Source organism: Dendrobates tinctorius, unplaced genomic scaffold, assembly GCF_039654945.1.
Source record: "Dendrobates tinctorius isolate UK_male_01 unplaced genomic scaffold, ASM3965494v1 ptg000070l, whole genome shotgun sequence".
NCBI lineage: Eukaryota > Metazoa > Chordata > Amphibia > Anura > Dendrobatidae > Dendrobates > Dendrobates tinctorius.
The window spans coordinates 95,430,564-95,574,742 of NW_027361738.1; the positions used below are offsets into that span (position 1 = coordinate 95,430,564).

General features: G+C 46.5%; 3 protein-coding genes across 6 annotated transcripts; all 3 read right to left on the reverse strand.

Moving 5' to 3' along the window:
* Positions 1 to 2,528: 2,528 nt before the first annotated feature.
* LOC141095820 (anterior gradient protein 3-like) lies at positions 2,529 to 16,141 on the reverse strand. 2 transcript variants are annotated; one of them, XM_073582160.1, is made up of 9 exons: positions 16,019 to 16,042; positions 15,474 to 15,603; positions 14,183 to 14,293; positions 14,023 to 14,086; positions 10,325 to 10,377; positions 7,950 to 8,026; positions 7,359 to 7,422; positions 4,627 to 4,710; positions 2,529 to 3,595 (listed from the first exon to the last, which is right to left on the reverse strand). In XM_073582160.1, exons 2-9 carry the CDS (start codon positions 15,541 to 15,543, stop codon positions 3,546 to 3,548), a joined length of 573 nt encoding a protein of 190 aa, XP_073438261.1. In that variant the 5' UTR covers positions 15,544 to 15,603; positions 16,019 to 16,042; the 3' UTR covers positions 2,529 to 3,545. The 2 variants fall into 2 exon arrangements, with proteins under 2 accessions (XP_073438261.1, XP_073438260.1); XM_073582159.1 differs by lacking the exon at positions 15,474 to 15,603 and having other exon boundaries at positions 16,019 to 16,141.
* A 9,173-nt stretch (positions 16,142 to 25,314) lies between these two features.
* On the reverse strand, positions 25,315 to 77,855 carry LOC141095821 (CTD small phosphatase-like protein). Of its 3 annotated transcripts, XM_073582163.1 has the most exons (9): positions 77,160 to 77,855; positions 57,141 to 57,298; positions 57,004 to 57,036; positions 51,252 to 51,353; positions 50,881 to 50,937; positions 45,773 to 45,865; positions 45,576 to 45,605; positions 44,562 to 44,636; positions 42,405 to 42,542 (listed from the first exon to the last, which is right to left on the reverse strand). In XM_073582163.1, exons 1-8 carry the CDS (start codon positions 77,488 to 77,490, stop codon positions 44,565 to 44,567), a joined length of 876 nt encoding a protein of 291 aa, XP_073438264.1. In that variant the 5' UTR covers positions 77,491 to 77,855; the 3' UTR covers positions 42,405 to 42,542; positions 44,562 to 44,564. The 3 variants fall into 3 exon arrangements, with proteins under 3 accessions (XP_073438262.1, XP_073438263.1, XP_073438264.1); XM_073582161.1 differs by lacking the exons at positions 44,562 to 44,636; positions 45,576 to 45,605 and adding an exon at positions 25,315 to 29,510 and having other exon boundaries at positions 42,357 to 42,542; positions 77,160 to 77,573; XM_073582162.1 differs by lacking the exons at positions 44,562 to 44,636; positions 45,576 to 45,605; positions 57,004 to 57,036 and adding an exon at positions 25,315 to 29,510 and having other exon boundaries at positions 42,357 to 42,542; positions 77,160 to 77,593.
* A 35,471-nt stretch (positions 77,856 to 113,326) lies between these two features.
* On the reverse strand, positions 113,327 to 119,726 carry NRM (nurim). The gene is made up of 2 exons (XM_073582164.1): positions 119,570 to 119,726; positions 113,327 to 114,933 (listed from the first exon to the last, which is right to left on the reverse strand). Exon 2 carries the CDS (start codon positions 114,819 to 114,821, stop codon positions 113,958 to 113,960), a length of 864 nt encoding a protein of 287 aa, XP_073438265.1. The 5' UTR covers positions 114,822 to 114,933; positions 119,570 to 119,726; the 3' UTR covers positions 113,327 to 113,957.
* Positions 119,727 to 144,179: the final 24,453 nt, after the last annotated feature.

Sequence of the window (144,179 nt, forward strand, 5' to 3'; positions counted from 1 at the left end):
GACGCACTGTTATGGGGGATCTGTGAGTGACACACTTATGGGGATCTGTGGGTGACGCACTGTTATGGGGGATCTGTGAGTGACACACTGTTATGGGGGATCTGTGTGTGACGCACTGTTATGGGGGATCTGTGGATGATGCACTGTTATGGGGGATCTGTGGGTGACACACTGTTATGGGGTTATTTGTGGATGACGCACTGTTATGAGGGATCTGTGGGTGACACTATTATGGGGGATCTGTGGGTGACACTTATGGGGGATCTGTGGGTGACATTGTTATGGGGGATTTGTGGGTGACGCACTGTTATGGGGGATCTGTGGGTGACGCACTGTTATGGGGGATCTGTGGGTGACGCACTGTTATGGGGGATCTGTGGGTGACTCCCCGTTATGGGGTTATTTGTGGATGATGCACTGTTATGGGGATCTGTGGGTGACGCACTGTTATGGGGGATCTGTGAGTGACGCACTGTTATGGGGGATCTGTGAGTGACGCACTGTTATGGGGGATCTGTGAGTGACGCACTGTTATGGGGGATCTGTGGGTGATGCACTGTTATGGGGGATCTGTGGGTGACGCACTGTTATGGGGGATCTGTGAGTGACGCACTGTTATGGGGGATCTGTGGGTGATGCACTGTTATGGGGGATCTGTGGGTGACGCACTGTTATGGGGGATCTGTGGGTGACGCACTGTTATGGGGGATCTGTGAGTGACGCACTGTTATGGGGGATCTGTGAGTGACGCACTGTTATGGGGGATCTGTGGGTGACACTGTTATGGTGGATCTGTGGGTGACACACTGTTATGGGGGATCTGTGGGTGACATGGTTATGGGGATCTGTGGGTGACGCACTGTTATAGGGGATCTGTGGGTGACGCACTGTTATGGGGGATCTGTGGGTGACGCACTGTTATGGGGGATCTGTGAGTGACGCACTGTTATGGGGGATCTGTGAGTGATGCACTGTTATGGGGGATCTGTGGGTGACACACTGTTATGGTGGATCTGTGGGTGACACACTGTTATGGGGGATCTGTGGGTGACATGGTTATGGGGATCTGTGGGTGACACATTGTTATGGGGGATCTGTGGGTGACGCACTGTTATAGGGGATCTGTGGGTGACGCACTGTTATGGGGGATCTGTGGGTGACGCACCGTTATGGGGGATCTGTGAGTGACACTTATGGGGATCTGTGGGTGATGCACTGTTATGGGGGATCTGTGGGTGACACACTGTTATGGGGTTATTTGTGGATGACGCACTGTTATGAGGGATCTGTGGGTGACACTGTTATGGGGGATCTGTGGGTGACACTTATGGGGGATCTGTGGGTGACGCACTGTTATGGGGGATCTGTGGGTGACGCACTGTTATGGGGGATCTGTGGGTGACGCACTGTTATGGGGGATCTGTGGGTGACGCACTGTTATGGGGGGATCTGTGGGTGACGCACTGTTATGGGGGATCTGTGGGTGACTCCCCGTTATGGGGTTATTTGTGGATGATGCACTGTTATGGGGGTTATTTGTGGATGACACACTGTTATGGGGATCTGTGGGTGACGCACTGTTATGGGGGATCTATGAGTGACACACTTATGGGTATCTGTGGGTGACACTTTTATGGGGATCTGTGGGTGACGCACTGTTATGGGGGATCTGTGAGTGACGCACTGTTACGGGGGATCTGTGGGTGATGCACTGTTATGGGGGATCTGTGGGTGACGCACTGTTATGGGGGATCTGTGGGTGACGCACTGTTATGGGGGATCTGTGAGTGACGCACTGTTATGGGGGATCTGTGAGTGACGCACTGTTATGGGGGATCTGTGGGTGACACACTGTTATGGGGGATCTGTGGGTGACACACTGTTATGGGGGATCTGTGGGTGACACACTGTTATGGGGGATCTGTGGGTGACACACTGTTATGGGGGATCTGTGGGTGACATGGTTATGGGGGATCTGTGGGTGACACATTGTTATGGGGGATCTGTGGGTGACGCACTGTTATAGGGGATCTGTGGGTGACGCACTGTTATGGAGGATCTGTGGGTGACACTTATGGGGATCTGTGGGTGATGCACTGTTATGGGGATCTGTGGGTGATGCACTGTTATGGGGGATCTGTGTGTGACACACTGTTATGGGGGATCTGTGTGTGACACACTGTTATAGGGGATCTGTGGGTGACGCACTGTTATGGGGAATCTGTGAGTGACACACTGTTATGGGGGATCTGTGGGTGACGCACTGTTATGGGGATCTGTGGGTGACGCACTGTTATGGGGATCTGTGGGTGACGCACTGTTATGGGGATCTGTGGGTGATGCGCTGTTATGGGGGATCTGTGGGTGACGCGCTGTTATGGGGATTATTTGTGGATGACGCGCTGCTGTGGGCATACCAGTGTGTGGCATATAATGAATCCTTTGAACCCCAACTTTTGTGAAATGAAGAGGAGGCCATGGTCCCTTCCTCTTGCAGTCATTGTTTGCTCCATTCATTTGTACAAGAATGAGTTTTTAAATATTTTTATTTACCTTTGTTGTTTTTTTCCCCTAAACTTCACAGAAAGAACCATTTGAAAAATCTGATTAGTAAGACACGCCATAAGTGGAGACATTTGTCTATGACAAGCATTATGACTTGGAGTTTGGTCGAAACAAGGAAATATTCATCCATAGAGGTAACAGGGAATCTGAGCAAACACACAGCTCGGGAAAGTCAGAGCCCTGTTTAGGAGACCTGCTCTGGAAACAGCCCGATTTTGGGGGCTGGGGATTTTGCAAAACTTAGAACAGCAACTTGTCAGGAGCTGAGAGGGAGGAGAACAAATAAGCTGTATATAAATCAATGGGTTGCAGAGAGGTGGCTGGGATGTTAGGAGTTAACTCCTGTCCTTGGCTGTAACTACCTGCATACACTCCACCAAGGTCTGCTCGATGAGTTCCATGGAAATGAGCTGTAGACTTTGGAAAGATAAAAGCTCTGCAGGAGAAGGACAGCAAATAGAAAAAAAAGCTAGTCAATTGAAAACTTGCTTATTTTCATTCTGGCAAACCAAAGCAATTGTATAACATGAAAATACCCCTCTAACTTATGAAACTAATCTTTCCATCAGTCCTACTGAAGTGATACATGTGCACTAAAGCTTCACTAGCACAATGGGACTGTGGTATCTCATTCTCAGGACTGGCAGGGGTCTGAGAAGTCAGACCCCCAGCTGTCAGGATAGCAGCAAATGCCTTTTGTTGGAACATACCAGTAAATATAAATCGAATCAGCCTGCATCCACCACTAGAGGGAGCTAAACTGTATACTATATATAATCTTATTGCCGCCTGAGTGTTTGTCATACTAATCAGATTTTTCTCCCAAAAAAAACTTCAGATGGTAAAAATGCAAATGTCATCATAAGCCGTTTACTCCTTTCTGAAAAGAAAAGTTATTCATGACACCAAAAAAACAATATGGGGTTCACAGAGACCGGCGAAAACAGGATTTCTGGTGAGATGGGTCCCCGTGTGGTGGCTCATAGCTCGGGCTTAATAAGATGTAACGCTTTCTTCATGTTTTCTATCACTAGGAAAAATGAACAAGGATTAGATACACTTTGTTGGATACTTGTTCCCTTCATTTACTCAATTTTTACCGATAGTCGTCAATGGCTAATGGGTAGTGACAATATATGCTGGGATTATTTGTCTCTTCTCTTCCCCGACTTCTCATGAAAGATGCTTTACACACAGCAGGGGGCAGCATTAAGCACAGTGTAAACATCTGCTCTGTGGGTAAATATAAGATGAGATGTGTGCTCCGCTCCTCGTGGGTGGGGCATTGAGAAAAGTCATTTATTCAATGTGAAAAAAGTCTTTTACTATGTAATAAGTTTGGAAATCGTTAGGGGTCAAAATGCAAAGCCAAACAATGAAGGCATCGGCTGAAACAAAAAAAAAAAAAAATAAAAAATAAAAAGTTAATTTCCCCTTTAAGAATTTTCTTATATTTGTTTCACAAAAAAAAAGTTTATCCAACTTTTAAATATCACTTTGCAAATCAGTTTTCATCATCTCTGCCTGCGGTCAGGGAATGAAAACATTCTTGTTAGTATCTAGACTCTTTACCTGGTGCGTACATAGTACTACGTGTGACTTGACCAGGGACAGGAGGTCTCCGTTCACTGACAGCAGGCGCATTCTTAAAGGGAAATACCCACTTTTAAAGTATTCGATAGGTCACGGTTATCAGTCCAATAATAACACTGAGCTGGACTACAAAAGTCCTAAATTGGCTACTATCATAGAACAATAGCTGACAGTCAAGAAGAAATATTGACCTTTATATTCAATATTTTTGGGCTGATGGTCCCTTTAAAAATTTGGATATCTGAACACTATGAAGATGTAAGAATCATCTGACTGAGGTTACTGCTCCCCTGCAATACAGGAGCAGCTGTCAGGATGGCGCCTGACAATGAGCATACTGACTGTTTCCACAAGCAATCAATCAGCAGAATTGTGAATGCAGCTCCGAAGTCTGTAACATTGAACCATGAGTTATGGTAACTATGCTGTAGGGTTGGGATGTGACAGATGATGTTACTTATGACTTACACAGGGGCACGTCCTGGGGTTCATACGTATATCGCCGATTGGAGTAACGTCCGGTGATGTCGGCTCTGACCGTAAGGGAGGGATCTGCAAGAAGAACAGAGCGGCGCCGTGAGCACTCACCCTATGATCAGTGACGTCTCACGGCAAGGCAAAAAGATGGCAACTGTCACTGCCCATGCATGAGAGACCAAAAGGCAGTCATGGGGCCCCTGGAGAATGAGGGGCCCATTCCGCATGTCCACATGGTGTGAGCCCCACATTCCTCCCTCCGGGGGTCACCTGCTGCCACATATTGAATCTGTTTCTAAAAAGAAACAAGTGCAGCAATAAAGTTATAGAACGTTGCAACAAATGTATCAACCTCGTATTCCGCATGTTTAACCCTTTACCGACCAGGCGATTTTTTTCAAATTTAATTTTTTCGCTTTTTCATTTTTTCCCCCAAGAACCAGAACTTTTGCATTTTTTTTTTCCATCCACACAGCCATACGAGGTTTTTTTTTTCCCGCAGGACGAGTTGTAGTTTTGAAAGACACCTTTCACTTATATACAGAATGTAAAGGGAAACCGGAAGAAAATTCCAATGGGGTGAAATGGCGAAAACAAACAAACTTTCTTTTCTTTGTATGTTGGGGTGTTGTTTTTTTAGCGTTTAGTATGTGGGATTTCCCCGATCCGTGCGATTCAGTCATTAAAAATTCAAATATTTGGAAAAAACAAACAAAACCCCACATAATAACACTTGGTTTGTGTCGCCATTTTCTGGGATTCGTAGCGTCTTTTACTTTTCTGTTTGATGGAGAAGCAGTAGTGAGGGCAGTAGTTTATTGGAATAATTTGTAACAAAAAAAAAAAAATCGAAGCTTTGATATTTTTTTTATTGCATTTTTCCTGGAGGGGGAGGAGGGGCGTAGTGGCTAAAAAAACAGCAATTCTGGCACTTTTATGTTTTCTTTCAAGGGTTAATTACAGTAAATTTACATTTTGTCAGACTGATACACCTAATATTTTTATTTTTAACATTTCTTTATTAATTGAAAAGAGGGGCGATTTAATCCAGATTTTTTTAATGTTTTTGCAATTTTTGTTCTTAAACATCTTTTCGTCATTTTCACTTTATGAACCTGGACTGAGAGCGGAATTTAAGATATTAGACGGCAGTGATAGTAGCTGGCTCTGATCGCTGATGCAGGATGCAGATACAGCAGTAGAGCACAGCCAGCACTTGCCTGAGATGGAATGGGCTTAGCTCTTGTGCTTGCTATATACTGTGCACCTGCACTCGGGCTCAGCTCCTGAGCCTGCTATATACTGTGCACCTGCACTCGGGCTCAGCTCCTGAGCCTGCTATATACTGTGCACCTGCACTCGGGCTCAGCTCGTGAGCCTGCTATATACTTTGCATCTGTACTCGGGCTCAGCTCCTGAGTCTGCTATATACTGTGCACATGAACTCGGGCTCAGCTCCTGAGCCTGCTATATACTGTGAACCTGCACTCGGGCTCAGCTCCTGAGCTTGCTATATACTGTGCACCTGCACTCGGGCTCAGCTCCTGAGCCTGCTATATACTGAGCACCTGCACTCGGGCTCAGATCCTGAGCCTGCTATATACTGGTCACCTGCACTCGGGCTCAGCTCCTGAGCCTGCTATATACTGTGCACCTGCACTCGGGCTCAGCTCCTGAGCCTGCTATATACTGAGCACCTGCACTCGGGCTCAGATCCTGAGCCTGCTATATACTGGTCACCTGCACTCGGGCTCAGCTCCTGAGCCTGCTATATACTGTGAACCTGCACTCGGGCTCAGCTCCTGAGCTTGCTATATACTGTGCACCTGCACTCGGGCTCAGCTCCTGAGCCTGCTATATACTGAGCACCTGCACTCGGGCTCAGATCCTGAGCCTGCTATATACTGGTCACCTGCACTTGGGCTCAGTTCTGGAGCTTGCTATATACTGTGCTCCTGCACTCGGGATCAGCTTGTGATCCTGCTATATACTGTGCACCTGCACTCGGGCTCAGCTCCTGAGCCTGCTATATACTGTGCACCTGCACTCGGGCTCAGCTCCTGAGCCTGCTATATACTGTGCACCTGCACTCGGGCTCAGCTCCTGAGTCTGCTATATACTGTGCACATGAACTTGGGCTCAGCTCCTGAGCCTGCTATATACTGTGAACCTGCACTTGGGCTCAGTTCTGGAGCTTGCTATATACTGAGCACCTGCACTCGGGATCAGCTCCTGAGCCTATATACTGGTCACCTGCACTTGGGCTCAGTTCTGGAGCTTGCTATATACTGTGCACCTGCACTCGGGCTCAGCTCCTGAGTCTGCTATATACTGTGCACATGAACTCGGGCTCAGCTCCTAAGCCTGCTATATACTGTGAACCTGCACTCGGGCTCAGCTCCTGAGCTTGCTATATACTGTGCACCTGCACTCGGGTTCAGCTCCTGAGCCTGCTATATACTGAGCACCTGCCCTTGGGCTCAGATCCTGAGCCTGCTATATACTGGTCACCTGCACTTGGGCTCAGATCCTGAGCCTGCTATATACTGGTCACCAGCACTTGGGCTCAGTTCTGGAGCTTGCTATATACTGTGCACATGCACTCGACACTGGACAAAGCAGTAAGTCAAATGTTGGAGAAGTGATTAAAGGGGTATTCTCACCTAATACCGAGTAATCTGATAAAAATTATCTATTAATATGGAGTCTTGGTTTCTGCTCACCAATAAATAGGATCCTGGGCACGTACTGACCATCAGGCGCCAAGTTTTTATCCGTCGTCTCGTGCTGGAAAATTAAGTCTTACAATTAATGTCAATCTGACATTAGAGATCATGCAGAAACATCTCCCTCCTACCCCCATTACCCCACATTTATGAGAATCAAAACTTCCAGAATTAGAGACTAGTATAGGGTTAACAACTAAATTACACCCAGCAAAAACCACCCACCAGACCTATATATTTGTGGGACTTTAATGGGGTTATGCATGCAAATGTGAAGGATGGGTGCATGTCTTTAATTATGTCTAAATGCTGCCCCCTGCATTCAGGGAGGAGAAGTACACTCAAAACTTTTGCAATTCTGGGGGAAGGGGTGGGGGGGTGGGATGGTGTTTAAAAAAAAAAAAATAAAAAAATCACACGATTGTTTATGTTCCAGTAGGAGTGCGCTAAAGGATTCTACAAAAGGGGAGAGGATAATGCGTTACCGTTTCCATTAAAGGGAAAGTGACAAAATGCGCTGCAGGTGGCGCCATTCTCCTATTCAATGGCTCTCATTCTGTACATGACAATGCAGAAGTCATCTCCTACCATGAGGTTCAGCATGATGAAGTTTTCCTTTGCCAGTGTCTGGACTTCCTCACTTTCAGAAAACGCTTTCTTCAGGGCTGAGAGAAACAATGGAACAATGTACAGTGTTTACGAATTCACACAAAGGGTTAAAATGGTCGTTATGTGTCATATACCCTACACTGATGGGGGTCAGCAATGAGAGGCAATAAAGTGCAATCAGCAGAATAGTGAGTGCAGCTCTGGAGTATAATACAGGATGTAACTCAGGATCAGTAATGTAATGTATGTACACAGTGACTGCACCAGCAGAATAGTGAGTGCAGCTCTGGAGTATAATACAGGATGTAACTCAGGATCAGTAATGTATGCTCACAGTGACTGCACCAGCAGAATAGTGAGTGCAGCTCTGGAGTATAATACAGGATGTAACTCAGGATCAGTAATGTATGCTCACAGTGACTGCACCAGCAGAATAGTGAGTGCAGCTCTGGAGTATAATACAGGATGTAACTCAGGATCAATAATGTAATGTATGTACACAGTGACTGCACCAGCAGAATAGTGAGTGCAGCTCTGGTGTATAATACAGGATGTAACTCAGGATCAGTAATATAATGTATGTACACAGTGACTGCACTAGCAGAATAGTGAGTGCAGCTCTGATGTATAATACAGGAGGTAACTCAGGATTGGTAATGTAATGTATGCTCACAGTGACTGCAACAGCAGAATAGTGAGTGCAGCTCTGGAGTATAATACAGGATGTAACTCGGGATCAGTAATGTAATGTATGTACACAGTGACTGCACTAGCAGAATAGTGAGTGCAGCTCTGGAGTATAATACAGGATGTAACTCAGGATTGGTAATGTAATGTATGCTCACAGTGACTGCAACAGCAGAATAGTGAGTGCAGCTCTGGAGTATAATACAGGATGTAACTCGGGATCAGTAATGTAATGTATGTACACAGTGACTGCACCAGCATAATAGCGAGTGCAGCTCTGGGGTATAATACAGGATGTAACTCAGGATCAGTAATGTAATGTATGTACACAGTGACTGCATCAGCAGAATAGTGAGTGCAGCTCTGGAGTATAATACAGGATGTAACTCAGGATTGGTAATGTAATGTATGCTCACAGTGACTGCAACAGCAGAATAGTGAGTGCAGCTCTGGAGTATAATACAGGATGTAACTCAGTATTGGTAATGTAATGTATGCTCACAGTGACTGCAACAGCAGAATAGTGAGTGCAGCTCTGGAGTATAATACAGGATGTAACTCAGGATCAGTAATGTAATGTATGTACACAGTGACTGCACTAGCAGAATAGTGAGTGCAGCTCTGGAGTATAATACAGGATGTAACTCAGGATTGGTAATGTAATGTATGCTCACAGTGACTGCAACAGCAGAATAGTGAGTGCAGCTCTGGAGTATAATACAGGATGTAACTCAGGATGAGTAATGTAATGTATGTACACAGTGACTGCTCCAGCAGAATAGTGAGTGCAGCTCTGGATTATAATACAGGATGTAACTCGGGATCAGTAATGTAATGTATGTACACAGCGACTGCACCAGCAGAATAGCGAGTGCAGCTCTGGGGTATAATACAGGAGGTAACTCAGGATCAGTAATGTAATGTATGTACACAGTGACTGCACCAGCAGAATAGCGAGTGCAGCTCTGGGGTATAATACAGGATGTAACTCAGGATCAGTAATGTAATGTATGTACACAGTGACTGCACTAGCAGAATAGTGAGTGCAGCTCTGGAGTATAATACAGGATGTAACTCAGTATTGGTAATGTAATGTATGCTCACAGTGACTGCAACAGCAGAATAGTGAGTGCAGCTCTGGAGTATAATACAGGATGTAACTCAGGATCATTAATGTAATGTATGTACACAGTGATTGCACCAGCAGAATAGTGAGTGCAGCTCTGGAGTATAATACAGGATGTAACTCAGGATGAGTAATGTAATGTATGTACACAGTGACTGCTCCAGCAGAATAGTGAGTGCAGCTCTGGAGTATAATACAGGATGTAACTCAGGATCATTAATGTAATGTATGTACACAGTGACTGCACCAGCAGAATAGTGAGTGCAGCTCTGGGGTATAATACAGGATGTAACTCAGGATCAGTAATGTAATGTATGTACACAGTGACTGCACCAGCAGAATAGTGAGTGCAGCTCTGGAGTATAATACAGGATGTAACTCAGGATCAGTAATGAAACAAGTACACACAATATTTACTTCATTTTTCTGTGAATGATTTCCGTATAAATTTTGGCACTGATTTTAGTACATTAGACAATTATCTCTTCCAGTTGAATTACTTTAGTAGTCAAATAAAATGTTTTCTCCATAGAAGATTTACCTTGACAATACTGACAATCTTGTAAGTGATGTATCACCATAAGGGGTTTGTTACTGCAAGAGAACAGGACAGGTCAGGTCCACTCCATACAAAAGAATAAGTGAAGTGATCATTTATTTTCATTATTGTCCTAGATAAAAATTGCAAAATCCATAAAGACCTTTTCCCGGAGGGGACATATCACCTTGACATTGAACATATGGGATTAATTACAACTGGGGAGGTGAGAAAGAGTGACACTTCAACCTCCATTGAAGTAGAACCTCCTGCCGTGAACACGTAATTACAACAAGGGATCTCTGAGAACCAGACATCAAGTCTGGGATCCATATACCAAGAGGCAGAGAAATACAATTCCTGAGACAAGAGCTTCCTCTGTTCGAGGAAATTGTTTGACTCTCTGGAGCCAGTGATGAATATTGGGCTTTGCATCGATCCAATATTTATGGGAGATATATCTTTGGTGTCATGGTGCAGTGAGAAACATAACATATTCACTTATACCAATGAAAGGCCAGTCTAACCCCTTTAGCTTAATATTGATGATGCTATCCATGCCATGTTTCATCCTTATAGAAAGGTAAAACTGTGATGCAAAACATGACGATATCTCCCGCCTGGGACCTCCATTGTTGAAGATATCCTGTAGTTTGGGATCTCAAACGTCTAAAGACCTAGCACATCCCACGACCAGCTCCCATCTGAGCTCCCCAAGGGGAGGTATGTGGGCATAACCTTGAGGTAATAAAAATCAGAGGTTAGTTTTTGTCAGTACTGGAAGGTGAAGCTTGCTGAGGTTCTGTCCGTTTTTTTTTCCCTAAGAAGTACCCCCCTCTGCTACGCTCTGAGCCATTTCTGAAACATCAGATTTAGCTATTCACTTTCTTCATTACTTTTTTTCTAATTGTATGTATTGTATTGCTTTGTTCCCATTTTGTTTCATCTTGTATATTTTTTTTTATAAACACTGCCTACTTGTCTGGATTTATTATATAAAATGTTATAGCTTTGTTCCTCTTATTCTGTAAACCGCACCCCTGACCCAAACGCTTCTTGTAACAGGTGTCCAATCGGCCTGTATAAATGATTGACGTGGCAGCTAGTAATTATTTTTGTTATTGTGAAGTTGGCAGTGACTGTATCGGGGTATATACAGTTGTGCTCAAAAGTTTACATAACCCGGCAGAATTTTTGCTTTCTTGGCCTTTTTTCAGAGAATATGAATTGTAACACCAAAACTTTTTCTCCACTCATGGTTAGTGGTTGGGTGAAGCCATTTATTGTCAAACTGTGTTTTCTCTTTTTAAAGCATAATGACAACCCAAAACATCCAAATGACCCTGATCAAGTTCACAAACCCCATTTCTTAATACTGTGTATTACCCTTCTAACATCAATGACAGCTTGAAGTCTTTTGTAGTAGTTGTGGATGAGGTTCTTTATTTTCTCAGATGGTAAAGCTATCCACTCTTCTTGGCAAAAATCCTCCAGTTCCTGTAAATTCCTGGGCTGTCTAGCATGAACTGCACGCTTGAGATCTCCTCAGAGTTGCTCAATGATACTGAGGTCAGGAGACTGAGATGGCCACTCCAGAACGTTCATTTTGTTCTGCTGTAGCCAATGACAGGTCGACTTGGCCTACTGTTTTGAATCGTTGACATGTTGGAACGTCCGAGTATGTCCCATGCACAGCAGTATTTGCTGATAATGCATTCATTCATCTTTCCTTCAACTTTGACCAAGTTTCCTGTGTCTTTGAAGTTCACACATCCCCAAAACATCAGCGATCCACCTCTGTGCTTTACAGTAGGAGTGGTGTTCCTTTCATCATACGCCTTGTTGACCTCTCTTCAAATGTAACACTTAGGGTTGTGGCCAAAATGTTCACTTTTGGTCTCATCACTCCAAATTACCTTGCTCCAGAACTTTTGAGGCTTGTCTCTGTGCTGTTTTGCATATTACAGGTGAGATACTTTGTGGCATTTGTGCAGTAATGGCTTTCTTCTGGGGACTCGACCATGCAGCCCATTTTTCTTCAAGTGCCTCCTTATTGTGCATCTTGAAACAGCCACACCACTAGTTTTCAGAGAGTCCAGTATTCCAGCTGATGTTATTTGTGGGTTTTCTTTGCATCCTGAACAATTTTCCTGGCAGTTGTGGATGATATTTTTGTTGGTCTACCTGACCATGGTTTTGTTTTTTACAGAGCCCCTGATTTTCCATTTGTTAATCACAGAACGCTGCTGACTGGCATTATCGATTCCTTGGATATCTTTTTGTATCCCTTTCCTGTTTTATACAGTTCTACTACCTTTTCCCGTATTATCCATTGACAATTCTTTTGCTTTCCCCATGACTCACAATCCAGAAACATCAGTGGCTGGATGAAAGATGCAAGAGTCTGTCTGGATCCCAGAAACTCACTCAGCTTTTATGCACACACACTGATTACAAGCAAACAGGTCACAGGTGAGGATGTTACCCTTAGTAGCCATTCAAACACATTTGTGTCAACTTCTGTGCATGTTATCAGGCCAAAATCACCAAGGTATGTGAACTTTTGATCAGGGTCATTTGGATGTTTTGGGTTGTCATTATGATTTAAAAAGAGAAAACACAGTAGTATGACAATAAATGGCTTCACCTAACCACTAACCATGAGTGGAGAAAAGGGTTTGGTGTTATCATTCATATTCTCTGAAAAAAGGCGAAGAAAGAAAAAATTCTGCCGGGAATTTGGCAGTGAAATCTTGGTTCAGCCGGATTAATGGCCTCTCTTGTAATACAAAGGCAGTCACTCGCAGAACTCTGCGTTTTGGTTTATACACTGGTCCCTCTCTATGATAACCATAAGTATTAATGGGGTGCAAGAAGATAGGTTTCCTTCATGTACCATCCCAGTGGGCAAGGGCAGAGCGTAAGTCAATGGTAACAACTCTGGTGGGCTGTGGCAATAAATAGGTTATTAGTAACATCCCTGGTGATCTAGGGCAATGATTGGGTTAATGTTAACAGCCCTGGTGGGCTAGGGCAATGATTGGGTTAATGTAAGTCATGTACATTGATACGATGGCTCGTTATTGGTCCATCCTCTGTGCAGCCGATTGGCGACAAGGAGATACTCGAGACATTAGCACCGGGCGGTTGTGGGTGTTAGGATTTTTAGGGCATCAGTCTGGGGTCCGGACTCCGCACTCCGCGATTTTAGTAACTTTTTCATTAACTTTTCCCAAGTTTGTTCTACAAACCAACAGAACATCGCCATCTGGTGGAGAAATCTATAATTACACTTTTGACACCTACATGCTACGATGGGAGCATTATTCGAGCCTCTAGGGGGCGCCTCACCCAGCACATGTCTGCCCCATCACCTCCTATATGGGTGGATCCTTCAAAAGGTCGGGGACAGGCATGTGCCAATCAGAACCTGAGGTCCAGACGTCACCTCTGGAGGCCGCTATTATCCCCTTTAATGCACATTAAGGCAAGATTCATGTATCTGTGCTTCGCGGTCCAATAATGACCTGAGCGGCCATGGGCCTCATACCTGTGAATGTGAATCGGGCCTTAAGGATATTCCCCCTGTAGTGCGCCCCCTGATGGTGTGCCGTCTCATTCACAGGTGCACATTATGAGTTCAGACCCTTTAAGCACATCTACAATAGTGCGGTTTGGCACCAGTGGTGCCCCCTTCATACCTCTTTTTGGTATTGTACAACCCTTCTTCATAGGTCTGGACCCAGGTGATCTCATCTCCCCAACCTAGAAAAAGACACAAAAAAAATGAGCCAAATGTCTTAGGATTTTTTTTTTTAAATGTATTTTAACCCTGTAATTTCCAGTTTGGAGACTCAGGACCTCTCGAGAGCGTCTGTGGGGGGCGGATTTCCTTCTCGGTTGCCACGTTGGAGGAGAACGTGATGAGGACGAGCGACATGGCGGCCAGCGATGACAGGTACATTGCGTCTCCTGAAACGAGAGGACGGGCCGAACGTTACTCATTAGACCACCCCCCGTCCCCTCTATGCCCCCACACAGAAATATCGCTCCTAGAGAGGCCCAGCAACAGATGGCGGGGTATCTGATCACACGTCACTCAGCCGCCTCCATAAAGATACGCAGCACCTTCTACCTGCACTTGCGCCATTGGAAATCTAAAGTAAGCGCAGTGAGGTAACGGGGCGCAGACCCCCGAATCTGCTGCCACCTCTTTTTATAAACCTGACATACGGTGCCAGAGTATAGGGCTATTTAGTGCTAACTTTTATGGTTTTTACTAAGTGGGCGATGCTGAAAGGATCCTCAGGGGCGGGTCTTCAGGCTGCATCTTTACCGCATTGATACATTGTAACGAACTAGCAGAGAGATCTGCGCTGCCGCGTTCAGCTCACAGAGCATGGTCTACCCTGGATACAATTGTATCCACTTCTCAGCTGAGGGAAGGACCAGATACGTGCAGGATTACTGCCTGTATAGAAACAGCAGAGCCCTCATTCACTGACAGCAAAATCTCGAAAACGAGGAAAAGAAACAAAATATATTAGAAAGTTTTATTTACACAATAAATAAGATTTAGTTTTAAAAGAACCCGAAAATATAACCTCTCAATAAACGTTAGGAGTCTGATTCATTATTGCGTTTTTGTCCAGTTTTTGATGTTTTTGCCTTGGTTTTAATTTGCAACTTAATTTTTTAAACCATTTTTTTTTTTTTTTTTTAACAAACGTCCAACTTTTGTGGCCGAGCTTTATCTTTTCGTTTTCCAGATGTTTGGAGCCAAACCATCAATTGAAGTCTCTTAAAAAGTGATTAACGTACTGATGAAATATTTGTGCAATTTTGCAACTTTTTCGTGGAACATAGGACTATGAAATGTATAAAAAAAAGAAACAAAAATAAAGAGCATTTTAAATTTGGCTCAAAACTCAAGAACAATGGGCATACATTTTGAATAATTTGGCACATAAAACGGCAACGCCGACCGCAAGGAAAAGAGAATTTAAATTTTTTTTTAAAAAAAATAAGAAACCCTCAAAAAAAGAGTCCGGCTCCATTTCTATATTGAATGGGAAGTCGCTTTTCAGAAAATATAACTCACCAAGCCAAAAAAAAAGCCAAAAAAAAAAAACCCCAGCCGTGCTTTACCCACCAAAGCCAGGTCCAGCGCTGATTCTCTGGCGCAGCTCCCACTGACGGTAGCCAATCAGTGAGATTAGCATCTACCCCTGTAGGCAGAGCGCACCAATACAAGGCGCAGCATCAGCGACTCCGCGCTGGACCTAGGGCCAGAGAGTAAAATACCTTTTTTTCTAATATATACATATGGCAAACATAGCGCAGGGAACAAAATTTTTAGAAAGGCGACAATCCCTTTAAATCAATTCCAACCCACATCCAAAGTAATAATAAGAGAAAACGACAGTCTCAATATTTAAAGAACCTGAAGCTTAGAAAGTATCTACGCAGGTAGAACGTTACCAAGAATTCTATACGTTTCCTTACAACAAGGGCGACACAGGCTGCAAACCTCCCCTTCTACTTGTCGCCTTTAAACGACAGAACTACAAATCCCAGCAGATTAGCAGTTTAGAGTTGCTAAGTATCATTTGCAACGAAAGAAAGAAAGATAAATGATACAAATTGCAAATAAAAATATGCAAAAATAAAAATAAGTGAATCCTTCTCTGGCCTTACCCTTAGGCGTGCCTCCGCTGGTATGCTCAGCGACTGACCCCCGTACAGATAAGATTGCTTTATAGGTGCACATTGGACAGGTGACCTCCGCCTACAAATTACCATAGCAACAAGGAAATAAAGTGTCCTCTGAAAGAAAAAGATTCAAGATTTTTTTTCTTTTTTTTGTTCTTGCCGATTCTCACGAGTCCGCTCTTCCCGGGCGCAGAGATCGGATGTCATTAAATTAGGAAAAAGCTAAAAGGATCTTGTGTGTGCGGCTCAGGTACGTGGGGCTGGGCTGCCTGCAGGGAAACTCAACCCACAGAGGGTGCGGGAGAGGGGGACGAGGAGAAAAGTGGGCTTTGTGTGCGCCCCATTGTATGCGGTCAGGGAGTCCTGATCCAATGGAGGCGGCAGATGAAATGATACAAGACTTATTGTATCCGGAAACATCACATAAAAATACAGAAATCCTCACACAATAAAGTGCTGGGAAATAAAGGTGATGTGACCCAGGACGGTAGAGAAGAAGCCGGATCACAAAGAAGATAAACCTAGCAGAATACTGCACTATGCACAGTGGGATTACCGCTATACACTCCCTGACAGAAGTTCTGTCACTTATCCATGTGATGTAAATAAAAGCTTATAACCTGAAGTTAAATTCATCCATTGGTGGTGTAACGGGGTCTACCCAGGCAGGGGTACCTCTTTCAGTACCACCCCGTGTTTTCGGAGGTCCGCTCTGCGTTGGCTGGAGTCAGAATGAATGACGCTGGCTGGAATTCCTTGGTTACATGGGCGCATATAAAAGATCACTGCTTCTCCATGTATTTCCAGTCTGACAACACTTTACTCACAGGACACAGAATATATCACACAGATACAGAGGGCAGGCCAATAAAAAAGCGGCAGGCCAGACATACCGCAGGTGGACGGAGCCTGCCGATGTTTACTGTGGGAATTACAAAGGTGGGGGGAGGGCGGACAAAAGGAGAATATAGTGTCCCCTCTGCCCAGGGGCGCAGCCTGTGGGCTGATGCATTAGGGACATGCATCTCACATAGAGCCTATTATACATACATATAACTCCACAACATATTCTGGGTGCTGAGTGGTTCTGTAACACGGCTCACCTTTTCAGCGACGCGATCGGCATACACAGTCTGATCCTCACGGATCGGTTTGGGGATGACCGAAGTTTATGGGGTTGGTACAAGTTCCATTTGTCGACTTAGTCCATCGGCGTTACCGTTTTGTTTGCCGGGTCTGTGGTGGATGGTGAAGTCCAGAGGTTGTAGGGCTAAACTCCACCGCAGAAATCTGGCGTTGTCTCCGGAGACCCGATTAAGCCAGACTAGGGGATTATGGTCCGTTAGGAGGGAAAACCATCGTCCATACAAATATGGTTGCAACTTCTTGAGTGCCCATACTACCGCCAGGCACTCCTCGATGGCCGCATAGCTTACTTCACGGGGCAGTAGTTTCCGACTCAGGTAAGCTACCGGGTGTTCTTGGCCGTCCGGCCCGACTTGGCTCATTACTGCCCCCAATCCAAACATAGAAGCGTCTGTGTGAACCAGGAAACGTTTAGTTCGATCGGGTGCGGCCAATACAGGGGTATTTGTGAGGGCGTCCTTTAGCTGGCGGAAGGCTTCCTTACACTCTGAGGTCCAGGTTACCTGGCGGGGTTGGTTCTTACGGGTCAGATCAGTGAGGGCTTGGCTACGCTGCTGTAATTGGGAACGAATTTCCTGTAATACCCTGCTGTCCCTAGAAACGCCATGACCTGGGTTTTAGTGCGTGGGATGGGCCACTTGGCTATGGCCTCAATCTTGGCTGGTTCTGGTCGCTGTTTCCCACTTCCCACCCAATGCCCTAAATACTGAACCTCTGCTTTGCCCACGTGACACTTGTTTGGGTTCAGGGTGATTCCGGCCTGGTGGATCCTGTTCAATACTGTCTCTAGGTGATTTAGATGCTCTTCCCATGTCGCACTGTAGATGGCGATGTCGTCCAGGTAGGTACAAGCATAGTCCTGGAGACCATCCAGAAGCCGGTCAGCCAGCCTTTGGAAGGTCGCCGAGGCATTCTTCATCCCGAATGGCATAACTCGAAACTGGAATAAGCCGAACGGGGTGACAAATGCCGACTTGGGAATAGCGTCAGGACTAAGGGGAATCTGCCAGTAGCCTTTACATAGATTGATGGTGGTCAAATACTTTGCCCCCGCTAACCGGTCTAACAACTCATCCACACGCAGCATGGGGTATGCATCCGTCACTGTTTTCTCATTGAGCTTACGACAGTCTACACAAAACCATGTAGTCCCATCCTTCTTGGGCACTAACACTACGGGGGATGTCCAGTGACTATCTGACTCTTCAATGACCCCTAAACGCAACATCTCTTGTATCTCTTGTCGCATCCCCTCTCGTACAGACTCAGGGACGCGGAAGGGGTTTTGTCGCAGAGGGGTCTGAACCTGGGACTCAACCTTGTGTTGTGCCAGGCGAGTGTACCCCGGTCTCTCTGAAAACATCTTCTGTCACAGCCTCAACAACGCCTCTGCCTGCTGTCTCTCCCGGAGCCATAGGTCTTCACCCAAGTGTACCTGGCCCCATGTTTTAGACTGAGTCCTTTCCCCTAAGACATCTGGCAAGGGAAGTCCGGCTAAATCCTCTGCTTCAGGTGCACAGATGGCCACTACCTCTTCAGGGCGCTCCCGGTAGGGCTTCAGCATATTCACGTGGAACATGCGGATAACCCTGGGGTCGTCACAATCGGCGACATTATAGGTTGTGTTGGCTATTTTCCCCACTACCTGGTAGGGCCCCTGCCATGCAGCTTGAAACTTATTCTGCTTAGTGGGCTCTAACACCAGAACCTTCTGTCCTATTTCCAAGGTGCACTCTCTGGCCCTCTGATCGTACCATACGCGCTGGCGCCGCTGTGTTGCCTGCAGGTTCTCACGTACAACCTGGGTCACCTCCTGTAGGCGGTCCCGGAATTCCAGCACATAGGGTACAATAGGTACCCCTTCTATGAGGCCCTCCCCTTCCCAGTGTTCTAGCACTAAGTCTAGGGGTCCCCTTACCCGTCTCCCGTATACCAGCTCGAACAGGGAGAACCCCGTGGATTCTTGGGGCACCTCCCGATAGGCAAACAGGAGGTGTGGCAAGAATTTCTCCCAGTCCCTGTAGGTCCTGGTAAAAGTCCCAATGAGCTGTTTTAATGTCCCATTAAAGCGTTCACACAACCCATTGGTTTGCGGGTGGTACGGGGCGTTTCTAATGGACTTTACACCGCACAGCTTCCACGGTTGGTCACCTCTGCTGTGAACTGGGTACCCTGGTCCGAGAATCTCCCAGGGAAATCCAACCCATGAGAACACCTGGAGCAGGGCGGCCGCCACCGTCTCTGCCAGTATGTTAGGTAACGCAACCACCTCTGGATACCGTGTGGCATAATCTACCACTGTCAATGTATACCTTTTCCCGGACGGACTGGGTTTGGCTAACGGCCCTATCAGATCGACCGCTACTCGGCTAAATGGTTCCTCCACAATGGGGAGGGGGGCGTAATTTGGCCTTGCATCGATCCCCCCTCTTGCCAATGCGCTGGCAACTGTCACAGGTCTGGCAGTACTGACGAACATCATAGGTTACCCCCGGCCAAAAGAAGTTTTGTGTCAGACGATGCTTGGTGCGACTGACGCCGAAGTGCCCGGCCAAGGGTATATCATGAGAGATTCGCAGTAACTCCTGCCTATACTTCTTGGGAACTACCAGCTGTCGTTTTATAGTGGGGCTCGTCCCTGTGAGGTGCTGTTCCATGATCCGGTAGAGGAGTCCCTGCTTCCATACAAACTGTTCCCCTTCCAGTACTCCTCTCCCCTCCTGTGCCTTCCCACGATATACCTCTAATGAAGGATCCTCAAGTAACTCCCTCTTAAATTCATCTGGGGTGGCCCGAGAAATGTGTCTGTCTATGGGAATACGTGAAGGGCTGGGATGTCTTACCTGAGCCTCCTCTGAGTGTGATTCCGCCTCCACAGCTCGAGCTTGTCTCCGGGTGGTCACAGGATAGGTCTCAGCCAGAGGGGCCACCGAGAATACAGACAACATGGGCCCCAAGTCATTTCCCAGCAAGACGTCTGCAGGCAAATCCTCCATCAAGCTGACCTCAACAAGGCCATCCCTAACTTCCCAGCTCAGGTGAATCCTGGCAGTGGGCAGTCAATGTATGGCTCCCCCTGCTATACGGACTGCCACTGTCCGGTCCGTCTTCTCTTGGTCCCGGACGAGATGAGGCTTCACAAGGGTCAAAGTTGCTCCGGAATCTCTTAGTCCCTGCATACGTTTCCCATTAACCCACACGACCTGTCAATGCTGTTGTCGATTATCTGCCCGGGCTGCCTGCACGGGGTCTACTTCATGCAGCACTTCCTCCATCTCGTCCACCCCTTGGTTAGTCGTAGCCCCCAATGCCGGGTCAGCTTCGCCTTGGTAGCAGTGTACAGCAGCCCTGCTGAAGGTAGCTGTTCCCGCCTTTGGCCACTGGGTATGCCGAGTCCGGTTGGGGCATTGTCTTTGCAGGTGGCCCAGCTGACGGCAGGTGTGGCATCGCGCCCCAGGGGGACTGTGGTAGGCCGGGTTTCTAGCTGGTCCCACTACAATCTTCGGTGGTTTGGGGACCTCCAGGTCCATGGGTGGGCCCCTAGTGACCATCTTTGATCCGGACAACTGTGGCCTCGTGGCATCATGATGTTCATCGGCCAGACGAGCGGCTTCCTCAGGAGTCGCTGGCCGCCTGTCCCGAAGCCATTCCTGTGTCTCGGGGTTTAGTCCATTAAAGAATCGTTCTAACAGGAAGAGCTGGAGGACATCCTCCTTAGTGGTTGCTTGGCTCCCTTGTACCCACTGTAGCAGTGACCGCCGTAATTTACAGGCCCATTCAGCGTGGGTATCGGTTACGCGTTTTATAAGTCCGCGGAACTTTTGGCGGTAGGCCTCTGGTGTCAGCGCATACCGGGCCAAGATCACTTCTTTGATCCGCTCATAGTCCATACAGTCCTCATCAGGTACCGTGCGATAGGCGTCCGCTGCCCGGCCTGTCAGCTTGCTGGCCAGAATCTGAACTTGTTCCTCCGGCTTCACTTGATGAAGGGCACACTGCCGCTCAAAGTCCTGCAGAAAGCCATCAATGTCTTCCTCTGTCTCCCCCAACTGTCGGAAGGCATTATACTGGATCTTTTTGTGGCTTACTGTTGAAGGTACCTGGTCGAAGGCCAGAGCTCCCCCTGCTCTCTCCGTTCTGCCATCTCCATCTTGGCCAGCTCCACTTTGGTCCGCTCTGCCATCTCCATCTTGGCTAGCTCTATCCTGGTCCGCTCGGCCATCTTTTCCTTCAGATCAGTACGCACATCAGCCATCACCTCTCGTATGATCTATACTGCAGGGTTTGGGCCATAGAACGCCAGTCTGTTCTTTACCTCCCTCTGGAATTCGGTCTCCTCCACGTTCACATTGGGGGGCGCTGCACTGTCGTGTTCCATGATGGCTGCTCTCAAATCCGCTTTTGTTTTGTTGCTGGCGATCAACCCTCGGGCTTCCACCAGAGCTTTTAATGTAGTCCTCTTTAACTTCTGGTAGTTGTTTTCTATTCATTCCTTTCCTCCTGTAGAAGGGGTATCATATCCCGCCGCTGCCACCAGTGTAACGGGGTCTACCAAGGCTGGGGTACCTCTTTCAGTACCACCCCGTGTTTTCGGAGGTCCGCTCTGCGTTGGCTGGAGTCTGAATGAATTACGCTGGCTGGAATTCCTTGGTTACATGGGCGCATATAAAAGATCACTGCTTCTCCGTGTATTTCCAGTCTGACAACACTTTACTCACAGGACACAGAATATATCACACAGATACAGAGGGCAGGCCAATAGAAAAGCCGCAGGTGGCCGGAGCCTGCCGATGTTTACTGTGGGAATTACAAAGGTGGGGGCAGGGCGGACAAAAGGAGAATATTGTGTCCCCTCTGCCCAGGGGCCCAGCCTGTGAACTGATGCATTAGGAACATGCATCTAACATGGAACCTATTATACATACATATAACTGCACAACATATTCTGGGTGCAGAGTGGTTCTGTAACACGTTGTATAAATTATTCTTTTGAAAGCTGAAACCCTCTCAAATGTGGTTTAGGTTAAGAAAATAAATTGGCATCAATGCAGAAATATTGATCATTTAATGGACACAGAATGGTCAGATTTTGGCAAGACGAAAGTTTTGTTGCCTGGTCATATAATGCACCCAATCCTAGCTTACATCCTCACCTGTGTGCAGTAAATGATTGGTTAATTAGTGGGTGTATATAAAAAGAAACCCAGCACCCCAGACCTTCACTTGAGCTGCAACTTGAGCTCTGACAACATACCAAAAAATCGACCCTGCGACCAAAGCCTGGATTATCAAGAGGCTGAAGACCAGATCCACTGCAGAGGTGGCTGGCACCTTTAATGTGTCTCAGCGTCAAGTACAAAGAATTAAAAAAAAAAGATTCGAAGAGACTGGAGATGTGTTTGACAAGCCCCGGTCCGGCAGACCCCGCAAGACAACTGCTCAGGAGGAACGTTTGTTGGTTAGAAAATCCAAAGCAAGCCCCTCTTCCACAGCAGCAGAGCTCCAACAGGCCTGGTCACCTCAAGTCCCTGTGTCAACTAGAACAGTTTGTAGGATTCTGTCTCGAAACGGCCTCCATGGTCAAATCAGTGCCCAGAAGCCAGCACTAAACAAAAGGCAAATAAAAAACTGTGTGTGGTATTTGCAAAGTCCCACAGCCTGCTAAACAGATGGATGCTGGAAAAGTGGCAGAAGGTGGATTTCTCTGATGAATCTTCAGAAGAATTACACCACAGCCGCCACAAATATTGCAGGAGACCTACTGGAGCCTGTATGGATCCAAAATACACCCAGAAAACAGTTAAATTTGGTGGTGGAAAGATCATGGTCTGGGGTTACATTCAGTATGGGGATGTGTGAAACATTTGCAAGGTGGAAGGCAATATCAATAGCCTAAAATATCAAGAAGTATTAGCTACCTCTTATATTCCAAATCATAAAAGGGGTCAAATTCTGCAGCAGGATGGTGCTCCATCTCATACATCCATCTCTACAACAAAGTTCCTCCAGGCAAAAAAGATCAAGGTGCTCAAGGGCTGGCCAGCCCAGTCACCGGACATGAACATCATTGAGCATGTTTGGGGTAGGATGAAAGAGGAAGCTTGGAAGACAAAACCAAAGGATCTAGATGAACTCTGGGAGGCATGTAAGACTGCATTCTGTGCTATTCCTGATGACTTCCTTAATAAATTGTATGAATCATTGTTGAACCGCATGGATGCAGTCCTTCAAGCTCATGGAAGTCACACAAAATATAAATGATTCCAATAGCACCACAACTTCACTCACCAATGTTATGCAACATATATCTGTATTTTAAGTTAATTATTTGTTTGAATATCACATTACTTGCTGTGGCTGAAAAAACTTTCCTCTTGCCAAAATCTGACCATTCTGTGTCCATTAAATGATCAATATTTCTGCATTGATGCCAATTTATTTTCTTAACCTAAACCACATTCCGGAGGGTTTCAGCTTTCAAAAGAATAATTTATACAACCAATGGATGAATTTAACGTCAGGTTCTAAGCTTTTATTTACAAAACACGGATAAGCAACATAACTTCTGTCAGGGAGTGTAGGAGCAGTATTATAGTAGTTACATTCTTGTACATAGGAGGCAGTATTATAGTAGTTATATTCTTGTACATAGGAGCAGTATTATAGTAATTATATTCTTGTACATAGGAGCAGTATTATAGTAGTTATATTCTTGTACATAGGGGCAGTATTATAGTAGTTATGTTCTTGTGCATAGGGGCAGTATTATAGTGGTTATATTCTTGTACATAGGGGCAGTATTATAGTAGTTATATTCTTGTACATAGGAGCAGTATTATAGTAGTTATATTCTTGTACATAGGAGCAGTATTATAGTAGTTATATTCTTGTATATAGGGGCAGTATTATAGTGGTTATATTCTTGTACATAGGGGCAGTATTATAGTAGTTATATTCTTGTACATAGGGGGTAGTATTATAGTGGTTATATTCTTGTACATAGGGGCAGTATTATAATAGTTATATTCTTGTACATAGCATATTCTGTGCCAAGAGCCAATATAGAGGAATTGTCACCAAAAGGCCAAGTTCACACAAGCGCATTTTCAGTCTGAGTGCTCACTGTGAACCTCTCTGACATCAATGTTACTCAATGGGGCAGGGAAGCAATTCTTTATCACAAACCAAATCTACATGGGGAAAATAAATTTCAGTTGTGATCTACTTTCTTCCATTTGTTTGGTCAGATTCGTCCATTCAAGTCTAGGGCTGTGCAGAAAAAAAAAACAACATTCCATAGGGATCTACTGTATAAGATCCGTTTTTTAGACACATTGTATTTATTTCTTCATCATAGGAAACTGTAACTAATCTTGTACATTTTTATTATCTGCCGTCGCAAAATAAATGATAAAAATGATTGCACACGGATTACGAGAGTTTTCCATTTTTCTTTTTTTTCGGGGGGGCCCGCGGGGGTTTTCTGTGTGAACCCGTCCAACGTAGCATAGAAAAGGGGTTCAAATTTCATTCCTTCCATTGACTGAACCTTTTCATTGCACTTCCAAGGGATAAAGATGTCTTGCATTGGGCGACCACCACTGACATTTGATGGCTGAAGCCCAAATTCCCACTCACATGTGTAATATAATCAGTGTCTCAATTGTTATCAGTTTAAGATCTCGGCTGCCTGTCATTGCAGAAAGGTTTGGAAATATTGGGTTCTTCTGATCCAATCGTTTTCCCTCACGGAGATTAGTAACTTTCTTCTTTGCCACATCCTTCCCCTGTGCCGGCACAAGGCGCCTCCTTGTAGTTTGTTGCCCACTACCTGTAAACCGTGTGCAGCACCAGGATGGATTATAGGAAGGGGCAGCAGGAGTTTTACACAAAGCAAGGAGAAGGGCGAACTACATGGCAGGCAAACCATAGAGCAATCACAGGATCAATGCAAGAAATGGAAGTCCCAGGACCTACAGTACTGGCAGAATACTAATCAAGCGGCAAGAGCATGAAAATGGGTGGATTTGCAGGACATTAAGTTTTACCTTTTGTGGGATATGAAGACGACGAGATCACGGTTTACTACAGTTTATGTGTAAAAGGACAGATAAAAAGAGCAGAATGTCTTGGAGTGATGTATACACCATCAGGCTTTATTACAAATATCATGATACTGGTAACAAGACTTTTACTGATAAACGCTGGAAATCGAAAACAGTACAATGGCGACCAAGTAGAAAAAAAAAAATCTCCAGGAGTCAAAAACAGTATCGACAAATTCAGCAATTTATAACAAAAAAAAAAATAATCTGAAGACCATGTAGCAAAAAACTAACTTAAAGAAAAAAAAAAAAAGTATCTTTTAAGTTGTTTGCTGACCAAGTGATGTATCAGATGAAGCCAGACATGAGCAACCTTTGGCCCTCTGCCTCCTGTAGAACTACAAGTCCCAGAGAACGGCTCTCATAAGCCCCGCGATGACCCAAGAGCCGCAGGTTTCCCAGTGTCGAGTTCTTGGTAAATTTTAGAGTTTAAAATCCTACATAGAACTGAGAAATAACTTGGCTTATATTACACCATATACTCCAATCACATCCAAAGCTGCGTTCACATTGTCCTCGGCTGCTTTTCTCGTCTCTGCTTTATGTAATAAAGGTAATGTCGCTTCTAAAGCAGAAACTAGATGTATCGAAATGTAACACAGCAGAGATCAAAGCATTGGAGCAACAGCCCGGACCTGGTCTGCTCCCTCCCGGGCAGGTTGGCAGTTGTAGTCTCCTTGTAGGATGCAGAACAAAATCCAAGTTGTTAGGGATTTTACATCGTGAATGCATCTTTGGAAGGGATTAGAGGAAGCAAAAAATGTGGAAAAAAAAAACAACTCAGCACCGCGTGTAGATTTATACCTCATTTCAGATGCTGCGATCACAACTGGCAAACGCTTTCTGGCAACGTTGGAAATGGAAGATGTGTATTCCTGAGAACAAATACACATGGCATGGAGGCTGTAGGGCGATGGCCTTCAATCAGAAACCCCCCAGCTGCTGCAAAACTACAACTCCCAGCATGCCCTTAAAGGGTTACAGAGCTGGAGAGCCCTGGTTGCAGCTAAGTGCTGTACAGAAGGGGGGGAAGCAGCTGTCAACGGTACATAGACTGACAGTGAGGGGATGGACGCTGATCGCGGGGGGGGGGGCGCATGGTGCACTGCTCCAGCCTGCAGCAAACACACTCAAAGCCTAGGCACGGCGGCAAAGAACAGTTTCGACAGCCGGTGGTCAACATCATTTTTTTTTTCTTTTTTGGAGGAGACTGTACAGCAGCAGCAGTTCTGAAATAAAACCTGTTATAATAATCCAAAACACAAAAGCGTCCGACAAATAAGAATAAAAAAATCTGCTCAATAAATAGGAGTTTAAAGGGAGCTTCATTTTTACAAACCTTCACAATTCTCTCAGCTGTTTCTTAGCAACAGAGTGCACGCTGCCATGGTTACCGTAGAATGTTTCAAATTTGATTTGAATGTTGCCAAAGGAGAAACTGACAACGATCAAACTGACACAGCTATGGCCTAAGGGGGGCGGAGCATGGCACAAGGACTCTCCAACAGCCAGGTCATGCTCCGCCCCCCTGACCTCTGCATAATTCAGGGTCTGGGGTCTCTCTCTAGTAAAGCAGGGTTCGTTATTGCAGCCCAGTCTCATTCTCTTCACTGAGCTGCAATAACAGACACAACCTCCTGGACAGCTGTGGCGCTATTTGTGGAAGAAAGCAGATTTTCTTTTTCTAACCCTAGACAATCCCTTTAAGATTTTACAAACTTTCAAAATTGTGCATGATAAAAGTCAGTTTACTTCAGTTGCAAAATCTTTACAGGTTTAGGCAATGGTGTCTGACAGATAGGGGGTCTGTAGCACCCGCGCCTGTCTCCAGATCCAAAATCAAGATAGCAGCGCAGCCACTTCTCCATGACAGTAAAAAACACACAGCATCCATCTGACATTTATGGCATCGTCTGTAAGAATATCCCTTTAAAAGGGATGCAAGATCTGGACAGTCCACCTGACTACTCCCGCCACTGCCGAGGTGGCCACTGCTGGGGAAATTCAGTATATCATGGCACTTGTTCACATCAATGAAGCGGTAAAGGAGGGTACTCCACATTTGGGGAGACTTTGCTTTTTTCTTAAATGCATGTATTTGGGGCTAAAAATCATTTTTACAGTTGGGTTCCTTTAAAAATCTTGCACCGTTTGACTTTTTGATTTCCTTCACATCACAAAGTAGAATCAGCCGAGAAATTAAAAAAAAAAATAAAATAAAATAAAAAGAGACAGTTACAAGCTCTCGTCTTGGACCGTTGAAACGAGCTCACTGACTAATTCTTAGTTAACTCATTCTTCAGTCAGCAATAGAAAGAGCTATGGAAAGCAAAGGGTGCAACATTCAATGAAATCCAACTGTAAAAATGGTCATTAGCCAAAAAAATACATGCATTTGGGGAAAAAAATAATAAAATCTAATGTAGCGGTCATTGTCGGTACTGCAGCATGTCACCTATGTGGAAAGAGTGGTAGCAAGCATGTGAGACCACCACTACACTCACTGTTGTGTGTTTGTGTAGGGGTAGAAGTGCCCCCCTTACGTCGCTGCTCATCGGTCCGGCTCACTTTTCTCTAATGTGTGTGTAGAGCGACTGACTCTCCATCTTTTTACCCAACTCCCTGTGTCAAATAATAATGTGCATTTATAACGGTCAGGCCTTAAATATCCTGACACACAGCTCCAAATCCCCTGCATAGAGTCGAATGACAAAATTGTACCTGCCTGTACCCACCACTAGATGGAGCTCACATTGATACTGTATACAGTGAGCTCCCTCTAGTGGTGGCCTCAGGAAAGCAAATATTTTATGCAGTGGAATTGAAACTCAGTATCAAAAGATTAAAATCAGGGATACAAAAAGCACTCCAATCGCTGTTAAAAATAAAAAAAATAAAAAAATTAAGTTTATGGTGGACATTTCTTTTAAGGCTTTGGTCATTTGGGGAACTTTTTAAAAGATGTCAGTCCATCTAAATGACAGCTGCAGTCCACAAGAGAGCTGGATGCAACTTTAAGTGTTCCGGACGGTAGCTTCAGAGTTAAAATTGAAAAGCAGCGCTATAAAAAGGGTCTGTGGCCCCCTCCCCCCCCCCCCCAGCCGAAAACTGGAGCTTTGAATACATAGAAGCAAAAAAATAAGTTTTACAGGCGGGGGGAAAAAAAAACCAAAAAAAAACAAAACACACAAAACCCAATAAAAATGTACATCAGCCATGACCCAACTGTTAAAGGGATGATAGGGAAGGGGGAAAATGTAGCAATTCCTCCGAAATGACAGATACGGAGGGGGAAAAAAAAAAAGATAAAAAAAAAAATCAGAATAGTGTTGTAACCAGTTGCGGCCTGTACAGGCCTGTAGGGCGAAGAGCCAAGTGTCACCACAGTTTTTTATATATAAAGTTTTGTTCGCTTTTGCTAGACGGTAAAAAGAGAAAAAAAAAAAAAAAAAAAAGAGAACAGATTTGTAAAGTGTTTTTGTAGTTTGTGTTACAAAATGTTTTTTTTCTATTTTAAGTCAAACGTTTGTAAAGGCACTTCATTCTGTAGAGAGGTGGGAAGCAAAAATAGTCACACTCCCCAGGACAGGTCAACTGCCCCGAAAGGATGGAGGCGCGGGGGGGGGGGGACGTCTGCATAGTGGCCAACGATAACCAAGCGTGGGGAGGGGGGGGAGGAGGATACATCCGTTGGAAATTTTTAAACATTTGGCGTTTTTTTTTTATTTTTGTCTTTTTTTTTTATAAAAGCCTGAAAAGTTCTTATTCATTGTATGAAAATTAGTGAAAGGCGCTTTCTAAAAATATTAAGTTTTTTTTCTTTTGTACTTCCAAGTCCGTCAAAAACAACCTTAAAAAAAAAAAAAAAAATTGCCCCAATGCAGACTGAGCCTTTTTTTTTTTAGAAATGGCGGTATAGGGGGTAGGGGTCTTCATCGCCGCTAGAGCCTGCTGGGAAGAACAATGGCGTCCACCTCTTCCGCTGTGGCACCAGATGAATCTTCGGAGTCTTCCTTCAAGCATTTACCGCAGAAGTGGAGAAGCAAAGAGAGGGAAAATGGGAATCCGAATGAAAGAATTCGAGGGGCGCTCCATAAGGGCTACCTATTGCAGAGTTTGTTAAGCAGGTTGTAAACGTTCTCTTCTTTACTCAACCCTTCGAAGAAAGGAATCAGATCGAGCAATTCTGTGTCCGACATGTCATCAAACCAAGACTGCACCGGCACCTATAGGAGGGGAAAAAAACAAAATGCATAAAATAATAAATAAATACAATGATACAAAAGTAGAAAAAATAAAATAAATATAGATGGTAGTGGTAGAAATATCTAAAAAAAAACCCCCCACATAATTAGTAGTAGTAATAAAACAGTAAAAAAATGAACAAAATGTAATAAGCAGTAAGAAATAATATATAAAAGTGAATGTGTGTGTGTGTGTGTGTATCACCAACCAATCACGAATCATCTTTCATTTCACCAGAGCTGTTTAAAAGAAGCTGAGCTGTAATTGGTTGCTATGAGCAACAGTTTTCCTTGCCACCAATCACTAAGCAAAGAAGCTGAGCTGTGATTGGTTGCTATTAACAATAGTTTTCTCACTCCATGACAACACCTCAGCAGACACTGCCATGGTGGGAGAGATCTACTATCCCCGGGAACATAAGCTCCCAGCCATTGTCTGCCCCTAGAAAGGAGCAAATAGCACATGACAGAAATGAATCCCCCCTCCGTGCCCAAATCCCCATCACACATCCTCCATCCCATAGGCACATCTTCCCTCTTAAATGGATAACCGGTATGGAAGTTTGGATGTGGGATACTAGGTGTAGTAGTCCGGTGGCTCTGGCTGATGGGATGATGTGGGATATTAGTGGTAGTAGTCCGGTAGCTATGACTGATGGGATGATGTGGGATATTAGGGGTAGTAGTCCGGTGGCTCTGGCTGATGGGATGATGTGGGATATTAGGGGTAGTAGTCCGGTGGCTCTGGCTGACGGGATGATGTGGGATATTAGTGGTAGTAGTCCGGTAGCTGTGACTGATGGGATGATGTGGGATATTAGGGGTAGTAGTCCGGTGGCTCTGGCTGATGGGATGATGTGGGATATTAGGGGTAGTAGTCCGGTGGCTCTGGCTGACGGGATGATGTGGGATATTAGTGGTAGTAGTCCGGTAGCTGTGACTGATGGGATGATGTGGGATATTAGGGGTAGTAGTCCGGTGGCTCTGGCTGACGGGATGATGTGGGATATTAGGGGTAGTAGTCTGGTGGCTTTGGCTGACGGGATGATGTGGGATATTAGGGGTAGTAGTCCGGTGGCTCTGGCTGACGTGATGATGTGGGATATTAGGGGTAGTAGTCCGGTGGCTCTGGCTGACGGGATGATGTGGGATATTAGGGGTAGTAGTCCGGTGATTCTGACTGACGGGATGATGTGGGATATTAGGGGTAGTAGTCCGGTGGCTCTGGCTGACGGGATGATGTGAGATATTAGGAGTAGTAGTCCGATGGCTCTGACTGACGGGATGATGTGGGATATTAGGGGTAGTAGTCCGGTGGCTCTGGCTGACGGGATGATGTGGGATATTAGGGGTAGTAGTCCGATGGCTCTGGCTGACGGGATGATGTGGGATATTAGGGGTAGTAGTCCGATGGCTCTGGCTGACGGGATGATGTGGGATATTAGGGGTAGTAGTCCGGTGGCTCTGGCTGATGGGATGATGTGGGATATTAGGGGTAGTAGTCCGGTGGCTCTGGCTGACGGGATAATGTGGGATATTAGTGGTAGTAGTCCGATGGCTCTGGCTGACGGGATGATGTGGGATATTAGGGGTAGTAGTCCGATGGCTCTGGCTGACGGGATGATGTGGGATATTAGTGGTAGTAGTACAGTAGCACTGGCTGACGGGATGATGTGGGATATTAGGGGTAGTAGTCCGGTGGCTCTGGCTGACGGGATGATGTGGGATATTAGGGGTAGTAGTCCGATGGCTCTGACTGACGGGATGATGTGGGATATTAGGGGTAGTAGTCCGGTGGCTCTGGCTGACGGGATGATGTGGGATATTAGGGGTAGTAGTCCGATGGCTCTGGCTGACGGGATGATGTGGGATATTAGGGGTAGTAGTCCGATGGCTCTGGCTGACGGGATGATGTGGGATATTAGGGGTAGTAGTCCGGTGGCTCTGGCTGACGGGATAATGTGGGATATTAGTGGTAGTAGTCCGATGGCTCTGGCTGACGGGATGATGTGGGATATTAGGGGTAGTAGTCCGATGGCTCTGGCTGACGGGATGATGTGGGATATTAGTGGTAGTAGTACAGTAGCACTGGCTGACGGGATGATGTGGGATATTAGGGGTAGTAGTCCGGTGGCTCTGGCTGACGGGATGATGTGGGATATTAGGGGTAGTAGTCCGATGGCTCTGGCTGACGGGATGATGTGGGATATTAGGGGTAGTAGTCCGATGGCTCTGGCTGACGGGATGATGTGGGATATTAGTGGTAGTAGTACAGTAGCACTGGCTGACGGGATGATGTGGGATATTAGGGGTAGTAGTCCGGTGGCTCTGGCTGACGGGATGATGTGGGATATTAGGGGTAGTAGTCCGATGGCTCTGGCTGACGGAATGATGTGGGATATTAGTGGTAGTAGTCCGATGGCTCTGGCTGACGGGATGATGTGGGATATTAGTGGTAGTAGTACAGTAGCACTGGCTGACGGGATGATGTGGGATATTAGGGGTAGTAGCCCGGTGGCTCTGGCTGACGGGATGATGTGGGATATTAGGGGTAGTAGTCCGGTGGCTCTGGCTGAGGCGATGATGTGGGATACTAGTGGTAGTAGTCCGGTGGCTCTGGCTGACCGGACGATGTGGGATATTAGTGGTAGTAGTCCGGTAGCTCTGGCTGACGGGATGATGTGGGATATTAGGGGTAGTAGTCCGGTGGCTCTGGCTGATGGGATGATGTGGGATATTAGGGGTAGTAGTCCGGTAGCTCTGGCTGACGGGATGATGTGGGATATTAGGGGTAGTAGTCCGGTAGCTCTGGCTGACGGGATGATGTGGGATATTAGGGGTAGTAGTCCGGTGGCTCTGGCTGACGGGATGATGTGGGATATTAGGGGTAGTAGTCCGGTAGCTCTGGCTGACGGGATGATGTGGGATATTAGGGGTAGTAGTCCGGCGGCTGTGATGGGATGATGTGGGATATTATAGTGAATGTGGCTATGCACTCAGAGAGAGATTATATATATATATATTTTCATTATAATTTGTTATAACTAACCGTAGTTAGTTACTGTGTCCGGGCAGCGCCGGGCTCTTCAGCTAGTGTAATATAAAGTTAAATCATACAAATACACACACACACACACATATATATATATATCTTAGTAACAGTATAAATAGCAATAATAATAAAAATGATAAAATACGGAATATACCAGTAATCAGTACTATTAAAAATTGTCTAAATAGTAAAATACAGAAATATTAGTAATATATAATGTTGCTACTTGTACAGTTTAACAGTGAATTAGTACTACTAAAAACAGTTTAAAAAAAGGTAAAAATTATATCTTTATTAAAATCACGTAAAATTAGTAATAAAAAATTCTGCAAATGTAGCAATAATATATTAGTTGTAAAAATATCTAAGAAATATATAATTTGTACTAATAAAAAATAGTATAAATAGCAATAAAATATAGTAAAAAGAATTATGCAATAGCAGAAAAAACACAAATGTTATGCTTTTTATTTGTGTATTAGTAAAAATAGTATAAAAAAATAAAACCATTAATAAAAGTGGTAGAAACGCTAATGGTAATAGCAGCAAAAATGATTAATAGTAACAACATAGCCCTGTTGTAAAATATGTGTTATATAATTTTTCTTTCCTCAACCTCACACAACTTTATACAATATAATAATTTTTTTGGTGCCTCCCATGCTGACAAATCCTATCCTATCCTGTGTCATTTTTTTTTTTTATTGATACATAAAGACCTGTCACCGGGACAAAAGCCACCAGGTTTTGCTCCGATTTTGTTCCCGCTGCTCCCCTGACTATTTCATTTTATTTTTCTTGTGGATGTAAAGTTTTTATGCTCTTTACAAGGGGTGTGGCACACAGGATCCTCGGGGGCGTGATTTCAGGCTGCTCTGCATTATTACCTTGTGTGCTTACCGCCCCCTCTTAAAAGACTGAACAACTTAGCATTGAATAAAAAGGCGCAAACCTCCGCCAAATACAGCGGACAACCAGCAAAACAGTATATCCCGGTGAGCAGCTGGAATATGCTGTCTATGGTGGTACAAGAGTTGGAGGGGAGCTGTGAAATCTATTGTGAATGGTGGATCCTGTGTTGTCTACTGTATGTAAAGTTGTTCTCAATCATTGTACAGGAGGAGAAAGAGGTGCGCTGTGACATCACCTATTGTGAATAGTGGATCCTGTGTTATCTACTGTATATAGAGTTGTTATCAGTCATTGTACAGGAGGGGGAGGAGGTGAGCTGTGATATCACCTATTGTAAATGGTGGATCCTGTATTATCTACTGCATATAAACTGTGTTCCAAATTATTATGCAAAAAGAGTTTAGGAGTGATAAGGTTAGAATTTTTTTGTTAGTCCTTTACACTAATTGATGGTGATGTGTGTCAGGACTCTTTATATCACTGAAAGCAATTGCAGATACCTGTGCACATTAGTTTGGCAGGTGTGTCCAAATAAAGGCAAGACTACTGAAGGAGGCTGTTCCACATTATTAAGCAGCCGACATTTTTTGCCAAAATGGGAAAGAAAAAGGATGTGTCGGCTGCTGAGAAGCAACAAATTGTGGAGTATTTAGGTGAAGGCATGACTACAATCAACATTGCCAAGACACTTCATCGTGATCATCGCACAATCAAGAAGTATGTCGCTGATTCCCAGCACACACGTGTGCGTGCTGATAAGGAAACATTGAGGACTCTTTCCAACAGGCAATTGCGTCAGGTTAAAAGAGCAGCTGCAAAAATGTCTTGTCATAGCAGTAGACAAGTTTTTGAAGCTGCTGGTGCCTCCAACGTCCCCCGAACAACAAGATGCAGGGTCCTTCAGAGGTTTGCAGCTGTGCGTAAGCCGTCCTGTCCACCACCTCTATCCACTGCACACAAGCAGAAACGACTCCAGTGGCCAAACGAGACATGAAGACTGATGAGTGCCGTGCAACGCTCGATGGTCCAGATGGATGGAGTGGAGGATGGCTGGTTGATGGACGCCCCATGAAAACACGGCTAAGGCGCCAACAAGGAGGAGGTGGAGTAATGTTTTGGGCTGGAATCATGGGGAGAGAGATTGTTGGCCCCTTTAGGATCCCTGAAGGGGTAAAGATGAACTCCATAATCTATGTGGAGTTTCTAGAACAGCACTTCCTGCCATGGTTCAAGAGGAAGAACCGTGCTTTCCGAAGCAAGATCATTGTCATGCCTGATAATGCACCGTCTGATGCTGCAAATAACACATCTGCATTTCTGGCTGCTATGGGCATAAAAGAGGACAAACTTATGGTGTGGCCACCATCTTCCCCTGACCTCAACCCCATTGAGAACCTCTGGAGCATCATCACAAGGAGTGTCTATGATGGCGGGAGGCAGCTCACATCTAAGCAACAGCTCTGGGAGGGGATTCTGTCCACAGGCAAAACAATGGGAGCACAAACCATCCAAAAACTGACAAATTCAATGGACGAGAGAGTTCAGAAGCTTCTTTCCAACAAGGGTCCTATGTGCAAATGTAACATCACCGAGAAGAAAGTTTTGACTTGAAAACTGTTTGATTTCATTTTGTAATAAGCTGATAATGCTTATCATTCCACAATTCACCATTTTTTTGTTCAAAATAAAACTAAAAAGGTTGAAAACTCTGCTGTGCATAATAATTTGGAACATGTATTTTGAGTGTTTCTTATTTTTAAAAATATACTGTTTTCATAGGCAGTTTGTTCAAAAACATTGCAATTATACTAGAATATTAGATGACTGGAAAATAACAATGACTGCAATTCATATAGGTAATTTAGAGAAAATATGAGGAAATATTTTTTGCATAATAATTTGGAACACAGTGTAGAGGTGTTATCAGTCATTGATAACTGTGGGTAAAATCCTGGAGGGTTTTCTAAGAGATACTATACTGGAGTATCTGTAGAAGAAGAACCTCATGACCCAATATCAACATGGGTTTACAAGGGACGGTTCCTGTCAGACTAATCTGATAAGCTTTTATGAAGAGGTAAGTTCCGGACTGGACCAAGGGAATGCAGTGGACGTGGTGTACATGGACTTTTCAAAAGCTTTTGATACTGTGCCACACAAAAGGTTGATACATAAAATGAGAACAATGGGGATAGGGGAAAATATGTGTAAGTGGGTTAAGAGCTGGCTCAGGGATAGGAAACAAAGGGTGGTTATTAATGGAGCGCACTCGCACTGTGTCACGGTTAGCAGTGGGGTACCACAGGGGTCAGTATTGGGCCCGCTTCTTTTTAACATTTATTAATGACCTTTTGGGGGGCATAGAGAGTAGAATTTCAATATTTGCAGATGACACTAAACTCTGCAGGGTAATCAATACAGAGGAGGACAATTTTATATTACTGGAGGATTTATGTAAACTAGAAACTTGGGCTGATAAATGGCAAATGAGCTTTAATGGGGATAAAAGTAAGGTAGATCAAACAAGATGTATAATTATATGCTTAATTGTAAAACACTGGGCAAAACAGTCACTGAAAAAGACCTGGGAGTATGGGTGGACGACAAACTCACATTTAGTGGCCAGAGTCAGGCAGCTGCTGCAAAGGCAAATAAAATAATGGGATGCATTAAAAGAGACATAGAGGCTCATGAGGAGAACATAATTTTACCTCTATACAAGTCACTAGTGCGACCACACTTAGAATACTGTGTACAGTTCTGGTCTCCAGTGTATAAGAAAGACATAGCTGAACTGGAGCGGGTGCAGAGAAGAGCGACCAAGGTTATTAGGGAACTAGGGGGTCTGCAATACCAAGACAGGTTATTACACTTGGGGTTATTTAGTTTGGAAAATCGAAGGCTTAAGGGTGATCTTATTACAATGTATAAATATATGCGGTGACAATACAAAGACCTTTCTAATGATCTTTTTACTCTTAGACCTGGGACAGGGACAAGGGGGCATCCTCTACGTCTGGAGGAAAGAAGGTTTAAGCATAATCACAGACTCGGATTCTTTACTGTAAGAGCAGTGAGACTATGGAACTCTCTGCCATATGATGTTGTAATGAGTGATTCCCTACTAAAATTTAAGAAGGGACTGGATGCCTTTCTTGAAAAGTATAATATTACAGGGTATATACACTAGTTTCCTTGATATTGTGTTGATCCAGGGAGCTAGTCTGATTGCCGGATGAAGAGTCGGGAAGGAACTTTTTTCCCCAATGTGAAGCTTGCTGTTTGCCACATGGGTTTTTTTTTTTGCCTTCCTCTAGATCAACATGTTAGGGCAAGTTAGGATAGGATATGGGGTGAACTAGATGGACTTAAAGTCTCCCTTCAACCTTAATAACTATGTTACTATTGTACAGGAAGAGGAGGTGAGCTGAGACATACCTACTGTGAATGGTGGATCCTGTGTTATCTACTGTATATAGAGGTGTTATCTGTCATTGTACAGGAGGAGGAGGTGAGATGTGACATCTATTGTGAATGGTGGATCCTGTGTTATCTACTGTATATAGAGGTGTTATCTGTCATTGTACAGGAGGAGGAGGCGATTAGAGACATCACTAAATACAAATAGTGGATCCTGGGTTCTCCACTGCATGTGGAGATGTTACCTTTCATTGTAATCCTCCCCATGATGATAATGAGATTGTATAGGAAGTATGAGTCTAGTAAAAGGCCAAGTTGCCATGTGAAAATGTTTCCCCCTTTTCAGATTTTAATATGGAAAATTGAAGGGACAAAAAAAAACCCAACATTTTTTTTTTATCTTTCAAATATACATTTAAATAAACTATTAAGAGAGATATTCTGGACTTTAAAAAAAAAAAAAAAAAAAAAAAAGTGCCCAAGCACTATCTTGGCGGGTAGCTGTTACCCACCTGCCAGTTGCCTGTCTCTGACAGCACATAGCGGTCACAAACGTCTGCAGACGTCACATCAGCAGAGCGGCATTTTCTTTCCCTGTTGACATGGCGGGAGTACTGGGTCATTGTGATTGGCAGCCGGCTCCTCGCTGCCCAAATGGGAGAAGTCAGCGGTCAGTCAGCATGACACCGGCAGCCCAGGAAAAGAAACCGCTGCTCTGCTGACAGGGAGCAGCCGAGTCTCCGGCAGGAGCGGTCATTGAGCAGCAGCGGCTACGACACACAGGTGGCTACCTCCATTAGTAACGTCATGCCCGTTACTGTTTAGCCACATTTCTTTTTTTTTTAAACCAAAGATTTTTATTATATTCAAATGTCGTTATAATTACATTCAAGCAAAGCTTTCAAATCATCTTCATTGCATATAGAAGAATACACGACATTCAATTTCCTCCCCGTCATAAAAAGAAAAGATAACCTAACCCGACCTCCTCCCTCCCCCCCCCTTCCCAACTGCAATACAGACTTTCTCAATGTGATTGTCTCCACTGTAACCACATGGCCCAGAGTTTTTCAAAGTGAGCTTCCGTATGTCGCCGTCTATAAATTCTCTCCTCCAATCGGATTACGTTATTCACACGGATAACAAACTCCCCAGTCGTTGGGGGTTCAGCATCGATCCATTTTTGAGCTGTCAGCTTACGGGCAATATATAAGAGTTTTGCTATGATGGACTTATAGGCATTCCCCACCGACACCTCCTCCACATACCCCAACACAGACGTTACTGGGTCCCTTCCTATATCACATCGGTATATCTTCTCAACAAGCCCTATAACCTCCTCCCAGTATAATGAAAGTCTTGGACAAGACCAAAGCATATGGAGCATTCCCGCAGGTTCATACCCACATCTTGGACACTCCGCATTATCCCTCAAGCCCATTTTCCTCATAAGTTCTGGAGTCTTATATGTTCTATGTACAATATATATTTGCGATATCCTACCTGGCTCACTCAAAGAGAGTTTAGGTATATACTCTAAAATAGACTCCCATGTATCATCTACTATTTCCCCCACTTCTCTCTCCCATTTAGATTTTACTGTTAGAGGAAACCCAGTCAAGTAAGAATATAATAAATCTCTATAGATGGTAGATATAACACCTCTCGTACCCCCGGACGCACACACATAGTCCAATACCACATCCCTCTGCACCGTCATATTCATTATCTGTTTCTGCGCTTGAAATGCATGCCTGAGACCAAAATATCGAAATTCCCCACTACATGGGAGTCCAAACTCTTCTTTCAAAACAGTAAAAGACTTGATCTCAGACCCCTCCAATAGTTGCCACACATATTGCAAACCTCTCCTCTCCCAATCAATAAAGTCCTTCAGTTTGTATAGTTCAGAAAGGTTCACATTATCCCAGATAGGGGTGTATGTCGTCAATTCCTCAACTCTTCTAAGAATTTTGATATGTTGCCATATTTTGTGCATTAGTCCAAATGTGGGCATGTCCTTCCCTAATCTCCCAAAGTTTCCTGCTTCTAGACTCTGTACCAATGTTCTCTTGTTGGACAGTTGGGCCAAAACTCTCCCCATAACGCTCAAGTTCCCCTCCTCTCGCCAACCCCTAAAGTGCTGCCCCTGCGTTGCCACAAAGTATATCCATGGATTTGGCGCCGCCAACCCACCCTCTTCCTTCCCCCTTTGCAGTATTTCCAATTTAATTTTTGCTTGTTTTTTCCCCCAAATCAATTCTCTAAAAATGGTATTAATTTTGTAAAATTTTTTCTTGGGAATCCAAACCGGGGCATTATGGAGGACGTACATCAACTGAGGCATCAGAATCATTTTAATTAGATTTGTCCTCCCCACTATTGATAGTACTAGCTTACACCACGCTGTCATCTTAACTTTAAATTTAACTAGTAATGGGTCCAAGTTTAGTTCGAGAAATCTAGATATAGGCATAGATACCCATATTCCGAGGTATTTAAATTCCTTAACTACTTTCAAGTGTCTAACTACCCCCCCCCCCCACATCTTGATCTCCCAGCTCTCTATCAATCCCCATGATACATGACTTGTCCCAATTAATTCTCAATCCGGAAAAGTATCCAAATTTCCCTATAAGGCCCATGACCTCAGTCAGTGCTTCTCCGCCGTCTTTTAAGAAAAGGAGTATATCATCCGCGTATAGGGCGATCTTTTCGTCCCATTCCCCATATCTAAAGCCTTGTATTTCTTTGGAGTTACGAATTTTAATCGCTAACGGTTCCATCGCTACAGCAAACAATAACGGTGACAATGGACATCCCTGACGAGTTCCTCTGAACAACCCAAATGCCTCCGAAGTCTCCCCATTAATCCTAATATATCCTTTCGGGTCTACATACAGTAACTTAACCCAGGAGATAAATCTATGCCCAAATCCCATACATTTCAGTACTGCCCATAAATACTTCCACTCTACCCTATCAAATGCCTTTCGTGCATCCAGTGAGACCACCACCCTTTCCCCCCTATTATCTGCTGGAATTTGAATATTCAAAAAAAGTCTTCGCAGATTAATGGCGGTGGATCTATTTTGTAAGAACCCTGATTGGTCTGGATGTTTCAATTTGGGGACAACTCTAGACATTCTTATCGCCAACATTTTGGCTAGTATTTTAACATCTGATGTCAATAACGATATTGGTCTATAGGATTCTACGGATGAGGCATCCTTCCCTTCCTTAGGAATCACCACGATTACAGCCTCCCTCATAGATCCTGGCAATATCCCTTTCTCTACTGCCACCTCAAGTACGTGCTTAAGTTTGGGTGCTACAATTTCTATTAATTCTTTGTACACTTCTCCTGGGATCCCGTCAGATCCAGGTGACCTGTCATTTGTTAATGATAGGATAGCCTTCTCTACCTCTTCCACAGTAAATAATTCTTCCAAGTTTTGTTTATCAATATCATCTAACTTAGGTAGCTCTATCTCTTGTAAATATCTATCCATCTCCAGATCCGAGGCCCTCAATTCCGAGGTATACAGTTCAACATAATATTCCTTAAAACACTCCAATATCCCGGTGGTATCCTTATGGACTGCCCCATCTTTAGTGACAATTTCATATATTTGTGAGGGTTTTTTCTGTGCTGCAGTAATCACTGATAATAAATGTCCCACCTTTTCCCCCTCTTCATAGAACAATGCTTTTTGGAATGCCCTTTTCTTATCTATCCCTTGTAGGTATAACTTATTTACTTCCTCTTGTGCTTCTTTTAATGCGTTTTGGGTGTCGGCATTGGGTCTAACTATCATTTCTTCCTCTGCCCTACTAAGCCTATCTGCTGCCTCCTGATTCACTTGCCTCGTTAGCCACATTTCTTTTTTAATAAACTAATTTATTTTAGTTAACAAGAGTTTGTAAAAGTTGATTTGCCTTCCTACGCTCCACTACCCCCCGAATACTATAGGTCAGAGAGCAGTGTCTGGTGGTACGCCCACCCGCCCCTATTCTCCTCCATTACACTGGTCCGCCACCCCCCGATACTATAGGTCAGAGAACAATGTGGTGGTCCGCCCCTATTCTCCTCCATGCCACGATTACACTGGTTCCCCCACCCCGATAATATAGGTCAGAGAGCAATGTGGTGGTCCGCCCACCCGCCCCTATTCTCCTCCATGCCTCGATTACACTGGTCCGCCACGCCCCGATACTATAGGTCAGAGAGAAGTTTGGTGGTCCGCCCCTATTCTCCATGCCTCGATTACACTGGTCCGCCACCCCCCCCCCCCCCCGATACTATAGGTCAGAGGGCAATCTGTGGTGGTCCACCCACCCGCCCCTATTCTCCTCCATGTCTCGTTTACACTGGTCCCCCCCCCCGATACTATAGATCAGAGAGCAGTGTGGTGGTCCGCCCACCCGCCCCTATTCTCCTCCATGTCTCGATTACACTGGTCCGTCCCCCCCACCCCCGATACTATAGGTCAGAGACGAGTGTGTGGTGGTCTGCCCACGCGCCCCTATTCTCCTCCATGCCTCAATTACACTGGTCCGCCACCCTCCCCCCCGATACTATAGGTCAGAAAGCAGTGTGTGGTGGTCCGCCCACCCGCCCCTATTCTCCTCCATGTCTCGATTACACTGGTCTGCCACCCTCCCCCCCAATACTATAGGTCAAAGAGCAGTGTGTGGTGGTCCGCCCACCTGCCCCTATTCTCCTCCATGTCTCCATTACACTGGTCCGCCACCCCGCCACCCTCCCCCTCCGATACTATAGGTCAGAAAGCAGTGTGTGGTGGTCCGCCCACCCGCCCCTATTCTCCTCCATGTCTCGATTACACTGGTCCGCCACCCCCCCCCGATACTATAGGTCAGAGAGCAGTGTGTGGTGGTCCGCCCAACCTCCCCTATTCTTCTCCATGCCTCGATTACACTGGTACGCCATCCCCCCCGATACTATAGGTCAGAGGGCAGTCTGTGGTGGTCCGCCCAACCGCCCCTATTCTCCTCCATGTCTCGATTACACTGGTCCCCCCCCCCCCGATACTATAGGTCAGAGAGCAGTGTGGTGGTCTGCCCACCCGCCCCTATTTTCTCCTCCATGCCTCGATTACACTGGTCCGCCACCCCCCCCCCCCGATACTATAGGTCAGAGGGCAGTCTGTGGTGGTCCGCCCAACCGCCCCTATTCTCCTCCATGCCTCGATTACACTGGTCTGCCACCCCCCCCCCGATACTATAGGTCAGAGAGGAGTGTGTGGTGGTCCGCCCACCCGCCCCTATTCTCCTCCATGTCTCCATTACACTGGTCCGCCACCCTCCCCCCCCCCCCCCCGATACTATAGGTCAGAGCAGTGTGTGGTGGTCCGCCCACCCGCCCCTATTCTCCTCCATGTCTCGATTACACTGGTCCGCCCCATGCCACCAGCTGCTCTTACCGCATTTTCGGGATGGAAGATATACGATGCCGGCGAGTTGTCCACAATGATGACTTTACTCAGTTCTCTTCCCAGACGGCTCAAGTCTTTCACGTAGTTTCCTCGGTGGAACACGCAGGATTCTCTGAAGAGCCGAGCCTTAAAGACGCCCCATGGGTCCAGCAGGTCGGCCACCGGGTCGGCGTACTGAACGAGAGGAGAGGTGGAAAGAAAAAAGGAAATAAATTATCAAAAAGGAGCGTAGGACTGCGCCTTCTCTGCAGACTGCTGTCCTCTATTATCAGCCACTTCCCGCCAGGAATGGAGATGTTCTCCGCTGGGACGAGAAGACTCCTCCATAAAACCTCTGCACAATTATGACATCTTGTATGACGCAACAAGGAAAAGCAGAATTGTTTAATGCAACTGCCGAAAATAAGGCATCCAGCCCCTAAAGGGGACCGGGAGAAACTGCTGCTCCTCCTGGAAATACATTGACAATTGGGCGTTACCAGATGGGGGTCCTATAGGGTCAGCGTTCACCGGACTGTGCAGGGACACGCCATGTTACTCATAACACCTGGAGTCCATTTATTCCTAGATTTCCTGGAGGAATAACAGAGGACGGACACAATGTAGTGGTCTAAAAATAAAAATGCTATTATATGGGGAATGCAGGGATTTACTGAGTCTATGGGAGCATCAATTTTAGGTTTTTTTTTTTTTTTTTTACTTTTTTAAACACAACTTTACATTGTGCCATCTCCATATTATTCCTCATGGAAATTTAAGAATCAGCTGCCTACAGGCAGTCGTGAGGGTGCGAGAAAGTGTCCCTGCAAAGTCCAATTAGTGCTGACAGTATTAACCTTTCCCCCACCGACCGGTAACACCCCACTGTTTATATTCCCAGGAGGAACAACAGAGGTGTGCAGTACAAGGCAACATTTTAATAACTGGGATAGAGGTCACATGATAGGCTGAGGGGGCTCCAGATATGTAGGATTATCCGGCGCCCCCATACTTTGTGACTGCTGGAAGTTGTAGTTCTCTCGCTGGGACGTATTACACCTTAAGGTAACGTAGCCATCTTTATTCCTTGTGGAGATTCAGCGTTATTAAAAGACACAACTAGAAATATCATTTATACAATATATCACAATATAAAACCAGGCGTTCCAGCCACTACAAGAGGTTTACAACAAAAAAACACACGAATAGAAGGGCGGAAAAACTTATTCCAAACCTCTGCTTTATGCCGGTGACTAATCAGGTCAGTGTTCTATCGGCAATAGTACCGCGAGCTACAATGTATCAGAGCAGGCAAAACTGTATCACAGAACATCGGATACAACTGTGACAAACTCCCAGCTGTAAAAAATGGTAAAAGTGTTTGTATGGGAAAAAGAAAGAGACCCCCCCCCCCAAAAAAAAAAAAAGAAAGACAGCACGTCTGCTATCTTCCAAAAATTAAAATGGGAATTTCACCTTGCAGATTTTGTAGTTTTTTTTTTTTCTTCTGGTGCGGAGAAAAAAAAAAAAAGTGCACATCTGAATGGAATCTGCTCCAAACTGAGCACTGGTTAACCAAAAAGGCTGCAAAAAATGCTTCAGAAAAAAAAAAAAAAAAAAAAAAAAAAAAGTTTTCCGAAACTTTTCAAAGCTGCAACAGGAAACAAAAAACTTGAAACATTCCCACAAGAGAAAGAAAACACTTTTCTGCAGCCGTTTCCACTAGAAAAAAAGGTGTCAAAAGCCTTTGTGTGAACACGGTCTTCATTAGATTAACTTCACTTTTATGTGTAGCGGAGCGACATTTTATTGTGTCCAAACAGATAAGGAAAAAAAAAAAGTGGCGCAGTTAGAGTCTTCAATCCTTAGAGCATTCAACATGTGGCCGGGACGTGGGTCAGCCATCCATCCTGTACGATCGCGAAACATTTATGAACACTATAACAAGGTCTCCATGTAAGGGAAGGTAAGAGATTAAAAGTAAGGGTTAAACCAACCTTTCCCCCTCCCAAAAAGCGCCTCTCTAATTCACAGTTTATGCCTGGTATTGCGGCCATTTATCATCCAATTCGACACCAGTGATATCATTGCCTTAGAGACCGACCATTGCTGCCAAGACAGCAGAACATGTGTAGTGCTCACAGGCTCTTTTCTATAGAGTTTGTAAGCGCTGCTCTCAAGGTAGCCGGGATCGCCAGAGCGCGTAAAGCTTACCTCCTAATGACGGCCAGCTTCAGCGCAGTGCTTACAAGCTAGAGAGTGGCGGTGGACGGTCTCCATGGCAATAAACTGTAAATTAAAGAAAAGTGTTCATATCTCAAATTTAGTAAACAGTAAGGCTATGTGCACATGTATGCAGAAAATTTCTGCATAAAAACAGGACTCCATCCCAGAAAACGCGCGTTTTTTTCCGCAATTTTTTTTGTGCGTCCCCAGACACACAGAAAATAGCCAGAAATGTGGAATTTACCGCGAAATTAATGAGCATGCAGCGTTTTTTTTTTTACCGTGAAGCGTTTTTTTTTTCGCGGTAAAAAAATGCATCAATATGCACAAAAAGTGCAAAATGCATTAAAATGAATGGGAAGCTTCTTTTTTGCGTTTTTCCCGCAGAGTTTTTGGTAAATCCGTGGGAAAAACGCGAAAAAAAACCCGCTGTGTATGAACACAGCCTAAAGGTGCTGTATTTTTTTAAAAGCTCTATCCAACAATATCAAGAGAATATTGGGCGCCACTAAGGCTCAAATGAGCCTGGTCGTTAAAGGGGTAATGGAAGCCATATTGGTTCGCACCCAACTTTTCCAGGGCTCAGACGACTCAAGGACTTAATAATCACACTGTTCATGAACGCCCTCTGCACGGGAACAAGTATAAGTTACAGAAAAAAAAAAAAAAAAAAAAACTACTGCACTAATTACAAGCAACTAATGCGCTGCTAATGGCGGCGGGGGCTCAGGAGATGGCATGCGATAATACTAACACCGTACACGGCAGACTACCCATCGCTCCCCTTCCCGCAGGCGACCAAAGACGGCGACCTGCTCATGTGGCAGGAGGAGGCACTGCAGTAGGGGGCGCTACTTTAACCATGGTAACTTGCTACGCACGGCTTCATGAGCTGTTCATGGAAGGTACATTATGAGCGGAGCTCATATGTGGGGTCGTTACCATGAGGTGGGGGGTGGCAGTGGTGGTCGGGGTGTGGGGGGGGGGGGGGGGGACACTTACCCACAAACTAGCAGAAAGCACAAAGACACACTGGTGGACAAAAGAAGCAAGGAAGAAAAGGGAGAAACGTAAGACAATTTCTGAAAAATACAATTCACTCCCTTTATAGATATAAACGAAAAAAAACCAAAACAAAACAAAAAAGTACAAAAATGGGTAAGAGGAGGCATGAGGAGGGGGCAAGAAGCTGAAGTCACCTTGGCCAAGCTGGCTGTGAACAGGACACACTCAAACAGCTCGCCCATCTTCTGAAGAAACTCGTCCACGTGCGGCCTCTTTAAGACGTAAACCTAAGAAAGAGTACAAAAATAAAATAGGCACGTGAAAAACAACTGAGCAAAAAAAAAGTTAAAAATACATTATTTCAAACGTTAAAGAAAACGTGGAAAAAGCAGGGTCTATTTCTAATTTGTAACAAAGAAACAAATAAAATAAACATTAATAACAAATAAAAACTAGATGTGTATTTCCTGAAGGAAGTACAGATAGTGCTTTGAAATGGTGCCCGGGCTGCCCCTTTAACCCCTTTCTGCCATTAGACGTACTATCCCGTCCATGTGCCCTGGGACTTCATCCCCAGAGACGGGATAGTACGTCACAGCGATCAGCGGCGCCCACGTGGTGAGCGCCGCTGATCGCGGCTGGGTGTCAGCTGATTATCACAGCTGACACCCGGCACAATGTGTCAGGGGCGGTCACGGACCGCCCCCGACACGTTAACCCCTTGCACACCGCGATCAAACACGATCGCGGTGTACCGGGGGTTAAAGGGAAGCATCGGCAGGGAGGGGGCTCCCTCCGTGCTTCCCTGAGCCCCCCACAGCAGCGCAATGTGCAGCGCTGCTGCGGGGGGGCTCTTTCCCTGCTCCCTGCAGGTCCCCGGATCCAAGATGGCGACGGGGGCCTTCGGGGGCCTGCAGGAAGCTGACTTCCTCAGTGCCTGCAAAGCGCAGGCAAGGAGGAAACCTGCACACTGCCTGTGACTGATCTGTCACAGTGATCTGTGATGTGACAGATCAGCAATCTGTCACAGGACAGTGATGTCCCACCTGGGACAATGTAATAAAATAAAAAAAAAAGTGAAATTTTTTAAATAATCGCTAAATTAAAAAAAAAAAAAAAAAAAAAAAATATCCCCTAATAAATTCATTTTTTGGAAATAAAAAAAAATAAAAAGTACAAATATTTGGTATCGCCGCGTCCGTAACGACCCGCCCTATAAAACTGTCCCATTAGTTAACCCCTTTAGTGAACTCCTTAAAAAATAAAAAACGAAGCAAAAATAATTATGTATTATCATACCGCCAAACAAAAAGTGTAATAACGTGCGATCAAAAAGACGCATATAAATATCCATGGTACCGCTGAAAACGTCATCTTGTCCTGCAAAAAACGAGCCGCCACACAGCATCATCAGCGAAAAAATAAAAAAATTATAGTTCGCAGAATAAAGCGATGCAAAAATAATTATTTTTTATATAAAATTCATAAAACCGACAAAACATAAAAAAACGACCTAAATGAGGTTTCGCTGTAATCGTACTGACCCGAAGAATAAAACCGCTTTATCTATTTTACTGCACGCGGAACGGTGTAAACGCACCCCCCCAAAAGAAATTCATGAAACGCTGGTTTTTGTTTATTCTGCTTCCTAAAAATCGGAATAAAAAGCGATCAAAAGATGTCACGTGCCCGAAAATGATATCAATAAAAACGTCAACTCGTCCCGCAAAGAATAAGACCTCACATGACTCGGTGGGTCAAAATACGGAAAAATTATAGCTCTCAATATGTGGTGATGCAAAAACTATTTTTACAATAAAAAGCGTCTTTTAGCGTGTGACAGCCCCCAAATATAAAAACCGCCATAAATAGTAAATCAAACCCCCCGTTATCACCCCCTTAGTTAGGGAAAAATAATAAAATTAAAAAAATGTATTTATTTCCATTTTCCCATTAGGGTTAGGGCTGAGATTAGGGTTAGGGCTAGGGTTAGGGTTGAGATTAGGGTTAGGGGTGTGTTGGGGTTAGGGTTGGAGTTAGAATTGGGGGTTTCCACTGTTTGGGCACATCAGGGGCTCTCCAAATGCAACATGGCGTCTGATCTCAATTCCAGCCAATTCTGCGTTGAAAAAGTCAAATGGTGCTCCTTCCCTTCCAAGCTCTGCCATTCGCCCAAACAGTGTTTTACCCCCACATGTAGGGTATCAGCCAACTCAGGACAAATTGCAAAACAACTTTTGGGGTCCAATTCCTCCTGCTACCCTTAGGAAAATAAAAAATTGGGGGCAAAAATATCATGCTTGTGGAAAAAAATGTTTTTTTTTTAATTTTCACACCTGGGCGTTATAAACTTCTGTGAAGCCCTTGTGGGTTCCAAGTTCTCACCACACATCTAGATAAGTTCCTTATGGGGTCTAGTTTCCAAAATGGGGTCACTTGTGGGGGGTTTCCACTGTTTAGGTACATCAGGGGCTCTCCAAAAGCAACATGACACCCGCAGACCATTCCATCAATGTCTGCATTCCAAAACGTCACTGCTTCCCTTCCGAGCCCCGATGTGTGCCCATACAGTAGTTTTCTCCCACATATGAGGTATCAGCGTACTCAAGACAAATTGGACAACAACTTTTGGGGTCCAATTTCTCCTGGTACCCTTGGGAAAATAAAAAAATTGGTGACTAAAAGATCATGTTTGTGCAAAAAATACGATTTTTTTATTTTCACGCCCGGGCGTTATAAACTTCTGTGAAGCACTGGGGGGTTCAAAGTGCTCACCACACATCTAGATAAGTTCCTTGGGGGGGGGGTCTAGTTTCCAAAACGGTGTCATTTGTGTGTGGTTTCCACTGTTTTGGTACATCAGGGGTTTTCCAATCGCGACATGGTGTCTGATCTCAATTCCAGCCAAAAACGTCAAATGGCGCTGCTTCCCTTCTGAGCTCTGCCATGCGCCCAAATAGTCGTTTACACCCACATGTGGGGTATCAGCGTACTCAGGACAAATTGCACAATAACTTTTAGGGTCCTGTTACCCTTGGGAAAATAAAAATTGGGGGTGAAAAGATCATTTTTGTGGAAAAAATATGATTTTTTAATTGTACCGCTGTACGTTATAAACTTCTGTGAAGCCCTTGTTGGTTCAAAGTTCTCACCACACATCTAGATAAGTTCCTTGGGGGGGTCTAGTTTCCAAAATGGAGTCACTTGTGGGGGGTTTCCATTGTTTAGGTACATCAGGGGCTCTCCAAATGTGACACGGCGTCCAATATGAATTCCAGCCAATTTTGCATTGAAAAAGTCAAACGGCGCTCCTTCCCTTCTGAGCTCTGCCATGCGCCGAAACAGTGGTTCCCCCCCACATATCAGGTATCAGCGTACTCAGGACAAATTGCACAATAACTTTTGCAGTCCAATTTCTCCTGTTACCCTTGGTAAAATAAAAAAAATTGAACCTGAAGTATTTTTTTTGTGAAAAAACCCTCAGGGTCCACTGTGGTGGGCGGGGCCCCTCAGGGTCCACTGTGGTGGGCGGGGCCCCTCAGGGTCCACTGTGGTGGGCGGGGCCCCTCAGGGTCCACTGTGGTGGGCGGGGCCCCTCAGGGTCCACTGTGGTGGGCGGGGCCCCTCAGGGTCCACTGTGGTGGGCGGGGCCCCTCAGGGTCCACTGTGGTGGGCGGGGCCCCTCAGGGTCCACTGTGGTGGGCGGGGCCCCTCAGGGTCCACTGTGGTGGGCGGGGCCCCTCAGGGTCCACTGTGGTGGGCGGGGCCCCTCAGGGTCCACTGTGGTGGGCGGGGCCCCTCAGGGTCCACTGTGGTGGGCGGGGTCCAATGTGGAGCCTGGGGTCACTCAGCTTTCGATTTGGCGCGCCAGCCCTTTAAGAATCACTTTGGCGCGTCGGCCCTTTAAGAGCTAGTTTTGCCCACTGGGCTTCTAAATCCACTTTGGCGCACATTCTCTCTCAGGGGCATGCGTCATGTGATGAAGCTAGATTTGCATTTGTGCTGTGGGTTTCGCTTTAAGAGCTGATATTATCTGCTAGAAACTGTGTCCTGGAGAGGTCACGTGACGTTCGTAGGCGTTGGCATAGTAACTGGGTGTGCCTGCGCATATTAATGAGCTTAACTGCCATTTCAATCGCCTCAGGGCACGTTTTCCCTGTGGCAACATTTTCCCATTGAAAAGCATTGAGACAATGCATTCCAATGACGGGAAAAAAAAATTTCAAATGCAAATTGCGCAAAAACTACAAATCCGATTGACACGAAAAATACTTAGCACACCTCTCGTGGACGCTGGCTTCGAAACGACACCTCAACGGAAGTCTGTGCGTGTAGCGGTTCGGGCCGCATTAATTGCGGAAATCAACTGAATAATAAGAATAAGTTAGCAGCGTTCGGATTACAATATAGAGGTTTTTTCAAACCACTATAACTAACCGAAAACAAAAATAGAAGAATTAACACATTTAGCTCCTTGGAGCCATTTTTATTTTCTTTTCACCTTTTTAGTTTTTGGATGACACCTGGATCGGGGCGTGATTTTTATTTGCTTTGTTTTGCACAGTAAGTTGTAGTTTCTATGACCATTTTGGTGCGCGTACGACTTTCTGATATATTTATGCAATTTTGGGGAACAGTAAGTTAACTCAAATTTCAGTATTTTTTTTTTTTTACCAGATACAGATATTTTATTATTTTGCATGAAGCAGTGTCAAATAGGTTATTTTTTTATGTCGCCAATTACATTTGGAAAAATTGAGTAATTTAAACGCTTTAAATACAAAAAAAAAGGATTAACAAAAAAATATATATATATTTTTTTTTTTTTTTTAGGGGTTCTTGAAACCGCAATTGCTTATATATTACACTGCAAGGCATCATGGGTGTCCCACATGGCTGACGAGGGGTCTTCAGATGGACGACTTGGCTTCCTCCTAATGCAAGTAATCGAGGATAGGCCCGGCACAGTGTAAACAGCCTATCCTGGATTACTTGAACCAGGCTGAAGCCCACGTCACCGGACGATCCAGGAGCCATCTTCACTCCACGTTTTCAACCTCTTGATTTGACGTCTGATCAATAAACTGAAGATAACACGAGATACTAACGATAATAACAGAAACTAAAAACTCATAATGGATTATATCAATTACAAGGAAAAGCGCCATAAAAATTGTAAATAAAAAAAAAAAATAATATATATATGCTGTTTAGTTTTAGTAGATTAGTACTCCGCTACAGGACCTCATGGGAGGAGCATCAGAGACCTCGTGGGCGGGACTGACCTCTTTGGTGACCTTACCTGATGTATCGTTCCATCGATTTCAACTGGGACAATAAAGTCAGCGTTATTAATTGGCTGCAAGGAACAAAAAAGGAAAAACACACCCAATTATAGGGAAATATGAAAAAAGAATTTATTTTCTTCTTTTGAGAGGATTTTGCTGCTTATGAAAACATGATAGACACAGAATTCAGAATGGGAGTCATCAGACAGGTTAGGGATAACCAGCAAGAAAATACATTACAAAAAATACACAAATATAAAAAAAAAACAACAAAAAAAACAAGAACTTTTCTTCCAGAATGTGACAGAGGCGTTTAACAACGGGTGGGGGGATACGTATGATGAGCGGCAGACAGGGGCAGCACGTGGAAGAGACCCAACAATACCTTAAATGAACTGTGCACCAGGGTCTCATCCAGGTCGATGACCACACACTTCTTTCCAGAATCACACGCTTTCAGCTCTGGGAGGAGGTATTTTGTAGGTGGCTAGATGGAAAATAAAGCAGAAAATGCAGGACAGAGAATTAAAAAGGAGGCGGTCACATACAACATATCATCTCCATATACAAGCCACCAAATACGTATTATATGACCCCCTCTGTCTGATTCTGGAATCCAGCATCTGATATTCCCAACATGGCCCCTTTAAATAGAAATCATCTGTCATTAGCAGAGTGTCCAGCAGAAGGCGCTCCGAACCGTCGCTTCTGGGAAACCTGCACTTGTTTTTCTGTGTGTAAATTGCCTCTTCAGAGAGGAAGAAGACTGGCACTCTATAGCGCCTCCTGCTGGAAGCGGCAGTCCTACAAGTCACTATCGACCCATTAACGAGCCTTGCAGGAGGACTTAGAGTAAAAGCCCAATCAGAATCTCAATTTGCAGGTGCAGTGTTTCGGGTTATTGCCCTTCATCAGTGCGGCCCCCTGGACAGGTGACAGATTATTGGGGTGTTACCACAAACGTATCCCATAACACAGCTGAAGAAAGTGCTCCAGACACATCCTGAACTGCAGAACACATGAAGTGGACATTATTATTTTTTAATTTACTGCTACAATCCCCGTTTGCTGTCATCTACTGCAACATTTCATGTAATGGTATATAGCAGTGCCTACTGAATGTTTGCTAAATTCCTTTGTTGCATTGAACTCAATACTTATATAGCCATGTTGGGGCCAGTAGAGATGCTATCAGGAGCATGGTGTTACTAGCATATGGCTGTAGCCAGGCCCTGTGCCTTTGATTGTCTAACCTCCCCTGGTGTGCTAGGCAATTGGTAATTTATACCAAATCAGTTCACACAATCCCTCTCACCTGATCCTCTACTCAGTCCTATATATTCATATGCCTCCTAGGGGGGCACATGTGCGGGTCAGGCACGTGTGTCTCCCTGCAGCATAAGTATCACTGCAGCAAAAGTATAGTGAAGATGCAGTTATTACTACGGCAGTTAGTCTCGGCTGGAGTCAGGACCCCACACTAGGTACCTGTCTCTTTTTGGTATGTCTGCTGAGTAAAACCCCCGTCACACATAGCGATCTTACCAGCGAGATCTCGGTGTGTGACACTGACCAGCGACCGCCCCCCCTGCCGGGTATCGCTGATCGTCCTGGAATGGCCTGGACATTTTTTTGATCGCTGGTCTCCCACTGGCCAGCACACATTGCTGCGTGTGACAGGCGGGAGACCAGCGCGCTGGTAACTAAGGTAAACTCAGGGTTTCTAAGCAGCACGTGGCGCTTAGAAACACGGTGTACCTTAGTTACCAGCTCCATGCATCAGCGCGCTGGTAACTAACATACACAGCGATGCGCGCGCTCGGCGTTGCTGGTGCTGATCGTTGGTGAAGCTGCCTGTGTGACAGCTCACCAGCGATCATGTAGCGACACACCAGAGATCCTGACACGTTGATATCGTTGTCGGGATCACTGGTGCGTCGCTATGTGTGACGGGGCCCTTAGCCTTTCTTTTAACCTTATTTCTTCACCATGTTTACATATGCCCTCACAGTGTTTGCTCCTTTAATCCTCACTCTCCTTCGCTATCCCCAAACCCCAGCACCCTCTAACCAAATAATCATCTCGCCTTCCCTCTTTCCTCCCCACCTGACCTCCTCTGCTGAACTGCTCCTCAACCTCAAATCTGTCCGAATGAAACATAAAACAAGCTGCCCACTCTCCTTCTCCCACCTGCTCTCCCTTTCTCTGCTGGCGACATATCTCCCAATCCTGGATCCCCACAGCTCATACCCCCCATTACTTCCCCTTCCCACCGCTCCCTATCTAATAAGAACTACCGCAATCTTTCCAACTTAAAACCTGTGCCATTGACACCCAACCCCCTGCTCCCTCTCTCGGGAGCACTTTGGAATTCCCGCTCCATCTGCAATTTTCTCCATGTGATTCATGACCTCTTTCTCTCTCACAATCTTGCCTTCCTTGGCCTCACAGAAACATGGCTGACACCCTCTGACACCGCTTCCCCTGCTGCGCTGTGTTACGGCGGCCTCCACTTCACCCACACTCCTCGCCCTGGCAATAGACATGGTGGAGGAGTGGGTCTTCTCCTTTCTTCCAACTGCACCTTAAACCCAATCCCACCTCTTCCCTCCCTGATCCTCCCTTCTTTTGAAGTCCACTCTGTCCGCATCTACTCTCCCTCCAACCTCCAAGTGGCCGTCATATACCAACCTCCAGGCCTGACCACTGCCTTCATTGACCAATTCTCTACCTGGCTTCTTCATTTTCTTTCAACTGACACCCCCACTATCATCATGGGTGACTTCAACATCCCCACTGATACCCCTCAGTCAGCAGCCTCCAAACTCCTGTACCTTACTTCATCCTTTGGACTTACTCAGTGGTCCTCTTCAGCCACCCACACAGACGGACACACATTAGACCTGGTCTTCACCCGTCTCTGTTCTCTTTCTAACTTCACCACCTCTCCTTTCCCTCTATCTGACCACAATCTACTCACTTTCTCATCCCTGTCCTCCTCACCAGGCACCCATGTCCAGCAACATGTGCACCCCTGCAGAAACCATGCGCACCTAGACACCCACGCGCTCTCTGACTCTATTCTACCACTGGCATCCATATCCTCACTCCACGACACAGACAGTGCCACTACTTTCTACAATGCTGCTCTCGCATCAGCTATTGACGCGGTTGCCCCTCTCATTCATGGCAGAATGTGACGTATCAACAGACAACCCTGGCACAATAACACCACTAAAAAGCTCCAGGATTGCAGAGCGGCGCTGGAAGAAAACAAAGATGACTTCACTGCATTCAAACAGGCAACACTCGATTTCAAATCTGCCCTCACCTCTGCTAAACAGGCCTACTACACAACCCTCGTATCTTCCCTATCCTACAACCCCAAACAGTTATTCAAAACTTTTAACTCCCTCCTCCGCCCACCACTGCCCCCTCATCTCTGCCGAGGACTTTGCGACACACTTCAAAAATAAGATTGACCAAACAAGGCAAGTCATCATCGCTCAACCACCACAACCCCTTTGTATACCAGACCAATGCCCAAACCCCATAACCTCACTCTCCAACATCACTGAAGAGGAGCTTAGTTGTCTCTTCTCCAAATCGCAACTCATAACCTGTGCACTCGACCCCATCCCATCCCACCTCCTCCCCAACCTCACCACCACACTTATCCCATCCCTAACCCACCTCTTCAACCTATCACTAACATCCGGTACCTTCCCTTCTGCTTTCAAACATGCCACAATCACGCCTATCCTTAAAAAGTCAACCCTCGACCCAACCGCCATGTCCAGCTATCGCCCAATATCGTTGCTCCCATTCGCTTCCAAACTCCTGGAACAGCATGTCCACGCTGAACTTTCCTCCCACTTATCATCTAACTTGCTCTTTGACAATCTACAATCTGGTTTCTGCCCCCATCACTCCACTGAGACAGCCCTGACCAAAATTACTAACGATCTACTTACAGCCAAAGCTAACGGACAATACTCTATACTCCTGCTTCTACACCTGTCCTCTGCCTTCGACACAGTTGACCACTGCCTCCTACTACAGATCCTCTACTCCTTCGGCATCAAAGACCTCGCCCTATCCTGGGTCTCCTCATACCTCTCCAACCGCACATTCAGCATCTCCCACTCCCACACCACCTCCTCATCCCATCCTCTCTCTGTTGGAGTCACCCAAGGCTCTGTTTTAGGACCCCTACTCTTCTCAATCTATGCACTTGGTCTGGGGCAACTCAAAGTCCCACGGATTCCACTACCACCTTTATGCTGATGACACTCAGATCTACCTCTCTGGCCCAGACATCATCTCTCTGCTGTCCAGAATCCCAGAGTGTATATCAGCCATATCCTCCTTCTCCTCTCGCTTCCACAACCTCAATGTGGACAAATCTGAACTCATCATCTTTTCTCCATCTCACAGATCTTCCTTACCCGACCTAGCTATAACAATTAATGATATCACACTTTCCCCAGTACCGGAAGTCCGCTGCCTCGGAGTAACCTTTGACTCTGCCCTGTCCTTCAAACAGCATATCCAAGCTCTTTCTACCTCCTGTCGCCTCCAGCTCAAAAATATTTCCAGAATCCGTCCTTCCCTCAACCCTCAATCTACTAAAATGCTTGTGCATGCCCTGATCATCTCCCGCCTCGACTACTGCAACATCTTTTTCTGTGGTCTCCCTGCTAACACTCTCGCACCTCTCCCGTCCATCCTTAACTGTGCTGCCCGACTAATTCATCTCTCTCCTCGCTACTCCTCTGCTTCTCCCCTCTGCAAATCTCTTCACTGGCTCCCATTCCCTCAGCGTATCCAGTTCAAATTACTAATACTGACCCACAAGGCCATCTATAACCTGTCTCCCTCATATGTCTCTGAACTAATCTCCTGATACCTTCCCTCACGTAATCTCCGGTCCTCCCAAGACCTCCTTCTCTCCTCCACACTTATTCGCTCCTCACCCAACCGCCTCCAAGACTTCTCCCGAACTGCCCATGTTCTCTGGAATTCTTGGCCCCAACAAGTCCGACTATCAACCACATTTGGATCCTTCAGACGGAACCTGAAAACCGACCTCTTCACGAAAGCCTACAGCCTGCAATGACCCCGCTACCTCCTTCTCTCACCACTACCGGTGATATCATATCAACCAACACCGGAACTGCTGCAACCCCCCAGCCTACTGTCTCCTTCCCCACCATCCTGTAGCATGTAAGCCCGAAAGGGCAGGGTCCTGTCCCCTCTGTACCAGTCTGTCATTGTTAGTTTACTGTAAGTGATATCTGTAATTTGTATGTAACTCCTTATGTACAGCACCATGACATCAATGGTGCTATATAAATAATTTATTTTTATTCATCCGTAGCTGTTAATGCGCTGTTCCCATGTAACAAACAATTTTTTCCCCTCCATTACCTCCAAGGAGTTAAGAAAAAAAAAAAAAAAAAAAATGTAAAAAAAAATTTTTCCTGGTTTTGGAAAACTCGTCCCTCCCGGCTGCAGTTTGTTTCAAGATAATAATAATAGAAAATAATAATGCTAAATCAAATCCCCTCCCCTGGTCCAGCACTGAGTGTCCACTGCAGTGCTGACACCATGCGGACAGTGACACGGCCAATCAGTGAGCTCAGTGGCTTGTGTCATCAACTTGAGCAGAGATTCGGAGCTCAGTGATTGGCTGCAATGGGAATCAGCGATGAAGACTCAATACTGGACCTGGGAAATGGATGTAAAGCACTTTTTTTTTTTCTTAAATAAACTGCAGCCAGGAGGAATCTGAAAAAAAAAAAGTGATCTGAAGCATGATGCTGCTCAGCTGCAGAGTCGGCAGCATTACCATTTCCAACACTGGGCATTAAGAGGTTTTCTATTGTGCAGGGCAGAAAGGGTTACACATCCAATTTTTTTTTTAACTAACATAACTTGTCCAGCAGAGGGCGCTCGGTCATATATAATAACACTATGAACCGTTATCAGAAAAAAACAACAATAATAAAACTAAAAGTCACATTCAGAAATAATGAAATTTTCTAGAACATGGATGGAAAATGAAAATTAAGGGAAAAAAAAATGGTGGGGGGGTTAAAAGGAGAAAAAAAAAAAGGGGTAAAATAAATACATACATTGGGAATGGAAATGACTTGCGTCTGATCGCCCTACGAGAGAAAATAAAGAGACGGGTTACTACCTCCTGGCAGTAGGGAACGCCCCAGGTATACACTGGTGGCCGCGGTATAACAATGACGCAGCGGGCTCTCACCTTCTGAACGCCGCCGTTTTCTTCCACTGGCGGGGGCAGGTGGCTGGTGTTGTTGTTGCCGTTCGGTGGCTCGACGTTGTAGCTCCGGAAGCAGCAGAATAGCGAGCTGAAGATGCTCCGGCTCCGCGGCTTTTTCAGGCTGATATTGCATTGTGACACTGGAAAAGAAAAGAAGCGTCAGGAAGAGCGCCGCCCAGTGGTAGGGCTGCACATGGCGCAAGTCACAGCTCCCCCCCAGTAGGCGGCATCGGCGAGCGCTCCCTTCCCTTTGGGATAGAGCTCTTTGCACACACGACTGGTCCCCAAGAGATAGCGACTCAAGAGTTAATTGGGCCAAACCTACACGTGGCGGGAGCCCCCTAGTGGTCCCAGCAGACAAACGCAATATTTAAAGGGTATGTCCACCTCTCTCCCCCCAAACTCCAGGAAAGATGAAGCAACTGTGGGGAAATCTTAGAAATCAAGACAATGAGGACAAATTCATCAATAGATCTCAACAGAAAAATGGGCAAAAAAAAAAAAAAAAGTTACACACGTAGAAAGTTGCAGAAAAACGGAGCCAGTTTTGGGGCGGGTTTTTTTCCCTCCAGACGTCTGGTGGGTTTACAGCGCGATGGACGTCAGAGCGGCCCCTAAACCACAGTGGTGAGGGTCCTAGGACTGGGCGGCTCCTCTGCGGAGAACGCGCGCTGGCGATCAGCCGCTCCGTCCTCCGCATCATTATTTATTTAGATTTCCAGCTGGATTTGAACAAAGCAACAAAAAGGAAGCAGGAAGGAAAGCGAGCGAGAGCCGGGCCAGGCTGGTCACAGGGTCGCACGCTGGGGGGTATCCGCCAGAACATGCCGATACGGGAAGATGGGGGGAGCTCGGTGGTCTCCAATCTGTGGCCAAGCCCCAACTCCCAGCATCCCCGGACAGCTGCCGGCTGGGAGTAGTAGTTCCACAGAAGCCACCGGTTGGAGACTACCAACGTGCAGCGTGATCTGCTACATTAGATGCCATCGAACTACAACTCACAGCAGCTCTTCTAATTCCGAGAAGCACAACCCTCAGCATTCCGGTAGTGCAGAGCCGCCGTTCCCTTAGGGCGAAGTAACCGCGGCCCCCGAATGTAAGGAATGAGCAGATCCAGGATGAAGGGAGCAAACCATCATCGGTGAGAAGCTTCAGGTTAGGGCAGAAGAAAAGATCGCAGATCTCAGGATGACATGTATGACCGGATCCCATCAGGTGGCGGCAATCATGAAGCGCAGACCCCCGCATCCCCATTTGGGGACCTGCCGAGGACCTCAGCGCTGGAATGACAGAGGCAGGAAGTGGAGCGTCGGCGCGATCGGCATTCCTCCCCGTCCCTGGCCGACAAACAAACCTTTCTTCTACACATGGAGCCGGAGGACGTTGCCCCCCAGAGTAACACCTAGTGCAGCCCCCCGAAATACACCCAGAGCAGCCCCCCAAAATACACCCAGAACAGGCTCCGGAGAAAGGCCAGCACAGCCCCCCCCCGGAGTAAGGCCTAGCGCAGCCCACCCAGAGTAAGGCCTGGCGCAGCACCCCGAAATAAAACCCAGAGCAGCATCCCGGTGTCACATCATAAAATTAGATACAATACTGTGTATCTCATGGGCTTTGATACTGTCTGCTGAGCTACTGTATCTAATCCTGTCTGATACCATGTTCTAAGCTGCTGCATCTAATCCTACCATAGGATACTGTGTACAGAGCAGCTGTATCCTGTATCCAATCCTACCAAGTGTGATACTGTCAGCTTAGCCAGTGTATCTAATATTATGTGTAATACCGTCTGCTGAGATTTCAATCTCATTAATGGATTAGATACACGGCTCAGCAGTCAGTATCACACAGGATAGAATTAGATACACGGCTCAGCAGTCAGTATCACACAGGATAGGATTAGATACACGGCTCAGCAGACAGTATCACACAGGATAGGATTAGATACACGGCTCAGCAGACAGTATCACATAGGATTAGATACACGGCTCAGCAGACAGTATCACACAGGAGAGGATTAGATACACGGCTCAGCAGTCAGTATCACACAGGAGAGGATTAGATACATGGCTCAGCGGTCAGTTTCACACAGGATAGGATTAGATACACGGCTCAGCAGTCAGTATCACACAGAAGAGGATTAGATACACGGCTCAGCAGACAGTATCACACAGGATAGGGTTAGATACACGGCTCAGCAGAGAATATCACACAGGATAGGATTAGATACACGTCTCAGCAGTCAGTATCACATAGGATTAGATACACGTCTCAGCAGACAGTATCACACAGGATAGGATTAGATACATGGCTCAGCAGACAGTATCACACAGGATAGGGTTACATACACGGCTCAGCAGTCAGTATCACACAGGATAGGATTAGATACACGGCTCAGCAGTCAGTATCACACAGGATAGGATTAGATACACAGCTCAGCACAGTATCACACAGTGCAGGATTAGATACACAGCTCAGCAGTCCGTATCTCACAGGATAGGATTAGATACACAGCTCAGCAGTCAGTATCACACAGGAGAGGATTAGATACACAGCTCAGCAGTCAGTATCACACAGGAGAGGATTAGATACATGGCTCAGCAGTCAGTATCACACAGGAGAGGATTAGATACACGGCTCAGCAGTCAGTATCACACAGGATAGGGTTAGATACACGGCTCAGCAGACAGTATGACACAGGATAGGATTAGATACACAGCTCAGCGGTCAGTATCACACAGGATAGGATTAGATACACGGCTCAGCAGTCAGTATCACAGGATGGGATTAGATACACGGCTCAGCAGTCAGTATGACAAAGGATAGGATTAGATACACAGCTCAGCGGTCAGTATCACACAGGATAGGATTAGATACACAGATCAGCAGTCAGTATCACACAGGATAGGATTAGATACACGGCTCAGCAGACAGTATCACACAGGATAGGATTAGATACACGGCTCAGCAGACAGTATCACACAGGATGGGATTAGATACACGGCTCAGCAGACAGTATCACACAGGAGATGATTACATAGATGGCTCAGCAGTCAGTATCACACAGGAGAGGACTAGATAAATGGCAGCAGACAGTATCACACAGGATGGGATTAGATACACGGCTCAGCAGTCAGTATCACACAGGAGATGATTACATAGATGGCTCAGCAGACAGTATCACAGGATTAGATACCCCTGAGCTGCAATTTCCCAGCATGCCCTGTGTGTTGTGGTATGATTACTTTTGTGCTTTCTCCCTGTTATTCACCACCCGTCATCTTCCAGGTGGGATTCTTGGCTCCGCACAGATGAAGGCGAGATCTCGGCCGCTAAATATCCAGAAGTCGATTAAAAACTTGTCTGCCGGACCAAGACAGCGCCAACTACCGGCCTCACCTGCAGCGCCAACTACCGGCCCCACCTGCCCGAGCTCAGACTGTAAGGACGCAGCAGATCACTCCTGCACGAGGAATCATAGAGGTACCCGGCAAGCCAATTCTCCACCATTTGTATGACCTGCGCTTGCAGTCAGTGAGCAGGAGCACTTTCTGAGAGTTAATCAGGGCAGCAAAAATCACCAGGAGTTGTGGTTTTGCAACAGCTTGAGAGCCACAGGTTTAGGTAAAAGACTACACAGTAACTTCTAAAAGTGTGTATCCCTTTAAATGCAGATAGATTGTATCATCAAGAGCGGAACAATGTATCCGGCGTCCTCACATTTGACAACAGTGACATTTACTGGGGCCTTCTGCACCGGACGTGAGCGCTGGATGCACCCACCAGGCCATCGCGGGGAATCGGGGACTTGAACTCCGGCCAACGCCTTCTGTGCTTTCCCACAGAGTGAACTGATCCGACTCCGGATCTCCTAGAACGCTGCACACCAAAGTCTCCTCCAACAGCGCAACCAGATACGGCCTACACTCAGGACTCTGCACATCAACGTGACGACCACCGGATGCCATCCGAGGGCCACTTAAAAGGGCCAATAACCACGAAGCTTCTAATAATCCGATCACCGAATATACAAGTCATTTGGGGGGGCTCGTATTGACCTTCATTGTGTGGATCCTTTCTAAAAACTTCCTCCTGCCATTTTGGGTTTACAGCTCTCCTGCAGTCCAATGTGTCTCCACATATTTGCCGATCTCCCACAGGCCCCGTGTATGCCATAGAATTCAATGTAGCCCCGTCATATAGTATAATGTAGCCCGAGTATAATGAAGCCCCCTCAGACTATAATACAGCCTCCCATAGAATATAATGTAGCCCCCCCAGAGAATATAATTTAGGCCCACAGTCCTGTACTCACTCACTGATTAAAAAAACAAACAAAAAACAAACAATCCTTACCTCCTCCTCGTTCCCTGCGCTGCTCCAGGCTCTGGTCTCAGCAGCTACACTGCCCGGCACACAGTGGGTGCGATGAAATGACGTCATCTCGCACCCACAGTGTCAGAGGGGAATGATGGGAGTGGGAGCGTCAGCTGACTCTCTCCTCCATCATTGTTTTCAACTGTATTGGCGGGGGGGGGGGGGGAAAATCGGTGCTGGCGCCAGGCGGGCCCCGACTCACAGGCCCCACAGTGGCTCCATGATATGCTATTAGCGGCACGCCACTGGATGGGGGCCCCTAGGAGTGCAGGTGTCCTAGGCAGCTGCCTGGTCTGTCTGCCGCTAATGCCGGCCCTGTGCTCACGTGGCTATTATGGCGCGGCCTTGCTTAAAGTGCATCATGAGGACGGCGTAAAGTGAATCCAGTAAAAAGCTGCATGAAATATTAATGTCGGCGTGTTCAAGGCCAAGAACAACAATGACTTCAATATCCGCCTCAAGCGCTTAGGACGTGATTATATCGTGCAGTCCTCGGTATATCCCCCCCATCCCATTGTGCCCCCCGTCATTGACAGTGGAACAGAGATGTGAACAGTCTTCGCCCCACTGTGCGGCCATTCTCCAAACTAAGGAGGACAGGATCTAGAGAACAGCGACATTTTCTATTCACAACTTTGCCCCTGCAGCCATCAATGCTCAAGGACAGAAACTCCATAGATACTCTGCTTAATGCCAGCCCTAAATAGAAGTGCAAGTCGTTGATTTAGAGAAGAAAACATTCAGGTACTTCCCGCTTTTTGGAAAACACACTTGGCACTATTTTTTTTTTTTTTTTAAATAAGATTTAAAAACATATCCTTAAAAGAAAAGTCCACTAAAAGGAGGCTGCTATATAGTACATCCAATTTGCTTGAAATGTGCATTTACAAAAAAAAAAAGTTATCAGCTGCTGGTGGAGCTGCAGGCTCGGGGTTCAGTGGGCATTCCCTGCGAGGCTGCTCTGTGCCTTCTCCCACAGCTACTCCTTCTGTCACACTGCCTGAGCAGCGCACGCCGACAATCCTGTGAGTCTCCTCCAGGGGTCACACACCCAGCTGCCTGTGGAGCTGCAGGCCCAGACTTCAGTGGACGTTCCCCGTGAAGCCAGTCCCTTCCTGAACGCTTTAACCTGTGTGCCAGAGTCTACTTCACCTCCTTCACCAATATGGCTATGCAAATCGTAATTTTAGAGAGAAGACACGGGTCTAGAAGTGACCTTGGAGATCTAAAACCCTGGAATCACGGGGACTAACAATATAGACAGATGCAAAGGAAAGAGGAGAGGGCTTCACCAGCGACCGGGGGCTTGTGTGTCATCTATGACTGCAGTCATCTGGGGCGCATTAATCTGCACAGAAGCTGTGCACACAAAACGGAATTTACTAAAACCTCATACTATTTGCAAGGTTCTTTTTTTCTAATTCTAAATGCACTGGAGCAAAAAAATAAATTTAACATGGATGTAAAAGATTTACAGATGGGAAAGAAAAAAACAAAACCCCAGTGCAGCATGTTGTGCTGGAGCACATCGGGGGACGTCGCTGCCCCGGCACATTGAGGTTGCACCTTTGTTGGTTCGCAGCTCAGCACGGAGGAAGTGGTTTGCGCTGAAGCTTTCTATTATGGCTCTGAGCCCTGCAGGTCTGCCCGGTATTGGCACGAGAAACATACCTGGCAGGATTAGATCATAATGCGGATTTCCGACATGACTCATTAGGACAGGCCATTACTGATTGTTAATGCTCAGGGTGCAGGAGATGGTGGTGGCACGGAAACAAGAGGGGGGTGTTGTTTTTATCTAGAAGCGATGCCAACTCCTCCAGACGATGCCAGAAACGCCGCACCATTTATATTTACCCGGAATATCCCTCATGGCCAAACTACAGCTCTCACGATCAGCGCCATTTATCGACATCAGTGTCAGTCTTTACTGTCGCTCCGGCATAAACCAGGAGGCATATTACACTGGATTGAAGCCGTCTGACTTCCTGCACAATCTGCAAAACAATCCATTGCAATGTGGAGAGGCAGTGAACAGTATAGCACATAGAGCAAGTCGGGATCCCATGCAGATACATCCATTGACTGGATGCTGGCGATACGCCGGATCAGCAGAAAGCTAAATAAACCGAATACTGATTGCAGCGGGCGTGCAGCCACTGCAGCGGAGCAGTAAAGCGAGCCGCTCTCCTAGACACACGCTGTGATCTCATCATCTTGCAGATGCCGCTGCTTGGCGATCTGGATTCAGCCAGGAGTAACCGGCAACGTAAAGGGAGGAACATTAATGTTACATCTCCCCTGTAGACTCGTCCTGGACATCTGACCGTAGAGAGTCACCGATAATACACAGACCCGACCATCACCAGGTGCACGATGGCAACGTCAGACTGTATCGCGGAAAACGTCAGGGAGGAGGAATGACAGAGCCGCGACCAAGAGGACATGACGAGGGCAAAGTAAAGTCCTTTAGTGCGCAGGCGCCGGGAAAGGTCAGAGAGGCCCAGCGCCTGCACACTGCACTACTTTACTCTGCCCTCAGAGATCAGTATGCCTGTGCAGGAGCGCGGTGCTGGGAAGCCATGAAGCAAGCAGGAGGGCGGCATCGCAAGAAGATGGGAGGCGCCGAACCCAGACCTGCGACACCCATCCGACCGGACCGCCCCCGGGGTGAGTATAATAAAAGTTATTTTTCTTATCCTTCAGTTCGGATCGGTGGCAGATATACAGTATTATAAAGTGTAAGATAAGCCCTGAAAGGCGGTGGCTGCATCTTATAGCGGTCAAACAGCTGACAGGTTCGCTTCAACCCGTTCTGCACCTTTTTGTAGCAGAAGTTGCATGCTCCTCCTAAAGAGAGTAAAAAACTTAAGCAAGATTTCCAGACATACATAAAATGACAATCGGCTAGACAGCATTTGCTGAAAAATTGTGGCTTTTGAAAAAGTCAAAACAGAGGAATCGACCACAAAAACATCTGGAAAAGAAATGCCACGTCCACTATGGCAAACACACGAAAAACTAAACAGGTGAACGCAACAAATAGACACAAATGTAAAGAATACGGCACTGATCAAAAAGGCTAAAACCAGCAACAAATGCAGCATTGAACCAGGCGCCAAAAAACTGCAAACAAAGTTCTGCATATTGTTAACCAATGTTACGGCAGAATTCTGCCTCGGGGCCGATATTCGTACATTTTGCTCAGCAGCACAGGACAAGGGGAGCAAACTCTCAGCAGGACAGATTATCATTCTGACTCTGGATGTAAAAACGGTCTCCAGTCACTGACTGGAGGCACCGGCGCCCCCTGTAGGTAACGCAGCCCATTATGCAGATCTTTTGGTGCCTTGTATGCTAAGTATACATCTCCAGAAAGTTATGTAATATCCACGTGATCAGATACCATTGGCAGCGCTGCCAGAGAAGCTCGGACCCGTTACCTGCACAAGGCACTGGGCGCAGCGTCGCTACATAACATTCTCCGCTGTTTTGGGCAAAACTGCCTGGATGACGCGGCTAAACCGAGACCTCGCTGTCCAGAAATACATCAGCACAGCCCAAGAATAGCAGCAGGCCACGACACATGGTGACAGATGCCAACCGCCAGACAGCGGGCGACGTCACGCGGTGCCAACCACCGGGCGACGTCACGCGGTGCCAACCACCGGGCGACGTCACGTGGTGCCAGACAGCGGGCGACGTCACGCGGTGCCAGACAGCGGGCGACGTCACGCGGTGCCAGACAGCGGGCGACGTCACGCGGTGCCAGACAGCGGGCGACGTCACGCGGTGCCAGACAGCGGGCGACGTCACGCGGTGCCAGACAGCGGGTGACGTCACATGGTGGCAACCACCTGGCGACGTCACGCGGTGCCAGACAGGTGCCAACCACCGGGCGACGTCACGCGGTGCCAGACAGCGGGCGACGTCACGCGGTGCCAGACAGCGGGCGACGTCACGCGGTGCCAGACAGCGGGCGACGTCACGCGGTGCCAGACAGCGGGCGACGTCACGCGGTGCCAGACAGCGGGCGACGTCACGCGGTGCCAGACAGGTGCCAACCACCGGGCGACGTCACGCGGTGCCAGACAGGTGCCAACCACCGGGCGACGTCACATGGTGCCAACCACCGGGCGACGTCACATGGTGCCAACCACCGGGCGACGTCACATGGTGCCAACCACCGGGCGACGTCACATGGTGCCAACCACCAGACAGCGGGCGAAGTCACATGGTGCCAACCAGGGCTGTGGAGTTGGAGTCTGTATAAAATGGACCGACTCCTAAAATATATAATAATTTGGTTCAGTGCAGGATGTGCTGTAAATGTTTCATAATTTGGGAAAGTTATCAAATGTCCTATAAATGTCCGTTCTGTTCCTGATCTAAGGATCTCGGCTATTAGTTGAGATGAATCTGTGCTGCACTTTATGCCCATGCTCAGAAGTGATCAGGACTGGTGCCAACCAAAAGATAGCAGGCCACACCAGATGGTGCCAGTTGCAAGTCACCACTTACCAGGCATGTCATGGCGGGACATAGGCTCCTTCTAATGATCTTTTTACACCTAGGCCTGCGACAGAGACAAGGGGACATCTTTTTTGTCTAAAGGAGAGAAGGTTTAACCATAATCACCCGATGGGGATTATTTACTGCAAGAGCAGTGAGATTATTGATTCTTTACACTATCCCGAGATTATGGATTGTATACAATAAGACTGGGGATTCTTTACAGTAAAAGTGGTGAGACTGTTTGCCATACAATATAATCGGTCATTCACTGCCTTACGTGATATTACATTACAGGTCAGGGTACTGGATTCTGTGATAGGACGTTCATCCAGGGAACTTGCCCGACTGCCGAATGTGAAGTCGCAAAGAAAATGTTCCCCTAATATGGAGCCATTAGCTGCCCGATGAGGTTTTTGCCTTTCTCTGGATCAACATGTGGTGAACTCGATGGTCTTAGGTTTACCTTAAAACTGAAAAACTTTGATGGGGTGGCGAAAGAGGGAAGACGTGCAGGTGGGAAGGTGCACTGAGCACCTGTGCTTGGTTTGAACAGTCATTCTGTGCCGACACTGCCTTTAAAGAGTAGACAGACTGGTTGCTAGTGCCGTGCTGTCAATCATCAGGCTGGAACTGTTACAATGTTTCCATGGTAATGGAAAGAAAAAAATGTAAGTAAAAGAGATACAATGTTCCCACCAGTGGCCAGTGTGAGTGTGGAGCAGAACTCCTGCATTTTCTCCTGTGTGACCCGCGTCACCATCACATCCTGCGCCATGTAAAGCGCAAAACACCTGCGGTCCCCAAGGTTAAAATCAGCCTGGCCCTGTCCTTAGGGGTAAAGTGTGACACGCTGGACTCGTGCCCCGATTGCCAGGCCCCCAATGTCTGGGTCACTGGTAGAGGAAGGCAGAGGAAAACAGAGCTTCACTGTGGATGTGAATGGAGGAAGAAGGTTTTAACACCCAGTTCACACTGACAATGCAAACCGGGTATAGAGACCCAGCAAACCTGATAGATGGCCAGATCCTCGGCCAATATCCCTCGAGCAGACACAGCAGTCCATACCGACAACAGAATACTACATCAGAACCAATGACATGTGACACCTACCGGCCCGGAGACGGAAAAGAGGCCGCAGGGCCCAGACCCCAAATCAACATTAATTGATAGAGTAGCCAAGCGATGTGCCAATCATTTACTGCAAGTCCTAAACACCCCTTAAGGAGCTATCTGGACTATCCCTTCCCTATCTCCCTTTTAAAAGAGCTATACTGGGGGAAATAAGTATTTGATCCCTTCCTGATCTTCTGTTTGCCCACTGACAAAGACATGAACAGTCTATAATCATAAGGGTTGATTAGTTTTAACATTGAGAGATAGAATATTAAAAATAAAATCCAGAAAATCACATTGTATACATTTATTTGCATTTTGCAGTGAGAAATAAGTATTTGATCCCCTACCAACCATTAAGACTTCTGGCTCCTACAGACCAGTTAGACGCTCCTAATCAACTCGTTACCTGCATTAAAGACAGCTGTCTTACATAGTCACCTTCACCTTTATAAAAGACTCCTGTCCACAGACTGAATTAATCAGCCAGACTCTAACCTCTACAATATGGGCAAGACCAAAGAGCTTTGTATGGATGTGAGGGGCAAGATCATAGACCTGCACAAAGCTGGAATGGGCTACAAAACCATAAGTAAGATGCTGGGTGAGAAGGAGACAACTGTTGGTGCAATAGGAAGAAAATGGAAGAAATACAAAATGACTGTCAATCGACATCGATCTGGGGCACCATGCAAAATCTCATCTTGTGGGGTATCCTTGATCATGAGTAAGGTGAGAGATCACCCTAAAACTAGACGGGGGGGAACTTGTTAATGATCTCAAGGCAGCTGGGACCACAGTCACCAAGAAAACCATTGGTAACACATTACGGCGTAAAGGTTTACAATCCTGCAGTGGCGGCAAGGTCCCCCTGCTCAAGAAGGCACATGTGCAGTCCGTCTGAAGTTTGCCAATGAACACCTGGATGATTCTGTGAGTGATTGGGAGAAGGTGCTGTGGTCAGATGAGACAAAAACTGAGCTCTTTGGCATTAACTCAAGTCGCCGTGTTTGGAGGAAGAGAAAACCTGCCTATGACCCAAAGAACACCGTCCCAACTGTCAAGCATGGAGGTGGAAACATTATGTTTTGGGTGTGTTTCTCTGCTAAGGGCACAAGACTACTTCACCACATCAATGGGAGAATGGTTGGAGCCATGTACAGTAAAATCCTGAGTGACAACCTTGTTCCCTCCGCCAGGACATTAAAAACATATGCAAAACTATTCTGACACGTATCAGATTTCCATTCACTGTTTGCGGCAGAGATCTTGATTACAATGAAAAACATAAGAAAGTTATACGACTTTTTTTTTAAAAAAAAAAAACCTGACTATTTGTGCTATAAAGACGCCCCGACTTATTTCACGGGGGCCGATCATCTGACACGCCGCGTCTTCAACCAGAGATATCCGCTGATTAGATCCATCAAATCCCATATAAAGATCATTTTTAAAAAGGATGATCCCATGTTTCTACCTTCTGCGTCAGATGAGCAGAGCTGCTGATGGTGCACGCATCCAGGCAGATCTATGCAGCCGCGATGTCCTCATGATATCAGACACAGAAGTGAACATATAAGGACTACTCCTGAGTCTGTGTACAGCGAGGCGACAGTAGCCTGCAGGTGCTGGAATAGCTGCCACTAAGGCATCTGTAACATGCACAGGACGCCCAGGAACGGCACAACGGGAGAATAAAAGATGGCCGGTAAAACCAGCACCGGAGATTTACTGGGAACCTGAAACATAACTGGTGACAGAACCATTCCCCAACAAGACAGATGGCCAGAAGAAGCCAACACATTCCTTTCTATTTCCCTCCGCAGCGCAGGCAGCCGACCACATAGAGCAGAGCGGGCACCACGGGATCAGGCACACAGGAATGCTGCAGCTATGCCAGGGAACAGACCGGGTCACAACAACAGGTGCACTGGAAAGACGGGAGATTGTTTCCCTACTACTCCTCCAGCTTCATGCAGAGCAAAGGCATCACACTGGGCACATCTGCCAGAGGAGATTCAGAGCGCAGATCACCACATGACCATTATACAGAAACGCGTAATATTGTATATCTGTACTGATCCAGAGCCACATCCTGTATTATACTCCAGAGCTGCACTCACTATTCTGCTGGTGCAGTCACTATGTACATACATTACTTTACTGATCCTGAGTTACATCCTGTATTATACCCCAGAGCTGCACTCCCTATTCTGCTGGTGCAGTCACTGTGTACATACATTACATTACTGATCCTGAGTTACATCCTGTATTATACCCCAGAGCTGCACTCACTATTCTGCTGGTGCAGCCACTGTGTACATACATTACATTAGTGATCCTGAGTTACATCCTGTATTATACCCCAGAGCTGCATTCACTATTCTGCTGGTGCAGTCACTGTGTACATACATTACATTACTGATCCTGAGTTACATCCTGTATTATACCCCAGAGCTGCACTCACTATTCTGCTGGTGCAGCCACTGTGTACATACATTACATTACTGATCCTGAGTTACATCCTGTATTATACCCCAGAGCTGCATTCACTATTCTGCTGGTGCAGTCACTGTGTACATACATTACATTACTGATCCTGAGTTACATCCTGTATTATACCCCAGAGCTGCATTCACTATTCTGCTGGTGCAGTCACTGTGTACATACATTACTGATCCTCAGTTACATCCTGTATTATACTCCAGAGCTGCACTCACTATTCTGCTGGTGCAGTCACTGTGTACATACATTACATTACTGATCCTGTTACATCCTGTATTATACTCCAGAGCTGTACTCACTATTCTGCTGGTGCAGTCACTGTGTACATACATTACATTACTGATCCTGAGTTACATCCTGTATTATACTCCAGAGCTGCACTCACTATTCTGCTGGTGCAGTCACTGTGTACATACATTACATTACTGATCCTGAGTTACATCCTGTATTATACCCCAGAGCTGCACTCACTATTCTGCTGGTGCAGTCACTGTGTATATTACATTACTGATCCTGTTACATCCTGTATTATACTCCAGAGCTGCACTCACTAGTCTGCTGGTGCAGTCACTGTGTACATACATTACATTACTGATCCTGCACTGATTTTGAGTTACATCATGTGCAACTCTGGAGCATAATACAGGATGTAACTCAGGATCAGTAATGTAATGTATGAACACAGTGACTGCACCAGCAGAATAGTGAGTGCAGCTCTGGAGTATAACACAGGATGTAAAGCAGGGTTAGTAACTGTTATATGACAGACCAATTCTCCCTTTCCACAGACTCTGTGTCACGTGCTGGGTACAGATCTGTGTACAGGAGGTGCGGGTCGCCAGGAGCCGGATTTCCCTTCTCTGTGATCCCGGCAGGAGGCTCCGCTCTCCTATGGAGATATTGATTTCTTACTTAGATGTGGGGGGATTCCTTCCTAGATACAAGGCCTGAAATAAACCTCATTCCTGGGAAGACCTCGGCTTGTCAGCAGCGGGATCCTTACTATTCACACGTGACCTGAAAATCATTCTTCGCCAAGTAAGACAGCGATCTATTGAGTGCAGTGAACGCGGACGCCATGATGGACGGACGGCACAGAATCCAGCACCGCTAATCGCAGAGTGATGGCGCATCTGGCCGTGGTGGGAATACCCCTTTAAGTGGATTTAACTCTCCATTCCCCAGTGCCGAGAACCTGTGAGATTCCACCAAGGACACAGCGACCGCAAGGCCGGGGATCGCTCAGCCATGTGCCATTCCTTGGATCACACTGCTCACATGACGCGCTATTAATGGCTCATGCGCTGTTCCCAAGCAACCGATAGCACGCAGGGAAGCGACGGGCGTCAGCCGGGCGATGCCACATTTTGAGTTTCCCATGACGGTCACCTGGGAACATTTAGGGATAACCAAGTGAAAAGCTGTGCCGAATCCCCTAGTCCCGCGTGTCCCGCTCAGCTCATGCGCTGCAGGGTCTGTGACAAGGTACATCAGCTCTCTGCTGAGCTTGAGCTGCAGTGTAAAGCATGGGGAAGGGAGTGACTAACCAACCACAAGCTAAAATTAGAGGAATTAATAAGAATTTTCCAAATTCCAAGAAAAAAAAAACCTCCCAATTACCAAACCTTCCGCATGGCCGCCCACGGCTGCAATTCACTCTCCGGCGTAATGACACTTGGCAGCATCTGCGATTGTGTCCCACGAACAGCGCAATGTTCTCCGACATTCCCGGGATATTAGTAAATGACTGGCCAAAATAGACCACAGCGCTGCCAGAATAATGGAGGCGACTGTGGAGAAACTACAACTCCCAGATTGCCTTGATCAAGGCCTGCAACCTGTCGCTTTCCAGCGGTGGTGAAACTACAACTCTCACTGTGCACGGGCATCTTCCTCGTGTGGAAAGACTACATTTCCCAGCATTCCCTGGCTGCAATCTGTGCCTCTCCAGCCATGAGTGAGCTACACCTCCCACCATGGCAATGGCTGCAATGCAAACTGGACACAGCAGCCGACCTCCTGAGGCTGACAACAGGGGACAATAGCTTAGGATCAGATCGTGCTGGACTGCATGGTGGCGGATTGCCGGAGGCATGAAGGATTAACCCCGCAGAACCGGCCGCCATTACCGGGGTTAAACATAAGCAGAGCTTGTCATATAAAAGGCACAGGGGGTTCACGTGGAGCGACCTCTGTACAGCGCGACGGCCGGGAAATGTACACGGGGCAACTTTATTATGTACGCACATGTATTATACAACCAGACTTGCAAACTTAAAGGGGAACCCTGGGGAGATGACTCGTTACGTCGATGGGCACAGAGCGTACCCCTGGAGCGCCCCTTTAATTAAGGCTGGGAATAGAAGACAACGTCGCAATCTCTCTGTTGTGAGCCCTGACAATAAGAGGGTCCGACTGTTGGTGGTGCCCCGTTTCACACACCGCCCTGCATGATGGGGGTCCGCCATAACAACCAGATGCTCTAGTAGGGTCTACAGACAGCGATCGCCCTGACTCCAGGAGTGCAGCCACACAGTGACCACCTCCACTACACCCTGTGAGGACGGCATGGAGGAGGGGGTCCGCCACCCATCTATCACATCAGTGGTCCACAACCGCCGTAAAACTACAACCCCCAGCACGGACAGATAAAAAGCAGCTTCCAGTCCTGCTGACTCGGCCCATCCGTGCACTCAGCTCCCATACCACCCCTTCTGGATCTGCAATATTTGGGGTGCCAGACTACAACTCCCAGCATGCCCTGACAAAAAGCAGCTCCCAGCATATATCAGTATGTATCAGTGGTACACAACCTGTAGCTCTTAACTGTTGCAAACTACAACTCCCAGCATGCCCAGACAGATTCTGATTATCTTTGTGTAAGTCTCATTTGCAATGATCACTGGGTAAAATATGCAAATTGGCTGCCCCCCAGAAGGAATCAACTGGTCTCTTTAGTGCCACCTATTGGTAGCTACACTGTAAGCCAAGGTGCGACCCATCACAGGTGCGGTGGTTCCTGCTGCAGACAATCACTGGTCTTGACAGTGATCTTTCCATGTGCAGCATGTGCTGAAAGTGAATGATGGCGCGAGATCATCACTGACAGAGCCCATCTGAATGGTGGGGAATAAATATTAGGCTTCAGCCCCTACTATCTCCGTCTTAGAGGGTCTCTTACCCAAACAGCTCTGGGCGCAGTATGGAGCCAGCATCTTACAGAGGAAACAGCCCAGCACCCAAACTTGGCATCGGGTCGCCAACCAAGACCAATCCAGAGCCCATTTATGGGTACAGGACATCCTCTGGCTGCTCCATACCACCAGCCTGACTAGTCAACCCTTATTACCCACCTTCAGGCCATGGGTCAGAGCCATCACCCTTGGCATAAGCACCCTCCACATACAGTAAAGACTCCTTCCTCCAGTCACCATAGAGAATGCCACGTGCCCGATCTGCGGGCACAGACAGGACTCAGCACTGCACTACAGACACGTTTCTTTTGCTATTCTCCTTTGCGGAGACACAATTTTTGGGGGCTAGAAAGAAAACCGGAGGTCCAGACATCTCTCTTTTCTCCCTGAGGCAGCACATACAAGCTTGTCCATCTTTTTGCCATTTTTAATTCTGGCATAAACTTCTATTTTGGGAATCCAAGAACCCTACCAATGGGGGCATGACCCAGCACCCATTCCTTACACACTGGGCACATGACAGCTTCAGCCAGTCCGGATCATGATACTGCCCCCTCACCAACCATTAACCCAAGTTATTGGTACCAATCCCAGGAATAGAACCTTTAGTGTGGGCATCCTGGGCACAGCACAGAAGCCAAAACAACTGCAATGAGAGCACACATCCCTGGGCATCTAAACGTTCCCCTTCTGATGGGCATCACCCAGAAAAGGTTTCAGGCACCAAATCATTCCCCTGACGTCACACACCATCATCCAGAACGTGTTCTGTTAATCCTAGGCACACACCATCATCATCAAGCTCACGATGACCCGGGCAGAATGCCCCCTTACCCATTTCGTAGTTACATTATAGACCCCCGCTTCCCCCTCCATAAGATACTTGTACCAATCTAGGGCCCTGAGTAATAACCTGCATCATTTCCAGGCACAAAATCCTTATTCTGGGCATCGCACCCACCGTCAGGCACAGAAGCCATATTTACAATCAGACGGGCACAGTACAAGTCCTTCTGCTCCATGAGGCATTTTTTCGGGCACAAGTCCTTTAATTTGGGAACTAAACCTTTTCCTTTCATGGGCGCATGAGTGGAATCACCCAATACCACCAGACCCCGATCCTGGGCGCATGACACCCTCAGCGAGCTCAGGCCATTACCCCGGCACCATGGTCCCATTTCTAGGAAACATTACAAATTCCGCAAACCCCAGGCCAATTTATCTGCACTGATCGCGGGCGCAAAATCCTTAGTCTGGGCATCAGACCCATCGTAGGTCGTACCACAGGCTGCCCTCTAGATATGGCGGCACAGATGCCACGACACAACAGCACCCAGATTTACGTTACAGAATAACCCTATGGAACCAGACTGAGGTAATTGGCGCAGTGCATGGCTATAAGGGTAGCAAAAAAAATACCTCGGCCATCAAACTCATCCCTTCTCCACCTACGGGACATTTATCACTAATTTATCTATAACCCCCAACGTTCTGTGCACCGAGGCAATCACCCAGCCCCTCCCTGTATAAAGGCTGTTCTAGTGTCGGCCATTGCTACCTCCTGTGGTCAGCGTTCCGCAGTCTGACTGCTCTACCTGTAAAGAACCCTTTCCTGTTTAGCTGTCGGAACGGTCTTCCTTCCACCCGTAATCAGTGCCCCCGGTCCTCACTATGGTGCTTGGAAGGAACAAGTCCTGCGCCGTCCTCTCTACTGACCACACATATCTTGACACACACAGCACAAAGTCTTCCGTTCTGAGCACAAACCCTCAACTCTGGACACCAAGTCACGCCACTGGCATCACCCAACTTTACCCAGACCCTGTTCATTTAATACTGGGAACACAAGTTCTTTGGAACAATGCCATCCTCAGCCATATGCCATATCCTCAGTATCTGACAGACCCCCGACCCTCTGCACCCATCCTGGGCACACAACCCTTAGTCTGGGTATCACAACACAAACAGATCCTAGGAGAACCCAACACCTGGAATGGGCACAGTATAAACCCGTCCACCCGATCTACACACACAGGGAACATCACAACCTCAGCGGGCGAGATGCCACCCTCAACCAATTCCTGGAGACATGGCATTGCCCCCAACTATGATCACACCTCTCTCAGCTGATCACTGTCCGAGGCATCCTCTCGGCATGACTCCCCTTCCTCATCCTCCCTGGCTTAGCCCTGAGAGCCCCCCCCCACCCCCAGCATCACTCTCCCTGGCACTGCCCACAGGTATTCCACCTCCCCTTCCATGGAACTGACCCTGGATACTCATCTCCTCCTTCCTGGCACTGCCCACAGGCACAACACTTACCCTCCTACTCCCGGGCAGTGACACGCCACTTCTCTGGCAGCACCCCCCCACGGGACTCATCCCCGACTGTCTCCGGGCACTTATGCTTCTCATCCTCCTCCCAGGCACTCACCCTTCTCCTCCTGGGTATTCACCCTTCTCATCCTTCTGTGCACTGCCCCAGGGTACTTGCCCTCCTCCTCCGCCTCTTCCCGTGCACTCGACCTTCTCCCGGGCACTCACACCTTCTCCTCCTCCTTTTCTCAGGCACTCACCCTTTTCCTTCTCCTCCTGGGCACTCACCCCTTCTCCTCCTCCCGGGCACTCACCCCTTCTCCTCCTCCTAGGCACTCACCCCTGTTCTCCTCCTCCTCCTCCCGGGCACTCACCCCTGTTCTCCTCCTCCTCCTCCCGGGCACTCACCCCTGTTCTCCTCCTCCCGGGCACTCACCCCTGTTCTCCTCCTCCTCCTCCCGGGCACTCACCCCTGTTCTCCTCCTCCTCCTGGGCACTCACCCCTGTTCTCCTCCTCCTCCTCCCGGGCACTCACCCCTGTTCTCCTCCTCCTCCTGGGCACTCACCCCTTTTCTCCTCCTCCTCCTCCTCCTGGGCACTCACCCCTTTTCTCCTCCTCCTCCTGGGCACTCACCCCTTTTCTCCTCCTCCTCCTCCTCCTGGGCACTCACCCCTTTTCTCCTCCTCCTGGGCACTCACCCCTTTTCTCCTCCTCCTGGGCACTCACCCCTGTTCTCCTCCTCCTCCTGGGCACTCACCCCTGTTCTCCTCCTCCTCCTCCTCCTGGGCACTCACCCCTGTTCTCCTCCTCCTCCTGGGCACTCACCCCTGTTCTCCTCCTCCTCCTGGGCACTCACCCCTGTTCTCCTCCTCCTCCTCCTGGGCACTCACCCCTGTTCTCCTCCTCCTCCTCCTGGGCACTCACCCCTGTTCTCCTCCTCCTCCTCCTGGGCACTCACCCCTGTTCTCCTCCTCCTCCTCCTGGGCACTCACCCCTGTTCTCCTCCTCCTCCTCCTGGGCACTCACCCCTGTTCTCCTCCTCCTCCTCCTGGGCACTCACCCCTGTTCTCCTCCTCCTCCTCCTGGGCACTCACCCCTGTTCTCCTCCTCCTCCTCCTGGGCACTCACCCCTGTTCTCCTCCTCCTCCTCCTGGGCACTCACCCCTGTTCTCCTCCTCCTCCTCCCGGGCACTCACCCCTGTTCTCCTCCTCCTCCTCCCGGGCACTCACCCCTGTTCTCCTCCTCCTCCTCCCGGGCACTCACCCCTGTTCTCCTCCTCCCGGGCACTCACCCCTGTTCTCCTCCTCCCGGGCACTCACCCCTGTTCTCCTCCTCCCGGGCACTCACCCCTGTTCTCCTCCTCCCGGGCACTCACCCCTGTTCTCCTCCTCCCGGGCACTCACCCCTGTTCTCCTCCTCCCGGGCACTCACCCCTGTTCTCCTCCTCCTCCTCCCGGGCACTCACCCCTGTTCTCCTCCTCCTCCCGGGCACTCACCCCTGTTCTCCTCCTCCTCCTCCCGGGCACTCACCCCTGTTCTCCTCCTCCTCCTCCCGGGCACTCACCCCTGTTCTCCTCAGCACTCACCCTTCTCCTCCTCCTCCCGGGCACTCACCCTTCTCCTGGGCGCAGGACAGCACGGCCTCCTCCTCCCGGGCACTCACCCCTGTTCTCCTCCTCCTCCTCCTCCCGGGCACTCACCCCTGTTCTCCTCCTTCTCCTCCCGGGCACTCACCCCTGTTCTCCTCCTCCTCCCGGGCACTCACCCCTGTTCTCCTCCTCCCGGGCACTCACCCCTGTTCTCCTCCTCCTCCCGGGCACTCACCCCTGTTCTCCTCCTCCCGGGCACTCACCCCTGTTCTCCTCCTCCTCCCGGGCACTCACCCCTGTTCTCCTCCTTCTCCTCCCGGGCACTCACCCCTGTTCTCCTCCTCCTCCCGGGCACTCACCCCTGTTCTCCTCCTCCTCCCGGGCACTCACCCTTCTCCTGGGCGCAGGACAGCACGGCCTCCTCCTTCGGGTTGCTGAGCTGGGTGATGATGGACGTGTTGTCCATGGACTCGGCCGAGCGCTCGTTCTCCGCGGTAACGTCTATCCCCCGGCCGGCTCGCTCAGGCTTCCCCGGGTGTCCGCGGCCGGGTCGGCTCCCTGGCTCGGCTTTCTCCTCCTCAGCATGAAGTCCCGGCGGGGGTGGAGGCGGCCGCTGTCCCGGGGGTGGCGGAGTCCGCGGCGGGTCGCTGTTTTCCCTCAGGAGGAGGAGGCGGTGTGACAGCTGGAGCTCCTCCCCTTTCCCTACTGACCTTCCCAACATGGCGACAGACGAGGGACGAGCTCCCGGCCGACATAAATAAGGGGCGTGGTCTGAAATTAACTGCCTCGTCACCGCTGGCCTGAATGTTCTTGCAGTTACTAAAGGAGATTGCGGTAACTAAAGAGTTACAATCTGCGTAAGGGGCGCGGTCAAATGTCAGGGCGGGAAGCGCTGATTTGTGATTGGCGGGATTAAGGTGTTGTTGACAGGCGGCGTGGGAGGGAGGCGGAGCCTGTATTGCGTATAAAAGTCACTGCGTAAGCGGCGGACGGTCACTAGTGATGGTGAGAGCGGAGCATTATGAGCCGTGCGCGGCTCCTCAGGAGGAGGGTTACACTGAGGCGCTATGTGCACGCTCCACTCCGACAGCGCTCATTTCCTACAACTACTGTTACCATGGAAACCCCAGAGCAAGCTAAATGGTTTCTTTAACCCTTAGCTTTTTTTTTTTTTTTCCCTAAAAGCAGTGTTTTTTTTTTGTCAACAATCGGCATAGCCGTATGAGGGTCTCTGTTATGATTGGGTCACCGAGGAGGAGAACAAGACCAAGCTAAGCCACAGACAACCAGAGAGGTTGGTAACTAAGTGGATTGCAGACCCCTGATCCTATCCACACAACTAGCAGCAGCCGTGGAGTGTACCTACGATGATCCTAGATGCCTCGTCACAGCCGGAGAACTAAATAAGCCTAAAGCAGGAAAAGAGTTAAACTAACTGCCCCAGAGCAGACCCCAAAGCAATAGACAGCCCCCAATCACGTGTATTGTCGGGGAGACAAGATGAAAACACAAACGCAGTTAGGAAAATAGACTGAGCAAACGATGGGGCCCAAACTAACTAGACAGGAAAGGAAAGACACTGCAATCACGCAAAAAAACCCTGCAAAAAGTCCAACACGTCTGATGCAAAAAATACTGAAGTCGCACGACTTCACCCACTATATCAGCACTCTGGTATATTCTGAAAGCAGAGCAAAAAGAGACCAATCTAATAAGGGAAAAAAACAAACTGGCACAAGCAGTAACATAAGAATGGAAATTCAGCACAGCCCCAGCCGGAGCTGGCTGACCCACACAAAACTGAAATAGACAAAACCAGATCAAATGTGAACAATAGCAAAAGAACACTTAGCTGAGCATGCAGGGACTGAGCAGGAAACTAAGACCTCAGGAGGCAGGAAAAAATCACCAGCAGAGATAGAGGGAGTCGGCTGTCTTAAATCCAGTCAGAAACTCCAGATCTCCAGTCCTCCTCCTCATTATCAGGTGGCAGGCCTCTGTTAATCAGATCAGCTCCATTACCTCCAGTAACCACCAGAGGGAGCCCAGAAAGAGAACTCGCAACCCCTCCGTCAATCTGACCAGCTGCACCACCTTCAGTAATAACCAGAGGGAGGCCAGAAAGCGAATTCACAACAGGTCTCGCCCTCCACGTGACTTTTGTATTTGCCCACGTAATGCATCGCGTGACCCTATTATCCCTTTTACCTTCCTAATTTTATTTTTACGTCCCGGGCGCTGCACAGGATTTCTTTTTTTTTTTTTTTTTCTTCCGGGACGATCCGTCGCTCTGACTCCACTCACTTTACCATAGAATATAGTGAAAAACAAAATTGCTCTCTAAGGCTGGTTTCTTATTAGCCTTTTTTTGCACAGTGCATCCCTGTGTCATGAGTACCTATGTTTAACATGGCGTACGCATGGTCTTGCGTTTGCATGCGTTCGTTTTTGTGCGCATGCGTTTTTTCCAGGTGTGTGTCTAGACGTAACATGTTGCATTTTTGGGTCCGTCCAAAGGCGTCAAAAAACGCTTGTGCACAGAATGCGTCAAAACAACGCATTAGTCTATGGGAACACAGGCGTGCGCATGGACATGCGAACGCCTGTGGTTTAAGAGTAAACATGTCTAGACACTGGTTTACACCACCCGAGAACGCATGTGCGTTTTTACTTGCCCGCGACGCGCTGCACACAAAGACTCAATTGTGAAACTAGCCTAATTGGTTTCCTGCGTCCGTTGTAGGTCATTTCCCAAACCGGTGATCTTTCTATTCTCCGTCGTTGGTGCACTGAGGCCTCACTTTTCATCACTTTTTTTATTGCATTTTTTTGTGGAGTGACTGAAAAAAAAGGGATTTTGGCCTAATTTTATTTTTTCTACTGTTTGTTGATTAATAGCTTTTATTTTTCATACCTCTGGACTTTTGCAGGCGACATTAGCAAATAAGCCGATTTTTTTTTAGATTTGCGGGGGGGGGTCCAACCTACATATTGTAATATTTATTTTCATCCTGTGGGGGGCTTGGACCCGTACGATTCACTGCTGTCCATTATTGCAGGAAGAAGCCCCCACACTTGATCACATAAAGGGGTTCTCCGGTTAGAAACCTCTGATCGGCGGGGGTACAAATGCTGGGATCTGCACAGATCAGCCGAAGCGGGCACTCTAATACCTGTGGTATTGGTGCATGAGATCCCCGTTGTATTTACATCTCTGTAGCGCTGCGCTCAGTTTTTCCTGCACCCCCCCCCTAAGATTTTGCTATATAATCCGAGAGTAGCTGAATGTAGGGGCATTTTCCCGGATTCCAGCGATGTGTCCCTTGCTGAGCTGCGTGGTTTTCTGTGCTGCGGCTCTAGCAGAGCTCTGAATTCTGAGCTGTTAATAACTCCGCCCACACCCCTGATTGGCAGCTTCATGTGTACTCTGAACATCGCCAGAAAGCTGCAAATCAATGCTGGGGGAGTGGTTGGACCAGGAGGCACGAGACACCTAGTCCTTCGATGATAATCTCCTGCTGATAAAACACCAATTGCATTGAAAAAGCAACAAATCCCAGTAAGTAACATATCACTGGAAGCAGGCTTACAGCCTCTTCATGGTTATATATAACACGAAAAAAACGGAAGAAAAAAAAATAAGATGCAAACATTCTTTATACTTCAGTTTTCCATCTGTTCCTAAGAAAAATAGATGCAACACAAGTGATGAGGGGACGGTCTGTTTTACACTGATGTAAATATAGACAAGTGTGAATATCGCAATAGACCAGATCATGCTCAGGCTGGGAGACCTGGTGTTGTGACCGAAGCGAACTGCAAAAACAGTTGTCAGACCGGTTCCTCTGATCCCAGAACGGTCAGAATCACGGCACAGAAGACCCGGACTACCTTCAACACATCCCTGTGATGTTGGTTTTTTTTTGTTCTCTGACGGCGCGCAAGCCCATAGAGCGTCTGTGATAATGTGTGCAAACTGTAAAGCGCTGCGGAATATGTTAGCGCTATATAAAAAAAATAATTATTGATCTGTAACTCCATTCCGTGAAGCTCTGACCATTCCAAATTCTCATCTGCTTTGCAGATCTGACTCGATCATTAAATTTGATGGGATCTGTATTAAACAGACTGTATTAAAAAGACTTCTCCCGAATAGCCCCCATCCTCTGGAATTCTTTGTCCCAACACGTCCGACTAGTATCAACCACACTCGGATCCTTCAGACGGAACCTAGAAACCCATCTCTTCAGGAAAGCCTACAGCCTGCAATGACCCCGCTACCGCCTCACCAACACCGGAACTGCTGCAACCCCCCAACCTACTGTCTCCTTCCCCATAATCCTGTAGCATGTAAGCCCGAAAGGGCAGGGTCCTCTGTATCAGTCTGTCATTGTTAGTTTGTTTACTGTGATACCTGTACTTTGTATGTAACCCCTTATGTACAGCACCATGGAATAAATGGAGCTATAGAAATAATAATACAGATGAAACTCAGAAGACTTGTGGGATCCATCTGAATTTCATCCACTTATTGATCCATCACCAAGAGCCAATGGATAAAAGTTTACACACTTTATTTGCTTTGAAAAAAAAAAAAAAAGATACTGTAAATGTAAAATCTCTTTATTATATATCTAACATCTATAATATATTACCTATTTATCTAAGCTCTACAGTGGGGGAAATAAGTATTTGATCCCTTGCTGATTTTGGGCGTTTGGACACTGACAAAGACATGAGCAGTCTATAATGTTAAGGGGAGGTGAATTTTAACATTGAGAGAGAGAATATCAAAAATAAAATCCAGAAAATGACATTGTATAAAGTATATACATTTATTTGCATTTTGCAGTGTGAAATAAGTATTTGATCCCGCTGGCAAACAAGACTTAATGCTTGGTGGCAAAACCCTTGTTGGCAGGCACAGCAGTCAGACGTTTTTATCTAATCTATTATCTACATATCTGATATTTATTATATGTCTTTTCTCTCTATCCATAGTGTTACAGGATGAGATGTGGGTCCCTGATTAGTTATTGCTCCTCCTTTCTGCATGGTGTAGATAATAGATATTTAATATCACATTTACTAAACAGAACTGGAAACACAAAGTAACAATAACATACGATATACAACATTGAAAAGAAAAGTAACAATTGTTTCCGCCCCAGCTAGTGAATAACCGGCCTCGTCCCAGGAGCCCGATCCCCGCGAGGAGGCTGCCTTTTTCTTTTAATCAAGACTCTCAAAATTACAGTTTTAAGCAATTTAATCATCACCTGCCGCAGCCGAACCCTCTGATGATTGCCGAGATCCGACGCGAGGCTAAATGAATCATCACGTTAGATAGCGCAATTCATGTGATGAGTCTCTTAGAATTAATTTCACAAGTGAAACATCTCGACAGCTAATTATTTTGTTGTGATAAGCCGGGGTCGGCGGGCGTCTGATGCTCAGTTCACATTTCTTCCTGAGACGTTAACCCTCTTAAAACCCGTTTTACGAGCGCTTATACGTGTAATTAATATTTCAGGTGTAGACGACTGATGGCTCCCGGGGATTTTTGCTTCCAGCTGCATCATCATCGATATATTTGGAGGATGGGGGTTGTGATCACCCAGGACCTGCAGCGGGCTCATCAAAAGGAAACCAGGGCTAAAAATGGCAGATCACAGCGGAAGAACCTGCTGGGACCCACGGCAAGGACCGGACAGGTGGCGGCACAGGCGCCGTCCCCATTTGTTTCTCTGGACACAGCCTCGCATGCTCAGCCACCTCTCCACTGACAGCTGCATACAATGGGGCCCTAGTTAGGCAGATGAGGGCCCCAGCGGTGAAATCAGCACTTACCAATCATGGCATATCCTGCTGTAAAGGATAAAATGTTATAGGGGCCCCATGATCATTTCCAATCTTTATCCTCCAAAACTGATGATTATGGGTCCCAGTACTAACCTCTGCCTGCCCGCCCAGATGGAGAATGACTGGAGAGGGGGCTACGCAAGTCTGACTTTCTCCATTCATGTAACGGAAAAAAACGGAACATTCATGTGCAGATAAATCCTATAGAAGTGAATGGGGTGGGAGCTGAACATGTGACTTCCCCAAATCTTTCTCTGCAAGCACACTCCTGCAGAGATGACATAAATATCTAAAATGGGAATACCCCTTTAAGGACCTGGAAATACTGACAATATTGACCACATTGGAAATCACCCAGCTTTCTCCAAAGAAAATACAGTGAAACGATCATTCTCATGATTCAGGATATCGATCCGAGCCACATCGCACTTCACTAGACTGAAAACTGCCTGCAAGTGAGCGAGCGAGACGTCCGGGATATCACAGGGGGCGACCCTCGGACGCACAGACATTCGCAGTGTCTTGCGTCGTTCAATGCCATCGTCTGAGTTGGTTCCATAAGTGACGCTCCTTTGGTGTCATATATTTCATCCGAGTAACTTGGCGAAGTCCAGCAGGGGCGCAGTGACCCGAAAACTCCACCTGACAGAGAGGGTCTCTGTTATAATACAAGGGTATGTGTGCGCTGCATCTTCACGTCACCGGCAGTCGTGTCCTTATCCATCTCCAATGGCGTCTCTGCTCTGTAGTTTCAAGTATACAGAGCAGGCGGCTTCTAAACTAAACTGTCCGTAAAATAAATGGTACATTTTTTAACCCTTTCAAGGTATCTAGTCCTCAGAGGGAACATGTGCACAGCAATGTCATTTTCACATTGCTGTGTATGCGTTTCGTTTTTGTGCAACGCTTTTTCGAACAGATTTTAGACAAAAATAGGCCATTAAAATACACTATATTCATAGATGTTAAGGCATCCAAAGTCTGCAATCTCTAAAACTGTAGGAAAAATGATCCAAAACACAGAGAAGACGGTCAAAATCGAGTAAATACATTTATAGAGAGCAACTGTATTTGATGCTAAAATGGCCAACTGTATTCACAAAAGAATATACTGTACAAAGAATACTGCCCCCTATGCACAAGAATATAACTACTATAATACTGCCCCCTATGCACAAGAATATAACTACTATAATACTGCCCCCTATGTACAAGAATATAACTACTATAATACTGCCCCCTATGTACAAGAATATAACTACTATAATACTGCCCCTATGTACAAGAATATAACTACTATAATACTGCCCCTATGTACAAGAATATAACTACTATAATACTGCCCCTACATATATTCTTGTATGTAGGGGCAGTATTATAGTAGTTATATTCTTGTACATAGGGGCAGTATTATAGTAGTTATATTCTTGTAACTACTATAATACTCCCCCTATGTACAAGAATATAACTACTATAATACTGCCCCTATGTACAAGAATATAACTACTATAATACTGCCCCCATGTACAAGATTATAACTACTATAATACTGCCCCAACATACAAGAATATAACTACTATAATACTGCCCCTATGTACAAGAATATAACTACTATAATACTGCCCCTATGTACAAGAATATAACTACTATAATACTGCCCCTACATACAAGAATATAACTACTATAATACTGCCCCTAAGTACAAGAATATAACTACTATAATACTGCACCTATGTACAAGAATATAACTACTATAATACTGCTCCTATGTACAAGAATATAACTACTATAATACTGCTCCCTATGTACAAGAATATAACTACTATAATACTGCTCCCTATGTACAAGAATATAACTACTATAATACTGCCCCTATGTACAAGAATATAACTACTATAATACTGCCCCTACATACAAGAATATAACTACTATAATACTGCCCCTATGTACAAGAATATAACTACTATAATACTGCCCCTACATACAAGAATATACAGTGGGGAAAAAAAGTATTTAGTCAGTCAGCAATAGTGCAAGTTCCACCACTTAAAAAGATGAGAGGCGTCTGTAATTTACATCATAGGTAGACCTCAACTATGGGAGACAAACTGAGAAAAAAAAATCCAGAAAATCACATTGTCTGTTTTTTTTTTCATTTTATTTGCATATTATGGTGGAAAATAAGTATTTGGTCAGAAACAACATTTCATCTCAATACTTTGTGATATATCCTTTGTTGGCAATGACAGAGGTCAAACGTTTTCTGTAAGTCTTCACAAGGTTGCCACACACTGTTGTTGGTATGTTGGCCCATTCCTCCATGCAGATCTCCTCTAGAGCAGTGATGTTTTTGGCTTTTCGCTTGGCAACACGGACTTTCAACTCCCTCCAAATGTTTTCTATAGGGTTGAGATCTGGAGACTGGCTAGGCCACTCCAGGACCTTGAAATGCTTCTTACGAAGCCACTCCTTCGTTGCCCTGGCGGTGTGCTTTGGATCATTGTCATGTTGAAAGACCCAGCCACGTTTCATCTTCAATGCCCTTGCTGATGGAAGGAGGTTTGCACTCAAAATCTCACGATACATGGCCCCATTCATTCTTTCATGTACACGGATCAGTCGTCCTGGCCCCTTTGCAGAGAAACAGCCCCAAAGCATGATGTTTCCACCACCATGCTTTACAGTAGGTATGGTGTTTGATGGATGCAACTCAGTATTCTTTTTCCTCCAAACACGACAAGTTGTGTTTCTACCAAACAGTTCCAGTTTGGTTTCATCAGACCATAGGACATTCTCCCAAAACTCCTCTGGATCATCCAAATGCTCTCTAGCAAACTTCAGACGGGCCCGGACATGTACAGGCTTAAGCAGTGGGACACGTCTGGCACTGCAGGATCTGAGTCCATGGTGGCGTAGTGTGTTACTTATGGTAGGCCTTGTTACATTGGTCCCAGCTCTCTGCAGTTCATTCACTAGGTCCCCCCGCGTGGTTTTGGGATTTTTGCTCACCGTTCTTGTGATCATTCTGACCCCACGGGGTGGGATTTTGCGTGGAGCACCAGATCGAGGGAGATTATCAGTGGTCTTGTATGTCTTCCATTTTCTAATTATTGCTCCCACAGTTGATTTCTTCACTCCAAGCTGGTTGGCTATTGCAGATTCAGTCTTCCCAGCCTGGTGCAGGGCTACAATTTTGTTTCTGGTGTCCTTTGACAGCTCTTTGGTCTTCACCATAGTGGAGTTTGGAGTCAGACTGTTTGAGGGTGTGCACAGGTGTCTTTTTATACTGATAACAAGTTTAAACAGGTGCCATTACTACAGGTAATGAGTGGAGGAAAGAGGAGACTCTTAAAGAAGAAGTTACAGGTCTGTGAGAGCCAGAAATCTTGATTGCTTGTTTCTGACCAAATACTTATTTTCCACCATAATATGCAAATAAAATGAAAAAAAAACAGACAATGATTTTCTGGATTTTTTTTTCTCAGTTTGTCTCCCATAGTTTAGGTCTACCTATGATGTAAATTACAGACGCCTCTCATCTTTTTAAGTGGTGGAACTTGCACTATTGCTGACTGACTAAATACTTTTTTTCCCCACTGTAACTACTATAATACTGCTCCCTATGTACAAGAATATAACTACTATAATACTGCTCCTATGTACAAGAATATAACTACTATAATACTGCCCCTATGTACAAGAATATAACTACTATAATACTGCCCCTACATACAAGAATATAACTACTATAATACTGCTCCCTATGTACAAGAATATAACTACTATAATACTGCTCCTATGTACAAGAATATAACTACTATAATACTGCCCCTATGTACAAGAATATAACTACTATAATACTGCTCCTATGTACAAGAATATAACTACTATAATACTGCCCCTATGTACAAGAATATGGCCATGTGCACACGATGCAGATATCCAGCGGATCCGCAGCGGATTTTACCGTGCAGAAACGTTGCATATCCGCATTGTGATGTACAGTAGCATGTTAGTCAATTGAAAAAAAAACGCAGTGCAGACGCAGCGGATTTTTCCGCTCGGTTTTCTTGTGTTTCAAAATATGCAGCATGTCACTTCTTTTGTGCGGTTTTCCACCTGCTCCATTCTCCAAATCCGCAGGGGAAAACCACACAAAAACCGCAAGAAAACAGGAAGAAACCCGCAGGAAAAATGCAGGTCATTTGACCTGCGGATTTCTTCAATTCTGCGCGGAAAAAGCCGCAGGGCTAAAAAGCACGTCTGCACTTAACCTATAACTACTATAATACTGCTCCCTATGCACAAGAATATAACTACTATAATACTGCCCCCTATGCACAAGAATATAGCTACTATAATACTGCCCCCTATGTACAAGAATATAACTACTATAATACTGCCCCCTATGTACAAGAATATAACTACTATAATACTGCTCCTATGTACAAGAATATAACTACTATAATACTGCCCCCTATGCACAAGAATATAGCTACTATAATACTGCCCCCTATGCACAAGAATATAGCTACTATAATACTGCCCCCTATGTACAAGAATATAACTACTATAATACTGCTCCCTATGTACAAGAATATAACTACTATAATACTGCTCCCTATGTACAAGAATATAACTACTATAATACTGCTCCCTATGGTTCTGCAGCAGACACCGGTGGAGTAGTTGGCTGTAAATGCACTACTCCCATCCAAGACTTGGGACACAACAGCAACCGATTTGCGAGCCAGGACTCCCTGATGTATGACAGACAGCTGTAGCCTCTAAGTAAGGTTCTAGGAACATCTGACAGGAGGAATTCCAGAGAACTACGGTACTGGAGCTCGTCACATTAAAAGGCGCAATAAAGGAGTCGTTCAGGAAAGGCACATGTTGGCGGAGTGTTGGAGAGGAGAAGCCTGACTTGTCCGGGAGGTTGACTGAGTCTCTACCCGGAGGACACGGCACGGAGTCTGGCACCAGTGGGTACCACGAATTGTGAGTAAAGCTTTGACACTGCAAACCCTGGTGTCCTCCATTCATTCGCCGCTAACACCTTCAGCACCGCTACATCTGGGTACCAGCATCTATACCATTCTGCACCTCTCCTGATCCATTGCACCCACACTGCCCTGGGACTACAGCTCCACCTGTGGGGAGCTGCACCATCTCTGCTGCACCACACCATCAGTCCCAGTGGATCTGCATGCAGCGTTGGCTCAACATCTTACTTGCCAAACACCACGGGTGGCGTCACAAACTATTCAACTAAGCTATAACACTATTGACATCACCGCCATTGATATTGGGCGCCCAGGGCCACAGACCGGGTCACCGCTGCTGTGACACATCCCCCTGGCACCGGCCCGTACCTAGTACTCCGCTGCCCTGGGTGTGAGGGGCAACCCAATTTTGGCGTCACGAACAGGATGACGAGACCCGATGCCATCGGGTTCGGTGCGCCTGAGATTTGTGAGACTTTGTGCTTTTGAAAATGTGCATTAGACCAAATTTAATAGACTGTAAAATGGACATGAGAAATGGCCGCTGGTGTGGAGAAGAAGGGTGTGAAGAGATGGGAGGTCCTAAGAAAAGACCGCGAAGAGTATTGGGCCTTCTCTGCCTGAATTACTATGTGACAGATACATGGCCCCCCCCCCCGAGGGGTACGCATCCTGGCTTGGTATGGAGGCACTGGAAGAAGACGCTGCCCCCGGAAGGAGGGGCAGAAGATGCCAGTGGCGGGAAAGGGGCCAAGGCAGGAAGAACGCCATTTTGGAGAGTGAGGGAAGGAGGCCTACGGAGCGTGGGGAAATGAATCTCCCTGGCACCATGGCTGACTGCTCCAACCTGACCTCCGGAATGAACCGCCAGCAGCTAGAAGCTGAATTGACAGCCAGTCTGCAGCTGAGGAAGGAAGCCTTGGAAAAGCTGAGATGGCAGCGCGCCCCGGCGGGGCCTACACCAGCGGTACCCCCTCCATCGGTATCTGCCGCTACCACACCGGACTGTCCCCGGGCAGCGCTGATCTACACGTCTACCCTGACTGTTCGGCTGGGTGCCGCCTGCCCGAGGGAGTTACCGGAGGACCTGTTAGTGGAAGCGGAGCTCCCGCCCGGACCCGACGCGGCTGCGCAGGTCCCCGCAGAGACCCCTGCGGATCCGGAGCCACCATCCGCTACATCACCACCTGCATCGGAGCAGAGACCGCACCGCCAGGAGGCCCCAGGTATGTCGGATGTTCCTCCACCTGGGAAGGCCCTGGGGTGTACTGCAGTTGCAGCGGCTTGCCAGGTCGTCCTGGATCTGGTCTGGGACCGGGATGCTGTGCTGGTGACGTGGGTGAGAGCAGGTCCCGGGAAGAGCGGGAGAAAGAAGAGAGTTGGGCAGGATGTCGGGACACCATTCGACAGCTGGCAGCGGAATATCGGGAGAGGGAGCAGAGAAAGCAGGCTGTGCTGGGTCCGGAAGGAGAGGGCCCGTGCTTGGCATCATGGTCCCCGGGATACAGCTGGATAGGGGCAGGTGCTGAATGTAAACCAAGAGAAGGGGTTCGGATTTATTGCGGACCCCAAAAGAATCAGCGACCTGTTCTTTAACCGGCGGGACGTGGAGCCCCATCTGAGGAGGGGGCATCCTGATAAGAGACCTGCAGCCTGGGGCGTATGTGACCTTCACCTGGCATGAAGGACTCCGGGGGAGGTACGCACTGAATATCCACCGTATTCCGGAGGAGTTTATCGAAAGGTACAAGCCACAGAGACCTGTTGCTGCCCGTCACATTAAAAGGCGCAATAGAGGAGTCGTTCAGGAAAAGAACATGTTGGCGGAGTGTTGGAGAGGAGAACCTTGACTTGCCCGGGAGGTTGATTGAGTCTCTACCCCGGAGGACACGGCACGAAGGCGGACACCAGTGGGTACCACGAACGGTGAGTAAAGCTTTGAAACTACAAGCCCTGGTGTCTTCCATTCATTCGTCGCTAACACCTTCAGCACCGCTACATCTGGGTACCAGCATCTATACCATTCTGCGCCTCTCCTCATCCATTGCACCCACACTGCCCTGGGACTACAGCTCCACCTGTGGGGAGCTACACCATCTTTGCTGCACCACATCATCGGTCCCAGCGGATCTGCATGCAGCATTGGCTCAACATCTTACTTGCCAAACACCACGGGTGGCGTCACGAACTATCCAAATAAACTATTAAACTATTACACCATTAACATCATCGCCATTGATATTGGGCGCCCAGGGCCACGGACCGGGTCACCGCTGCTGTGACACATCCCCCCCCGACACCGGCCCAGTACCAAGTACCCCGCTGCCCTGGGTGTGAGGGGCGACCCACATACATGTAGTATAGTATGGCTCAGTCCGTGGTTGTCTGCTCCTGTAAGGCAGTAATAGCTGGAGACGGTGCTGAGTTTGGCTTCGGCGTCCCCCTCGCTGCACAGGATGTCTCTGTTCTGTTTGGAAGGGGAGAGATTGTTGCTATAACAATGATACTTGGAGTGTTGCCCGGAATGATATGACGACAGTGTAATTCATGACGTAGCTACATTTCAGTCGCTATCATTCGGCCTCGGCGGTTGGAACAACTCTACGGCTGAAGATTTATCGGCAGTAAATGGACTTGTGAAGCACAATGGACGCCCAGGAATAGAATTCACCTCTGTGAATTTGTCATGTTCGATATTACAGGGACCATATTCGCTTTGTATTTATTTTGGTGATGATGCAATTTATACATTGTCATGAAAGATGATGTAAGATTCACTCTGCAGTGGATTTCTTCCGATATAAGCTGTTCTGCAGCAGCTGCAGGGCTGCATAGTTACAGGTTTACACAGATCATTTCCCACCTAATTCCAGTTCATTATCCCTCCTAACCTAGACACTAGTTTTCCGTGCTCGGGCCTTGTTTTTCTCCTCCAGGTGGTATCCTAAAGGTTTCTGATTGTTTCCACCCAGGCTTCTTCTTCAAAGGACCTTTTCACTTCGCTCCTCTGGACCCCATCTTACGACCCCCCCCAGCAGCCACTACGTATGTAAATGACTGACCGGGCTATATTTACCCCACGGTGCCAGGGGGCGTCTATCACATGACATTACATGATAAGCCCACAGTGGCCATGTTTTTATTTTCATGAACGGTGACGCTCATCGTCACTAATGTGCTGTTCTCACATTGCAAAATCTATTTTAGCATTTGCAGGACATCTTGTGAGTGCAAGGTCAACACGGGACAGAGCAGGCGAAAGTGCAAGAAAGCATGGAGAAAAGGGGCAAAAGTGAGCAGCGGTGCAGGAAAACATGGAGAAAAGGGGCAAAAGAGAGCAGCGGTGCAGGAAAACATGGAGAAAAGGGGCAAAAGAGAGCAGCGGTGCAGGAAAACATGGAGAAAAGGTGCAAAAGTGAGCAGCGGTGCAGGAAAACATGGAGAAAAGGGGAAAAAGTGAGCAGCGGTGCAGGAAAACATGGAGAAAAGGGGAAAAAGTGAGCAGCGGTGCAGGAAAACATGGAGAAAAGGGGCAAAAGAGAGCAGCGGTGCAGGAAAACATGGAGAAAAGGGGCAAAAGAGAGCAGCGGTGCAGGAAAACATGGAGAAAAGGGGCAAAAGAGAGCAGCGGTGCAGGAAAACATGGAGAAAAGGGGCAAAAGTGAGCAGCGGTGCAGGAAAACATGGAGAAAAGGGGCAAAAGAGAGCAGCGGTGCAGGAAGAATACAAAGTTATAAAAGTGAGGAGCAGAGCAAAGAAAATACCGAAAGGAGGTAAAATTGAGCATGGGGGCCCATTATATAGACCTTGCACCGGAGCCAAGAAAGTTGACGAACCAACATATTCCAGAGCACGTTCCATTACAGAGGGGAGGTGTACAGGCCGTGTCAGACGTTACAGAGGGGAGGTTTACAGACCATATCGGACGTTACAGAGGGGAGGTGTACAGACCGTGTCGGACGTTACAGAGGGGAGGTGTACAGGCCGTGTCAGACGTTACAGAGGGGAGGTGTACAGGCCGTGTCAGACGTTACAGAGGGGAGGTGTACAGGCCGTGTCAGACGTTACAGAGGGGAGGTGTACAGGCCGTGTCAGACGTTACAGAGGGGAGGTGTACAGGCCGTGTCAGACGTTACAGAGGGGAGGTGTACAGGCCGTGTCAGACGTTACAGAGGGGAGGTGTACAGGCCGTGTCAGACGTTACAGAGGGGAGGTGTACAGGCCGTGTCAGACGTTACAGAGGGGAGGTGTACAGGCCGTGTCAGACGTTACAGAGGGGAGGTGTACAGGCCGTGTCAGACGTTACAGAGGGGAGGTGTACAGGCCGTGTCAGACGTTACAGAGGGGAGGTGTACAGGCCGTGTCAGACGTTACAGAGGGGAGGTGTACAGGCCGTGTCAGACGTTACAGAGGGGAGGTGTACAGGCCGTGTCAGACGTTACAGAGGGGAGGTGTACAGGCCGTGTCAGACGTTACAGAGGGGAGGTGTACAGGCCGTGTCAGACGTTACAGAGGGGAGGTGTACAGGCCGTGTCAGACGTTACAGAGGGGAGGTGTACAGGCCGTGTCAGACGTTACAGAGGGGAGGTGTACAGGCCGTGTCAGACGTTACAGAGGGGAGGTGTACAGGCCGTGTCAGACGTTACAGAGGGGAGGTGTACAGACCATATCGGACGTTACAGAGGGGAGGTGTACAGACCGTGTCAGACGTTACAGAGGGGAGGTGTACAGGCCGTGTCAGACGTTACAGAGGGGAGGTGTACAGGCCGTGTCAGACGTTACAGAGGGGAGGTGTACAGACCATATCGGACGTTACAGAGGGGAGGTGTACAGGCCGTGTCAGACGTTACAGAGGGGAGGTGTACAGGCCGTGTCAGACGTTAGAGGGGAGGTGTACAGGCCGTGTCAGACGTTACAGAGGGGAGGTGTACAGACCGTGTCAGACGTTACAGAGGGGAGGTGTACAGGCCGTGTCAGACGTTACAGAGGGGAGGTGTACAGGCCGTGTCAGACGTTACAGAGGGGAGGTGTACAGGCCGTGTCGGACGTTACAGAGGGGAGGTGTACAGGCCGTGTCAGACGTTACAGAGGGGAGGTGTACAGGCCGTGTCAGACGTTACAGAGGGGAGGTGTACAGGCCGTGTCAGACGTTACAGAGGGGAGGTGTACAGGCCGTGTCAGACGTTACAGAGGGGAGGTGTACAGGCCGTGTCAGACGTTACAGAGGGGAGGTGTACAGGCCGTGTCAGACGTTACAGAGGGGAGGTGTACAGGCCGTGTCAGACGTTACAGAGGGGAGGTGTACAGACCATATCGGACGTTACAGAGGGGAGGTGTACAGGCCGTGTCAGACGTTACAGAGGGGAGGTGTACAGGCCGTGTCAGACGTTAGAGGGGAGGTGTACAGGCCGTGTCAGACGTTACAGAGGGGAGGTGTACAGACCGTGTCAGACGTTACAGAGGGGAGGTGTACAGGCCGTGTCAGACGTTACAGAGGGGAGGTGTACAGGCCGTGTCAGACGTTACAGAGGGGAGGTGTACAGGCCGTGTCGGACGTTACAGAGGGGAGGTGTACAGGCCGTGTCAGACGTTACAGAGGGGAGGTGTACAGGCCGTGTCAGACGTTACAGAGGGGAGGTGTACAGGCCGTGTCAGACGTTACAGAGGGGAGGTGTACAGGCCGTGTCAGACGTTACAGAGGGGAGGTGTACAGGCCGTGTCAGACGTTACAGAGGGGAGGTGTACAGGCCGTGTCAGACGTTACAGAGGGGAGGTGTACAGGCCGTGTCAGACGTTACAGAGGGGAGGTGTACAGGCCGTGTCAGACGTTACAGAGGGGAGGTGTACAGGCCGTGTCAGACGTTACAGAGGGGAGGTGTACAGGCCGTGTCAGACGTTACAGAGGGGAGGTGTACAGGCCGTGTCAGACGTTACAGAGGGGAGGTGTACAGGCCGTGTCAGACGTTACAGAGGGGAGGTGTACAGGCCGTGTCAGACGTTACAGAGTGGAGGTGTACAGGCCGTGTCAGACGTTACAGAGGGGAGGTGTACAGGCCGTGTCAGACGTTACAGAGGGGAGGTGTACAGGCCGTGTCAGACGTTACAGAGGGGAGGTGTACAGGCCGTGTCAGACGTTACAGAGGGGAGGTGTACAGGCCGTGTCAGACGTTACAGAGGGGAGGTGTACAGGCCGTGTCAGACGTTACAGAGGGGAGGTGTACAGGCCGTGTCAGACGTTACAGAGGGGAGGTGTACAGGCCGTGTCAGACGTTACAGAGGGGAGGTGTACAGGCCGTGTCAGACGTTACAGAATAACACAATTCTACAGATACTGAGGCCCCCGATCACAAGCTCCGATCTATGAGGAACAGACAAGGCACAGAAGCACTAGCAGCTTTGTAGAGATATCCCCTATAAGTCATTGCATATCACAAAGATATAAAATAACATTGTGATGGGTGGGGGTCCGACACCTGGGACCCCCCCAACTCTGAGAATGAAGGGACAAAAGTACAATGTTCTGAATTGATATGTTCTCATTAGCTGGTAGGAATCTGTACTTTAGATCCCATCCTCTCACTACATGTGGCCAGGATTCAGCTATACATTCTGAGGTGTAGCAGAGCTGAGTTTGTTATGTGACTTTATAAATTATTTAACACTTTACATGACATTACAAGTAAATCTGCTCAATTATCTGAACTCTCAGTCATCATGGGAACTACTAGACAAATCCAGGATAGCGAGTAGAAGGGACACAGCTTTTCCATGATGTCCTGCTTATTATTCATATATATCGGACATCCGCAGCGGACAATGGCAAAATAGGGTCTCTGTGCAAGACCAATATTTGGACCCTTTGATCCACAAACAGACAATAACATGTAGAACAGTCCCAGCAAAATACCCAAGATGGTGCCCAATTACAGTCTCACCCTTCCGCTGACTCACCGGGATTAAAGTATCTGCGACTTGGGGGGCTTCCGGGGTCGAGTACCCCCACCCAAATCAAGAGTCAACTTTCAGACTCGTATGAACAATAGTCTATGTCTCTTGGCCTAATGAATATACACGTCTGGTATAATTAAGATTAAATGAAACCCAAGTGACAAATTCAGCTCTGCTGCATCAAACATTAATATCTCACAGCTGACCAATACACCATTACATGACAAATTCATCTCTGCTACTTTCTATCGCGTAATGCAACCAAGAGATGGAAGAACTGCGGACGTGGGAGAGCTGATCGTGTAACAGAGCAGACTGCGGTATCTTCTATTTTTTGCAAGAATGGAGGAAAACACGCTCAAAATTACAAATTTACCTCTGCTATTTCAAAGGCGGAAAATGAGTTTGCAATTAGGGAGAAAGATAGCTTAACTCATTGAGTTATCATCACAGCGCACAAACAGGAGCTAAATGACATTCAGGTCTGCAAAAATGACTGTTGAAAGCCATAAACAGCTGCAGTCATGCAAAATTATCTTTAAATGAAAGATGCAGCAGAGCTAAGCTTGTTTTCAGTCCCATTTTCTAATGTTTTACATAGGACTGCAGGATCCCCCACTACAGAACTCTGAATTGGTATGATGCATGAGACAGAATACACGTTCAGCTCTGATCCATCAGAAATTTGCAGCGTGTAATTCCTATAGATGAAAAAATATGGTTTAGATAAGAGAACATGATCTGTAGGGGCGCCCTTGTGATGCTGAGTGATGGATCCGCTGACGCCGGCGCATTTTCTGATGTGCAACCATTTATTTTTCCAATAGACAATACTGGGGCAGAACCACAACGAGGAGGAAAACACTCAACATTCACACGGAGGGGGCAGAACCACTGCCAGAACCGCAGCATTCTTCTCCTCCATGTAAAAATGCACAAAACACATTCCCGGCTATCCGACCGATAACACCAGCCGCGGTCGCCATCGATTCTGACACGGGCACGGAGAGTTTACCATACGTTACCCACATAAATGGGGATGAATGGATGTTTTAAAGGGAATTTCCATCTAAAAATAAAAATCCCTGATAAAAAAATATTTATATTTCACTGGACAGGTATATGGTAAAACTGCCTGGACACACATCAATATTGGTTGTAGCTATTCTATCTAGGAAAACTGAAAACCACCATGGCTGCAATCACTACCTGTATAGGAGCTGCTGCCTTACCACTGAACAGTTTACAGATTATAATCTAAGTAAAAGTTTAGTATTTTGTAAGTGCATTAACTCCAGAGCTGCACTCACTATTCTGCTGGTGCAGTCACTGTGTACATACATTACATTACTGATCCTGAGTTACCTCCTGTAATATACTCCAGAGCTGCACTCACTATTCTGCTGGTGTAGCCACTGTGTACATACATTACTGATCCTGCGTTACATCCTGTATTATACTCCAGAGCTGCACTCACTATTCTGCTGGTGCAGTCACTGTGTACATACATTACATTACTGATCCTGAGTTACCTCCTGTAATATACTCCAGAGCTGCACTCACTATTCTGCTGGTGTAGCCACTGTGCACATACATTACTGATCCTGCGTTACATCCTGTATTATACTCCAGAGCTGCACTCACTATTCTGCTGGTGCAGTCACTGTGTACATACATTACATTACTGATCCTGAGTTACCTCCTGTATTATACCCCAGAGCTGCACTCACTATTCTGCTGGTGCAGTCACTGTGTACACACATTAATGATCCTGAGTTACCTCCTGTATTATACCCCAGAGCTGCACTCACTATTCTGCTGGTGCAGTCACTGTGTGCATACATTACTGATCCTGAGTTACCTCCTGTATTATACCCCAGAGCTGCACACACTATTCTGCTGGTGCAGTCACTGTGTGCATACATTACTGATCCTGAGTTACCTCCTGTATTATACTCCAGAGCTGCACCCCCACTTGATTGTTATTGGATGCAGTGTGAATTGTAGGCAGATGGCCTGGCTGGGCTTCTATAATGCACTGAGCAGTTAGAGAGATATATATATGAAGCTATCTCCCTGAAGTAAAAGACAATTTCTAGAATGCAAATTATTAGACACCAAATCAGAAGGGAATCCTGGGGGAATTCAGCTATGAAACTACAGAGTTGTTAATGCAGTTTGATTTTGATCTATTAATATTTCTCACAGCTGAAGACACAGATTGTCCAATCTGAATCCATCGCAGGAGGACAGATTTCTCGGGGATTGTGCCATCTTGGGCCGGCGGAGTTACTTGGCTTCTACTTCTTGTGTACAGGATATACACTTGCTACAATGTATCTCTTCCTCCCTGAATAATTGTGCTGGGGGTGAATCCTTTGTGCTGGGGGTGAATCCTTTGTGCTGTGTGCTCAGGACAGAGGCAGAGTTATAATGTGGCAGATTCTGCTCATTATAATTCCTGCCCCCGTTATACCCGGCACGGAGTGCCTCCTGGGAACACGCGGCCGGGTGGTGACAGACGCTGCGCACCCTAATTTACATTCCTAACTTCTGTTTTCTTGTAACAGAACATCTTGACATCACGTTCTGCTGCGAATAGAGCGGATTGTGACAATGTTTCCCGTGTGACAGGTTTAGGTTATGTAGTTAAGCTTTGGTGTCACCAGGGGCAGCCTCTAGCCAGAATCAGTCTCCATCTCCCTCTGGCAGCTCTCCTTATCTTCCCTTCTTAGTTGCAGAAGCAGATTTCTCAGCTACAATATCAAAAGAGCAGACATTCTGCATCTTTCCTGAAAATCAGGCAGAAAGTGGTTTGTCTGGTGTGGATCAGAGATTGGTAGGGAAAGTGACGGAGCATGTGTGACCAGCAGCTCATTAGTGGATGTGTACATGACTATGGCCTGTGAACACCAGGTGGCGCCACACTATGGAAGTAAATATCACTGCATCGAGGGCACTGATATCCAAGCAGCTAAATCTGGTGGCGGGCTGTCCACCTGCTCAAGCTCGTCTTCATCTCCTACACCTTCCATGACGGCCCCCATGCGTCTCCTTACCTACTCAAGTCTCTCCGCTGTCTGTTCTTTGTAGGATATGGGTCCTGTGTCGGCCGTATTCCTTCTCCATAGACCGAGCTTTCTCTCCGCAATCGGCTCTTTACAGGAGGAGTCTCTTCTCGGTAGGCCATGTTTCTACCCCATCTGCCTGCTCTTTGCAGTCCACCATTCCGCTCCAAAAGCTCCAAGTACAACCCTTCAAATAGAATCCATCAGCAAGTTTATAATATGTAATCTGAGAGCAGTATGGTATAGAGACCCCGATTCCAGTGGTGTGTCACTTACTGGGCTGTGTTTTTTGCATTTCATTACAATTAGTGTTTTATCACAGCAGGACTAGGTGTCTCGTGCCTCTCGGTCCAACCACCGATTAGCAGCTTTCTGTCAATATACAGTGTACACAGAAAGCCGCCAATCAGTGATGTGGGCTCAATATTCCGAGCTCTGCTACATATTCAGCAGCGAAAACTGTGATTGTGTCACAACTGCTGCACCCAGTAAACTAAGTGATACATCTCTGGAATCAGGCTCTCTGCCCCTACATCATGCTGATGTCAGATTCTCTATAATCACCAAGTTGGCACATTCCCCTGTTGCGTGTCTTCCGCTGGCACTTTCAGATGTCTCACCTGGGTCCCCCGAGACTCTGCCCTTTAAGTCGCCGCATGAAATTGGAGCAATATCTGTCTTTTGCTCGGAGTGTGAATTATACATGCTGCGCTTTGTTCTGCGGCCGACGTGGAGCCGCTGTCGAGACTGCAGGGACAGGACCCGATTCCTCCGCCGTGCGCGGTTTAGTATTGACAGATGTTCCACCATGTAAATATTTTAGTAAGCGGGAGCAGCGAGAGGTCGTTACCGTCTGACGAGAAGACTCAGGACATTTTTATCGCCGGTCCCTCCTGCAATTATTTATTTAGAGGCAAAAAGTCATTTAAAAAAAAAAAAAAAAAGTTATGGTCACAGTTTAAACTGATTGTTTGCCCTCGGATACCTTTTTTTGGTCCACACATGTATTACTTATCACATTATAGCAGGCGCAGCTTCAAATCTACTCCATCAGGGCAGAGTTACATGATCCAATGCCTACAGTCACCACTAGAGGGAGCTCCAGACTCAGAAATAACCGTGTACAGTGAGCTCCCCCTAGTGGTGGCTGCAGGTCAGAAGAATAATTTCATTTAAGTTTATAGAAGGAATTTCTCCAAACTACTATTTCATACATCGTCGTATAGCAAAGAATGCTGGATTATGCCAAAGTTATTACCCTGACAAGGGTGCAGAAGTAATTTCTGAACTTGTGTTTAAATAAAACATTTTGCACGGTTTGTCTTTAATAGCCTCAATGTTTTATTGTCTTTTTCTGGCTCCAGAATGAGATAAGTGAAAATCGTAGTTACTTACCGTTAACAGAATTTCTCTGAGCCCATGACGGCACCACGGAGAGAGGGGATCCGCCCCCCTGGGACAGGAAACCTACAGATAAAAAGGCGGTACCTCTCTCCCGCATCAGTTGCTTTACAGAGCATTAACGGAACTTCGGCCTAATAACACAACAACTTTAAGAAAACATCTCTATCATTAAACTGCGTAGAGGAGGCACCACGTGACTTTTTGACTAAACTGTATTTACAATAAGTGCGCACCCCACGCATGTAGGGAGGGAGTATACGGGTGCCGTCATGGGCTCGGAGAAATACCATTAACGGTAAGTAACTAAGCTTTTCTCTTTCCCCCATGACGGCACCACGGAGAGAATTGAAGAGACTATAAATTAGGGGGGGACCACTGCCTCCAGCACCCTTCTACCAAAGGTTAGATCTGAGGAGGTGGCCAGGTCCAGCTGATAGTGGTTAAAGAAAGTCGAAGGAGAGGACCAAGTGGCGGCTCTACATATCTGCTCAATGGAGACGCCTGCTCTCTCTGCCCAGGAAGTGGATATCGCTCTTGTAGAATGGGCCGTTATTCTGTCTGGGACGTCCGCCCCCTGCAACGAGTACGACACGGTGATGGCGTCTCTTATCCACCTAGCCAGCGTGCTCTTTGATGCCTTTCGCCCCTTTCTTGGCCCCTGGAAGCAGACACAGAAACCTATCCTTCCTACACTCCCTGGTGGCCGCTAGGTATCCAATTAGACATCTCCTAACATCTAATGTGTGTAGGGCCTCTTCTCCCGTTTTTGGGATTGGGGCAAAACGAGGGGAGGGAGATTTCTTGAGTTTTGTGGAATCGGGATGCTACCTTCGGCAGATAGGCTGGGTCTGTCCTAAGTACCACCCTGTCCTCCATGATCTGTGGACGGAGGGAAGGCTGACAAGGCCTGGATATCACTGATTCTGCGGCCGATGATGTCAGGGCTACCAGGAGGGAGGTCTTGAGCGATATCAGTTTTAGTGGAGCCTCTTGTAAAGGTTCAAAGGGAGGTTTGGACAGGGCTGAGAGGACCAAGTTTAGATCCCAGGGAGGAGTGTTTAGGGAAGGTACAGGTCTGGATCTACTGGCTGCCTTAATGAACCTGGCCACCCAACGGTTCCCTGCCAAGTCATACTTGTAAAGGGCCCCTAGGGCCGCCACCTGAACTTTCAATGTGCTGGTTGCTAACCCTTGCTCTAAGCTCTTCTGCAGGAATTCTAAGATCTTTGACAGAGGTACCTCCCCACTTGCACTGGTGTTTGATACTGAGAGGAACTTCCTCCAGATCCTCCCGTACAGTTTAGTGGTTACCGGTTTTCTACTCTGTAGCAGAGTGGACACTAAATTTTGGGAGAAGCCTCTGTTGCTCAACAGAGCCCTTTCAAAAATTCCAGGCCGTCATATGTAGGTTCTCCACCTGAGGGTGCAGTACTGGGCCCTGAGAGAGGAGGTTCGGGATATCCGGGAGGACCCAAGGGTCGGAGATGGACATTCTCCTCAACCAAGAGAACCACGTCCTTCTCGGCCAGAAGGGGGCTATTGATATTACCCTTGCTTTGTCCTCCCGTATGATTTTTTTTTTTGTTCTAACCCACTGAACATGGCGTTCTGAATAGTTCTTTTGGGTTTGGTGTCTATCAGCCCCATAGTGGTTCTAATCCGCTCCCAGAGATGCTTTGCGGTGGTGGCGACGTCACTGGACTCACACGCGCTGCCGCTCCCAGGTATGCATTGCTGCGGCCGCCACTGGACACTTCCTGCGCGCGCTGCTCCTGCAGCGTTTTTTGTCTGGCTTCTGTCTGGCTCCCCTCACGCCTGCGATACTCCTGGGAGGGGCAGTGTTCTGGAGCGGTTTCTGCCACCTCTCCCCCCCCCCCCCCCCCCGGAGGCCCGCTGACTTCCAGCGGTGGCGCCTCGGGTCACCACCCAAGACGGGACAGAGAACCTCCGCTGTCATCCCCCAGACTGGTCGGCCCCGGCATCCAACGACGACTGGTGAGTCCGTAGGTTCCCTATGGGGACAGGAAACCAACTGATGCGGCAGAGAGGTACTGCCTTTTTATCTGTAGGTTTCCTGGCCCCTGGGGGCAGATCCCCTCTCTCTGTGGTGCCGTCATGGGGGAAAGAGAAAATCTGACGGACTCTCGGCTAACTCATTCTGCAGGAAGTGTGCAAGAAAAAAAGCTGCAATAGCCAAATGGTGTCAAATATTGAAAGCCATCGACGGCAACATTTATGCAAAACAATTTGGTTTCTAGATCTTCTATGTATCACAGTACAGAAAGAGCAGACAGAGTATGTCAGTGAGCCAACGTTAAAAAGGTCGGCCACAAACTAATTTATTAATGGCCAATTCTTAGTATAGGTCATCAATATCTGATCAATGGGGATTCAACACCCAGATCCGCCTGCTGATCAGCTGTTACAGCCGCCGGCCAAAAGTTCCCAAAAAACAGCAAGTCAGTCCAAACCATAATGGCCGCAGCCGGGTACTGCGGATCCACTCCGCATTTGCTTATCGGGTGGATCGGCAGCACCTGGCCACGGTCAGGTTGAAGCTGCTGTGTTCTGGCAGCCGGGAACTTCCACCTGCTGGCGGTAGCATTTGATAGATGGAGGTGCGACGCTCTACCTTCCTAAGGCCACGTTCACACTGAGTTTTTTTACGCTGCATGTTTTTTTAAAAATGCTGCGGAAAATCTGCAACATCAAAAACCTCAACATATACTCATGGTGGGAACAAAGCCAAACTGTAAAGCGCTGCGGAATATGTTGGCGCTATATAAAGATTATTATTACTGAAAGTTATTTTGTACTTTGGACTGAAAAAAAAAACAAAAAAAAACTTTTAAATTTATTAAAAAATACCCACAAAAGTGTCCAATAATCCAGAACATCTGATAATCCGGCTAAATATTTTGGTTGAGAAGAGTGGGGTCTCCTTCCGCCATCATTAATCCTCCGGAGGTGGAGAAATAGTCCAATGAACACATAATTATGGAGCACTTTCCACCAGGAGCGCAATATTCTAGAACACGACTTGTTTATTTAGCAAGAAAAATAAATAGCTAAAACCTCTAGTCATATTGTCACGGCGCTGAGTTGTGAGTCACCTCCATGGCTGCGGCTCGTGGGGCGCGCACAGCGCTGTAATTATTATGACAAAGAACATGCGCTAATGGTTATAATGTATCCCCGGGATCAGGAGGAAAGATCACACAAGACAAAAGGTTATTATTCTGATGGGAGTCGCTGCAGGAAGCCGCTTGCATCAACGACGCTCGTTCCTCCCCGCACAAGCAAGATCTGCGCTCAGGGCCATCAGATATGAAGAGTAAATTATATATTGGACAAAAGATGAGCGGCCGGAGTTACCTGGATGGAATGTATAAATCACCAGAAAATCCAAACAAATCATTCGTCGCATTAAATAATCAGTGTGAACAGAACGGATCATTTAAAGGGTATGTCCACGCTGGAACAAGACTGTATGTTATAAATCAAACATTATGCACCGATTCATTCTCTCATATTTTTATAGGTTCAAGGGCATCGGTTTTTCTAACACAGCTGCAAATTCTCTGCAGAAAATTAATATGATAGAATTCTGTATTCCTGCAGTCACCACTAGAGGGAGCTCAAGAGCCTCCAGCATAGAATAAAATAAAAAAATAACAGTAAACTCCTGAGCTCCCCCTAGTGGTCTCTGCCGGAAGACAAAATTACATCACTTACAGGGGTTTACCTGTGATGATAAAGTACTGAATAATTACTTAGATGCCTCAGAAGAAAAAAAAAAAAGAAAAAACCCCCTCAGTTGCAATGTTTGACGTGAAACTAGCTTGTCAATCACATTCCAAGCGATGCTTCAAATCGCTTGGAGAGTGCTTAATTTCGCACGCGGAAAAATGCGGAAAAACCGTGCAAAAATCGCGCAAAAAATCCCGCACGTTTTTCCTGGGAAGAAGTGGGGGGGGGTTTTTCTGCTTACGTGGGCACATAGTTTTAAAACGTGCTTGTCCTTTTAGGCTAAGGAAAGATGTAACAAGTATTCAGAGGTGCAGGCATAACTGATGGTGAATCCGTCCTGCTGAGTGGTCCCGGACCAACATGTAGCTCAGGCTAATTTAAATTTTAAGCAAAAGAACAAACAAAACAAAAAAAAAAGAAAAAAACAAAATGCAATTTTTTTTTTTTTTTTTTTTACTTAAGGCCAAAATCTAAAATGTGCAACTGTCAACTGTTTAATGAGAAAAAAAAATCTCTAAGGGTACATTCCCACGATCAGTGTTTTAGGCTAGGAAGGGACCAATAACCATGGACCTTCCCAACCTGATAATATAAAATATAAGCCCCTAGCTATCTGCTTTACCTTGGCTGGTTAGCAAAAATTATTTAACTTTTTTATATTCATATTTTACTCGGTTAAACCAGGCTAAACACATCTGCGTTATCGCACTTACAACACGTGTTTTTTTTTTTTGTTTTTTTTAACTGCGGATTTACTGCGTCTAATGAAACACTGCACAGAAGACGGAGCGTTCCGCAAGAGAAATGGCCACGCTGCGGCTTAGACCCCTGCACCGCCGGTGATTTTATGCAGCACGGTGGGCATGGGATTTCTATTACTCCCATCCATGCGCTTGTAATGCATAATGCAGCGAAAATCCACTGTCCAGAACTCTAGTGTTACTGACTGTGGGCACGACGCCTAAAAAGCCACCGAGTGACCATTACACAGAACGTGCGCTACCTACAGAGACAGGAGAAGAAAAGCCGATGCTTCCTAATGTAACCGGCGAGAGAAGAGTCTAATTATAGGTTACCATTACTCCGAGCGCGCAGCGGGTTGTAGAATCGCTTTATGGCAGCACTGCTGCGATGCGTCTTATTAACTGCAAACTTAACCCTTCTAATCTCGAATCATCAAGAAAAGCGAGGATCAATCCACACATGCAGCCTATAAAACTAGAAGATACCCAGGTTATAATAATCTTTATATAGCGCCAACATATTCCGCAGCGCATTAGTTTACCAGCTGTACATATATAATTATATACCGGAGATGTCCAGGTTATACCAGCTGTACATATATAATTATATACAGGAGATGTCCAGGTTATACCAGCTGTACATATATAATTATATACAGGAGATGTCCAGGTTATACCAGCCGTACATATATAATTATATACAGGAGATGTCCAGGTTATACCAGCCGTACATATATAATTATATACAGGAGATGCCCAGGTTATACCAGCCGTACATATATAATTATATACAGGAGATGCCCAGGTTATACCAGCTGTACATATATAATTATATACCAGAGATGCCCAGGTTATACCGGCCATACATATATAATTATATACAGGAGATGTCCAGGTTATACCAGCTGTACATATATAATTATATACAGGGGATGTCCAGGTTATACCAGCTGTACATATATAATTATATACAGGAGATGTCCAGGTTATACCAGCCGTACATATATAATTATATACAGGAGATGTCCAGGTTATACCGGCTGTACATATATAATTATATACAGGAGATGCCCAGGTTATACCAGCCGTACATATATAATTATATACAGGAGATGCCCAGGTTATACCAGCCGTACATATATAATTATATACCGGAGATGTCCAGGTTATACCAGCTGTACATATATAATTATATACAGGGGATGTCCAGGTTATACCAGCTGTACATATATAATTATATACAGGAGATGTCCAGGTTATACCAGCCGTACATATATAATTATATACAGGAGATGTCCAGGTTATACCAGCCGTACATATATAATTATATACAGGAGATGTCCAGGTTATACCAGCCGTACATATATAATTATATACAGGAGATGCCCAGGTTATACCAGCTGTACATATATAATTATATACCAGAGATGCCCGGGTTATACCGGCCGTACATATATAATTATATACCGGAGATGCCCAGGTTATACCGGCCATACATATATAATTATATACCGGAGATGCCCAGGTTATATCAGCTGTACATATATAATTTTATACAGGAGATGCTCAGGTTATATCAGGCATATAGTCATTGCTTAAAGTGTTGGCTCCCATCAAATAGTTACAGAAAATTAAGTATTTCTCCCAGAACATTATTGCAATTACACAGGTGTATTTCCTTTGTGGGTATTAGAACAACTCAAAAAAGGGAAACTGGACATTTCACACACAACACCAAAAATGGCTCGGACAAAATTTTTTTGGCACCCTTAATTAAATTGCAATGCAACCATCTTTGAACCTCCACCATACTTGACTGTAGGTACTGTGTTCTTTTCTTTGTAGGCTTCATTCTGTTTTTGGTAAACAGTAGAATGATTGCTGTACTACAAAACTATCTTGGTCTCATTTGTCCACAAGTTGCTTTCACAAAAGGATTTTGGCTTACTCACATATTTTGGCAAACTGCAGTCTAGTTTTATGTCTCTGTGTCAGCAGTGATGTTCTCCTGTCATAGCGTTTCATTTCATTCACATGTGGACTGATAGGGTGCTTCAGTGTCAGTGCGACCCGAGCCTGCAGGACAGCTTGGATTTCTTTGGAGTTTGATTAGGGCTGCTTATCCACCATCCAGTCTATCCTCCATTACAATTAATTTTTCTCCGCTGTCTACTTCCAGGGAGATTTACAGTGCCAGGGGTTGTAAACTTCATGATTATGTTGAGCACCATGGACAAAAGAACATCAAGATCTCTGGAGATGGACTTGAGAACCAAAATTGTTGCAAAATATCAACAATCTCAAGGTTACAAGTCCTCAGACAGTTCTCTTCTCTTTCTGTTCTCCATGCTTAGTGTGGCGCACACAGACATACAAAGCAAAGACTGAGTCAACGTCTCCAGTTTGTATCAGATGCGATTTTAATATTGCCCACACCTGTTACTTGCCATAGGTGAATGTGATGGAGCATCACAGGCTTGAAACAAATTTATTTAACCACAATTTTGGAAAGATGCCAACAATTTTGTGCAGCCCATTTTGGAGTTGTGTGAAATTATGTCCAATTTGCCATTTTTCCCTTTGTATTTTTGTATTGTTCCAATAGACACAAAGGAAATAAACCTGTGTATAACAAAACACGTGACTGCAATAATTTTCTGGGAGAAATACTTAATTTTCTTGAACAATTTCAAGAGTGCCAACACTTTCAGCCATGACTGTATATAAGATGATGTCCAGGTTACACTACAATGCTATGTATCTGTATCCATGGACATCTACCTGGACACAAATCAGAATCCAAACCCACAACACATCTACAAAACACTCAGGAAATAAAAGTCGCTGAGAACTTCCCTATTAACTTGTTTAGCTGCATTGCTAATCAGATACTGCATAAATCAGGCAAAGCGACTGAGCACGGTGCAGAGAAATCAAGGCTTCTGACCTGTGCAGGGAAGAGAAGGAATTAATGTATGCAATTATACTATTATTAAGTGCATAAAATACAGTTACTCAACATATTAATGCAACATATACGAGTTATAAAGAGACATGGGGGGGGGGGGGAGAGATAACTCAGCATGTCAAAAATACTAAGTACTACCCCCCAAATATAACTACTATAATACCGCTCCCTGTGTACAAGAATATAACTACTATAATACTGCCCCCTATGTACAAGAATATAACTACTATAATACTGCCCCTATGTACAAGAATATAACTACTATAATACTACCCCTATGTACAAGAATATAACTACTATAATACTGTCCCTATGTACAAGAATATAACTACTATAATACTACCCCTATGTACAAGAATATAACTACTATAATACTGCCCCTATGTACAAGAATATAACTACTATAATACTGCCCCTATGTACAAGAATATAACTACTATAATACTACCCCTATGTACAAGAATATAACTACTATAATACTGCTCTTATGTACAAGAATATAACTACTATAATACTGCCCCTATGTACAAGAATATAACTACTATAATACTGCCCCTATGTACAAGAATATAACTACTATAATACTGCTCCTATGTACAAGAATATAACTACTATAATACTGCTCCTATGTACAAGAATATAACTACTATAATACTGCCCCTATGTACAAGAATATAACTACTATAATACTGCCCCTATGTACAAGAATATAACTACTATAATACTGCTCCCTATGTACAAGAATATAACTACTATAATGCTGCTCCTATGTACAAGAATATAACTACTATAATACTGCTCCTATGTACAAGAATATAACTACTATAATACTGCCCCTATGTACAAGAATATAACTACTCTAATACTGCTCCCTATGAACAAGAATATAACTACTCTAATACTGCTCCTATGTACAAGAATATAACTACTCTAATACTGCCCCTATGTACAAGAATATAACTACTCTAATACTGCTCCCTATGAACAAGAATATAACTACTATAATACTGCCCCCTATGTACAAGAATATAACTACTATAATACTGCCCCTATGTACAAGAATATAACTACTATAATACTGCCCCTATGTACAAGAATATAACTACTATAATACTGCCCCTATGTACAAGAACATAACTACTATAATACTGCCCCTATGTACAAGAACATAACTACTATAATACTGCCCCTATGTACAAGAATATAACTACTATAATACTGCCCCTATGTACAAGAATATAATTACTATAATACTGCCCCTATGTACAAGAATATAACTACTATAATACTGCCCCTATGTACAAGAATATAACTACTATAATACTGCCCCTATGTACAAGAATATAACTACTATAATACTGCCCCTATGTACAAGAATATAACTACTATAATACTGCCCCTATGTACAAGAATATAACTGCTGTAATACTGCCCCCTATATACAAGAATATAACTACTATAATACTGCTCCTATGTACAAGAATATAACTGCTGTAATACTGCCCCCTATGTACAAGAATATAACTACTATAATACTGCCCCTATGTACAAGAATATAACTACTATAATACTGTCCCTATGTGCAACAATAACTACTATAATACTGCCCCTATGTACAAGAATATAACTGCTGTAATACTGCCCCTATGTACAAGAATATAACTACTATAATACTGCTCCTATGTACAAGAATATAACTACTATAATACTGCCCCTACGTACAAGAATATAACTACTATAATACTGCCCCTATGTACAAGAATATAACTACTATAATACTGCCCCTATGTACAAGAATATAACTGCTGTAATACTGCCCCTATGTACAAGAATATAACTACTATAATACTGCTCCTATGTACAAGAATATAACTACTATAATACTGCCCCTATGTACAAGAATATAACTACTATAATACTGCCCCTATGTACAAGAATATAACTACTATAATACTGCCCCTATGTACAAGAATATAACTACTATAATACTGCTCCTATGTACAAGAATATAACTGCTGTAATACTGCCCCTATGTACAAGAATATAACAAGGCAGTATTATTTATATCCTTATACATGGGGAGCTAACACAACTAAGGAGTGGCTTCAGAACAACTCTGTGACCATTCTTGACTGGCCCAGCCAGAGCCCTGACCTAAACCCAATGGAGCATCTTTGGAGAGACCTGACAATGGCTGTTCGCCAACGTTCACCATCCAACCTGACGGAACTGGAGAGGATCCCCAAATCCAGGGGTGAAAAACTTGTGGCATCATTCCCAAGACGACTCCTGGCTGTACTAGCTCAAAAGGTGCCTCTCCTCAATACTGAGCAAAGGGGCTGAATACTTATGACCATGGGAGATTTCAGTTTTTCTTTAATAAATTTGCAAAAATTTCTACATTTCTGTTTTTTTTTCCAGCCAAGATGGGGTGCAGAGTGTACAAAAACGAACTTTTATAAATTTACCAAATGGCTGCGATGAAACAAAGAGTGAAAAGTTTAAAGGGGTCTGAACACTTTCCGTACCCGCTGTGTAAGGCGAGTCCTCGTCCTCCTGTCGTCCCCATTAGTTCATTATCCGGTCGGGCCTCTAATATTGCGAGGAAAGAATATAACGAGATTGCTACAAGTCTGATCCGAGGCTGCCATCGCTACGTATCTGTATGTGCAGCAAGTGACAAATAATCAAGTGATGGAATAATAGAACGACATGGGGGCTGCATACAGAAAACGGCGTGTGCAGAAATAAAGCAGAAATTATGGTGGGGGGGAGCGGAGTCCAGACTGTGGAAATGATGAGGGTCAGAAAGAAGATGAGAGACGGTGTAAGCCAATTATCGGAGTCTTACATGATCTGCTTGCTCAGAGGCTGCGCGACAAAGCTAAAATTAAAGGGGGATTCCATTTTAAGAGGGACGCGAACTCTGCAAACTGCGCGTAGGTCCCATTATTGTGCACGGCCTGCATTACCTCCTTCCTGCTCCCCTTTTCTTTGTGCATCTTATTTTCGTCCCTTTTTCAGAACCAATTTATTTTTAAAAAAATTCCAACCGCAGTGAAAAGTATAAAAAAAAAACAAAAAAAAAAAAAAAAAAACAACAAGCGCGTTTTTGTTTTTTTAATCACACAATGAAAATGAGCCCGCAACAATTCTCCAGGACCGTGCCGATATTCCTTACTTATCCTTCTCTATAGCATCGGATGGAAAAAAAAACCCCAAACCACGCATTATGAATTTGTTACAAAAAAAGTTTGATTTGTATCGCCATCTTTTTAGTTTTTTTGGTGTTATTTTGGGGTACACATGATGATTTGATCACTTTTCCATGCATTTTTTTACTGAAGCGCGACCATTCAACTTTTTTTTTTCCTGTTAATGACATTTTCTCTGCAGGTTGAATAATTTTTGATAGCTCGGAGTTTTGCAGGTGTGGAAATCAGGGCTGTGGAGTCGGAGTCGTGGAGTCGGAGTTAGTTTTGGTTGGAGTCGGTAGAAATGTACCGACTCCAGCTTTAAAAAAAATGTATTAATATTTCATAATTGAACTTTCATATGAATTTTATAAATGTTACTCAAATATATATGTTCTATCAAACTATGAACAGTGATAAGCAGTTCTGCTGGAGATAGAGACATTTCTTACTTCTTGTGTGTCACTGTTCTCCACTGCCCTTATCTAATCTTATACTTGGTTAACCTCATGCTGCCCCAACCCCCCTACTTACAATGTATGAAACGGAAAGTGAAAATGTGTTGCAAATTCTTAGTAGTAAAGCTCCTCCTCTAGACTAGATCATACTAGGTGTGCGTCTTCCAAGCATCTCACAGCTGCCTGCTACTCAGAAGAGGAAGACTGTAAGAAGTATTATCCTTTCAACAAACTTTGCATCAGTTAACTGTGAGTACATGAGGAATAATAACAGTATTACTGACCATTATATCAGTTGTACGACCTGGCAATAATTTTGTACAATTGTTTTTAGGAAAAACAATTGTCATTTGGATTGTGAATGCAGAATTAAAAACCTGAGAATGTCAAAGAAGCATCACATTAAATCAGCTGTATTTGAACATTTCACCATCACTCAAGATAGAAAACATTATGTCTGTCAGTGTATGACAAATGATCCAGACGAAAACAAATGCTGTGAAGCCAAGATGAGTGCATATTCAGGCAAAGATAACAATGCTCCTACCAGAGCTTCTAATCTAAAGAGACATTTACAGCGCTTTCATCCAGAAGTACTGAAAGCAGTGGATGAGAAAGACTGCTTCCAAACCAATGAACCAGTGCCCAGCTCTTCCAGCCAAACAAAGGAGCAGAGAACTTTGCAGCCATCAGTTGCAAGATATTTTGTCAGTGACAAAGTTACTGAGACAATGACAGTAGATACATTTAAAAAACAGATCATAGAGCTTGTTGTAAAGGATAGTGTGCCTATTTCATTATTTTCACGACCAGCTTTTATGTGTCTGAATGGGGAAATGGCCCGCAAGCTTGGTGTTTCTCTGGAGAGAGAGAGTATTAGAAAATTAGTAATCGAAGAAGCTTTTAAACAAAAGGAAGAACTTAAAAAAACTCTCAAGGGACGCTTTCTGTTTCTTAAAATGGATGCCTGCACACGTCACAGAGTGAACTATTTTGCCATCAATGTCCGATTTGTTTGTGACAAAAATGAAATAGTTACCAAGACATTGGCAGTAAAAGACACCAAAGCTCATCACACCAGTGAGTTTCTCCAGGTCTTGGTGGAAAAGGTTCTGCAAGACTATGAACCTAAAAAAGAGCAAGTTCTTTCTGTCGTAACTGACAATGCTTCAAATATGATAAGTACTATTAAGCTAATGAATGAGAGTAATGATGGTGACCAGCAGCTAGAAGAACATTCTGGGTCCACAGACACAGAAATGTTTGAAATAGAGGAACACAGTATTGTAACTGAGGAGCAAACTGAAGTTGCTTCAGATGAACAGCAACATGATAGTTTAGATGATCTTGTTGAAACTGTGTCAATATGTTCTTTCATTCATCACATGCGCTGTGTTGTGCATACGCTACAGCTGGCTATAAGAGACAGTCTGCAAGTAGGACATGGTGCTGCACTGATTGGCAAGGTGAGAAAATTGGCTACTGTTACCAGAAACCCTAAAGTTGACTCAATTTTGAAGAGACGTGCTGGAAAAGGGGCAATTATTGATCAAGCCACACGATGGGGGAGTACTTACTTAATGATTCAGCGCTTGGTTGAACTGAAAACCTTTCTTGTAGACATGGCTAATCCTCATCTGACGCTAAATGAAAGTCAGTGGAATCAGGTGACTGAGCTGGAAAAATTGCTAGAGCACCCATTTACAGTGACTAAAAAATTACAAGCAGAGGACTTAACTCCAGGTATTTTCATAAAGGAGTGGAAGAACCTGATGTTTCGCCTGTCCCAAAGAGGAGGGTTAATTGCAAGTGGCATTGCTACATCAATGAAACGGAGAGAGGAGCTACTATTACAAAATAACATTCTTTTGGCAGCTGTTTATGTAGACCCAATGCATCAGATTCTTCTAGATGATCAACGGCTAAGTAAAGGAAAAGAAGCTCTGTTTGAAATAGCAGTAAGGATGAAAGGGTTGCAGAACAGTCAGGAGGAACAAGAAGAATTTGGTCGTCCTGCCACATCTTCACCCTCATCATCAACTGATGAAGAATTTAATTTCGAAAAATATTTGGATCACAAGGACCGTGCAAAGCGTTCCCGCATAGAAGAGTCATCCCCATCAAGGAACACAGCCAGTACATTTCAGCAGAATTTTTCATTTGCACTAAAAGAAATTGAGAAATTTGACCGTTCATCAAAAATAACAGTGCAACAAGCGATTCCTCTGTATCCTGACATTGTCAGAGATGTTGCCCGAGTGGTTACTGCTTTGCCACCAACACAAGTTAGTGTAGAGAGGTTGTTCTCTGCTCTCAAAATAATTAGATCAGATTTGAGGGCTTCCATGAAGGAGGATCTGACAGAGGCAATACTTTTTCTGAGGACAAATTTATAGATTTCTTCTTATTAACTGCATAAAAGTGTTTATTGCATATTTACTTACAGTTTAGAAAAGTTTATAAAAGTTATTTGCTATATTCTAATTGTATTCTAATAAATGTAGTTTTTGCTCTAAGTGGTCTGATTACTTATATGATGGTGAGAAACTGAATAAGCACGATGTTTAATATTTTACAACAGTAAATTTGTTGTTATGAATTGGCCATTTATGAAGGAGTCGGAGCCGGATAAAATCCAGGAGTCGGAGTCGCAACTGTGGCTTACCGACTCCACAGCCCTGGTGGAAATACTGAATCTGTGTTTTTTTTATTTTACTTTTGTTTTGGGATAATTGGGGAGGGTGTAAGCAGGTATAAACTTTGATTTTTTTTTTCTATATTTTTTTTTTTAGATTTTTGCTCACCCGGAGGATGTACATGGCACAAGATAAAAAAAAAAAATACAAAAAAAAAAAAAAAGGCTCTTGAAAGAAGAAGAAAAAGCAAAAGCTTAGAAACAAATGTTGGGTGAATTCTTACTGGGTTAAGGGGATAGTGTGCCGTTATGACCACACGGAAGTGACTGCTGCAGCCAATCACCGGCCTTAGCAGCGATGTATTGACAATGCTTACATGACCTGGCCGGCAATTGGCTTCAGTGGTCACAGAGCAGAGCAATCGCTCAAGCAGCAATGTCATATAACTAATACCTTTTTTTTTTTGCACACTCATCTGCAGCCGCCGCGTTTCCGACAAATAAAATAAATTACATGTTAATGGGTTTTTAAAAATTTACTAAAAGATCAAAGCAGATATAAGAGCTGGGGGTTCAGCAATATTTGAGATAAAAGAAAAAGAGCGTCATGTTAGAAAACACAAGTTTTCCCTTCCCAGCGTCAGGCTGCTGCAGAAAGCAAGAAATTACGAATTCAAAAAATGTAAAAAATATAACAATCTGTCTCTAGTTTTATCTAAAAGCACATAAGAGTGGACGGAGGGCGCCGTCCCAGCTGCACTGTAGCCTGCAAGTGTCCGTCCTTCTTACCACTATGCACTTGGTCTCCAGGCCTGTACTTTTCCCATCGGTAAGGTGATCGCTTTCTTTTGGTCTGGCTTCCGGAAAGCTCCCAATTGAAGATCCCCTTAAAAATATTACTCTGTATTTACCTATGCAGATACTGAACAAGCAGGAACCGCCAGGATTGACGATTTCAGAACGAGGCAAGCTGGCAGAATTATAAATGCTGCTCTGGATCGGACTAGAGATCTTTAATCTAGGCGATCGTTGTGATTGAGCAAGGAATAGTAATCAATCCATATATTTCGGTCTTAATTTAGCACCCTGTAAAGCGGCCCAGATCTCTCGCCTGATACACCGCACACCCGCTGCTACAACCGCTCTCCCACTTCAGTCTTTTTTCCACAACACGCCATGCTGGGCGCTCGCTTCCTCTCGCGAGAAGAGCGTAAACTTCTTTTCCAGCTGGGAGCGGAGGTAGCTGTAATCCTGCACATCCAGGCGGTGAACCAAGGACAGGTACAGGGTGAGAGCGGAGGAGAGGAGCAGACGATCGGGGGGCAGGGAGGGAACAGCCCAGAGGATGACCAATAACTCCAGGTAGATGGGGTGCCGGAGGTGGGCGTAGAGGCGGGCAGCGCGGGGTGACTTATGAGAAAGGGGGTCCCCCATTCCCAGGCAGTGGTAATAGACCTGCTTGACCCCCATCAGTTCCGCGTAATCGAAGATCAGGAGGACGCTGAATATAAGGAGCCATGACACGGTATGGAGGAGGGCACAGAGCAGGGGGAGCCAGGCGCTCCAAGGGGTCGTGGTGACGTTCCAGAGGTAAGGTCCTCGTGGGAAGGGCTGCCAGTAGCGCATCAAGATCTGGAGCGACGCAGCGGTGCACAGGATGTACACCGATCTCTGCAGCACCCCGAAAACTTTCACAACCGCCTCCTTTACTGTAGGCCAGGCCATGAGACTGTGCTGGATGACGAATAAGATCAGCAGCGCAACATTCAACCCAAGAGAGCGCAGGAACGAGGAGTCGCCGACGGCATCTCGCCACAACATGCGCCGCTCGTCCTCCAGTCCTCCACTGATGTTCTTAAATATGGCACCAAAGGATAGAAAGCGTACAAACTCAGCCCCAGTGCCGAAGCCGGCCACAAAGCAGAGGAAGGCGGCCATGCCCAGGGAGAGACAGGTCAACTTCGAGGGCAGCGGGGAACCGGGGTGAGACACTTGGGCGTCCGCCGACATTTTCATATTTCCTGTGTACTCCGAAGAACTTGGCGTGACTTCATCAGGGTTTATTCCTCACTGCCCTGTGCGCAGCCTCGGAGGCAGAGACCCTCACTGGAGAGACAGGGCCGGCAGACTAGGAAACAGTAAGCAAGAAGGAATGCAATTAACAGAGAGATATTCGCTTTTGCCCTGAGTCATGGCAGCCCGCCCCTGGAAAAGTTGCTGATCGTTAGACCTCCCATCATCCTATTTCTAGGCAGCAGGCGGCCCGCCGCACGGTCTGTGGATCCACAGTGTGATCACTGGTCCGTGGAAACATGGAAAGTATCAGCTGAGAGACAAGCAAAACGTAGGTCGGCGACAGCCCCTGCGGCACGACAGACACCCGCGGCACGACAGACATCCCCCGCGGCAACGCCATGAAAGCGCAAATCACGCCGACTTTACGCAGGACGAAGAATAAAAAATAAACTAAGAAAATATTTGTCATCACCATGTGCCGGAGCATCCAAACTAATATGGTAAAAACTGCAGATGGTTCCGTGAAAAAAAACAAACACTATCCCCGATACAACTCTACAGATAAAAAAATAAAACATCGGAAAGGAAATGAATCAAAAGCAAAGAGGGGCCCTGCTGGGACCCTAAAACTGCCCCTTCATCCGGTGGTTGGATGGTTCTTGTGTGCACATCGCATGGGGAAAGAAGAAGCAGGACGCTCATATTAATGATTGATCGTCTCCATACATCGGGCGTCGATCGATCGGTTACATTTCCGCTCGTTACGGCCACAAATACCCAAAGGCGACTGAGGACCGTTCCCCCGACTTCTACCACTACCTAGAAAAGGACGGCAAGAGATCTCTGGAGCGTAAGCTCTTGTGTCAGGCAACTTTTCAGGTTATTTGGAGGCTGCGACTTCTCCTGGGTCAAAAGATTCATTTTCCACAGACAAAATTGATACAATACATGAAAATATTAAGGAATTGCTGCATCATCTACGCGGTATACCAGGTCTCCTGCTCCAGTCACAACCAGAGCTGCAGTCAGGACTGTCAGCACCTGTCACATGCTGCTCACAGTACTCTCCATGCAGACAATGCACTCAAAACAAGACTGAAGCTGGCAGAATTTAGAATGCAGCTCTGGAGCTGACTGCACATCACAGGGTATAAATTGTATGTGGAGCAACATGTAGCTAGCAGGGACCCTCGGGGCGACAGCAGCACGGTATACATTCCGAACACATCCCACCATAGATTGCACTTTTACTCCCAATTCCAAATCAATATTTACATGAAGGGGAACTCCACAAACACAGAGAGATCTCATTTGTAGGTGTGGGGTGGGGGGTCTCTTCTCCGTCCTAACAGGGGACAGTCCCATCTAATCTTATCCCATGATACTGTGCGATGAGCGAGGAACCGTGGACAACACCCAGCAATGTATGCCAGAGACGACGGCCATCTCATATAGACCACTCTGCACCGCCACATAACTAAGGAGACCCAGGAGCAGCTGGGACGTGCATCTAATCCTGTGTAACACCGTCTGCAGTGTATCTATTCCTATCTTGTGTGATACTGACTGCTGAGCCGTGTATCTAATCCTATCCTGTGTGACACTGACTGCTGAGCCGTGTATCTAATCCTATCCTGTGTGATACTGACTGCTGAGCCGTGTATCTAATCCTATCCTGTGTGATACTGACTGCTGAGCCGTGTATCTAATCCTATCCTGTGTGATACTGACTGCTGAGCCGTGTATCTAATCCTATCCTGTGTGACACTGACTGCTGAGCCGTGTATCTAATCCTCTCCTGTGTGACACTGACTGCTGAGCCGTGTATCTAATCCTATCCTGTGTGATACTGACTGCTGAGCCGTGTATCTAATCCTATCCTGTGTGATACTGACTGCTGAGCCGTGTATCTAATCCTATCCTGTGTGATACTGACTGCTGAGCCGTGTATCTAATCCTATCCTGTGTGATACTGACTGCTGAGCCGTGTATCTAATCCTATCCTGTGTGATACTGACTGCTGAGCCGTGTATCTATTCCTATCCTGTGTGATACTGACTGCTGAGCCGTGTATCTAATCCTATCCTGTGTGATACTGACTGCTGAGCCGTGTATCTAATCCTATCCTTTGTGATAGTGTCTGCTGAGCCGTGTATCTAATCCTATCCTGTGTGATACTGTCTGCTGAGCCGTGTATCTAATCCTATCCTGTGTGATACTGTCTGCTGAGCCGTGTATCTAATCCTATCCTGTGTGATACTGTCTGCTGAGCCGTGTATCTAATCCTATCCTGTGTGATACTGTCTGCTGAGCCGTGTATCTAATCCTATCCTGTGTGATACTGTCTGCTGAGCCGTGTATCTAACCCTATCCTGTGTGATACTGTCTGCTGAGCCGTGTATCTAATCCTATCCTGTGTGATACTGACTGCTGAGCCGTGTATCTAATCCTATCCTGTGTGATACTGACTGCTGAGCCGTGTATCTAATCCTATCCTGTGTGATACTGACTGCTGAGCCGTGTATCTAATCCTATCCTGTGTGATACTGACTGCTGAGCCATGTATCTATTCCTATCCTGTGATACTGACTGCTGAGCCGTGTATCTAATCCTATCCTGTGTGATACTGACTGCTGAGCCGTGTATCTAATCCTATCCTTTGTGATAGTGTCTGCTGAGCCGTGTATCTAATCCTATCCTGTGTGATACTGTCTGCTGAGCCATGTATCTAATCCTATCCTGTGTGATACTGTCTGCTGATCCGTGTATCTAATCCTATCCTGTGTGATACTGTCTGCTGAGCCGTGTATCTAATCCTATCCTGTGTGATACTGTCTGCTGAGCCGTGTATCTAACCCTATCCTGTGTGATACTGTCTGCTGAGCCGTGTATCTAATCCTCTCCTGTGTGATACTGCTGAGCCATGTATCTAATCCTCTCCTGTGTGATACTGACTGCTGAGCCGTGTATCTAATGCTATCCTTTGTGATACTGACTGCTGAGCCGTGTATCTAATCCTCTCCTGTGTGATACTGTCTGCTGAGCCGTGTATCTAATCCTATCCTGTGTGATACTGTCTGCTGAGCCGTGTATCTAACCCTATCCTGTGTGATACTGTCTGCTGAGCTGTGGATCTAATCCTCTCCTGTGTGATACTGTCTGCTGAGCCATGTATCTAACCCTATCCTGTGTGATACTGTCTGCTGAGCTGTGGATCTAATCCTCTCCTGTGTGATACTGCTGAGCCATGTATCTAATGCTATCCTTTGTGATACTGACAGCTGAGCCGTGTATCTAATGCTATCCTTTGTGATACTGACAGCTGAGCCGTGTATCTAATCCTCTCCTGTGTGATACTGCTGAGCCGTGTATCTAATCCTCTCCTGTGTGATACTGCTGAGCCATGTATCTAATCCTCTCCTGTGTGATACTGACTGCTGAGCCGTGTATCTAATCCTATCCTTTGTGATACTGACTGCTGAGCTGTGTATCTAATCCTCTCCTGTGTGATACTGCTGAGCCATGTATGTAATCCTATCCTGTGTGATACTGACTGCTGAGCCGTGTATCTAACCCTATCCTGTGTGATACTGTCTGCTGAGCCGTGTATCTAATCCTCTCCTGTGTGATACTGCTGAGCCATGTATCTAATCCTCTCCTGTGTGATACTGACTGCTGAGCTGTGGATCTAATCCTCTCCTGTGTGATACTGCTGAGCCATGTATCTAATCCTCTCCTGTGTGATACTGACTGCTGAGCCGTGTATCTAATGCTATCCTTTGTGATACTGACTGCTGAGCCGTGTATCTAATCCTCTCCTGTGTGATACTGCTGAGCCGTGTATCTAATCCTCTCCTGTGTGATACTGCTGAGCCATGTATCTAATCCTCTCCTGTGTGATACTGACTGCTGAGCCGTGTATCTAATCCTATCCTTTGTGATACTGACTGCTGAGCTGTGTATCTAATCCTCTCCTGTGTGATACTGCTGAGCCATGTATCTAATCCTATCCTGTGTGATACTGACTGCTGAGCCGTGTATCTAATCCTATCCTGTGTGATACTGACTGCTGAGCCATGTATCTAATCCTCTCCTGTGTGATACTGACTGCTGAGCCATGTATCTAATCCTATCCTGTGATACTGACTGCTGAGCCATGTATCTAATCCTCTCCTGTGTGATACTGACTGCTGAGCCATGTATCTAATCCTATCCTGTGTGATACTGACTTCTGAGCCGTGTATCTAATCCTCTCCTGTGTGATACTGACTGCTGAGCCGTGTATCTAATCCTATCCTGTGATACTGACTGCTGAGCCGTGTATCTAATCCTCTCCTGTGTGATACTGACTGCTGAGCCGTGTATCTAATCCTATCCTGTGATACTGACTGCTGAGCCGTGTATCTAATCCTATCCTGTGATACTGACTGCTGAGCCATGTATCTAATCCTCTCCTGTGTGATACTGACTGCTGAGCCCTGTATCTAATCCTCTCCTGTGTGATACTGACTGCTGAGCCGTGTATCTAATCCTCTCCTGTGTGATACTGACTGCTGAGCCGTGTATCTAATCCTCTCCTGTGTGATACTGACTGCTGAGCCGTGTATCTAATCCTATCCTGTGATACTGCTGAGCCGTGTATCTAATCCTATCACATCAATCTATCCCAGAGCGATACAGCACTACGACCCCCATCCTCCTCCCCGCACTATATAGAATGGTGCGGGTCGCACTCGGCTCTTTCTTACCAGCGCTGGGAGAATTGGAAGAGACGTCTCCCGCCCAAAGTAATCTGTGTGTGAATGAAGCCTCCCCCTCCCACAATGCACTGCGGCTGTGGAGCAAAAAGGAAAGTAAGGAGGCTGCAGAGGGACAAAAATATCTGAGCGGCCTCTAGAGGGAGCTCCTGCTACAGCAAGGATGGAAAGAAATGTACAGCAGCACCTAAGATACAGGATCTACCGGAGAGGATTAGATACACAGCTCAGCAGTCAGTATCACACAGGATAGGATTAGATACACGGCTCAGCAGTATCACACAGGAGAGGATTAGATACACGGCTCAGCAGTCAGTATCACAAAGAATAGGATTAGATACACGGCTCAGCAGTCAGTATCACACAGGAGAGGATTAGATACACAGCTCAGCAGTCAGTATCACACAGGAGAGGATTAGATACATGGCTCAGCAGTCAGTATCACACAGGAGAGGATTAGATACACTGCTCAGTAGTCAGTATCACACACGATAGGATTAGATACACGGCTCAGCAGACAGTATCACACAGGAGAGGATTAGATACGCGGCTCAGCAGTCAGTATCACACAGGAGAGGATTAGATACGCGGCTCAGCAGTCAGTATCACACAGGAGAGGATTAGATACATGGCTCAGCAGTCAGTATCACACAGGATAGGATTAGATACACGGCTCAGCAGACAGTATCACACAGGAGAGGATTAGATACACAGCTCAGCAGTCAGTATCACACAGGATAGGATTAGATGCACGGCTCAGCAGTCAGTATCACACAGGATAGGATTAGATACATGGCTCAGCAGTCAGTATCACACAGGATAGGATTAGATACACTGCTCAGTAGTCAGTATCACACACGATAGGATTAGATACACGGCTCAGCAGACAGTATCACACAGGAGAGGATTAGATACGCGGCTCAGCAGTCAGTATCACACAGGAGAGGATTAGATACGCGGCTCAGCAGTCAGTATCACACAGGAGAGGATTAGATACATGGCTCAGCAGTCAGTATCACACAGGATAGGATTAGATACACGGCTCAGCAGACAGTATCACACAGGAGAGGATTAGATACACAGCTCAGCAGACAGTATCACACAGGATAGGATTAGATGCACGGCTCAGCAGTCAGTATCACACAGGATAGGATTAGATACATGGCTCAGCAGTCAGTATCACACAGGACAGGATTAGATACATGGCTCAGCAGTCAGTATCACACAGGATAGGATTAGATACACGGCTCAGCAGACAGTATCACACAGGAGAGGATTAGATACACGTCTCAGCAGACAGTATCACACAGGATAGGATTAGATACATGGCTCAGCAGTCAGAATCACACAGGATAGGATTAGATGCACGGCTCAGCAGTCAGTATCACACAGGACAGGATTAGATACACGGCTCAGCAGTCAGTATCACACAGGATAGGATTAGATACACGGCTCAGCAGTCAGTATCACACAGGAGAGGATTAGATACACGGCTCAGCAGACAGTATCACACAGGATGGGATTAGATACACGGCTCAGCAGTCAGCATCACACAGGATAGGATTAGATACACGGCTCAGCAGTCAGTATCACACAGGATAGGATTAGATACACGGCTCAGCAGTCAGTATCACACAGGATAGGATTAGATACACAGCTCAGCAGTCAGTATCACACAGGATAGGATTAGATACACAGCTCAGTAGACAGTATCACACAGGATAGGATTAGATACACAGCTCAGCAGTCAGTATCACACAGGATAGGATTAGATACACGGCTCAGCAGTCAGTATCACACAGGATAGGATTAGATACACGGCTCAGCAGTCAGTATCACACAGGAGAGGATTAGATACACAGCTCAGCAGATAGTATCACACAGGATAGGATTAGATACACGGCCCAGCAGACAGTATCACACAGGAGAGGATTAGATACAGGGCTCAGCAGTCAGTATCACACAGGAGAGGATTAGATGCACGGCTCAGCAGTCAGTATCACACAGGATAGGATTAGATACATGGCTCAGCAGTCAGTATCACACAGGATAGGATTAGATACACTGCTCAGTAGTCAGTATCACACACGATAGGATTAGATACACGGCTCAGCAGACAGTATCACACAGGAGAGGATTAGATACGCGGCTCAGCAGTCAGTATCACACAGGAGAGGATTAGATACGCGGCTCAGCAGTCAGTATCACACAGGAGAGGATTAGATACATGGCTCAGCAGTCAGTATCACACAGGATAGGATTAGATACACGGCTCAGCAGACAGTATCACACAGGAGAGGATTAGATACACAGCTCAGCAGACAGTATCACACAGGATAGGATTAGATGCACGGCTCAGCAGTCAGTATCACACAGGATAGGATTAGATACATGGCTCAGCAGTCAGTATCACACAGGACAGGATTAGATACATGGCTCAGCAGTCAGTATCACACAGGATAGGATTAGATACACGGCTCAGCAGACAGTATCACACAGGAGAGGATTAGATACACGTCTCAGCAGACAGTATCACACAGGATAGGATTAGATACATGGCTCAGCAGTCAGAATCACACAGGATAGGATTAGATGCACGGCTCAGCAGTCAGTATCACACAGGACAGGATTAGATACACGGCTCAGCAGTCAGTATCACACAGGATAGGATTAGATACACGGCTCAGCAGTCAGTATCACACAGGAGAGGATTAGATACACGGCTCAGCAGACAGTATCACACAGGATGGGATTAGATACACGGCTCAGCAGTCAGCATCACACAGGATAGGATTAGATACACGGCTCAGCAGTCAGTATCACACAGGATAGGATTAGATACACGGCTCAGCAGTCAGTATCACACAGGATAGGATTAGATACACAGCTCAGCAGTCAGTATCACACAGGATAGGATTAGATACACAGCTCAGTAGACAGTATCACACAGGATAGGATTAGATACACAGCTCAGCAGTCAGTATCACACAGGATAGGATTAGATACACGGCTCAGCAGTCAGTATCACACAGGATAGGATTAGATACACGGCTCAGCAGTCAGTATCACACAGGAGAGGATTAGATACACAGCTCAGCAGATAGTATCACACAGGATAGGATTAGATACACGGCCCAGCAGACAGTATCACACAGGAGAGGATTAGATACAGGGCTCAGCAGTCAGTATCACACAGGAGAGGATTAGATACACAGCTCAGCAGTCAGTATCACACAGGATAGGATTAGATATATGGCTCAGCAGACAGTATCACACAGGATAGGATTAGGTACACGGCTCAGCAGACAGTATCACACAGGAGAGGATTAGATACACAGCTCAGGAGATAGTATCACACAGGATAGGATTAGATACACGGCTCAGCAGTCAGTATCACACAGGATAGGATTAGATACACGACTCAGCAGACAGTATCACACAGGAGAGGATTAGATACATGGCTCAGTAGTCAGTATCACACAGGAGAGGATTAGATACACGGCTCAGCAGTATCACACAGGACAGGATTAGATACACGGCTCAGTAGTCAGTATCACACAGGATAGGATTAAATACAGGGCTCAGCAGTCAGTATCACACAAGATAGCATTAGGTACACGGCTCAGCAGACAGTATCACACAGGATAGTATTAGATACACTGCTCAGCAGTCAGTATCACACAGGATAGGATTAGATACACGGCCCAGCAGACAGTATCACACAAGATAGGATTAGGTACACGGCTCAGCAGACAGTATCACACAGGAGAGGATTAGATACACGGCTCAGCAGTCAGTATCACACAGGAGAGGATTAGATACACAGCTCAGCAGTCAGTATCACGCAGGAGAGGATTAGATACACGGCTCAGCAGTCAGTATCACGCAGGATAGGATTAGATACACGGCTCAGCAGTCAGTATCACACAGGATAGGATTAGATACACGGCTCAGCAGTCAGTATCACACAGGAGAGGATTAGATACACGGCTCAGCAGTCAGTATCACAGAGGAGAGGATTAGATACACGGCTCAGCAGTCAGTATCACACAGGAGAGGATTAGATACACGGCTCAGCAGTCAGTATCACACAGGAGAGGATTAGATACACGGCTCAGCAGTCAGTATCACACAGGAGAGGATTAGATACACAGCTCAGCAGTCAGTATCACACAGGATAGGGTTAGATACACGGCTCAGCAGTCAGTATCACACAGGATAGGATTAGATACACAGCTCAGCAGTCAGTAACACACAGAATAGGGTTAGATACACAGCTCAGCAGTCAGTATCACACACTATAGGATTAGATACACGGCTTAGTATGCAGTATCACACAGGATAGGAATAGATACACAGCACAGCAGTCAGTATCACACACTATAGGATTAGATACACGGCTCAGCAGTATCACACAGGATAGGATTAGATACACGGCTCAGCAGTCAGTATCACACAGGATAGGATTAGATACACAGCTCAGCAGTCAGTATCACACAGGATAGGAATACATACACAGCTCAGCAGTCAGTATCACACACTATAGGATTAGATACACGGCTCAGCAGTCAGTATCACACAGGATAGGATTAGATACACGGCTCAGCAGTCAGTATCACACAGGATGGGATTAGATACACGGCTCAGCAGTCAGTATCACACAGGATGGGATTAGATACACGGCTCAGCAGTCAGTATCACACAGGAGAGGATTAGATACACGGCTCAGCAGAGAGTATCACACAGGACAGGATTAGATACACAGCTCAGCAGTCAGTATCACACAGGATAGGATTAGATACACGGCTCAGCAGTCAGTATCACACAGGAGAGGATTAGATACACGGCTCAGCAGAGAGTATCACACAGGACAGGATTAGATACACAGCTCAGCAGTCAGTATCACACAGGATAGGATTAGATACACGGCTCAGCAGTCAGTATCACACAGGATAGCATTAGATACACGGCTCAGCAGTCAGTATCACACAGAAGAGGATTAGATACACGGCTCAGCAGACAGTATCACACAGGATAGGATTAGATACACGGCTCAGCAGTCAGTATCACACAGGAGAGGATTAGATACACGGCTCAGCAGTCAGTATCACACAGGACAGGATTAGATACATGGCTCAGCAGTCAGTATCACACAGGATAGGATTAGATACACGGCTCAGCAGTCAGTATCACACAGGATAGGATTAGATACACGGCTCAGCAGTCAGTATCACACAGGATAGGATTAGATACACGGCTCAGCAGACAGTATCACACAGGATAGGATTAGATACACGGCTCAGCAGTCAGTATCACACAGGATAGGATTAGATACACGGCTCAGCAGTCAGTATTACACAGGAGAGGATTAGATACACGGCTCAGCAGTCAGTATCACACAGGAGAGGATTAGATACACAGCTCAGCAGATAGTATCACACAGGATAGGATTAGATATACGGCCCAGCAGTCAGTATCACACAGGATAGGGTTAGATACACAGCTCAGCAGACAGTATCACACAGGATAGGATTAGATACACGGCTCAGTAGACAGTATCACACAGGATAGGATTAGATACACGGCTCAGCAGTCAGTATCACAAAGGATAGGATTAGATACACTGCTCAGCAGAAAGTATTGATAGGGAGAGAGTTAAATTAACCCTTCACGGTTGAGCCAGTGATTTCCAAATTATTCCAGTGCTGCAAGCAACTCAAATGACCACACGGAGACTGGGGTCTCTGTACGGGAGGATCGAGGCAGATCACTAAGCCCCTTTATTTTGCTCACATCTTTTATAATCTTTTGCTTAATTATGCAAGGTTCTCAAGTACCAATAACATCATGGTAATGCTTCACTTTATAAGCCAATAATATTGCAAGAAAACCGGAAACTACATATATGTCCGTATCCAAATAGAAAGCAGTATGATGGCATATTCTTCAGAGTTTTATACCCCTGCCTCCCTTATCTTTGCACCTGATGAGAACAATCTGGTTTCATGACTGCCCATGCCAATTACAAAAATGTATCTTACAGCAAAAAAAATTAAGAAACGAAACCTACAGAGAAATGGAGAAGTGAAACTTAAGCTCTGATTTTAGTATTAACCCTTCACATTCCCCCCTAGATAAAATTTTTTAACACATATGCAGCATCAGAGGTGCTATCCCAAGCTAACAGCTTGAGGGGTACTGGTCTTCACATGACTGATGCCGTGTTACCAGTCATGGCTGTCGCGGCGCACCCGTCCCCCCTGTATACTGCAGTTCACGAATAACAATTTTTGATGACGGTGGTAGGGATCTTTTTTGTAAGTAGGCATGTGCTTGGCTTCAACATCTTCATCAAGTAGCCTTTTGAGATCGGTGCAGAGAAGAGAAGGGTCAACGACGCCTTTGGCATCATCATTAGCTGGCTTAGTGTAGAATTTCCTAATACATACAGAAATACACCAAAGAACAAGGTTTAGTCTCACATATACAACAAGGATACAGGCAGCAATGTGTAACAAGCTCTGTAAGATCCCAGCTATCCAGCCCCCTATTCCCTTAAATCAATTGGCTGGATTGAGAAAGGAGAAGGTGTCTGACCACCAACTGTCCCTATTACAATCATTGTCTTTATCGTATTGATCTCTGAGTCTTTGAATATCTTCTAACTTTAACTTCTACCAATGATAATATGGAAAATGCGAAAAACCAAAACATTATGTCCCCTTATTTGCTATTGGCTTGTTGGGTGATGAGGAGAACTTGATAGGGACCGTCATACAAGGGTTCTAGTCCGTGCTTCCTGACATGCCTCTTCACGACTACCAAATCACCAGGCTTCAGGTTATGACAGGTGTCGGTTTCTGCTGAATCTGGAAAAGAAAACTAGAACATAGGTGTTAGCAAGATTTTTACTAAGCAGAATAACATATTGAACAGCACGGTCAGTTTCTTCTGATAACTGCTGGGGCTGGAAATTTGCAACTGGGGGCCTAGTACCAAACAATCTCTCATATGGGGACAGGCCAGGTTTTGTAATAGGGATAGAACGAATGTGGTATAGTACAATGGGTAGGAGCTCTGGCCATGGAGCCGTAGTCTCCTGCATCATTTTGGTCAATTGTCCCTTCAGTGTGCCATTCAACCTCTCAACTTCCCCACTGGATTGTGGGTGGTACGGAGTATGGAGGGCTACAGTGGATCCAAGCATTGTCAGAACTTCTTGGTACACATGAGAAGAAAAGGCCTTGGTCACTTTCAACAACTTCTGGAACCCCATATCTGCATATAACTTCCATCACCAGTTTCTTCGCTGTGGTCTTTGCAGTCATGTTGGTAACGGGGAATGCTTCCGGCCAACTCGAGAACATGTCAACAACAACCAAACAGTATTCATACCTTCCAGACTTAGGCAACGTGATATGGTCCACCTGGAGCCTTTGGAAAGGATAGTCGGGCTTAGCAAGATGCTTCGGGGGTACACGTTGAAGTTGACCGGGATTACAGGCACGGTTGAGCGCTGACAAAACTATGGAAATTCACGGGGCCCAGTAGAATTTTTGCACCAGTGCGAGGGCCTGATTCTTTCCTCGATGTGTAGGTCCATGTGCCCATGTGGCAATAACAGGGTACATCCGCTTAGGGAGACACACAAGTCGGTCCTTTTCCAGAGACCATTTTCCTTTCGTGCCCCATCAGTCTTCCATTGCTTCGCCTCTTCCTATGGAGACATTCTCTGTGTTGTCATTAAGCGGTCTCGCGGGGTCCGACAGAAAACTTCAGTCTGTTGTAGATTATCAGGTTCTTGTTGGGTCAGTGCTTCTTGTAACTGTTTACGCTGAGAGCGTGTGGTCACCATAGTTGGTATGGTTGGTTCAACGGGTAAGAGAGCGGCGGCTTTTGCTTGCATATCCGCAAATGTGTTGCCAACAGTCTGTGGACTGGTCCTAGGACCGTGCGCCTTAACTTTGATAATATCTGAGTAGGTAATTTGAGTCCATGAGGGTTTTAACAGCTTCAGCATTTTTCACTGGGGTTCCGGCAGTAGTAATAAACCCTCGATTGGCCCATAGAGCCCCAAAATCGTGAGCAATACCAAATGCATACCGTGAGTCCGTGTATATATTAGCCCGTCTGTTCTTGGCCAAAGTACATGCAGTAGACAGAGCCTGGAGTTCTGCTTCTTGTGCTGACTGTGAAGGCGGGAGCGCAGCTGCGTGCACTACAGTGTCCTCTGTGGTAACAGCGTATCCCGTGTGGAATCTACCAAACTCGTCAGCATATCTTGAACCATCCGTGTATAACACCAGATCAGGATTTGGGAGTGGGTTCTCACTGACATTTGGTGGAGTAGCTGTTTCTTCAGTCAGAAGTTGGGAACAGTCATATTGGAGGTAATCCTCATCACTGCCATCTTCCCTTCTAGTTCATTATACCGTCTTTCAAGGCGTTGTAAAGAGGTTGCATTATGCGGGATGCATCCGGTATCCACTGACAACAATAAGTGCATAAGAAAACGCTGGAGTTCAGCTTCATCTTTTGGGAAAGGAAGGGAGCTGACAGCTATTTTTCTATCTTCTGCGAGGTGTCTGGCACCCTGAAGGAAACAGTGACCCAAGAATATCACTTGACCAAGGCAGAACTGAAGTCCCGAGGCTGAAACCCGACAGTTCAGTGCTACCAAATACTTAAGGAGGCTAACAGTGGCAGCAATGGCAAAAGACACCTGCTCATATTTTTTTTTTTTTTGCAAACTGGATGGGACTGTTCTGGGCCCCTTGTGGCATAACTGTCCATATTAACTGTCGTCCCTGATAAGTGAATGCAAATAGAAACTGGCAATCTGGGTGTAATGGAATGCTAAAGAAGGCATTGGCAAGGTCAATAACTGTAAACCAAGCAGCATCCTGGGGTATTTGGGACAAAAGAGTATGTGGATTAGGCACCAGGTTTGAGAAACACTTTTACTGGTACTACTGGCATTTTCCCTATATCATTTGGCCCTTTTGACCAGAGTTTAGATGGTATCTCTGAGAGGTATGGGGTGAGTCGTTGATCCTCAGGCAATATTGGGGGTGGATCTGAGTCTATCAGGGCCATCATAACTGTGAGAAGGGCATGCAAAAAGCCGGATTACTTACCGGTAATGCTCTTTTAATGAGTCCACGACAGCACCCACTTGGAGAGAGGGATCCGCCCATAGGAACAGGAAACCTACAGAGATAAAAGAGGGCGGTCCGCCTCTCCTCCTCAGTTGGATTTCAGAGTACCCGGAGGACCGCCAATTATTAGGCCATTATATTATCCAATATTCTAAATTTATTAACTTTACAACTAAGAAGGTGTATATACATTATGTTAACTTCTAGGGAGGGTTAGTGAACGGGTGCTGTCGTGGACTCATTAAAAGAGCATTACCGGTAAGTAATCCGGCTTTTTACTCTTCGCCACGACAGCACCCACTTGGAGAGACTTTCAGAGACCTTCACCTGGGAGGGACCACCGTGCCGAGGACCGCTCTACCAAAGGCTAGGTCGGATGAGCATGATAAATCAAGCCTATAGTGGTTATAAAAGGTAGAGGGTGTAGACCAAGTAGCAGCCTTACATATAGACTCGATTGCGACGTCTCCCCTTTCTGCCCAAGAGGAAGCCATAGCTCGGGCGGAATGCGCTCTGATACCCTCCGGAGGATCTTCATTGCTCTCGGAGTATGCCAGCCCAATCGCGTCTCTGATCCACCGAGACAGAGTACCCCTTGTGACCTCATATCCCTTCTTTTGGCCCTGGAAGGAAACAAATAGAGCCCTACTCTTCCTCCAGCTGCTAGACCTCTCAATGTATTGTAATACTGCTCTTCTAACGTCTAGTGTATGGAACTTTTCTTCCTCTGGAGTAGAAGGGTTACTAAAAAATGAAGGGAGGTGGATCTCTTGTGATCTATGAAACTTCCCTGCTACCTTTGGTAAGTATGAGGGGTCCGGTTTTAATATTAGCTGATCCTGGAATGTCAACAGAAAAGGGGGTTCTATTGAAAGTGCTTGTATGTCGCTAACTCTTCTGGCTGAGGTTAGTGCAACTAGCAGTACTGTCTTAAGAGATAGGTGCTTAAGGGATATTGAGTCTAACGGTTGAAAAAGCGGACGTGTTAGGGCCTCCAGCACTAAATTCGAGTCCCAAGGAGGAACTCTGGGTATGTGTACCGGTTCGGTCCGCTCACAGGCCGAGATGAATCTAGCTATCCATCTATTGCCTGCCACGTTATAACTATAGAGGGCCCCTAGAGCCGACACGTGGACTTTTAGTGTGTTAACCGATAGTCCTAAATCTTTCCCTTTCTATAGAAACTCTAGGATTGCTGTTATAGGAATTTCTCTGGAATCAGGAGCTGTGTGGAACTCCAAGAATTTTCTCCATACTCTGGTGTAAATTTTTGTCGTAGCCAATTTTCTGCTTTGCAAGAGAGTATTGACTAACCCCTCCGAGAATCCTCTTGCTCTCAACATTTCCCTTTCAAGTTCCAAGCCGTCAAGTGGAGATTGTCCACTTGAGGATGGAAGAATGGCCCCTGAGAGAGGAGCCTGGGGGTTGAAGGAAGCACCCAAGGGTCTGTCACTGACATTGCTTGCAGGCATGAAAACCACGGCCTCCTGGGCCAGAATGGCGCTATTAAGATTATCCGTGCTCCCTCTGTCCTGATCTTCCTGATCACCTGTGGTAGTAATATGATTGGGGGAAATGCATATGCCAGTTTGAACCGCCATGGGACTTGGAGGGCATCCAGAATTTCCGGATTGTCTGCCATTTTTAAAGAGGCGAATCTTCGCAGCTGCCTGTTCTCCCTGGTGGCGAAGAGATCTATCTCGGGAAGACCCCATAACAACACAATGCGTGTGAATATTTGTTGGCTCAGGCACCACTCTCCTTGCCGAAGTGTATGGCGGCTTAGAAAGTCTGCCTCTGAATTGTCTCTCCCTCTTATGTGGAGGGCCGAGAGAGACGAAAAATGTTTTTCGGCTAAAAACAAGATCTCTCTTGCGGAAGACATTAATGCGACTGATCGAGTCCCGCCTTGCCTGTTCAGATATGCGACCACTGTGGTGTTGTCTGACAGGATCCTCACGTTTTCTCCTTGTAACTGCGGAAGAAAATGATATAATGCATGACTAACTGCCTTTAGCTCTTTCAAGTTTGATGAATCCTGATTCTCACTTATATCCCATAGGCCTTGGGCGAAGGTACTTCCCATATGAGCTGCCCATCCTGTGGGGCTGGCATCAGTAGTAATTATACGGGAGGGTGGTATCACCCATGGTACTCCTCCCGATAGGTTATCCTCCTCTAGCCACCTTGCTAGGGAGGTTAGGACCATCTGAGATAAAGTGATCTTTTTCCCCAAATTTCCACGGTCCTGCGTTTCCTCTAAGAGAATTTGATGCTGTAATTCTCTCGTGTGGAATTGAGCCCACCGAACTGCCGGGATGCAGGAAGTAAGGGACCCTAGGAGGGACATTGCTTCCCTTAAGGATATGTGTGGCTTGTCTATTGCTGACCTGACCTTCGTTTTAATTGCTGTAATTTTTACCTGTGGCAGCAGACACTTTTGGCTTATGGAGTCTAGTTGGAGACCCAGGAAGGACTGAACTGACTGTGGCTCGATTCTGGATTTCTTGAAGTTTATTATCCAACCAAGAGCCTGTAGGGATAAGACTGCATCAGCCACTCGCTTATTACATTGTCTAGCTGAGTTCCCTATTATCAAAAAATCATCCAAATAGGGAACTATCAGTGTGTCCTTCTGTCTTAAGAAAGCCATTACTTCCAGCATCACCTTTGTAAAGACTCTTGGTGCGATGGAAAGGCCGAATGGCATGGCTGCGAACTGGAGGTGTCGTATGGTGCCCTCGAGGAAGGCCGCCACTCTGAGGTATTTCTGAAATCTGTAATGGATGGGAAGATGATAATAGGCATCCTTCAGATCCAGGCCTGCCATCATACAGTTGGGAAAAAGGAGTTTAATTGCCGATCTAATGGACTCCATTTTAAATTTATGATTTACTACAAATGAATTTAGTTTCCTCAGGTTAATTATCGTCCTGAATGAGCCATCTGGTTTAGGTATCAGAAAAAGAGGGGAACAAAATCCTCTCCCTTCCTGTCCTTTAGGCACCTGGACCAAAACTTTTTTGTCCAGCAGACTGACAATCTCCTCCTCTAAGGCCCGCTGTTGGACTGGGGAGCTGAGGGATGTTACAATGATTGAATTACGGGGTACGTGATGGAACTCTAATTTTAATCCTTCCCTAATAATGCCTAGGACCCAAGGGCTGGCCGTGATTTTTTCCCATTCCTGAAGTAACAATTTTAGTCTCCCCCCTACTGGAGGGACCGTGTTATGAATGAGTCACCGTAGGAGGCAGACACAAAAATAGCAGCTAAGTCCAGAAAACCGGAGAAGTTGGCAACTATCAGATTGCAGACCCCTGAACCTAACAACACAACTAGCAGTAGCCGTGGGGGGTTCCTACGGTGCCCTAGACCCCTCGATCACAGCCGGAGAAACTAAATAGCCTAAAGACAGAAAAGGAAAAGTAAACTGCCCCAGAGCAGACCCCAAAGTAAAAGGCAGCCCCCAACATATAATGACGGTGAAGCAAGATGAAAAAACACACACACAGATAGAAAGATAGGCTGAGCAAACAATGGGGCCCAAACTCACTAAAATAGGACAGGATAGGACAGCTGCTGTCTGCAATCTGCAAAAACCCTGAAAAGACATATGCCAACAGGCTGATATGGAAAAAGGCCCTGAAGCAGCTAGGCTTCAAAAACTATATCAGCACTCAGGTATATTCTGAAGACAGAGCTAAAGGAATTCAGATCACCCCAGCAGGGAATGACAGAAATCCAGCAAAACAAAAACAACGTACAAATGAAAACGGCAGAGCAGAAAACTTAGCTTTTGGAGAGCAGGAATTCAGACTGGTATCCAAGGATCCACAGAGAAATCACCCACAGAGCAGACGGGCGTGGACAGCCTTATATCCAGTCAGAAACTCCACTCAGCCAATCATCATTAGACCCAGATGCCTGATAATCAGGCTCACTATCTTTCTTTACTAGAAGAGGGAGTTCATCGGGCCTCAGTGGTAAAGGGGAAAATGAACTCACAACAGTACCTCCCCCTTGAGGAGGGGTCACCGAACCCTCAACCACGCCACCAGGGCGATCAGGGTGAGCCCGATGAAAGGCACGCACCAATCTTTTGGCATGAATATCAGAGGCATAGACCCAGGAATTATCCTCCTGACCATAACCCTTCCACTTAACCAAATACTGGAGTCTCCGTCTAGCCAGACGGGAATCCAGTACCTTCTCTACCTCATATTCCATGTTACCTTCAACCAATACAGGGTCTGGAGGTGCCACCCTAGGAACAACAGGTTCAACAAACCTCTTCAACAAAGACTTATGGAACACATTATGGATTTTAAATGTGACAGGAAGAGCCAAACGAAAAGAGACTGGATTAATAATCTCCAAAATCTTGTAAGGTCCAATAAATCTAGGCTTAAACTTAGGAGAAGCCACCTTCATAGCAATATTTTTTGATGATAACCACACCATATCACCAACCTTAAACTGGGGACCAATGGTCTTATGTCGGTTGGAAAACCGCTGGGCCTTTTACTGGGAGAGAGATAACTTATCCACCACTTGGTCCCAGATCTGGTGCATTCTCTCCACCACAGTGTCAACACCTGGGCAGGCAGAGGGCTCCACCTGCCCTGAAGAAAATCGAGGATGAAACCCAAAGTTACAAAAAAAAGGTGACATCAAAGTGGCAGAACTAGCTCTATTATTTAAAGCAAATTCGGCCAAGGGCAAAAATGAAACCCAATCATCCTGATCAGCGGAAATAAAACATCTCAAATATGACTCCAAGGTCTGGTTTGTTCTCTCTGTCTGCCCATTGGTTTGAGGGTGAAAAGCAGAGGAGAAGGACAACTGAATTCCCAGCTTGGAACAGAAAGTTCTCCAAAATCTAGACACAAACTGAACCCCTCTGTCAGATACAATGTTCTCAGGAATCCCGTGCAAGCGAACCACCTGTTGCAAAAACAGGGGTACCAACTCAGAGGAAGACGGCAACTTAGGGAGTGGTACAAGATGGACCATCTTAGAGAATCTATCACAAATCACCCAAATAACAGTCATTCTCTGAGAGACAGGCATATCAGAGATAAAATCCATTGAAATATGGGTCCATGGCCTCTTGGGGACAGGCAAAGGCATCAACAACCCATTAGAGCGAGAACACGATTTAGACCGGGAGCAAGTCCCACAGGACTGCACAAAATTCCTGACATCACGAGACAAGGAGGGCCACCAAAAAGACCGACTCACCAAATCTCTAGTACCAAAAATACCTGGATGACCAGCCAAAGCAGAGCAATTAACTTCAGACATCACTCTCCTCTTCCACTGGTCAGGAACATACAACTTTCCACTGGGACAACGCTCAGGTTTGTCCTCCTGGAACTCTTCCAGAGCACGTCTCAAATCGGGCGAGATGGCAGAGAGAACTACCCCTTCGCCTAAGATGGTAGCAGGTTTGGTCACCACAGGAGAATCAGCAAAGAAGCTCCTAGAGAGGGAGTCTGCCTTGACATTCTTAGTTCCAGGAAGAAAAGAAACCACAAAATCAAAACGTGTAAAAAACAAGGCCCACCTAGCCTGTCTAGGGTTCAAGCGCTTAGCCGACTCTAGGTAAATCAAATTCTTGTGGTCAGTGAGGACCACGACTTGATGGTTAGCTCCCTCCAACCAATGTCTCCACTCCTCAAATGCCCATTTCATGGCCAACAGTTCCCGATTCCCCACATCATAGTTACGTTCAGATGGAGAGAACTTTCGGGAAAAGAAAGCACAGGGATTTATTTTAGATGTTACAGGATCCTTTTGGGACAAAACAGCTCCTGCACCAATCTCAGAAGCATCCACCTATACCTGGAACGGAAGTGAGACATCAGGTTGCCGCAAAACCGGGGCGGAGGTGAATCTTCGCTTCAGCTCCTGAAAGGAAGAAACAGCCTCTGGAGACCAATTTAACACATCAGCACCCTTCTTAGTCAAATCAGTCAATGGCTTGGCAATACTAGAAAATTTTGCTATAAATTTCCGATAAAAATTAGCAAAACCCAAAAACTTCTGGAGAGCCTTCAAAGAAGTGGGCTGAACCCAATCGTGAATGGCCTGTACCTTGGCCGGGTCCATTTCAATAGTTGACAGAGACAAAATAAATCCCAAAAAAGAAATCCTCTGTACTCCAAAAAGGCATTTAGATCCTTTGACATACAGGGAATTCTCCCTCAAGATCCGGAACACAGTCTGAATATGTTCCACATGAGAATCCCAATCCCTGGAGAAGATCAAAATATCATCCAGATAGATAATCAAAAATTTATCGACAAAATCTCGGAAAATATCGTTCATGAAGCACTGGAAGACAGAAGGGGTATTAGTGAGCCCAAAAGGCATCACCAGGTACTCAAAATGTCCCTCCGGAGTATTAAACGCCGTCTTCCATAGAGTTGAGCGAAACGGGTCGAAAAAATTAAAAAGTCGCCGACTTTTGGCAAAGTCGGGTTTCATGAAACGAAACCCGACCCTAGGATGAGGTCGGCCACAAGGTCGGCGACTTACGCGCCAAAGTCGCGTTTCAAAAGTTTGTTTTGCGCTCTTTTTCAGCCTATCAGGATCCACGGACACTGTGGGCAATGTGATGACATAGGCACGGGTCACCACCATCTTTCAGAAGGGCATGCAAGTGATTGGCTTGCTTTGGTGGGCGTCACAGGGGGTATAAAAGGGCGTGCACGCCGACCGCCATCTTACTTCTGCCGATCTCAGTATAGGGAGAGGTTGCTGCTGATTCTGTAGGGAGAGCGTTAGGCAGGGAAGAAGACCAAAAAACTGCTTCTGCTGCTAGCGATTTGGCCTGCACAACACACCAGTCACTGTGTGTGCAGTGCAAGGGGAGGCTATATTGTGGCTGACAGGCTGGCATTGCTGTTTACCCACTGCTCCTCAAACTGCTTTTTTAAAAGCAATCCCAATTTTTTTTTTTTGTCCTGCTGAGAAGAAAAAAAAACTGCTTCTGCTGCTGATAGCAATTTGGCCTGCACAACACACCAGTCACTGTGTGTGCAGTGCAAGGGGAGGCTATATTGTGGTGTATCAGTGGTGTTGGTTGTTGGGCTGCCTTTTAAGGCTTCCTGACAGGCTGGCATTGCTGTTTACCCACTGCTCCGCAAACTGCTTTTTTAAAAGCAATCCAATCTCCCTTATCCTCTAGTCACTTAGGTCACAGCTGTGCCATCGAGCCTGTCACATAGCGCTCAGATATCAGTGGGCCTCACACAATCCAAAAGTGTCCAGTGTCCAAAAGTGTGTGCAGAGATTCAAAATCTCACTTATCCTCTAGTCACTTAGGTCACAGCTGTGCCATCGAGCCTGTCACATAGCGCTCAGATATCAGTGGGCCTCACACAATCCAAAAGTGTCCAGTGTCCAAAAGTGTGTGCAGAGATTCAAAATCTCACTTATCCTCTAGTCACTTAGGTCACAGCTGTGCCATCGAGCCTGTCACATAGCGCTCAGATATTCATTGGGCCTCACACAATCCAAAAGTGTCCAGTGTCCAAAAGTGTGCGCAGAGATTCAAAATCTCACTTATCCTCTAGTCACTTAGGTCACAGCTGTGCCATCGAGCCTGTCACATAGCGCTCAGATATCAGTGGGCCTCACACAATCCAAAAGTGTCCAGTGTCCAAAAGTGTGTGCAGAGATTCAAAATCTCACTTATCCTCTAGTCACTTAGGTCACAGCTGTGCCATCGAGCCTGTCACATAGCGCTCAGATATCAGTGGGCCTCACACAATCCAAAAGTGTCCAGTGTCCAAAAGTGTGTGCAGAGATTCAAAATCTCACTTATCCTCTAGTCACTTAGGTCACAGCTGTGCCATCGAGCCTGTCACATAGCGCTCAGATATTCATTGGGCCTCACACAATCCAAAAGTGTCCAGTGTCCAAAAGTGTGCGCAGAGATTCAAAATCTCACTTATCCTCTAGTCACTTAGGTCACAGCTGTGCCATCGAGCCTGTCACATAGCGCTCAGATATCAGTGGGCCTCACACAATCCAAAAGTGTCCAGTGTCCAAAAGTGTGTGCAGAGATTCAAAATCTCACTTATCCTCTAGTCACTTAGGTCACAGCTGTGCCATCGAGCCTGTCACATAGCGCTCAGATATTCATTGGGCCTCACACAATCCAAAAGTGTCCAGTGTCCAAAAGTGTGTGCAGAGATTCAAAATCTCACTTATCCTCTAGTCACTTAGGTCACAGCTGTACCATCGAGCCTGTCACATAGCGCTCAGATATTCATTGGGCCTCACACAATCCAAAAGTGTCCAGTGTCCAAAAGTGTGTGCAGAGATTCAAAATCTCACTTATCCTCTAGTCACTTAGGTCACAGCTGTGCCATCGAGCCTGTCACATAGCGCTCAGATATTCATTGGGCCTCACACAATCCAAAAGTGTCCAGTGTCGAAAAAGTGTGTGCAGAGATTCAAAATCTCACTTATCCTCTAGTCACTTAGGTCACAGCTGTGCCATCAAGCCTGTCACATAGCGCTCAGATATCAGTGGGCCTCACACAATCCAAAAGTGTCCAGTGTCCAAAAGTGTGTGCAGAGATTCAAAATCTCACTTATCCTCTAGTCACTTAGGTCACAGCTGTGCCATCGAGCCTGTCACATAGCGCTCAGATATCAGTGGGCCTCACACAATCCAAAAGTGTCCAGTGTCCAAAAGTGTGTGCAGAGATTCAAAATCTCACTTATCCTCTAGTCACTTAGGTCACAGCTGTGCCATCGAGCCTGTCACATAGCGCTCAGATATTCATTGGGCCTCACACAATCCAAAAGTGTCCAGTGTCCAAAAGTGTGTGCAGAGATTCAAAATCTCACTTATCCTCTAGTCACTTAGGTCACAGCTGTGCCATCGAGCCTGTCACATAGCGCTCAGATATTCATTGGGCCTCACACAATCCAAAAGTGTCCAGTGTCCAAAAGTGTGTGCAGAAATTCAAAATCTCCCCTGTCCTATAGACACCTTGTACCTTGTTTTACATACTATATAGTTTGTTGGATTTTGTCTACATTTGTACCAAAAATGAGGAAGGCTGGTGGAAGAGGCCGTGGAATTGGGCGGGGGTTGGCAGCTGGTAATGATGTTGTTGGTGGTGGATCTGATGGTAGTGGCAAGAGCAAAATAGGACCGAATGCAGGAGGTGTTGAGCCTGCGTCATCGTCTGGCTACATAAGGCCTCGAACTCTTAGTTTTCTAGGAGTTGGCAAACCGCTTTTAAAGCCAGAGCATCAGGAAAAAGTTTTGTCTTACATTGCTGACTCAGCCTCCAGCTCTATCGCCTCCTCTTCTTCAGTTGTAAAAAGTAAAAGCACTGAGTCGTCATTGGAGGCTCATGTTCATGAACCACACCTTTCCTTGTGTCCTTCACCCCAACCAAGATTGAAGGATGACGCAGGCCATACTACTGATTACTCCATGGAGCTGTTTTCACATACCATGCCTGGATTATCAAGTGAAATGGTGAATTACCCAGGCCAAGATGAATCTGACATGGAGTGCACTGATGCACAGCCGCTGATGGATGATTCTGCTGGTACATTCACTCAGAGCACTACATTGTCCTCGCAGTGTACAGAGCCAGATTCTGACCCTGATGAGACTCAGGTGCCCCTTCCCGCACACTATACCACCATACACGGTGACACAGAGGAAGGTGCACATGACATAGAAGAGGAGGTGATGGATGACCCAGTTGTTGACCCAGATTGGCATCCATTGGGGGAAGAGGGTGCTGCTTCCAATAGCTCAGATGAGGAGCATCCACAGCAGACATCGACATCGCAACAGCTGTTATCTGGCAGGCCCGGAGCACTCCAAAGACAGGTTCCAAACATCAAAAGAGTTGCTGGACAGCTTGTCCAGAGGGTCAAAAGATCACAGCGTGCTAGGCCGCAAAATGTCTGCCAAAGTAGGAAGAGTGCAGTGTGGCACTTTTTTGAACAAAATCCTCATGATCAGGCCAAGGTTATCTGTAAGAAGTGCGCAAAGACCTTTAGCCGAGGGAAAAATCTGAAAAATTTGAATACCAGTTGCATGCTTAGACATTTAACCAGCATGCACTTGCAAGCGTGGACACAACACCAAACCTCAAGTGCCACATGTGCAACTGATCACAACGAAGGTAGTCATCAACGCTACATTGTTTCCCCCACTGTAAGCCCACCGGTTAGCACAGCAGCAAATGTTGAGGTGTCGTTGCAAGGCCACAGCAGTCAGGGAATCCCACTGTTATATCAACGAAAGACTGATTCTAGGCCATCAGAAAGAACACCAACTCCATCACCATCATCAACCCTCTCTCAGTCCGCCCTGTCCACCGCTACTTCCACCATATGCAGCTCTCAAGTCCAGCTCACCCTCCCAGACACTATGAGTAGGTCAAGAAAGTACTCAGTCTCTCATCCGCGTACACTGGGTTTGAACGCCCACATTGCCAAACTAATCTCGTTTGAGATGATGCCCTTTCGGTTGGTGGAAAGCGCAGCTTTCCGCGAACTCATGGCCTATGCAGTACCACGCTATGACCTACCCAGTCGCCACTTCTTCTCTCGCAAAGCCATCCCAGCCCTCCACCATCATGTGAAAGACCGCATTGTCCATGCACTCAAGCAGTCAGTGAGCGGAAAGGTGCACCTCACAACTGATGCATGGTCCAGTCGGCATGGCCAGGGCCGTTACGTGTCCATCACTGCGCACTGGGTTAATGTGGTGGATGCAGGGTCCACAGGGGACAGCGGTGGTGGGACAGTGCTGCCTAGCCCACGGTATAGGAAACAGTTGGCTGTAGGCGTTCCACCCTCCTCCTCCTCCTCCAGAAGCGAAAGCTCGTCCACAGAGCGCAGTCATACGAGCACTCCATCTGCAGCTGCCACTGTTGCACACGATGTGTCCCCCTATCGAGCAGCTAGTGGAAAGCGTCAGCTGTGTTGCAGATGATGTGTTTGGGCGACAGACATACCGCCGAGGTGCTGGCCGAGTACTTGAAGCGACAAACTGAGTCATGGCTGGGCAGTGTACATCTTGAGGCAGGCAAGGTAGTTAGTGATAACGGCCGTAATTTTGTGGCAGCCATAGCCCTTTCAAAACTCAGCCACATACCTTGCTTGGCTCACACCTTGAACCTGGTGGTGCAGTGCTTCCTCAAAAATTATCCGGAGTTAACAGCCCTGCTCCAGAAGGTGCGAAGACTGTGCGCGCACATCCGCCGGTCGCCTGTACACTCCGTTCGTATGCAGAAGCTGCAGCGATTGCTCCACCTTCCCAACCACCGCCTCATTATCGACATTGCAACAAGGTGGAACTCCACCCTGCACATGGTGGAGCGGCTGTGCGAGCAGAGGCAGGCCATAATGCATTTGTGGGAGGATACACGGCCAGGCACTTTGAGAGCAGACATGGAGTTGACAGGTGTGCAGTGGTCGAAGCTGAAAGACCTCTGTAAAGTCCTTCAGTGTTTTGAGGAATGCACACGGCTGGTAAGCGCAGACGACGCCATCCTAAGCATGAGCATCCCACTTATGCGTCTGCTCATGCAAACTTTGACGCACCTTAAGGAGCAGGCGTCTGCAGCCAATGTTGATGAGGAGGAAGAGGAGGAGGGAATCCTTGATGACATTCAGCCATTGTCTGATCAGGGACCTCTCCTGGACGAGGTGGAAGAAGAAGAGGAGGAGGAGGAGGATGATGATGGGGATGATTACTTAGGGGAGGAGGATGCATCTCGTGGGGCAAGTGAAAATGTTGGCGTGGCAAGGTCTGGTACAGAGTTTGTGCGTGACTGGAGGGATGTGGATTTGCCAGAAAGTGCTCCTCCAACCAGCACTCGCAGTGCATCATTGACACCGGGAACATTGGCCCACATGTCAGATTATGCCTTGCGGATCCTAAAAAGGGAGCCCCGCATTGCCAAAATGATGAACGATGACGACTACTGGTTGGCCAGCATCCTGGATCCACGCTATAAAGGCAAATTACAAAACATCATGCCACAGGAGAACCTTGACCTAATATTGGCTAATAAACAAGCAACTCTGGTAAATCGGTTGCTTGAGGCATTCCCAGCACACAGCAGCGGTGATGGTTCTCACACGAGCCGTACGGGCCGGGGACAGCTTGGCAGAGGTGTTCGTGGTGCACACAGCAGAAGTGGCGTTGGAGACAGGGGTTTCATGACAATGTTGTGGACTGAGTTTTCAAATACCGCTCACACAACTGGTAATACTGCATCGATGGAAAGTGACAGGAGACAGCAGTTGTCAACCATGGTTACAAACTACTTTTCCTCCCATATCGATGTTCTCCCACACAGGTCATTCCCCTTTGACTATTGGGCCGCTAAACTGGACACCTGGCCTGAATTGGCACAATATGCCTTACAGGAGCTCGCTTGCCCAGCTGCAAGTGTGCTATCGGAAAGAGTCTTCAGTGCAGCTGGATCAATCCTGACAGAAAAAAGGACCCGTCTGTCAACCCAAAATGTGGATGATCTAACCTTCATTAAAATGAACCACGCATGGGTTTCCAAGGATTTTGTCCCACCTTTCCCTGATGACACATAGGGTGACAGAAAAATGGCTTGCTTTGGTCCACCTCTTCCTGGGACTTGACCTATTTCGCCTTTTGCATCAGCTGAATGTCCAACATCAACATGTGCCACTTTCTAAAACTCCCTAACTGTGCTGCCTCCCCCCCCATGGCCGGGGTCACCACCTAGCGCACGACACCGTGCGAGTGCCGTTGCCCTGGACAGGTGGGTAGGCCGACTCTTGGGCGCGGGCACTGGCACAGGGTCCCTCATAGTGCAATCAAGTGTCTCTGACGGTGGTGGTGCACACCCGCCGTCAGACACACCGCTGTACTATGAGGGGCCCAGTGCCAGTACCGACGCCCACGAGTGGGCCCCCCTTGCTTGGGCAGGGCCCCAGCATTTGCAATCTTTACCTCTCCCTGCTCCTCCGCTGTGTAATCTGGGCCGTCAAATCCATACTGTGCCTAACACCGTCTGAGCCTGCCTCCTGAGACATATATTTTGAATGTGTACGCTATCCATACATGTTATCCGGGGATACGGTACCCCTTCTAACCTTTGTGCAATGACGTGCAATCCATACTGGGCCTAACACCGTCTGAGCCTGCCTCATGCTGTATAGACATATATTTTGAATGTGTACGCTATCCATACATGTTATCCAGGGATACGGTACCCTTTCTAACCTTTGTGCAATGACGTGCAATCCATACTGGGCCTAACACCGTCTGAGCCTGCCTCATGCTGTATAGACATATATTTTGAATGTGTACGCTATCCATACATGTTATCCGGGGATACGGTACCCTTTCTAACCTTTGTGCAATCACGTGCAATCCATACTGGGCCTAACACCGTCTGAGCCTGCCTCCTGAGACATATATTTTGAATGTGTACGCTATCCATACATGTTATCCGGAGATACGGTACCCTTTCTAACCTTTGTGCAATCACGTGCAATCCATACTGGGCCTAACACCGTCTGAGCCTGCCTCCTGAGACATATATTTTGAATGTGTACGCTATCCATACATGTTATCCGGGGATACGGTACCCTTTCTAACCTTTGTGCAATCACGTGTAATCCATACTGGGCGTGAGAACGGCTGGCGAGCTATTAAGCAAGCTACAGCACCTGTGGTTTGCACACGTAAGTTTTTCATTTTTTCAGGAATGACGGTTAGGCCTAATTCCGGAACTGCAGTTGACCTGCACTTACTGGGAAATCATTGTTCGCGGGTAATAATTGTAATCAGTGATCCCCATCACTAACGTTGTTCAGCGGGTTATCTGCACCTGTAAGCGACAAACGCTGGCCTTTTCAGTGTAGCGCACATGCAGCCACGGACATGTACTGGCATGACACACCAGTTATTGGCCAATCTCATGTTCCAGAGCCTCACGTGTCCCTCTAGTAAGCCGGACTCGGACCGCGGGGCATGACGGAGTCTCGTTCGTTAACGGAATTAAGCTTGCAATGTGTGCATCTGTTCCGTAGCTGGCATGGTTGAGGTTTCCCAGGTGGAGTCGAATTTAACCGTAGGCTCCACTCCTGGTGGTGCCCTTCTGGACATTCCTTTAAGGTTCAGCTTTGCAACCATACTGCCCACGTAAAACAAACTCTTTGCCTTCATGAACGCTGTTTGGAGGGTCATGACTCGTGGGAATAACGCCGCCCAATCAGTTAACCTGCTAGAGAGATCGTTCGTTGCTCCCAAGCATGACATCACACTCCCTAGGAGGAAGGTAATGCCACTGTGGCGACCGTACTCCTGGGGGCGACACAAGTGCACTGATGCCCAGCCACTGCTCGATGAATCTGCTGGTACATTGACCCAGACCACTACATTCCCCTCGCACGCTACACGGCCTGAATCTGACCCTGATGAAACTCAGGTTACCCTTCCCATATACAGTTCCATCTTACACGGTGACAAAGAGGAAGCTGCAGATGAAAGTGCAGGTTCGGCCCACCCGCCATCAGACACACCACCGTACTATCAGGGGCCCTGTGCCAGTGCCGTCGCCGAGTGGGCCCCCCCTGCTTGCCCAGGATCACAGCACTTGCAAAGTTGAAATACTGTGCAGTGAGATGGAAGATGGGGACGACGAGGAGTCCAGACAAGTACAGGGATTCCCTAGCGAGGAGACTTATTTGATTGTTTTCAATGTTGGGACAGCAATTTTTGGGGAGCACTATATTCTGGAGAATGATAGATGGGGCCCACCATACACTGGAACATTCCAAAGGTGGACATCAGACACTGGAGCAGCATTTACAGGGCCCATTATACACTAGAGCATTAGAAATGGGGCCCATTATGTTTGGAGCATTATTTGGGCCCATAAGACAGTGGAGCTTCATCCATGGGGACCAACATATACTGTAGCATTATGTGGAGCTCATCATATACTGTTTCAAACATTATATGGGACCAATGATTCTGTATGGAGAAATAGATGGGCCTTGTCATGAGATGTAAAAAGTGAAGTATTTTTCATTGTACTATACCGCTATTTCTCTGCCGTATCGGAGCATGATGAGTTGTGGTATGTGTTAAAGGGGCGCTCTTTCGCCCAGGGCACATGAAAACCTGGAGCCAGCCCCCCCCCCACAACTTTAGCCAAATAACCCCCATTTTTCAGTGCGTAACTTGTATTATGAAGTTAATTAAGGTTGACAAGCTTAAGTAAGAAGAAATGATGTTTTTGGCATTCAAATGGGCACTGTAGGTGTGTTTCCTGTCCTCCTCTCACTGCCGACTTTTATTCTCCATTGACTTACATTGGGTTTCGTGTTTCGGGACGACCCCGACTTTTCCCTATAATCGGACGATCTTGCTCGACCCGACTTTTGGAAAAGTC

Coding starts and splice junctions, on each gene's coding strand:
- LOC141095820 (XM_073582159.1), bottom strand. CDS start 16,091: ATGTGCACCTATAAAGCAATCTTATCTGTACGGGGGTCAGTCGCTGAG. Junction 14,294..16,018: donor CAGCGGAGGCACGCCTAAGG/GTAAGGCCAGAG, acceptor CTCTCGTTTCAG/GAGACGCAATGTACCTGTCA. Junction 7,423..7,949: donor TCATCATGCTGAACCTCATG/GTAGGAGATGAC, acceptor TTAATTTTCCAG/CACGAGACGACGGATAAAAA.
- LOC141095821 (XM_073582161.1), bottom strand. CDS start 77,490: ATGTTGGGAAGGTCAGTAGGGAAAGGGGAGGAGCTCCAGCTGTCACAC. Junction 57,037..57,140: donor AAAACGGCGGCGTTCAGAAG/GTGAGAGCCCGC, acceptor TTTCTCTCGTAG/GGCGATCAGACGCAAGTCAT. Junction 45,866..50,880: donor TCGATGGAACGATACATCAG/GTAAGGTCACCA, acceptor ACTCTTTCTTAG/GTTTACGTCTTAAAGAGGCC.
- NRM (XM_073582164.1), bottom strand. CDS start 114,821: ATGAAAATGTCGGCGGACGCCCAAGTGTCTCACCCCGGTTCCCCGCTG.